At 39.1% G+C, this 107,749-nt stretch overlaps 2 protein-coding genes across 5 annotated transcripts; both read left to right on the top strand.

The window, feature by feature from the left end:
* Positions 1 to 11,329: 11,329 nt before the first annotated feature.
* Positions 11,330 to 25,281, top strand: DSCC1 (DNA replication and sister chromatid cohesion 1). 2 transcript variants are annotated; one of them, XM_066990700.1, is made up of 9 exons: positions 11,330 to 11,617; positions 13,103 to 13,271; positions 14,814 to 14,948; positions 17,769 to 17,859; positions 19,646 to 19,784; positions 21,013 to 21,065; positions 22,294 to 22,448; positions 23,006 to 23,154; positions 23,949 to 25,281. In XM_066990700.1, the coding sequence occupies exons 1-9, from the start codon at positions 11,445 to 11,447 to the stop codon at positions 24,055 to 24,057; spliced, it is 1,173 nt and encodes a 390-aa protein (XP_066846801.1). In that variant the 5' UTR covers positions 11,330 to 11,444; the 3' UTR covers positions 24,058 to 25,281. The 2 variants fall into 2 exon arrangements, with proteins under 2 accessions (XP_066846801.1, XP_047927293.2); XM_048071336.2 differs by having other exon boundaries at positions 11,365 to 11,617; positions 22,291 to 22,448.
* A 1,309-nt stretch (positions 25,282 to 26,590) lies between these two features.
* TAF2 (TATA-box binding protein associated factor 2) lies at positions 26,591 to 85,150 on the top strand. 3 transcript variants are annotated; one of them, XM_013185031.3, is made up of 26 exons: positions 26,591 to 27,250; positions 28,741 to 28,795; positions 29,589 to 29,749; positions 37,788 to 37,906; positions 39,199 to 39,340; positions 39,706 to 39,937; positions 40,707 to 40,891; positions 41,471 to 41,584; positions 42,911 to 43,010; positions 44,621 to 44,706; positions 49,252 to 49,387; positions 50,908 to 51,062; positions 52,649 to 52,763; positions 52,863 to 52,972; positions 53,601 to 53,666; positions 54,990 to 55,242; positions 58,668 to 58,808; positions 60,142 to 60,252; positions 61,852 to 62,045; positions 62,537 to 62,676; positions 66,778 to 66,847; positions 68,305 to 68,414; positions 70,703 to 70,932; positions 73,594 to 73,746; positions 74,156 to 74,261; positions 83,492 to 85,150. In XM_013185031.3, exons 1-26 carry the CDS (start codon positions 27,198 to 27,200, stop codon positions 83,755 to 83,757), a joined length of 3,603 nt encoding a protein of 1,200 aa, XP_013040485.1. In that variant the 5' UTR covers positions 26,591 to 27,197; the 3' UTR covers positions 83,758 to 85,150. The 3 variants fall into 3 exon arrangements, with proteins under 3 accessions (XP_013040485.1, XP_013040486.1, XP_047927288.2); XM_013185032.3 differs by lacking the exon at positions 73,594 to 73,746 and having other exon boundaries at positions 26,593 to 27,250; XM_048071331.2 differs by lacking the exons at positions 26,591 to 27,250; positions 28,741 to 28,795; positions 37,788 to 37,906 and having other exon boundaries at positions 29,611 to 29,749.
* Positions 85,151 to 107,749: the final 22,599 nt, after the last annotated feature.

The following is a 107,749-nucleotide window of genomic DNA, read 5'->3' as shown; positions in this document are numbered from 1 at the left end:
TAAACCCAAAGGGTCACGGTTCAGTCAAGGGTCAGTAATAAGCTACATAAAATAACCCATTTGGATGTTTGTAGCTTGTATGTTTTTAGTGTACAGACTGCTATAGAAACATAAGATTAGCAAAAGATTAAACTGTCTTGAGCCTCCCTCCCAGAGCAGAATGGCCACTAAACCACAGCACACACTGAGTCTAACATCCTGGCAGCAAGGGTGCTGAGCAGGGGAAAGACTCTGAGGTAACCTCTGGGAAGCAGGTTGATTTTTATGTTTTATTTTCTTAATAAACATGGGAACAATTTCAGGAGTCGCTGTTTATTTTAAATATGAATGCATACTTGAATTTTACCTCAGCACAGCTGGAGTTAAGTGATGTTAAGGTAGCAAGCTAACACTGGGGCATCCTTCAGCTGGGAGCATGGCAAAGCTTTGAGCTGGAGCCCTGGGACATTCTCAAACTCACCCTCCACAATAACAAGGGTAACAAGAGCTGCATGGGTCTGGTGGAGAGCTGGCACCACAGGCATAAAGGGAAACTCAAGTGTCTTCCAGTGACTTGAGGCTCTCTGGCAGGCAGCACAGCCCTGGGCTGCACAAGGAGATGATGGCTCTCTGTGGGACACGATGCAGAACAGGGACATTGTATCCGAGTCCTGATTTTAGAAAGCATCCTAGTCATTTGTATAAACTTTCTTATCTCATTGAGTAAATGTACAAATGGTGAAACATAAATGTTTACAGAGTGAAATAAGAATATTGCATACAGAACACTGTTTAAAGAATATTGCATCTGTGACCTAACTTTTGACTTGATAAATTAATCTGAGATTCGATAAACTAATTCTTTAGTCCCACTAATTAATTTTTCTGCAAGCTTAATTTCAAGTGAGACCTTCACATTAAAAATTTACCAATATTCATATGCATACTTCTCATTCCTGCTGTGGCATTGTTCACGTAAGGTTGTTTGTCTTTTCCTTGCTGGAATGACTAGAGCTTTTGAAACAGGAAAATAACAGACAAATCATTAAGGCATTGATTATCTCATGCAAAAGTTGGTGAAGCACTTCAAGGAGAAAAGGCATTAGCAGGTGAGCTGTTCGATTGGTTTACAGTTTGTTTTTTTCCTGACATCTTTTGTGTAAGAGCCAGCATTATGTAAACCTCAAATTTAAAAATACTTGGTTCCTCTCTTACTGAGGAAGACATGCAAAATTGGGTTTTGGCCTTTAAGTAGACCTTTTATTTAAGTAGCTCTTGCAACACTCCTGGAAAATGAGTGTGTGGGGTTTTTTTCTATATTCCCATGCTTATTTGCAAAGAGAAGTCACTTGTCTTTGTGTTTCAATTGGTTAACTTCCTTAGTACCAGGGGCCTGGCAAGGGAAACCAGAGGAACTACCAGGTATTGTCCAGTCTGCCCTCCTCTTTTCATGGTACGTACAATAGTATTTCCCATTCTTGGCAGTGCATAGATTACATTCATTGCTGTTCATTTGCTGCTCTGAGTTTGAACAATTTAACTTGTCTGCTAGAAACTGGTCAGAAGAATCAGTGCTCGTGTGATTCAAAGGACTGAATGCATCTGGCCAAGCTAATTTTAGTCATGTGATAAACCACAGGAAAAGTTAGTAAGTTTTCAGGAAAAAAAAAAAGAAAGAAAAAAAAAAAGCATGTTGTAAACTTCTCTTTTTCTAATATAACATCCAAGTTCCTGCAAAAGCCACCACGGTGAGATAACAGGAGGGTTTTATCACAATCCGTCTAACATTTCCGCACTTGAGTGAGGCTTGTATCTGTTCAGATTCTTACATTTCATGTGTCACTGACCGTGCAATTGTTATAATAACAAGCTGAAATGCACAGAAAAAGGCATTTTGATCCTGAGATATGCAGAGATGATCTGTAAGGGCCTTTCTGAGCCCCTCAGTTTTTTCATTTTGTGTTAAATATTCAAGTACTGACTGGGCCAAAGACAGTGAGACCCCTGTGCAGGCTGATGGTTAAAGCACGACCATGAGATGGGCGCATGCTTTAGTGCTTGCTCGTGTGAACAGAGAAATATTTTATGCAAATGAACAGCTTCAAGAAAAAAAAATAGAGAGAGATCTATATCAGACCTGTAGACTCAATAACTCTGTTAACAATACACTCTGCTAAACTAGCATTTGTTGTTACCCCATGTGTAATTGTTTTCTGCACTCTCAATGATGACATTTGTTCTGCTACACTAGAGTATCTATAAGACTATGTACCTATTAGACAAGGAATCATTTCTAATTGCTCTTATTTTGCATTTTCAGTAATCTTGTAACAGTTCCTAATTTTGAGCATCACAAGAATATTTCCCTGTCAAAAGGCACCCGTAAAACTGATGGAAATCTTAATCTTTGAAGATTTCGTATGCATTTCCTTTAGTTCTTTTATTGTTGTTTTTGCTTTGCTTTCTCTTATTTAATTCTGCATTTAACTGACAGTAGTTATGAACTCATTCAGCCTGCAGTATGCCTACGTCACATGTTTAGCCCAGGCTGTAGTGCAAGACTTTTTCAGTATCCAGATCATTGCACGGGCTGGGGGTGTGACTCAGCTGGCAAGTGCTCCTGACAGCTGAAAAGAAGCTTGTTTCTAAACCACATCCCAAGTGTGAAGACAACACCTACTAGCTAATGGTAAGAGACACCTTTTTAAGCTGTCTCCCAGCTATATCTGTGCTAATATGCTCTGATATCTGGCTGCAAGATCAATAAGGTTTGCTTAAACCACCCTGGCCTGAACTTTGACAGTTTGACTCTGCACTGTAACCACCCTTGAACACAGGCACTTTGTTTTTTTCTCCCTTGAGAGGCAACACCTAAGAGCTGAGATCCAGTCTACGACACTGTTCCTTACTAGTCCTTTGCTACCTATTTCTACCTCCCAGCCCGAGTTGCTGTTGACTAAACGTCGCTCTCCCCAGGGTGCCCATGATGGAGCACACGCTGCTGTAGGCAGTCTGCCTCTTCCCTGCCCGAGGGAGGGCACCGCAGGGATTAGGAGAGGTGGTGGGTGCAAGCAGGCGGTGTGCACCTATCTGCAGAGGTATTTTTCTGGTGGCTGGAACAGATGCAGACAGGCTGATGGGCTGCCAAACAGCTGCTGCTACGAGATAGACTCCTACCCCCCTCGGAGTGATGAGGCATTTAATGAAGACAAACACTCTTTGTCAAGCAGTACTCCACAAAGCAGAGGTTTCAGCGCTGTCTCCATCATTAACCACATCACATCCTGCCGTTAGGTAAGGCCGTGCAGCACACAGACAGCCCGGTGCTAGGGAACGTCCGTGAGTGAAGCTCTTCCTCAGGCTGGTGGACCTCAGGCACAGGCACAGCACACTGCAGTCGTGCCACCGCCACCACGAGACGTCCAAAATGCTACAAACCCATGGTGCCACTCGCCTCTTCTGGGATGGTCACCACCAGCAGCTATTCTGGCAGGCCTAACTCTGGTCTCTCGAGGTCTGTGAAATAAACTGTTTCCAGTAGGCATGTGTATAATCACTCTGCCACCCAGTGGTCCTTTCAGGAAATTAAGTGCGAAAAGGCCGGTCAAGTAATTGTGAATTGATGCTCGACAAAGGAAAAAGACTGTTACATGAAGCTAACAGCAATTGTATAAGGGAATAATCTTTAGATAATACAATATTTGCATAGGATTGCAAACACAAAAGTCCTTGACTCCGTCATTTATTTCTCTCCGGAGTGAACTGGAGAGAAATAACTCCCCAATGTAGTCAAAATGAAAAACTAAAGCCAGTAAAATACTAGATAAGTTAATATTCTTTTACAAATGTGCCTTGCAAGTAAGTGTTTTTCTTGTGTTCTCAAAGTATTTACAGATCTCTTGGAGTGCTGAAGCAATGAGATAAACTCCCTAGAGCATGCTTCTCAAATAAAGATGGTACATTGTACTGAGATATTTCAAAATGATCAGGTATGACCAGTCCTTTATTGCATTAAAAAGAAGGTACTTAAGGTGCTACAGAGCACCAGAGCTATTTCTTTACAAAAGCTATTTCTTTACAAAGAAATAGCTTTGCTGCAGCTCTGCACAGGGAAACTGGATACCAAAGGATCTGGTGGAAGGAGCACCAACAGACACAGCTGCAATGAAGCAGAACCATAGCAAGGTTTTCTCATAGGAACGAATTTGGGACTATTGAAATACAGAACCTGTTTACAATGTTGCCAATGCTGAGCTGTGGTAGGAGCATTGTCCTGCTCTCAACATCTCAGCAGGAGAAAAAAGAAAAAAAGAAAAAAAAAAGAAAAGGCAAAAGGCATCAGAAAGTCAGTCTCTTCATTATGTCTGGAAAGAAAACTTCACAAGCTATATTCACCAAAGAAAGTGGTGTGAAACAAGATAAAAATATAGGAATGAGATGTAGAAAGGAATGGGGAGGACGGATAGTAAGAAAAGAAGTGGGACGCGAAGAAAAGAGGGAGAGAGAATCAGGCATTGAAGAGAAGTTGAAAGAAAGACAGTAGCAACAGATCCAGGCTGAGATGGGAGGTGAGAAATAAATTTATTTCCTTTGATATTTCTCTCATTCAAATCATTAAATCTTGGGGGAAGATTCATCTAGCTCTCCAAGGAGGGCTTGAAGGTCAGTATCTCACCTCAAGCCTCACACAGCATCTCATCTCAAGCAGTTCAAGATGAGAGCAGCCTCATTATCCACTTACCAATTTCCTGAGGAAATGCAGTTCTGTTAGGCAAGGTCCATGCCAAAACTGGTCACACAGCTTCCAACACCTCGATGTGGGAAGATGAGATGACAAGGATCCCTCCTCACTGTACAGGCAATGAAATTATTTTCTGAGTCGAAAGTAAATGCAGATCTGAGAAGCCAACACATCTGACGAACAAAAACAGAGTTACTTCTGTTGGCCCAGTTACAGCTTACCCCATGATGTCAAATTATTCAGTATCTCAAGACACTGATATCTCTTGTGATACATTCAGTACTAATCATTACTCACAGAATTGTAAGAAAATTCCAGTTACTCATTGTCACCGTGATTAAAATGGAAAAAAAAAAAAAAAAAAAAAGTTTAGCCCCATGACAATCTCTAGCATTTAGCATCAGGAGAAAAAAAAATGCAGATAGTTAGGATTTTCAGAAAAAAATGTTTACTGCAGAGATGTCTTCAGGGTTTTTTGCAGTTTCTTGTCAAGCAGATGGTTTGGGACTAAAAAGGACTAGAGACTAGATGGTCTCCTAAGTATATTGGGGAGCAGGATTGGAAGAGAATAGCCTGCTCCAGGAAGAAAGCTGAGAACGATAGAATGGAGCTAACTGCTACTTTTTGGAAGGCTACACCCTGAGGTTTAATTATTCGACCTATGAGGGTGATGCTAGAATGGCATTATGGTCCCTGAGGCCACTGAGGATGAGGAGTGCTCCGGCAGGTGCTGCAGCTCACCGCCAACATATTCAATGGACCATCAAAAGCAGATATGCCACACGCATGGTGATGTTAGAGAGTTGAGATTATTGTATGAAACAGCCATATGTTGCATACAACATTATAAGGTGGATGTGAACCTAGGTTACATTGGATTAAATTCCAAGAAGTCTTCAAAGTAATGAAACAACATGTTAACAAACTTCTCAGCCTTTGATTTTTGAATTTTCATCCTGCTATTTTTCAGTTATTTTCCCGTGTCAATGTACTTCTCTGTACATACTCTTCCATGAATGGAATATTGGATGCATCTTCCTGATTTATTTATTTTTAATTATTTTGCATAATACGCTGTATTTTACCTGACTATGATTTTCACATTATCTGATTTTTATTTTTAATTTTAGACTCATACAGATGTAATAGACCTGTTGTCTGCAGGAACTTTTGCTGGGATCTACTTGTAATGCTTAGCCCTACCAGTGTCTCAAAAACTAATAATACATTAACTGCAAAAAGCCACTTTCTGAGATTACTACTATGCAGATTGCAGTTAATCAAGAAGCAAGGCCATATGATAACTTGCCAGATGACAGAGAATTATGTTTATTATGTCGCTATTAGTAAGGTCTCCAGACTGAAATTTAGCCAAAAAACACTCTACACAGTATTAAAACAAAACAAAACAAAAACAACAACAAAAAAAAACTAACAAACAAAAAACATTTAATTCCATTTATCTATTATACTTTCTTAAGTGTTATTGCTTGCAGCAACTTTTCTATTTATGATAACACTGTTCCAAATAATTCTAGAGGTGAGTGCATTATGTGATTAAATTCAGAAGGCATGCAATAAAAGTATTGCTCTTAATTTTGCCAACAAGCAGTTGACCCTGAACGACTATTTTTGCAGTGGCAGATGTTCTCTGAAGATCTGGCCAGAAAATATAGATGAAGCAAAAGGCTTTTGTGGTGTACTTACATAGTAAATGACATGTATTCTTGATTTAAACTCTGTCCCTATAATTAATATGTTCATGAAAAAATCCATCCTGTTCTTTCATGCCGATGTTAACAGAAATCACAGCACCTTGCCACCCCTTGCACTGGTGTTTACAATGTGAGGACATGCTCTGTAACTACAAATGTCCTTGCCGGCTGGCTGAGATTCAGGAGAAGCTGTGAGTGCAGGTTGGGTACCAAGCTGTCCAGGTTTACCTTTCCTTACCATGAACAACATCAGTATGGCATGACTGACCCTCTTTGTTTGCAATTACATAGAGCTATGCTGGCCTGGTGAAGAAATAGCATAGCAAGGAAAGAGGAAGGAAAAGCAAGGAAAGAGCAAAGGAAGCTTTAGCTGTCTTGTAAGCACGGGGCATCTGGGTTTTGTGCTTGTTGCAGCTACGCACTGTGAAACTCTGAAACTGATTTTCTAAATGTATTGATGGTGTTTGCTCCCCAGGTATTTCCGCATGTGCTCTCTGGCTTTATGCTTGGCTGTTTGTTCTCCAGTGTTTCCAGCACAGAATCTCTTTTATGTCAGTGAGATACTCCAGGCCACTGTGTAGTTTACACAAATATTTAGATTTGATTACGTCTGTTTATTCTCTCCTAATTTGAATGTAACTGTTTTGCATCTCCCTGTTGGCCTGTTAAAATGGATGAGAAAGTGCTTATCTGAGTTAGCAATGAGCTACCTGGTTTCTTTACTAATTGGCTGAAGTTTTCCCTGTTTGAGTCTTGGACTCATCTCTTGCTTCATGATGCTTTGCTGGCTGACATCATCAGGTATGACTGTTTTAGTGGGAGATGATAATAGGCATTAATCAATGCCTACAACATAGAACATGCAAGTCACTGCTATTTTAGCTATTTATGAATTAAAAATTAAAAAAAAAAAAGAAAAAAAAAGGAGTAAAAGTAACTCAATAACCAACTCCAACGGAGAGAGAAGAGTGGTTCAAGGGGTCTGAGTTTATTTAGGGTTCCAAGTTATAGCTAAAACCAGAATCTCGTGGTTAGTAGGGACAAGCATCACAAAAATCAGCCTGTGTGAATTTGTCCAACTCTTTTGTGGATCACACTCATTTTGACCTTCACAACATCCCACAAGTTCCACAACATGTTGTATAGGTCTTTTCTCCTGTTATCCATAACTTGTTCATTTCAGTGGTATTCCCCAGTTCTTACATTTGAGACAGAATAGATAATATTTTTTTCCTTACATTCTTAATTGCTTATACATCTCTTGTATCTCCTTTCTCTATATTTGTCAAGCTGAAATGATCTAATCAATTTAATTTCTTTTTCTGCAAAAACCTGTCTGTACCTCTGATGTACCAGGAGGCCCTTTTCTTTATCTCCTGTAGTGGCTTACAGATGACATGCTTTATTCAAGATAGGTGTGCACCACGGATTTATACAATGGCACAATTATATTTTGTGTGGGTTTTTTTTGTTTGTTTGTTTTTCTTATTTTCCTAAGAAGGAAATGTAGTGCACTCACTGTAGATTGTTATTCTGCCAGTGTCTCACAGAAGTTTATGACAGATGCTGAAATGGCATTCAGGGGTCTCCAGTCACACCTACAGATCCAGCTCCCATGACCACCTTCTGTGTTGAAACATGATGGACGCATCCTCCGACAGATATTTCTAAACAATGAGAAACTGGTGTTTAATGGGTGAAAATGTAACATGAACACTAATTTTAAATATTGCAGATGGCATTTCAACTGAAAAAATAAATCTTGATTTAAGGTTTGTGAGGTTTTAATAAAGCAGCGCCTCTCACAGAATAATTTCCAGCAACTGTAACTCTTAATTGTGTAATTATCACCAGGCTGATAACTTGTTACGGTATTCAACTTCAGCACTGTGCCAGTTTTTCCAGTGCTGGCTGTTATCTTATTATCACAGCTACCTAAGTTGTACTTTGAAGGTCACTCAGAAGTTTCTACTGTGTGCATCTTTCTTTGACATTTAAACACCCCATTACATGTCGCCCAATTTTCTCACACATTTTATTTTAGTTCCTAAGCACTTGAATTGAAATCACACCTGGGAAGTCATCCTCCCAGTGTGGTGCCTGATGACTAGAATTGACACCGGTGATGTGTAGTGTTATAGCAGATGTTATGTTATCTCACAGTTCATTGTTTTATATCTTAGTTGTGGAGCTTTGGAGTTATTTGAACTTACTTTCTTCGGTTTGTCACAGCTGTCCTTGATTTATTTTGCTGTTCACATCCTTGATGTTTGAGCCCTGGGAAACATTATACAGTGCCAAGAACTTCAAAGGCAAGACTATAATAATCTTCAACAATCCATTTAATGTTTTGCTAACTTCAGTCAAGGCTAGTCAACCAGATTCCGTTAACACTAATTTTCATTAACATTAGTCAATTGAAAAAGTACACCAAAGCTAATGTTGCTTGGTACTTGACTTACAAGCAGGACACATTCCTGCCTCCCCTCCCCAGCCCTGCTGAGGACGCAGGCTGGTCAGCACTTCAGTTCTACTTCTCACTCTGAGACCTGCCACAAGAGGCGTACCTCTGGGCTGTACACTCGCAGCAGTTACTTAAAGCCTCAGCTGTGCACTCGCAGCAGTTACTTAAAGCCTCAGCTGTGCACTGTTGGGGGACTGATGTGAACTGGTGATCAGTAAAGGTAGTGATGATAGGTGAATTAATAGCTTCCTCAACTCTTCCATTCTGCTACAGGTGAGTCTCACCTCTGCTTGTAATATCATAATCATAAAATCATTAAGGTTGGGAAAGACCTTCAAGATCATCTGGCCATATGTTCCATGCTCCTGGATCTTGACAGTTTCAGCTCACCATAACACCTCAAACTGAAAATAGCACTCATTTAAGCTGCAGCAACTCCAGAGCAAGTCAATAATCCCACAGGACTGTTATAAAATAATTTCAGGATCCTACCAAGCTCCCTTAGCATAATGTGCATTTTCTTATCAATTGACAGCAACATTGACTGTTCAGTGTCTCCTCATTCTCTCTGCAATCCACATTCATTAGCTGATTCATCTTTGTTTCAAGAAATGAACTTTAGGAGTTCAAACTTAAAAAAAAAAATGTTTGTAATTCAAATATGCAAACTCCATAAATTTGTATGTTAGATTCAGTTCCTTGATTTCTCTTGAATCTTTATTATTATTATTATTATTATTATTATTATTATTATTCCACAGAGTGGAAAGTAAAAAGAAGAAGAAATGGGCATGCAAGTTAATTGAAAAAATTACACAGATTAAGGTATAAATTAAAACCAACTTAACTGAACAGCTATTTAAACAGTTAGTGACTGTGTGAGCATTTACGTGGTAGAACAGTGATTTTCTGGTTTAGCTTAGAGGTGTGTAAGAACAGACTTATACTGAAGCAAGATGTAATGGGGGAGATTTAGATTAGAGGTTTGGAGGAAATTCTTCAATCAGAGGGTGGTGAGGCACTAGACCAGGTTGCCCAGAGAGGTTGTGGATGCCCCATCCCTGGAGGTGTTCAAGACCAGGTTGGATGAGGCCCTGAGCAACCTGATCCAGTGGGTGGCATCCCTGCCCCTGGCAGGGGGTTGGAACTGGGTGGTCTTTGAGGTCCCTTCCAACCCAAACCATTCTGTGATTCTATGAAACTGAAGTAAGACTGTACACATACCAGCTTGCACCTACGCATTACTAGAAACCAACGTAAGCTAAAGTGCCTCAGGTTTTATATGTACACAATGACTTGACTACCATGGTCCCCTGAAATATAGCATGAAAATATGATAGATGGCTGAGTTTGTGAATGAGCAACAATGCTGGTGATAGAGGTAGCTCCCTCGCTATTTCAGTGCAAGTTTTCTCCAAGCCCAATTCCCTGGCACTACTCAAGCAAGGGACCTTCTGAAGGCAGACAATGTCCAACTCTGTCACGTGTAGCAGTCATTAATACCTGCCAGCTGTGTACCCAACCTATTTGCTCTCTCCCATTGTCTGGGTCATTTGGTTCAGAATTTTTCTGAGCAAAGCGAGTCTCTGCAGGCAGAAACATGCAAAGTAGGAGTACACAGGATTACAAAGGAGTACAATTTCCAGCTGAATGTGAGGGGGCAGTTCTTCACTGGGAGGGTGACAGAGCACTGGAACGACTGCCCAGTGAGGTTGTGGAGTCTCCTTCTCTGGAGATATCCCAAACCTGCCTGGATGCCATCCTGTACAACGTGCTCTAGGCGATCCTGCTCGGCAGGGGGGTTCGACCAGATGATCTTCAGAGGTCCCTGCCAACCTCGGCCATTCTGTGATTCTGTGAAGCAGTCAGTTAGCTAATGGACACAATGCCAGTGAGGAGAGGCACACTGCCAGGCCCAGCGTTAACATGCCCTGCAGCAACACCTCACTGAGCCCAGAAGGACCAGGCGGAGACGTGTCAGCCTCTGCTGCTCCACAGAGAGGACCGGTTCCCAGTGTTGGTGAACAGCTGTCTCCTGACCCTTTTTTTTTTTTTTTCTTACACTTTAAGGTTTTTCTTCGTGCTACATGAAACACAGCTGGACCTTAAATCACAAGGGTTACACGAGCTGAACTTGGCGTGTCATGGTCTTCCCTGAGGGACAACTTGGCCACAGGAGAACTGGGTGCTTGCCCTCAGCAAGCTACCAGACCCCACAGCATGAGGGAAGGAGCACGAGTGGGTGACAACGAGCCACGGGGCAGCTGCTCCCCCACAGAATCGAGCCTTCCCTCGGACACTGTGGTAAAATAGGACATTTTATGCATTTTTATGACATTTTATAGGCATAGAGAGAGATTTTATTGCAACCAGTCAGGATACTGGGTGGGTTGAGGTGACTTCCCTTCAGACCCGCCCGCCCCGCCGATCGCTCCGGACGCAGTTCAGCCACAACCACAGCATCAAACCACCGGGCGCACGGCGCCGGCTGCTTCCCGCCTCTCGCCGCTGCGAGCGCGGGCGGGCGGGCGGGCGGGCGGCCGCCATGCGGAGCCGGGAGGAGGTGGAGGCAACGCTGCGCACCGCCAAGCTGAGCCCCGCCGAGCTGCTGCCGGCCGCGCAGTGCCTCAGCTTCGGGCCGGGGGCGGCCGGCGCCGGGGAGTGCTGCCTGCTGCAGCTGGAGCCCGGCCTCTGCGCCCAGCTGGAGGCCGGGGCCAGGTACCGCTTCCCCCTGGAACGAGTGGGGTTGGGGGGGGGGGGAGGCAAGGGGGGGAAAGTAAGCTGCGTTCTGCCCCTGGGCTGCCTCCGGTCCGGTCAGGGTAGCTGCTTTAGTAATAGAAATAACAAATGTTTCCTAAATCTTCTGAGTCTTTCGTTGGGGAGTGTTTGCACCTTTTGTTTTTTTTCTTTCCATGTGGAAAAAGTAGGCTTAGGGAAGAAATGTTGCTGAGATTTTAGCTGGAACATTGAAGGGATTCCTGCCAGGCGTCCTAAGGCAGACACCTAGAAATTTGGAAATCCTAAAAAGAGTCCTGCAGACTTTGAGATCTTCTTGCTGGAGCTTGAGGTTGGGCTGAGGTGGCAGAGCGCCTCAGAACCCCACAAACAAGCCAGTGAGGGAAGCTTTGGCAAACGTTGGGGTGGTTTTGTGACATCCTCTACCTCGGCACTAACACCAGAGAATTAAGTTTTTGAGATGGTTTTAAAATGTCTTCATTTATCAACTGCAACGCTAGCCATATAGTAAAAATGTTTTAGATGATACAACGTTAGAGCTCCCCCTAAAGAAAAAGGTCCTCAGAGATGCCCGTCAGTGAGGCTGTCGGTGCTGGGTGGACAATGGCTGGGGTGCCAGTGGTTGGGGGACCACTCGGGGCATAGCTGGGCTTTGTTCACACATGCAAGCTTTGGGAATCAAAATTAGCAGATTGATTAAATTGAAACTGAGCACTTAATTAACTGAGCACTTAAAATCAGTGTAGCCTAGGTGAGCTGTGGCCCTGCTTTGGTATTATCATGCCCTTGCTAAGAATCTCCATGTAGTCAAGTATGTGAGCTGAAGAAGGGGATTTTTAGATTCTTTATCTGGAAATTTTATAGAAGTCTATTTGTTGTTGTTGTTGTTCTGTTGTTGGTTTTTTCTTTGTGTGTATGTGTTCTGTTTTTCTTTGTGTGTGTTTGCTGCCTGGAATGAGTTGCAAGAAAATATGTAAGTTTGTCTGAGGGAATTATCTGAAGGACGCTGCCCAACAGACAACTTCTACTTGCTTTTTGTTTCACAATGGGCTAATCTTTGTCCTCAGTAAGGAGCAGATCTAGCTATAATCTGTTTTCTGAGGTTAGTGAGCTGGCTCAGTTGTTAAGCATTACTAACTCAATGATTCGGGGATTTTGTGTGAATAGGCAGGTGAGGAGGTTAGGCTGTGGTCTGCGTAAAAGCCTTGAATACCTGTCTTTCAGAGTGGGAAAACTCAAAAAAGGAGAGGTAAAGACATAGTGTTAAGATATTTTAGATAAAATGACAATTACAACTTTACGTTTTGGTATATTGTGACTGCTGCTACCAAATAGAAATGTAGTTTATAATGGCTTTACCAATGTTTAAATATAAAGAAAAAAAATCACGTGTTTAATAGGTGTTCATCCAGAAACAGAGGTAAAAATACATCTTTATTTTTTTTGTGCTTTTTTTTTTTTTTTTAGCCTGGTAATCCGTGGTGAAAAGGATGAACAAGCAGTGTTGTGCAGCAAAGATAAAACTTACGACATGAAAATAGCAGATACCTCAAATATGCTGCTGTTTATTCCTGGTTGCAAAACTCCAGAAGAGCTGAATGCAGATGAAGCATCGGGCACTGTTATTCATTCACAGGTATGCCTTTCTGGGTTTTTGTTTGTTTGCTTTAATTCTCTAATCCCGTATTCTCCATATTTTTTTGTATTTTATACAGGAGGCTTATGTGAAACCCTGGGTAGGATTCAGTTGCCTAAACATAGACTTCCAATGCCACTTTAGATGCTTTGTGGTCTTGGTCTAGCTACAAGCTGCCATTCCAGAAGGACACAGATCTCCTGTAGGTTCTTCGTATGTCCACCAGTCTCAGGAGGATATCTTCATAAACACGCTTTATACACAGGGGGCATACTGTACCTTAGGGTGTCCAAAATGGCTCTGGGGCCCTCGTTTAGGCAACCAAACTTTATCCATAATGTATGATAATTATTGTTTCTAAGAAGCTCAAACTTCGGTTTATTTTGAGGGAATAGTAATTACTTATGGTAGGTATTAAAAGTTTTCAAAGAATATCTGATTTCTTAGTGTTAGCAGCTGAAATTTTCAGTATTAGCTGAAAATAAGCTGTTTGTAAACTGATTCTTATGAACGCTTTCCCCAAAAGGCAGATTATACCATGTCACACTTGAGTATTATTTTTTAAATACAGAAATATATTCAAAGGTTACTCTTTTTCAACTAGCATCTGGAAAGATTTGTTGGAGCGGATGATTTTAGAGTTCTGAGTTCAAAGAATTCATTGTTCTCTGCTCCTCTGAAGTGTAGTTAATAAAATTCTACCAAAAAAATAGTTAGGAAAACATTGTTACTAGTTCATTATTTGCTGTAATGGACATAATGACATCATTGAAGAGTAATCCTGTATGTCCTTGGATGAACGTAATAATCAAAACATCACCGTTTCTTTTGTGAAGTCAGCATTATTTCAAAGTTCAGGGGTCTTTTTGTTGTTGTATTTTTAATGGTGAGCTCTTTACCAAATAAATAAATAATCTGATAAAGCGTTCAGATTACTCTGAAGGTAAAGATTATTAGATGGTATTCTTGAATCAGTTACACCTGAGCTTGTTGTTGGAGACTTTACATCTGTGTGTTGAATCAGAGTAAGAAACAGAGATGTTCTGTTAGTTGTATGAAAGTGTAGCCTACTATCTCATTAATGTCTGTTTTACTTGAGCTTAATGATAGGATGAGTCATTGGGATGATTAAAAAAAACAGAGTAGATCCCAAAATGGGAAGAATCAGAGAAGATGGAAACAGGGTAATACAGGAGGGGTTTTATGGCAGTAATATAGCTTAGCATTAAGGGGAAATATTGACAAGGATTGTGCAGTAATATATCCCATCATGACAGCCTATAATTTATATGCAGAGATGAGCTGGTCCATTTGTCATATGCACTACAAATATTTTTTTATCATACAACCGTGGACTTCTATTCTTTGCTTCTGGTGGTAATTTTCTGATGAAAATATTATGGTGATGTTTCATTCACCTGTTGTTAGATTTTTTTTTTTTTTTTTTCTCAGTGACTAGATTAAAACTTTTTGCTGAAAATGTTTAGGTAAGCTCCTGTGAATCCAAGTGGTACATTAAAATGTCCCTGTGTTTTCCTGTAGATTGCTGGCTTCTCCAATAACTATTGGGAGTTGCGGAGATGTCGGCCTAAACTGAAGAAACTGAGGAAGCTTCTAACGGAAGATCCGTATGAAGGACCAGATAGTGGGAAAGATCAGACTTCAACAGTGTCACATGTAAGTCACTTTCTTGAAGTTGGTAATGGGCAAATAAAAGTAAAGAAACATTCTTAACTAGAAAAACAGCCTTGATGTTCCACAGTGCTGCTTTGAGTTAATTTTTTAAGCCTACTACAAGTTGGTAATTATTAGCACTTCCGTTGACTCACAGGTAAGCTATCAGCTTTTCAGTAAGAAGAGGAAAAGGAAGGACACTGGAAGAGGCTGGCGATTTCCCTTTTTATGTGGAGAGTTTCTTGAATACATGCTTCTGAACTTTCTCAAAACCTGGGGAGAGGTATAGGACTGTGAAGGTATAATACAGTTTTTCTTTCTTTGGGGCTGTCACGTATGACATGCTGTGTCTGACCTAAGTATGAGGTCCAGGATGCCCACATACAAGTCATTGGCCGATCAGTAGTTTATGATGACAAGGAGGAACAGGGAGTAGCAGAGAATGACAAAGATGATACAAGGCAGAGAATGAGACTGACACTACAGGAAGGGAAGACACAACTAAAATTTTTTCCTGCTCCCCTTTTATGTTTCCAGGAAATCCAATTTAAGATCAAAATAATGGAGATAACTGCACCACCGCGTGTGCACACAAACAGGTGGTAGCTTAGATGCATTTTATACCGAGGGTTGGTTGAAGCTGATGTTAATAAACCATCTGTGTGTGCTTGAATGTACAAACATAACTGTTACTTTTTTCCTTTAGAAGTTCTGCTTCTTTTGATTTACAGACTAATTTCTGAACTGTTACAGAATTGTTCACCCAGCATTGCCTTCTTGATCTTTCATTTTCCCACAAAGTGTTCTAGGAAGGGATGTCAGAAGGAAAAAGGCTTAAATTATCAATGCTTATAATTTCTAGACAAAGGCTAGCAACACAAAAAGACGTTATACGCAACAATATGTATTGATAATATTAGGTGAATACCATAAAACCATGTCACTGTCTTTCCGAACACTAGTGCTTAGTTTGAAGACCGATCTGCATTTGTTTTGAAGGAGAATTTTTCATATATCGGCTTACTGAAGAGTAACTGGATGTATCGGATAAATGTACACAAATTTCATCTATGCTATTGATGGAACTGTAAATTAATCAGAGTTCTCTATGGGACTGCTTCTGACTGGAATCCCAAATAATAGTGTAAAGATTTCCACTTTGGTGTTTGCTTACATTTAGTGTTTTCCGGGTGTTGGCAACAAATAAGCCACCTTTAACTTGTTTGAAAACAAATTGCTCAATTTTAGTGGTTTAATGTGAACTTCTTACAGCTTTCAGTTGTTTGTACTGTGTCATACATGGAGAACCATGGAGCCACTGGCTGTGGAGCCAAGGAACCAGTACCATTGTAAGGAGGTACTGTAAGGAAGCCTGGCACATGGTGATGTGATTTAGCAAACTACATGAAAACTTAGAAACAAGCTAATACACAGCTTGCTCAGGATGCACCAAGTCAAAATCCTGAATTTTACAATGAAGTGGCAAGGCATACTCAAATGATTACGTGTGTCTGAGTTAATGTATTTAATGTGTTCCCTATCCTTAGCTGGAAATGGCTGTAATGGCCGCGATACTAACCTGTTCCCTTTTATGTTTGCAAGGGTGATGCAGCTGATAAAAGCATCCTAGCTGAGAGCAGTGATTTCTTAAAAAGGCTGAAATGATAGCTGGTAGAGTGCTGACATGGCCTAAGTGGACCAAAAGTGTGCAGGGTGTTAACTGAATGGCAGTTTTGAACTCTCAAACACCCGTACTGATCTGGGGATAGATTTGCTCTGAAGTGCTGTCAGTATTTATTTAAGTACTATTTAACAGGGCAATCCCTTGCTGCAATACTGCTGCAAGTTCAGCGCTGCGTAGCTTAATGATGCTTCAGCATGCTGTCTGATGGGAATGGCATAGCAGGAAGAGGAGGCCCTTCTGTATTAAATGCTTTCCTAACATATAGGGTATGTTCCAGACTTAGTGTTGGCTTGTTCTATTTGTGTTCCTGTAGCAAGTACTTCAATCCAAATACTGTTTTTCTGATAGGAAATGTTCTTAGGCTATAATCAACAAAATTCTAATATTAGAGTTAATTAAAAAAAGACTGTCAGGTGAATAAAGGAATTGATTAAGCCCTGTTTCCTATGGGCTTAGGTCTAGCGTTCTTTCCCTTTACTTTACTCCTCATGATACCTTCTGTTCCTCCCACATCTCGTAAATCTTCACTAGTATCCAGAGTGCCCTCCCTTTTCACCAGCTGTTTTCCAAGAAGCGGCGTGTGCTGTGGCTGCTTCTGTGCTACATGTCTGCTAACTGGCTGGCAGACATCAAAACACAACAGACAACTCCTGAGGTCACGCCGGGGGCTTTTCCTCAGTGGAGGTACTGAGTTCTGACCTCCAAAGGTGATGAGAGATTTTGAGTCTCTGTAAACTTGTTCGAATATCACAGATTAAAATGTGATTTAATGAAGACAGAACACATTCCATTTTCATTCTTGCTGTGTTGCTTTACTTCTGATGCCTAGTTTGACATCCTAGTTTGACAATCCAGATGCCTTCTGAAGCTAGTTTGACATCCTGGGAATATGTACACATGGCACAAAGGCTTCCCTGTAGTTAGGCTGTTTTTTATACTGAATAACCGTTTGAGAAACTGTTGGAAGTGACAGGAGAAGTGTCAGAGAGTGGTAAGCCTTAGAAAATTCAGTTTGGGTAAAAAAAAAAAAAAATCGATCTTCCAAGTCTTTTATTATTTCGTATAATGCATTTAGCATAGTTGATGAAGCAAAGATGGAGTAAGAATAACCTGTTCTGTCCTTTTTTTCCTTGTTGCAGTATACAACAGAAGATTTGTTAAGTATGGTTCAAGCAAGTGAAGAAGAAGTAATGCACCAGTTGCAGGTTTTAGATGCCTGTAAAATTAAAGGTATTTGTCTCTAAAGAATATTCTTTACTCATGAGGAAATAACCCTGCTTTTTCTCCCCAAATATCTTTTTTCTCTAATAAGATCTTTTCATTCCATACCCTTGTCTCTCTGCAAGTTAGTTCAAGGTCCTAAAATCTGCTTCCATATTTCTTATATCTTCTGCTGCTATGAAGGTGATTAAAAAGGTAAAACGAGGCAGGCATCAAGCAGGACAGCTGAACAGAAACAAAAGGGGTGCAAAGTACACAAAGCAAGTTGCACAGTGCGACTGCTCAGCACCCACTGACCAATGCCCAGCCAGTCTGAAAGCAGTGGCAGCCCCCCTGACCCACTGCCCCCAGCTTTACTGCTGAGCGTGTCATCAGATGGTGTGGGATGTCCCTTTGGTCATTTGGGGCCAGCTGTCCTGGCTGTGTCCCCTCCAGCTCCTGGGGCATCCCCAGCCCCTCACTGGCAGGGCAGCACGAGGAGCTGGGGAGTCCTTGGCTCTGGATGAGTGCTGCTCTGCAAAAACTAACACAGTGGTGTGTTATCAGCATTATTCTCATCCTATATCCAAAACACAGCTCCATACCAGCTACCAAAAGAAAATAAACTATCCCAGCTGAAACCAGGATACCAGTGTAGTTCCTTCTTTGATTCTAGAGGCACTGTCATCAGAGCTTCCCACCCATAGCATGAATATCTTTTGGGTGGTTGTCCCCTTCATGGATGAATGTGTACAGCTTTCTGCACAGCTAGAGGCAAAAATAGTTGATCTGTAGGCATAGCCAGCCCTTTGATAGTCCTTTCTTCCTCCCAAACAGGGCTTATTTCAGAAGTCTCTGTGCTATGCAAGGTAAGGTTGGAGCAGGTGACTTACTTTGGGACAACTCTTACTTGTCCTGTACTTGGCAAAGTCCAAACCCTCACCTGGATGCCAGGTGACAGCAATCCTAGAGTCATGGGGTCATTGTATGGGGTGGAGTTTTCAGGTCCAAACCTCCCTTTTAGAACAGTGACAACCTGGAGCAGGTTGCTCGGGACTTCACCTGTTGGGTTTTGAGCATTTCCAAGGTGGCACAGTCTCTCTGTCCAGGCTGTTCTGGGCTTTGACTTTCCGCAAGGTGAAAGAAATTGTTCTAGTACCTGGCTCCATTGTCAAGACTTGTGCTTGTTGCTTTTTGTCCCACCCCTGAGCACTGCTCGGAAGCTTTCTGCTCTATCTTCTCTATAGTGTCCCGTTAGTTGGTTGAGGACAATCTCACAGGTAACTGTCACTTTACAACTGCATGGCGCTGTTGTACCAGGTCTGTGCTTTGTTTCATCTGGTTTTCTGTGCTCTTGGCTGGACCTGAGCTGACACTTCGCAGAACCAGTGCAATCAGTTCTGTTCATGCAGTTCTGTGCTTGAATAATTATTTTTTCCAGGTCTGATTCATCTCAGGATGGAATTAGCGTCTTTTTATCTGTGGCAGTTAATCTACATAAACAGCTATGAAAAATTGAATTCATTTTATTGCTCCTTTACATTTGATCTTACTGTTCTGTGCTTACTCTTACATTTCACAGAATCACAGAATTGTAGGGGTTGAAAGGGACCTCAGGAGATCATTGGGTCCAACCCCCCTGCCAAAGCAGGTTCCCTAGAGCAGGTTGCATTTGATCCTGAAAAGGTCAGAATGCTCTGCAGTTTGTAAAGGTGTGACCGAAATGTCCTGACTGCTGTAACATATCATCTGGGAAATAAGAGTTAAGCTGTTAACCTTTTCTTCTAACGCTGTTTTGTTTTTTTCTATTTGGCAGGATATTGGAGGATTTTAGAATTTGACTATGAGATGAAACTCTTGAATCATGTGACTCAGCTGATAGACTCGGAGTCCTGGTCTTTAAGTAAGGTTCCTTTACGTACATGTCTTGAGGAGCTTGGACCTCTAGAGCCCACGTAAGCAATTACTTTTAGTCCTTAAAATTGTCTATAATCATTATTAGTTAAATCACTATTAATTATTTATTAGAATTACATTTTTATAACTCAAATTTTCAGTTATCAGGGTGTTAATGATAAACTTTCTTTGGCTCTAAAATACATAAGGGTATTAATAGTTCTCTGCTGTATCTACCCAGGAAAACACTACTGTTAGCGTTTTTGGAGGCATGGATTAGTTCCAAATGTACTGTCTCGCTAGGTTGCTGATTGCTTATAAGTCACCACCATGATTTGTCTCAGTATTTCTTTTACGTATGTTTTTGTGGCCAGACCCATAGACTGCTATTTATTATTGGTATTGCTTCAGATGGGTTAGGGATAGGAAAAAGAAAACTTTTGCACCATTCAATTGGCTACACTTATCTTTTTTTTTTAATTACAGCTGTTACTAATTCTACATAATAAAGAAGTAATAGGAATTTTATTTCTTTGTGCATACAGTGTGATTTGGGGATTACAAGAGATTGTGTTCTGTTGTTTAGACAGAAAGTTCTGTAAACTGCTTTTAGTGAGTATTGGTAGTATACACATACCATTGTAATTGGTTCAAAAGTAGAAACAGAATCACAGAATGATGAGGGTTAGAGGGGACTTAAGGAGTTCATCTGGTCCAACCCTCAGACGTTACTACTGAGTTGTAACTGATGGAAGTAATGTGTACTTCAGCCTAAAGCTGCTGACCACGCTGAAATACTAGTTTTGAAGCTATAGCTAGCCAACAAATGTTCAGTTTCTCTCTTCTGTGATGTCTCAGATGGTGCTGTATTTCTGATGTAATACTGAATTCAGTTCGTAAGAGCTGACTTTTAGGCTGACATCAAAAGTCATGAAATAATTTAAGGTTACCATTTAAACAAAATCTCAAGTTTGCAGTAGGGAGTGTTTTTATGTTTATTTGGCTTGCAAAAAAAAAAATTAAATTTGCTTTTGGTGTTACATCTGCAGTTAGGCTATAATGTCCCATCCTCCATTCTCCCTTTTTTTTTTTTTTTTTTGTACTTGTTTACAACTTCTTGGTAACTGTTTTATGTCCTAATGAAACTGGTTAGGCAAACTCAGAAGAACAGTTTCAAGTGTGTTCACAGATATTTTTGAAACTGTATTGGTTTTGATCTAAATAGGAAATGGTAACATACAAAGGCAAAAGCAAGTTATAAAGCTTCTTTTTTCTTTTCCTCTCCAGAGAGATGATAGAACATATTCTTTTAAGCTATGGAAGGAAATACACTGATGATGGTAAGGTTGGAAAATCACGTATGTTTAAATTTTAAAAATAAAATAGTTACTCTTTAGTAACTGAAAATTTTGCAAGGATATTAAAATATTAATTTGCTACAATTCCAGTAAAAGGAGGAAGCAAACAGTGAACCAAAAAAAAAAAAACACAGTAAAATTGTTAAGAGAAAGGTCATAGGAAAATGGACTGTTGAACTATATGAGACACTAGAGAAAACTCAGGAACCAAAAGAGGTACCTAAAGTGATCTATTAGGTGCCTACCAGCAATACCTTTTGTGACTGAAAACAGAGTGCTTCTAAAATTTAGATGGAATTTCTCTTATATTCCATCTAAATATTCCATTGAGAATTTATATGCCACTTTATAAACCAATTTATATTCCACTAGGAGGTCTTGGATGTCATGCGTTTTAAGCAAGTAGTTGTGCTGTTGCAGACAGTCCATGGAATGTGAATTTGGCTTGCCTGAAGTAGAAACTTAGACTTAGTCCCCTGAACTGCACAGCAAGATCCATTGATTGTATTGCCTACCTCTCCACTGCTTTTCTCACGTGCATACATAATAGTTCAGTGCCTTCACCTAAATTATTCTCCATAGCTGTTTTCATCTCACCTTTGACTGAAGTACACAGGTGAGAAGTTGTAGTGATACAGGTTGTCTTTTTAGTGTATTAAGGCATGTTGACAAAGAATAGTTTTGAATTACAGGGAGTGCAGATGACTGAAAAGGTGGAAGGTAGCGTTCGTGCCTGACATGCAGAGAATTTTAGCCAAGAAAATGAAAATAGATTCTCTTTATTTCCTTTGTCATACCATAATATAAAGATGAATAAGGAAATAAGTTTTGTTTAATTGTTCAAGCGCTGGCAGCAAACACTAATACAAGCCAGTAGGAATGAAAACTGTAGGAGAAAGTGTCCCTGTGGAGAAGGGAAAAGATGATGATGGCGGGGGGAGGTTGCAAATACAGTGAGTGATATGAATGAATGCAGCAGCCAGACAGTGCTGCACACACACATAATAATCTGCATAATTTGTTCTTCAGAAAGGGAAGACAACAATCATTTTTCTGAAGTAATACGAAGTCAGGTTACTCCCCCAGAAAAATAAAAACAGAATAGCTGGTTTGTAGAAGACTGTAGAACAGAATGGATGTTTGAGGCTGTTCTCTGTTCTGTTATCAAAAAGCAAGAACCCACCGTACTGTGTCTTTTGTTTCTCAGCAGGGGAGGTTTATTTTGAAATGCGTGAAGATAAAATATGCAGAGCTACAGCACAAATGCTTTTGCAAAATGCAGTTAAATTCAATCTGGCCGAGTTTCAAGAAGTCTGGCAACAAAGTGTCCCTGAGGGGATGACAACAAGGCTTGATCAACTTAAGGTAAACACATAACAGAAGGGAGGAGTCTTCCATGAGTAGGCACAGCTGAGTGTCACATCTAGATGTTATCAGTTGCTGGGGATTGGTTGTATTATTTCTGCCAGCTTTTCAGTACTGCTTCTGACATCCTCTGTGAGTGTCAGTAGCGCAGAATCATGATGATTCAGGCTTCTGTAAGTCTAACATGTTTCTCTATTTGAAGAGAAGTTGCAGCTGTACAGTTAATACTGGTAAAGTAACTAAAGCAGAAGCTATTGTAGACTAGACTGTAGCGACAGCCTCTACAGTGGCAAGCACTAGGAAAATCCTTTTGCTGAAAGGAGATGGGGAGGTGTCAGAACTTGATGGGTTTCCCTTCCCTTCTTGTCATAAAGGAAATGATAAGTATTCCCAATAAAAACAGCACCATTATGGTATTTTTTTAGTTTGCTGCTATCAGTGCAGTTCTAGAAGACTTTGGAGATGCAGAGGGCAACTCGTTGTGGATTGTTGCTAGAACAAATTAAATTAAATTGTTTTGGTTTATTTAACACTTTCTCTCTGATGCTGATACACAGGGCTTGGCTCTTCTGGATAAAAACTCAAGACCAGAGACCATCTTCCTGCTAAAAGTAGAAGACTTACCTGAAGATAATCAGGAAAGATTCAACAGCTTATTCAGCGTACGGGAAAAGTGGACAGAAGAGGATATAACCCCTTATATACAGTAAGGATACATTGCATTAAAAAAAAAAAAGTGAGGCAGAATCATCATGATAGAAATAGTGTTGATATTCTTCCCTTTTTGCATGGCTGACTTCTTATCAGCTATGACTGCCTTAGTACTTCTGTTTTGTTTTAAATTACTACAAGTTTTGTATGAATAATATCCCCTCTCCTGGGAGCTGTAGCTATATTTGTTTTTAACTTGTTGATCCCACTGAATTTAAACAGGAGATAATTCTGACTGACTTGATTGAGGCAGACTTAACTTAGAGGATAAATATCCTGAAATTTCTAGTTAGTCTCCATATTTACAACTGAAGAACTACAGAGCCAGTAGAGCTTCGTATACTGGATCCTTTGCTTTTTTGTCTTAAACTATAATACTATCTGGAAAGCCCAGTCAGGATACACGTGAGCAGATGTAGATGATAAACCAGATTTAACTGCATTAATTCTTTAGGAGGATCTCTAAATTTACTCTAACTTTAATAACTAGTTCAAAAACTGTTGTGCTAGATTGCAAGCTCTCTAGAGAACAGTAGTAATAATAATAAACAAAAAAAGAACTACCAAACCCAATTCCTTGTTTCTCAAGTAAATCGTTTTTTTTTCCTGTTGATTAAACTTCACAGTTCTAAACTTTAGGTAAGCGTTGTGACAGTTACTCTTGTGCTTTTTTTTTTCCCCCAATACCTTTGTCCAGTTTGTTCCTCCTGTATTTACAAGCATTTCACTGAATCATTATGTGTGAGAACACCTCTAATATCAGTATCATCTGCTTTATTTCCTTTGTAGAGACTTATGTTCAGAGAAGCAGACAGTTGGTGCACTTCTGACAAAATACGCTCGCTCCTCAATGCAGAATGGTGTTAAAGTTTATAATTCCAGAAGACCCATCTCATAACAAACACTGTTTTAAAAACTGAAGACTTCTGAATGGACTAACAGTGAATGCTGTTTCATCCTGCCTTCTGGGGGAAGGAGTTGTCAACAAATGTTACGTGGCGTTCTTGAGTTGAAGCAATTGAGTTTCTTGAACAAGTTCTGTTTTCCGCACAGCTATGCAGAATGTAAGGGAACTTGCCTCTTCTAAAGCATAGTGTCCACAGACTGTTCCCACTTTACTTTGATCACCTTCTTTTTCCTTTGCATTATAGTTATGCCAGGAACTACTTTTTGAGTGTACTTTAGCTGTCTATCCGTAAACCAAAGACTACCGTTAAAAATTAAAACCTTATTGATAATAATTGAATTAATTGTATCACATAGATTTCAACAGCAAAACAGAATGCTTAATTTTTTGTCCATTATTGAGCATTCTTAAACATGCAGATTTTGTTACTGTGTTGACATTTTGAGTACTACGTGCCTTGACAAGCTCGTGAATGAGTTATTCCTGACTGAGGCTACGCTGGTCATTCTTTTGGAAACTGGTTCTTTTGTAGTCGTACCTTTGTGAATAAGATTGGTGCAAACCCTTGACATTTTAACACTTGGCAAAATTGCCTTTTAAATATTACAAAGAAAATATCGCATAACAATCAGGTTTGTAAAATCTAGTTTGAAGATGTAAGAGACTTGTTTTGTGAAGTTCCTATAAACTGCTGTTAGAATGTAGCTGATCTAAAATTCATCTTTTACAGAATACTACCTTTGCTTTAAAAAGAACTTGTAAAACTTTGTAATGGGACTTTTTAAAATTTTGGTAGGGAAAGTAACTGCACGTAACAATAGTGCCTTGAAAACATTGTTTTGAATATTACTTTGTTTGGAACGATGAAACAGAAATTTGCTATGATATTTGCCATAAAATAGAGTGCCTGAAATTGAAGTTTCTTGATTATTTAAAAAAAGGTTTACATTAGTCAGTGAACCAGTTTAGTATTAAATATTTTTCAAATATTTTTAACTGAACTATTGTGGTGTTTGTTTTTTTTTACACAAAAATTTTGCTGCATCATACTCAGATGTAAGGTATAAAAAATCTTGGAATATATAGCTTACTAAATGTATGGTGAGCAGTGGAGAGAGAAAGAAGCTTAAAAAGCGTAATTACTGAAATGGATTTTGCATCCTTGGGATTTTGTTACAGATTAAAAAAGCTGAATAAAAAACCTACTTGATTGATTCCCTGTGTTTCGCATTTCTGTAGTGTACACGTGTGCCTTTGGCCTGGCTCCACTGAGACTCAGCTGGGCTTGCTTCCTGGAAGAATTGCCTTGTTCACTGTTTGGTTTCAAAAGCTGTGGTACCTTCTGTTAATAGCACCAGAAGATTCCCTCTCAGAGTTGAACAGCAATATGAACTTGAAAGCCTTTGAAATAACTTCAGTTGCATCATTTCACTTCTTTACTTGAAACGCATAAGAGAATTAGGAGGTTTGTAATCTGTGCTACAAGAGTATATATTTAAATTGGGTCTTGTTTGTGAAATGAATAAGAATTTAAGTATTACATGAGTAGTGCTGTATCATAATACTTAGGGTAATTATTCAGTTTTATATAAATTGGTTTTCCATGTGAGATTCAAAATGAGATGATGCTTTCTGAATTTCAAGAACTGCTACTAAAGAAAGGTGAAAAGAATAATCTAAATAGCTTCTTTGATGTAAGAGCTTGCTTCAACATAAAATAGATGAAGCAAAACTTGCTTATAATAGAACAAATATGGAGAAGGTTCATAGTGTGTCCTAATAATTCTAACTAAAAGCCCTCCACAGTACCAACTAGAGCATGAGGGAAGAAGACAAGTGCCAGGAAATCATTTGTTTTGCTCTGTGGCAAGGTTTCAGCAGCATTGTTATCTTAAACTGTTTTTTGATTCAAAAGTGAGGACTGCAGTGTTTTATTATCTTCCTGTTAGGGTTTGTTGGGTATGCCATTGAGTCTGGCCCTTGAGTAAATTAAGTTCAGGTACACTTTGTGCATTTCAAGTAGATTTAAATGTCTGTCAGGCACCGGCGCTTCTCTAGTGAAAAAGCGAGACGTTTGCACGCAAGCAGCCAGCACGTTTTGTGGGTGATGCTGCTGGTTTTGTGCAGCTGGAGGTGTGACTGGAGGCCGGGCAGGTTTGGCAGTGACAGCTGGCACCTCACTGCCCCGCAGCAGTCCGTGCGCCTCACAAAGCGTCCAGCCAGCATCACCTGGCTGCGGATTTACAAGAGAGGAGCCAGACAACAGCTAAAGGCGCTGTTTCTGTTGAAACACACTCCGCACTGCGGGTCGGAACCAAAAAAAGCCCGACCCTTCATGACTGAAGCGTGACGAGCCCTGCGGTGAGCACCAAAGCGGGAAAGCCGCGAGCGGGCGCCGCCATCTTGCGGGGCAGGGCGAGCCGCTGCGCATGCGCACGCCGCAGCCTCGGGGCTTCTGAGGGTGGGAGGGGCAGCGCGCATGCGCGCTAGGCCGTGCCCCGACCCCCCCCCCCCCCTTACGCCTCTGGGGTTATTTCTCGAGTTTTATTTTCTTCATTTTTATTATTTTTTCCCTCACTTATGGCCGTTTCCGACGGGCATTGCGGCGCCGTTTCGGAAAACGAGCTGCCTTTGCGTTCGCGGAGGGAGCCGGCCGTGACCTTTCAACCGGCGGGGGTTAAAGGCTGCCGACAAAATGGCGGCCGCTGCTGAGGCGGGGAGCGGCGGGGCGCGGCGGCGGCGCTGCTGAGGGGGCACCGCCTGCAGCCCCCCCGGCTCCGTCCCGGCACTGCGGGGCTTCCTCAGCCCTGTCCTCACCGCAGAAAGGTCCCTGGGTCTCGGCTGAGCTCCGTCCCTCCTGTGGGAAGCAAGCGAGCGGCGCCCCCGGAGCGGTATCGTTGTGTGAGGGGTGCGTGCGTCGCCTCCGGGAGGCTCTGCGGGAAGGCTGGATGCTGGTCGTGGGCTAACCGTGCTGCCGGCGCCGGCCGAAGATGCTCGACTCCGGAGGCGCGGATCCGCTGCGGAGATGAGCGCTCAGGAGCGGCGGGACACGACGAGAAGAAGGGCCCATCGAGCGGGGATGGTGGTGATGGCGGTCTGACAGCAGTGTGTGCCTAGTGCTGCTCTTCAGGATGAATAGGAAGAAAGGAGACAAAGGATTCGAGAGCCCGAGACCGTATAAATTATAAGTATCCAGTTTTAAAAAAATTGTTATGCTTGAGGGCAGCGTGCATTTTGAAGCAGTCCTCAGGCTGATCAGTAATTGTCCACCTGAGAAGGTTGGAGCTATGGCTTACAGTGTAGCTTGCTCTCAGAAAATTCATGTTGTAGGGTTGTGTCTGACTGTGATCTTGTAGCCAGAGTCTGTAAGCCCCCAGTCTCACCATACAAACGTACTTACCTTGTGCTCTTCAGAGCTTAGAGATCTTTGCATGCAGCATCAGCACTACAGATCATGCCGTCAAGTTTCATTCTTCCTGCTGTGTCAAGCCCTTTTAGTCTTGCAGGCCTTTTCTGTATACGAACCCAAGTACATTTATAAATAAAAGCAAACATTTGTGTCAAGCAAATTATTATTTTTACGCAGTTGTTATTTTGTTTGTAACCTAGCTGTAAAGAAATTGGTTGCAGATTTCAGAGGATCTTCACCTTTGTTTTATAAAGAAGTCATGGAATTATTAAATCTGCAACAGAAATGTATTTTTAAATAGAATTACAGATAGTATCATACACATTTTAATGTGTATGTAGGCAATTTGAATTCATCATTGGATACTGGCTTGCATCATTCTCTTGTAGGATTTTTTTTATTAAGCTGTGTTGCTGGAAGCCAAGCCATTTTTTAATACACATGGTACTTGAGTATGTTCATACAATGTGTGACATGGCGTAAAAGTTGCATTATTACAAGGTTATGTCTTGAGTCAGTACTCTGAAGTGCTGTGAAGATCCCATCTAGTACAGAGAAAAATTAGTGATAACTTCTCAAGTTTTAAAAAAGTTGGAATTATTATTTTATCTCTCATTTGTAAAATCAGTTTTATTTACCAGTGGGTCTAATACACAATTCAAAATTTAAGTAAATGCATTTGACTTGTTTAAAATACTATCTTGATTAATTTATTACCATTATTTTAAAAAATATTTTTATACTAATAGTAAAAATGCATACTTTTTTTTTTAATGTATAGTACCCACTTATATGAATTATGTATGAGAAGCAACTTCCCAGATAGATGTTCCACACGTCTCTGATCGCAAATGTTATGGCTGCATGCCATTTCCACTGCTGTGCATCACTAAAGTGTTAGAACTTGATTTCAAACTATTAGTAAAACCATATTTTTACGTACTATTATGTGATGTTCAAAAACTGTGCTGTTATCTTTTTCTGTTATTAGTAATATTTGTTCTTACACTACCCTTTGAGTTTATTGCAACTTTTTTGACCTTGCGTGCTACGTATACTCATTATTTGTTTTGGACCACTTTCGTAAGAGACTTAGACCATCATTAATTCTACTTTTACAAGTATATGCTCTGTGTAGAATGTATCTATACATACATACATACCATATGATCTCTTTGTTTTTATAAATGGGTTGAAATATTATTTAAAATACTTGTAATTATGCAAAACCTTACTTATTTTAAATTATTTTTTTCTTCCAGCACGACTCACCAGGTAGTTTGTATCAACAACATAAATTTTCAGAGAAAATCTGTTGTTGTAAGTATTTTTTTTAATAAAATACGAAAGTAGAAATGGGAAGTCTGTATTTTCTTCATGATTTTAGAGGGAGCAACTGCATGCATAAGCTGATTGTGTTCTTCAGCTTCTTTGTATTTTATGCTTTTTTAACTGGTGCTTTTCATAAGTCTGTCATTCCTAGAGATGCCTAAGATTAGATGCCTTATAATAGTGAATACTTGAACCTCTGTGAGGAAAAGCTTTCTAAGAGAAAATAGCATTGCAAAACAACTTGCAATTAAGAATTAACTTTTAACAGCATTAGTTGGTGTTAAGTTTGGAGTTATAGCTTTTAGTAGCTTATATGTGAGTTCACTGGAGGCTTGAAGAGAGACGTTCATGATTTTGGGCCTCAAGTTGCCGAGGCTTTTTGTGAATTTAGATGTGTGAGTACATAGATTCTGCTTAGGTTTTAAGAGTCATTGTCTCAAGCTTAGATGGCAAAACCTAAAACATGGTGATGGAAGAAAGGGTGGTAGTAACTTGAAATCTAGTCAGTAGAGGCAAATAATTTCCAGTAAAATAAGTATTTTGAAGTTCTGTTTTCTATCGTTATTTATTTATTTATTTCACAACTGGGGAAATTCACCTGTTAAATGATATGAAAAAAACGTATTTAAACATCTACAAGGGGAAAACAATTTCATTTTTATATATAACATTAGTTTTTACCTGTGATTTTCCTCTGAAAATGCATTAGATTTTTTTTAAATATCTTTACATTGTGAACTGATAAAGACTTTATAGAAGGCTTTGATTTGTGTTTTCATAGGGTTATGTGGAACTGACAATATTTCCCACGGTTGCAAACCTGAATAGAATCAAACTGAACAGTAAACAGTGCCGCATTTACAGAGTAAGAGTCAATGACTTAGAAGCAGCATTCATCTATAATGATCCAACGCTGGAGGTGTGTCACCATGAGTCAAAGCAGTAAGTGATGTATTTAAAACCTTGCAGATGCAGTGTTTTCTCTTGTTTTGAAGCATGACCTATTTTATACTGGCTAGTTTTACCTGGTGATTTCCTAATAACAACATAAGTTTATATCAAAACAATTAACTTTTGTTGTGGTGACGTATTTCTGGGAAAGTTTTTTGACTATAATTTTGACTCTTAGGTTATTCTTTAGAATTTATTTCTCTAACATTTCTTTGTATGGTTTTGTCAAAGTATCACTTTTTTTTTTTTTTTTTAAGTACTTTATGGGAAAGAAGTGGTAGGATGCCACTAGTGGTCTCAGTGCTTTAGGAAATTGTCCTTCCGTGTTTGGATTTTTTCCACAGCCAGAGAATATCTTTGGCTGAAATGTTTTTATCTTTGATAGACTTCAGATATAAGCTTCATCTATGGACATCTTATATGCTCGTTTATTTAAAGAGAAAATGGTGACGTTATTGTGCCAATAACATTTGTTCATACTCTTGTAGAGAATATTTTACAGTGGTGTAACAAAATTCATACGAGAGTTGCATGTGATAGGATTGTCCTTTTTTTTTAAACTTCAGCACAGTTGCTTAAATCACTTAGGTTGCAGCAGTGTAATATTATGTAGACAAAAACTATTATGTTAAAAATGATGATAAAAATCAGAACAATTTTGCAGGACAAATGATCATGTGTAATGTCAGATTCAGATGGTCCTTCCCAGTGAATATGGGATCAAAGTTCTTAAATGTTTCCCAATATTTCCCAATTTCCTAACAAGTTTTTGTAAGCATTGTTTCTTATGTTACTAATATCTCCAAGTAGTTTTTTGTAGCATTAGTTTATTACTTTCAAACAAACTATAGCAATAAGGCAAATCATGCAACTGTATAAGGTTAACTACTGGATTCTAAATTAAGATGCTTATTACTATGCATCAGTTTTTGTGTACCCTGGTGTCCCCAGAGTGATTGCTCTGAGAGATCTCCTAGCCAAGAAGATGGAGAGAGCTCAGTAAGCAGCTTCAGAGGTGATACCACCTTCGTTAACTCACATGCCTGATGAAGACAGATCTGAACTAGCTAACCTGCAGTTCTGCTGCTTAGATTTGTGTGAACAGTGACATTCTCAAACCGTGTAGCTAGATCTATAAGAGGGTTGCTTGTTGCCTTAATGACTAGAGTCTTTGAGATGTTTCTCATCCCATCTTATTTTTCAGGTTAAACCTGATTTTTAAATTCTCTGAAAGCTAGAGTATTAGGATATCTTTTGTTCTTAAGTTACTGGGGTTCAAGTGCTATTTTTTTGAAGAACTGTAAAATACCCTGAGTTGGAAGGGACCCACGAGGATCATCAAGTCCAACTTCTGGCTCTACACAGGACCACCCAGAAATCAAACCAAGTTTTATACCAAGTCACCCATCTTTGAACTTGAGCTTCTTATTTATGATGCTCTCTATTCCTATATTCATCATGTATGTAAGAGTTTCAGGAATTCAGTTTGCTAATGTAACGTTCATTTATGTAAGACATTGATCTAGATATGGGAGTTCTGAAATGTTGTCCTGACGCTGAACCACTTGAGTCTATTAAGCAGTTCCTGTCAGTTTTGTGACTTGATTTTGTTGGTGGTGGTGGTGGTATTAAGTCAGAAATTTAAAATCCTCATCGGGTGAAGCAGGGTAGATTCTAATTGTTCTGAAGAGCTAGAAGGTAAAGCTCAAAAATTTAAAATAACCTCAATCAAACGCTCATTATTTATTAACATCATAGATTAGGGTCTAAGTCCTAAAATGTTATCAAAACTATAACTTGAAAATTTGAAAGAAGTTTCAAATTTTCTCTCTATCTGTTATTGAAGAGCAAGTTTAAAAACATACAGTTTTCCACGTGTTTTGAGGAAATGATATGGGAAGAAACTGATAAAAATCTGATCCTTCTGTTCTTCAGTAAAAGAACATAATGGGTAAATGTGTTCACAAAGTTTATTCTTTTGTCTTTACTGAAACTTATGTTCATGTTTTCACATATTTTTTTTCTGGTTGGTTTGGTTGAATGCAGTTTGCAGAATCTTTTTTAATTTAAAGCACTCCATATTTTTTTTAAGTAAGGGATCGGGAGAGATACCAGTGAAAAAATTCTGAATGACATGTAAGGACAAGGCATGCGAAGTGAAACACTCACATAGGGTGAGAGCAGCCTGTGGTTTTCACTGGTGCAGGTTTTTACATTGCCATAAGAACTTGCAGAAAGTCTCTGTGTTAAATAACTCCTGTGTTATTCATACATTTGAAAGACAGAGGTCACCAAATGTTCTTCACAAACTGCTAGGATGCCTGATTTCTTTATCTCAGAAGTCAAAGACTGCATATATTATGAAGTACTGTGTTGAGATGTGTATTTTTTTTTACTGAAATAAATGGTCACGATCTGGTATTGAGCACGATGTTTTGATTAAATACAGCATTGTGCTCTTAAGATCATGAACAAATTCAAGAAATCTAAAAATTCTAAAATTTGTACAGCCAAAAAGAATTTGCCGGTAGCTTTCTTCTACCCTTCATTACAAGGAACTGCTTCTAGAAACAGTTGTGGTTTGGCCTTTGGATCCAATCAGTTTTTTGCTCTGCTGAGCATCTAGAGAGAATGTCGTTTGTACCTGTGTAGACGAACTAGGTATATCAATTTCAAGCACAACACAGATTAGTCATCAGATTTTGTTTCTAATGTTTCAGGGATAGTTACTTTTTGCAGGGCTTTCTTTAGTAGTCTGTTAAACTAGTAAATGTGAAATTAAGATGTATCTTGGCAACCTGTTTATTTAAAATCAATAGATTTAAAACTTTACTCTTTCCTGTGATGTATAGCAAATAAAAAATTAGTTTAACTGTTAAGGTTTTATGTCCAAATATTTTTCTCGTTTTTGATGATGCTTTTGGTTTGTTACATGTTGATTTCTAAAAGAAAAATATAAACTATGTAGAAAAAGTTTTTACTTTAATGGGCACGTTCTTACCTTCTTTGTCAAAGGTAAAATATTTTAAAGACCTCTTGCTCCACCAGTTAGCAACAGAATTCAATTAAAAATGAAAAATTCTATATCTAAAGCCACTGTAATTATTTCTGTGGGAAGACTTGCTCCAGCATTTATGACTTGAGATGTTATGTTCACTGATATGAGATGAAGGTCAAGTGAAGTGGTTAAATGTTTGTTGTTTATGTTGTACAAATTTAGGCATGCAGGAACTTTAAGAGGGTTGAGAAAGTCAAGATTAAAGAGAGCTTTATCTGTGAAATACAATCAAAGCCAGCTGAAATTGTTTCTGTCTCTTGATGAAGAAATTCTCTGCTGGTTTTTTTGTGTGACATTTTTTGTCAGATTAGTTTTGTCTCTAAGTCTGGAATTCAACTTTTTTTCAGTTCAAGTAATACTTCTGTTTTTTATCTCCTACTGCAAAAGTTATTGACATGCTTTCTGTCACTTTACAGTTCTGGTGTAGTAGAAGGTGGAACAATTTTTTTAATGTTTTATATTGTCACTTCTGCTGAGTAACAAAAAACTCACTAGAAAGATAATTAGAAGTGAGTAAGTTCTGTAGAAAACGTTAGAAAACTTTAATGAGTACATTAAGTATGTTTTCAGCTTGGATGCCATTGCTAGTTTGTCCATGGGTCCCAAAACACCATTGAGATAACACTCCCATTTAAGTGTTGTATGTCAGTCTTCAATCTTGTAATTTCTTCTTGAGTCTTCAGGACATCACAGCTTTTTGATACTGGTATAGATGGATTAGCTTAAGAAGGTCAGTTTCTGCCTGACTGAACAGAAGTTAGGTATAAAATAGGTATAAAAAAATGGTATAGTTTTTCCCTGTGTACACAAGGTGGCAGAGAATCCCGTTTAGCCCATACATTTAAGGAGGAGTTGGAAATCTTGCAGAGACTGCTTCCAACCTGCAGACAGTGTTGGATGCATGTCTGTTTGGGTCTTTTAGGACTGTTGCTGTAACGTTAGACACCTCTGTTGCCCCCTTCTTCCCTCCTTTCCTTGTAAACTGTCACTCTCTTGACTCTGTCAATATGAGAAAACCCCAGTAAACTGTACATTTGCGCAGCATAAAGTTATGTAGCATTGCTGCCACTAGTAGGAGAGATGCTATAAAAAGTTGACGTGGAGGGTACTGAGAGAACTGGCGGAGGAGCTGGCCGAGCCGCTTTCCATCATTTATCGGCAGTCCTGGCTATCGGGGGAGGTCCCGGTTGACTGGCGGCTAGCCAATGTGACGCCCATCTATAAGAAGGGCCGGAGGGCAGACCCGGGGAACTATAGGCCTGTCAGTTTGACCTCAGTGCCGGGGAAGCTCATGGAGCAGATTATCTTGAGGGTCATCACGCGGCACTTGCAGGGCAAGCAGGCGATCAGGCCCAGTCAGCATGGGTTTATGAAAGGCAGGTCCTGCTTGACGAACCTGATCTCCTTCTATGACCAAGTGACGCGCTTGGTGGATGAGGGAAAGGCTGTGGACGTGGTCTACCTTGACCTCAGTAAGGCTTTTGACACCGTTCCCCACAACATTCTCCTCGAGAAACTGGCTGCTCGGGGCTTGGACTGGCGTACGCTTCGCTGGGTTAGAAACTGGCTGGATGGCCGGGCCCAGAGAGTTGTGGTGAATGGAGTCAAATCTGGTTGGAGGCCGGTCACTAGTGGAGTCCCCCAGGGCTCGGTACTGGGGCCGGTCCTCTTTAATATCTTTATTGATGATCTGGATGAGGGCGTCCAGTGCACCCTCAGTAAGTTTGCAGATGACACCAAGCTAAGTGCGTGTGTCGATCTGCTCGAGGGCAGGAAGGCTCTGCAGGAGGATCTGGATAGGCTGGAGCGATGGGCTGAGGTCAACTGCATGAAGTTCAACAAGGCCAAGTGCCGGGTCCTGCACCTGGGCTGCAACAACCCCAAGCAGAGCTACAGGCTGGGAGATGAGTGGCTGGAAAGCTGCCTGGCCGAGAAGGACCTGGGAGTATTGGTGGATAGTCGGCTGAATATGAGCCAGCAGTGTGCTCAGGTGGCCAAGAAGGCCAACGGCATCCTGGCCTGTATAAGAAGCAGTGTGGCCAGCAGGTCGAGGGAAGTGATTGTGCCCCTGTACTCGGCTCTGGTGAGGCCGCACCTCGAGTACTGTGTTCAGTTTTGGGCCCCTCGCTACAGGAAGGACATGGACGTGCTCGAGCGAGTCCAGAGAAGGGCGACCAAGCTGGTGAGGGGTCTGGAGAACAAGTCTTACGAGGAGCGGCTGAGGGAGCTGGGCTTGTTCAGCCTGGAGAAGAGGAGGCTCAGGGGCGACCTCATCGCTCTCTACAGTTACCTGAAAGGAGGCTGTAGAGAGGTGGGGGTTGGTCTATTCTCCCACGTGCCTAGTGACAGGACGAGGGGGAATGGGCTAAAGTTGCGACAGGGGAGTTTTAGGTTGGATGTTAGGAAGTACTTCTTTACCGAAAGGGTTATTAAGCATTGGAACGGGCTGCCCAGGGAGGTGGTGGAGTCACCATCCCTGGAGGTCTTTAAAAGACGTTTAGATGTAGAGCTTAGGGATATGGTTTAGTGGAGTACTTAGTGTTAGGTCGGAGGTTGGACTCGATGATCTTGAGGTCTCTTCCAACCTAGAGAAATCTGTGAATCTGTGAATCTGTGATATTTGGAATTGATGAGTAGCTTTAAAAAAAGTCTCTACGAGATCACTCCTTTCTAGTCAGTCAACAAGCATGCACTTGGGCTGTAACTAGCAGGCTTTTGGGTCAATTCTGATAATAAAACGTGTCTCTACCCGGAAAAAACATGAATGCATATTACTTTTTCATTGTCAATCTGTGCTTACCACTAGGAAAACTTACGTTTATTTCTTGGCCTGTAACTTTTGGCTCGTGCTCTGTTTTTGTTAAAATGGCCACATCCAGTTTGAGAATAGTTTAACCTATGAAAAGATTAATTCGTGGTACCAAGTCTTTAATGGATTCCTTTTACAATGAATCACCCCTTTGAACTGGAACACTTCACAAAAATAGAAATATCGGAATAGACTGTTTCCCATTAAATGCTAAGCCCTGTGGAGTCTACCTTTTGTGTCATAAAATCATAACCTTTTCCTGTCTACGAACCCATTGATGTTTAAAATGTAACCACAAGTTCATCACGAGACTCAAACTTGGAAAAAATTCTTACAGATGTGTTAGAAAGGAGTCCCCCAGAACCAGTTTACATTGAAATGAAAAACTTTGAGACTGGAGAATCTAACAGAAATGTTACTGTTGTTTTCTGTAACTAATTTCTTGTAATTGCTAAGATAGTTTTCAGCCATACAATATTTTTTAAAGACTTTTTTTCCACTGATAATTATTTGCCTTCTTAGGATACTGTTTCAAGTCAGCTTAAAGCTGCATCCCTTGGGTGGGTCCTGATGTCCCTGCCAGTCTCCCGTGCCTCAGCATGGGCACTTCTCTGAGCGCTCAGCATATCAGATCAGGGAGCTAGACCAACCCAAAGCAGACTGCCAAAAAAGACTGTTTTTTCCCCATTTAGCACTTCCAATCACATCACCGCAGGGTCACATGAGCTATAGTATCCTTAATGAGGGAGGAAGCAGGAATGAGTGGCAAAGATGGGGACAAAGAGCATCAGCTTGAGTTTCAGCTGGTTTGAATTGTTCTGGAACCGTAATGAAAGTTACAGCAAGTTCAACCTTGTGTTTTTAAAACTTGTTGGTGTTACACTGTATAATACCCTATCTTTAGGTGCACTTCAGCTATGAAAAAAGAAATCATGGCTATATATTAAAACTTGTGATTTGGGTGTTTCTGTATTAACATGCTCCCATTTACTATTAATGTCCTATTTTCAGCAGCTTCCAAGCAAAGTAGACAAGTTTAGTGCTCCTGACATTCCCAGTCTTGGTCGTGGTGCCAGGGAATGTGTGCGCTATTATTGCCAAAGATCAAGAATTGCATGAAAATATGTTCTCAATATATTTCAGTACTTAGCTACATTTTTCAGATGGGGAAGGCTGGGAATATAAGCGTGGCATTTGACTTACCTAGACTTCTAGGATGATCCTGGCATAGTTAATTACCCTTCATTCTTCCAAGTAAGGTACTGTAATTTGGGTTGAACGCTGTTTTCTCTGTGGGTGGTGAACAGAGAGTGGTTAGATGAAAGAAAGTAAAATCCTGAAATGAGATCATGTCTGCTCTGCGTGGACTTCAGATTCCAAGGAAGGATGGAGCCCACAGCCACAAGTTAATTCACTCTATTGTGGTGCAGCAATGCCGCAGATAGCATTATGCTCGATTGCAGCTCTGCCCCCACAGTTGCCGGTTTCTCCCGTGGTACACAGCTAAATGCTCAGGATTCTTCTGAAAGGAAAGGTGATGAGTAACTGAAACACTTTCACCTCGGGTAGAAATCTTCAAACTTTTGAAGGACTGTGTTTACGAGGGGATTAGAGTTAAGATAGATGTCATACCTGTGTTTTACAGAGTTTAAAAATCCATTTTGAAAGAGTATGAAAGTTGTAGCATAAAGATGCAAAAGCAAGGTCATTACTGAACTTGATGGTGGATCTTCCAGTATCTGAGTATAATTATAATAATAATAAGATAGCATTCTGCTTGTATCAGCTACGACAGTGGACACATCCATTTTCCTGCTCATTTCAATAGAAAACAGTTCGAAGTCACAACTGAGGTAATGGTATTACTTTGGAATGAGACGTGCAGTCACTTAACAGCTAATCGTCACTTAAACAGCTGCAGCCTGACTACAGCAATTTATGTCTGCATCCTAAATACATGAATGAGTGTAACTTTTTAAAAATTGTTTCTGGGGGCTAAAAGATGCTTTTCCTTCTACCCCCTGCTCCTTTAAAAACAGAACAAAATACTTGATTAAACATGCACCATGAAATTCCATATAGAAATCATATCACTTTAAAAGTTGTGGGGTTTTTTTGTAGCTCAGCGTATACTTTAAGAATTAAATGGCTATTTCTGACAGGAGGAACCTCAACTATTTTTCCAATGCCTACGCTGCCGCAGTCAGTGCTGTGGACCCAGATGCTGGAAACGGCGAACTCTGCATTAAGGTTCCCTCGGAGTTGTGGAAACATGTTGATGGTAAAGTAAAGAGACCATATAGCAAAAGCTTAACTTTAAGATGCCACAGAACTGTTAGCTGTGAGTTTCCATAGGAAGATACTAGATTTAAATAAATAGAAATAGCATTACATTATTTTATGAGATGGTGATTACTGTTTTCTTTTTCCTCACACATCTTTCCAGCTGAAGACTGAAAAATACCTTCATGCTTCTTGGTAGTATGGAGAAATATTTGCAACACCCTTTACAAACAAACTGGGGTGGTCGTGAGCTCAAAAGTATACATGAGGATGTGGGCATAATGGAGTAAATTGGGTGCTAAATTATAACCATTTAAAGCTGCTTACAATATATGTGAGTCAACAAAGAAAATAATTTACAAGGATCTGTCTGCTTACATGTTGTTTATAAAGCTATGTTACTTTCAAGAATGGTTGTTTTAAGATTGATTCCATAGTGACAAGGAGATGACTTTATAAACTGAAATACTAGATCCCAGAACAACTGTTCTAACAAGTCACTCTCCAGTTAATTTCTTGTGTTCATTTTCTTACGTGGCTTTATCTGTTTCTCCTGTTGATTTCTGGGAAATGGAGGAAAAATCAACTGTCACGAAGCTGCATCGCGCAGTGTTGTCAGTTGCATCTTACTGGGAAAGACGCTTGTCAGTTTAGTTTTTGTTTGTTTCTGTTGTGTTACTTGCAAGCCTAGAAGGGTATATTCAACAGGTATAGTTTTTCTTTCCCAAGTTTGAATGTTAAAATATGGTGAGACTTGTTGGCTAAATTTCACCATATACTTGAATTTCTTTTCTTGCCAGTCTATTCATAGGTGAGATTTCTGTGAAACTAAACCAAAGCAAAGACACTTCAGTTACAGGAAAAGCTTTAACAATAATAAGAGGTTTTAAGAGACTGCAAATGACAATAACACATCTTTTAAGAATGTGCCTGTTATGTGCAGTTTTTGTAAAGAATTCTTTCAGCAAGGTACAAATGAGATCATGGTAAGGGTGTAATAACTGTATAAAGATTCTTTACTATCCAGGAATAGGGAGATTAAGTGTAAATCCAATTGCTGTTTTTATCAATTAATAAAAATTCTCATAAATTCAAATTCTGTAAGTTAAGCCTAAGAGGTCTCAGTTTTGTAAGGTCTTCTTTTCTGCTTTGTAAAGTGAACCTGTACGCCCATGAGAATGAAGTAAACACATCATCTTGAAATACCAATAGGCTAAAACTGAATGATTATTCTGAAATAACTTTCATGTAAGTTATGTATTTACTCTAATTTCTGTCTTGGTGCTGCAGAGTTAAAAGTCCTAAAGGTGCATATAAACTTTTCTCTGGACCAGCCAAAAGGAGGTCTTCATTTTGTGGTACCTAATATGGAGGGCAGCATGGCAGAAAGAGGTGCTCATGTCTTCTCATGTGGTTATCAAAATTCTACAAGGTAAGAACACTGTCTTTGAATGCCAGACTACATTTCCTATTTAATCTCAAAGCGTAGAAAATACAATTTCCCTGAGTTCTTGTAATGTTGAACATTCAAAAACTTGTGCTTGAAAGGAGTTCACCAGTGTGAAATAGCATCTAATGATTAGTAGTAATTAGGATTTCTAGTCATTATAGCTCAGCAGGAGGTAGTGGCAAGGAAATTTGCAGTGCTCTGTAAAGTCAGTAATACATACTGCCATGTAGTGGGAGTATGTCAGCATTCACAGTGTTTAAGGATGTAGTTTGGAAACTGAGAGAAAAATCATCTGTGCAATAGAAGCATAATTGTTAACCATTTTTCCCCCATCCTGATTTCCCTAGGTTTTGGTTTCCTTGTGTTGATTCATATTCTGAGTTGTGTACCTGGAAACTTGAGTATACTGTGGATGCTGCAATGGTGGCCGTTTCAAACGGAGATTTGGTGGAAACTGTATATACCCACGATATGAGAAAGAAGACTTTTCATTACATGCTGGCTATTCCAACTGCAGCTTCTAACATCTCCCTGGCCATAGGACCTTTTGAAATACTTGTTGATCCGTACATGCATGAGGTAATTATCTTCAGACAGGTCTGCTTTTTTTGTAAAGAGCTAGTTACTATTTTGATGTTGATACCTGTGTATATTGATCAAATATGGGTATGTCTAGATATTGTCTCTGTCTGTACAAATATATAGTAAAACTTGTCTCATAATGCCTGTATTTAAATTTTTCCAAAGTAAAGCCTTTGAATGGGTACTAATTCCACTTATGCCTGAATTCATCGGGCTGATTTAGTTGGAGTTGTTAACAACATATATCTCAAAATAGGTTTAAATCCATCCTGTTGACAGTAGATGAAAATAAATTCTACAAGGTTAACTAATCTTCTCAACGAAGTTGGACACAGGGTTTGCGTTTGTACCCGATCGTTGCCATAATGTTGAAGTCCAGTGACTTAAATTTACAGCTGTAGTTTCAGATTGGGTAGGGATGGACCTGGGAGGTTACCAGGCTGGCATAAAGACTCCCCTTTTGAAAGCATGATAGGAAAATACTCGGAAATAGTTACGCTTTATTTGATCCAAAGGCAAACATTAGATTTTTGTCGTCAGTCGTGGTATTCTGTTAAATTTTACTGGTGGGAAATGCTCGTTTGTGAAAGATAATAGCTGTTTTTAAAAAAAAAAAATCAGTCATCACATCAGTTATCACAGCTTGAAAATACTGTTGTCTGCTAGATTTGTGGCAGCTGTGTTTTTGCTTATTTTTCTATTGCATAACAAACTTGATATTTATGAATATATTCATTGATCCCATACCAAATTTTTTCCTTTGTAGGTGACTCACTTTTGCTTACCACAACTACTCCCATTGCTCAAACACACCACATCATACCTTCATGAGGTATTTGAATTTTACGAGGAGATTCTTACCTGCCGCTATCCGTACTCCTGCTTCAAGACTGTTTTTATTGATGAAGCATATGTTGAAGTAGCTGCTTATGCATCCATGAGTATTTTCAGGTTAGTATTTGAGAAAATCACACTTTCTAAATCCATGGGCTTAGAAACTCTAGGTCCAAGACTGTTGAGAAATAGCTGATGCTCCTTTTACTTTTATAGCCTGAGTTTTGGGCTCCCTAGTTTGAAAAAGCTGGGTTTTGTTGACATTACAAGCTTTTAACACCATTTCCAATTACACATATTATAGGGAAGTTGGATTTGAATCTTAAATTGGCGGAGGTTTTCTTTCTGAACACCGTGCATGAAATATTTGAGATTGACCTAAGTGCAGATGTTCAATAATGTTTTTGTTTTCCTTCAGCTGAGGGAAGGTACCATGAACCCAAAAGAGTTTCACCAGCTCAGTTACTTTGACTCTACAGAAAAAGTTGTGTATATATATGCAAATAGCACGAGATCTGTCTAGATAAAGGTTATTAAATAAAGATGTTAATATCTCCTTGGAAAGCTAGTGAAAGAATTATTTTATTTGTTTTGGCTCTTAAAATAAGGTCTTTGTTTTGCTGTTGGTTTGGTTTTTTTTTTTTTTATTTTGAGCTTGTGCTCATATTGTGTTACTCTCTTTTTATGGCGGTCCAGCACAAATCTCTTGCACAGCGCAATGATTATAGATGAAACTCCACTGACGAGGAGGTGCTTAGCACAGGCCCTGGCCCAGCAGTTTTTTGGATGTTTTATATCCAGAATGTCCTGGTAAGTACTTTACTTTTGTACTCTCTAGAAAATGGGGGAGAATTAGGAAACTGAAACTTTAATTTGCATTTTGTATTTTAGCAGAAGAATAAGTGGAAAAACTAGCTGTAGAAGAAAAGGAAGAGTAATAAAACCAGCTCAATAAATGAAAATCCAAGAGGATGAGGGGTTTTTGTTTTTATTTTTATTTGAAAGAGGAATATGAGATATAGGTTCAAAAGACTGTAGTGGTTGAACATGTCTTCTCTCAGAGGTTATTGTTACTGACTGTGGTAGTGTGCTATGCCACCTGTAAATTTATAGAGGAGACTCTTGTATCATCAGTGAATTTCTGTCAGATACTTTGGATGAAGAAATGTAACCTGCACAGGAAGTACTTGTTGAGCAGAGAAGTAATAAATAATGGAGAAGTACAGGAGAGGGGAATACAGGAAGTAGTGCCAAAGGGACAAATTCACTGGGTTGGTAAACTCCCTGTAACTCCATCCCTCAGAAGATCACCCACAGTTGTCTCATGTAATTCTGATCAGTATTTATTTTGAAGTCTTTTGCATACACTTTATATTTCAGGCACAAGGGACTTACGACTTTTTTGTGGCAAAAGTGTATGTTCCAGAATATTCTTGGCTTTTTAAAAATAAAAACTAAAGTTAATTGATACTTACACTAGTAGAATTTTTCTTGCTCTGATGCTTATTACCAGTCTGTAACCATGGTCAAGACAGTTTTGTCTCTTGACTCCCTTTTGTGTCCTTCTGTTTACCTTCCTCATCATTATGGATGTTCATATACCTCATCAGATGACCTACCTGTCATTTTTATGCTTCAGATTCTAGGTCATGTTCATGGTCTGGTTTTTCCCGTGTTTTTCTCTCTTTTAAAGAAGTATTTAAAGAGGTAATTAAATGAGTGTCCACCAGATTGTGAGATATGTACTTTGTCCACTTGCTCTCCAAACGTTCTCCATTGCATTGATATGGTTATAAAGAAATTAAGATAATCGTGCTAATCATGTAGATTAACAGTTGTTTTAACTTTCGTATCTATCCACTTCTACCATGTTTCTATTTCAGTTGAAATAGTTTGCTTTTATGTTTTAATCTGGGCTTCTGTGGTACAAGTTCAGTTTTCACTGGCTCTTCAGTTTTATCGGTCCCACCTAGGTGCCAAGTTACATAAATGGGTTCACAGCTCATCAGACCTCTATTGACTTAGAGAAGTTATATAACTTGCTGAAACTTGTGGCTTTTTTGAGCTGGTCAGAAATACCATCCCTTACAAAATACCTTCTGAAGTGCCACAATTCATGCTGCTTTCTTATTATAGGTCAGATGAATGGGTGCTGAAGGGAATCTCTGGTTATATTTATGGCCTTTGGATGAAAAAAACCTTTGGCGTTAATGAATATCGCCACTGGATTAAACAGGTAATAACAGTAACATTTTCTGTACATTTCAGACATTTCAAATCAAAGATGGAATATGAAAACAGAACATAACATAGTTTTGCGTTACAATCTAAAGATACTGTAACAAAACTTAGAGCTAAAATATTTTTACTACTTGCTGCAAGGAGAAACACCGAACATATTAGCCAAAATATGTTTCCATGACTGGCTTACCAATAATAATTTTCATTGTCTCTGCAGTTAGGTTTCCTATTTTTCGTTTGATTTTTGCTCAAAGACAGAAAAGGTCAAAAGAAAAAGAATACTTTTTTTAGCACTCACAGTAGAATATGGGATTCATGAAGAGGTCTGTTTGGTGAATTAATGTTGCTATACTGTGATGGCCTTTCTTATACCTCAGAACAGCTCTGATGTTAGCGTGGATCAGGTATCTTTTTAGCCTCATTTAAGTCCTAGCTTTATAATAGGCTTTTGATGTCTGTGGTGACAGTTCCTTATTTCCATTAAGATTTTTGTTTTCCATTGAGAGTCAGCTGTCTTGAAAAAGAAAGTTCTGCCTATAGCTTACATTTCTAAATGTAAAGCAGTGAGATAGGGACTTATTAGCCATAATGGCAGCGAGTCCTCATTCTTTGTCAGTGACATTCATTCGTAGAAAGATCTTCCTCTTCTTTCTCTTGTCACGTTTTCTTGCTGTCCTTCTTTTCCAAATTAGAGTCCTAACCCCATGGGCTTCATTTACCTACCTTACTCACACAGGGACCAAGTATGCTATCCTTATCTAAGACGTTTATCTCAGTCCTGTGTTGCGTGTGCTATAGAGAACAACAAAACTGGATGTCTTAGAGTCTAGTGCTGCATTCAGGGATGTTTCTGAGTATTAATTGCTCATGTTCTTTCCCTGTGGGTTAAGTGCTTCCACGTAGAACTGAGAGGTGCTGCTGTCACAGCCTCCCATCCCGCTTTGAACATAATATTTCATATGAAAGGGTGCCAGTTGATACAAATCAATACATACAAAAATGTCAACACTTGGGAACTCTTTGTCCAACATCAGGTTGCAGTCAGACAACAATTCACTCTCCCTGTGCTAAAACCGACCCGATTCGATCCAAAAGCCATGCTGACTGTTGGACGATAGTGAGCCCATGCAAACATCCTGCCGTGAAGTGTGCTTGTTAACATGGGCACAGCAGCACACAAATTCAGACACAGAGCCTGCTTCTGTCTGCCGTGGACATAGTTCAGGGTGAGGTGAGCTTTTATACGTTGCAGTCTCCTGCGTTGGTATAGCCAGTACTACTTTGCACTGCAAGTAAATGGTGAACACTTAACTTCCATTGGTCAGAGGAAACTTCCTTAGTGAGCAGTAATATTCTTTAGGTATGTTATAGTTAAATACTGTTGTGTGTTGACCCCCTTTCCAGACCCAGAACAAGTATTAATTGCTAATTTCTACTATTTTATTATTGCTTGCCATGCTGAGGAAGATCTCTGATTTTAAAATACTAGTTTGCGTTTGTAAAAACGTTTCTTTTTGAGGTATGGCTTGAACAATGATGTTAAGTTTTCAACTAATTTCTGTACTTTCCAAAATTATTCTCACTTACGTATGTTGTACTTTTTAGGAGTTAGATCAAATAGTGGCGTACGAACTGAAGACTGGTGGAGTTCTGCTGCATCCAATATTCGGAGGAGGAAAAGAGAAAGACAAGTATGTTTATTTAAGCAGCAAGTCATTACAGGGTATGTTTTTATGGGGCCGTTAATATATGCCTTGGGTGTGTTGTGCGGCATAAGGCCAAAGGCTGAAGAACTGCAGCTGCCCAAGGCATCTATTACCAGTCTCATAAAGTACATCTTGAGTATATTGGGTCACTGTTGTTTTATTTTTCTTTTGCTTTAAATCCTGAAGGGAATAAAGTACAATGAATGTTTTTAATACTGTTACGAAACTACTTTTTAGTAAGAGGATGAGAGTGAAGATGGAGCCAGAATTTTGGCCTGAGCTATTTATAGCGTGGTTAGTAATTTTTAGGCTTTTTAAGGTATTATCAGTTTTCTTTTTCTTTGCTGTTTTTGTGTCCACTGTCAGTTACTACCTTGCAATCTTGCACGAAATTTGTCTTATCAATTGGGGGGAAAAAAGTATTAGATCAGTTGTCTATGAAGCACCACTGATAACTGTGAAGTGGCTGAGTTGGTATTTTCATTAGGAACTGTAGCTTCAGTAGTGCTAGCTTAGGAATATTCTCCTTACCTGTTTTGTGGTACTCCTGTACTACCCACTCAATAGCGTTGGTCAAAATTGGAAATTTTGGAGATTGGAAAGCACTACCAGAAGCCAGATCAGTAAGTTGGTCCAGGTGTCAGTGACACATTTTTGTCATGTTTTCCTTATCTTGGATAAATTAATCTAGTTGTGACACAGCCTTACAAACAGGTGCTCTTTGGAAACCCATGAGCAGCATGTGCAAAACAGGTTGAGAAAGTGCAGATGGAGTGGGAGAATCTATCAGCTCAAGTTCTTACTGCAGCAGAAGCCCCCCTGTTATGAAAATCTGACCTAAATTGTCTGCAGCAGTGGTTCTCTTACTTTTGAGTACAAATCCTGTTGTGGTTTTTTTTCAATTCAAAATGAAAACTCTGCATTTAAGATTGAACCAAGTATACAGATAACCCACTTAAATACGAGTAATGATCTGGTTTAGGAGGGAGTAAAAAGAAGAAAATGTTTTTTCAAATCAGGAATAGGAGACGTTGGCCAGTTTCCCAGCCAGGTGAATCCTCAACAACTGCTCGTGATGGATTTTGATTTAGTTCACTGTCCTTTTTCAAAGCCGTGAAGCAGACAAGTACCTAGGTGGTCTTGTTGCATATACCTCTGAAAAGCAAGTCACAGCTAATAGCATCAATTTTAGGTATCACATTGGTCATGATGTCCCTTTTTTCTTTCTTTTTCTTAAGGAAAATGTGGGGTAATGAGTTAGGTCTTGGCAGTCTTTTTAATTGGCAGCGTTACAATTTGGCAGCATATTCCCTCACAGAGAAACTAAATCTAGACTAATAGGATCAGAATAAACTAGGGAAAACGGCTACATTAATATAAATGCACTATAAGAAAAGTTACTTTGTAAGTGTTAATTTTAATATTTAATTGTATTTAAACTAGAACTGGAGCCAAATAATGGACCAATTCCTGTTTAATCCCCTTAAATGTATGTTTCCTCTGTGTGATGTATCATTAGACATTGTCTTCCCATGTGTATTTTGCTGCTTCTCTCTATTATGGCTTGATAATCGTAACATCACTTAAATATAAATTACAACTTGCTGTTTCTTATAGATTGCAAAGTTTCCTTGTACATAAATTAAATATGTGTTCCTGACTCTGGGGAATGGTTCGTATTCTGGGAGGATATTTTCATAATGGTGATGTTTAGAGCATTTTTCTTTAACATATATTTTGCATTTCTTCGTTCTGGTTGTTATGATAAGGTTTCCTGCCAAGCATATTTGCATTAAAGTAGTCCCAATTCGTAATAATATGAAGAAAAATTAGGTTGGATAATAATCTAATTTTCACCTGAATTAAAATACGGAAAGAAATCATTGGAAAAAAAGTAACTTTTCAGATGAATTAATTTGTGTACAGAACAGCTATCACAAATTCTTTGTTTATATATGTACTGCAATACAAACGCTGCTCTCTAGAGTTTGATTTTTTGAGGAAAAAATCCCGGAGCCTGGGAAAATGAAGGAACGGAAATTGCAGGTTAACTGCTGAATGGGTTGAAGCTTCAAAGTGAAGTGTTGTGCTTGTTACCTCTTCATTTTGTGTTCTTGCATTTTTGGTTTTCTTCAGTCTTTGATTGTGGTGGTACCACCCTGCTGTAAAAAAATTAGAAGCCTCAAGAAGTGTATGTAGATGTATTTCAAGTGGAAGAAGCAGATTGACAGGTTTGCACTGAATGGCTGGATTGTGCTCAAGAGCATGAGGGTTATAAATTTCCATGGAAGAGCTACTAGCTCACTTTTCACTTTGACAAAGGTCCTAGGCCCATATTGCTAATTTGAATTCTTATTTCTTGCCAATCCAGTAACAGCTTTAAAAGTCTAACAGTTAAAGAAAAATACAATGGGAAGAAATGTATTAAAACTGAATGAACTACAAAACGCAGCTCTCAAATGCAATCAACCTGGTCTCGTTTGATTTGCAGTTAAATAATGTAACCAGTGCCGAAATCAATCAACGCTTAGTGAATTTAAGAAGGCCAAGAATGTGGCTCCTGGCTTGGTTATAATTTTTAAGAAAAGAATTTTACCAAAGTCAATCAAGTGTATAATTTGAAGCTGGATAAATAGTTTTATACTGAGACCAAATTATTATATAATGTCTGAGCCACAACCTCAGTTCCATTCTTGCATTTCAGTTTCATGGCTGCTAACCCTTCCTTACCCTAGAATACAGAAGTGTCCAAAATAACAGGACAGTTTTGATAAGGGAGACTTCAGTAATTGCTAACCAACAAGAAACAGCAAGTAGTAAAGTTAAGTATGTTCTCATCCATATAGTCAGTATACCTGAAAAGGATATTGCTTAAATTTAGAAAATCTTTTCTTTTTGTATCATAAGATGTTTATAGAGATGTTCATGAGTAAAGTTAAGGGAATCTCCCAGTAAATAAAAGAATAAGAAAAGAATGCTGAGGTGTTATGGCTATCTTGGTCCTTGCTGTCTTCTGAAATCTTAAGAATTGCAGACAAGAAACCAGGTACTGGTCTTTTTTGTTGTTTAGAAAGCTTCCTAATGCCATACGCCTTCCAAGTGCATGGAAAGGCTAGTCAAAAATATTTTTTAATAGGTCTGTGAACTTTCTGGAAGATACATCTCTTTCTGAGACAGCTGGCATAAAAGATCAGGATTATACCTCTTGTCTTTGATAGTCACAATTCAGGAATTATTTCATTCTGTCTTGCAGTGTCTTCTAAAGTCTTTGGACAAATCTCTTGCCTCATCCATCTTGAAATGGTTCAGTTAGGTTATCTATAACTGAGAATCCCAGGAAAATCCTATTTTGAACCCTGGAGTTTTATGTGGTTGGTGTTTGCTATGGCACAGTGGCTAATTTGTCATTCTACACCAACCCTAATAAAATGAGTCTGGATTTCTGTTTCTTAAGAAGTTGGCCTGACATGGTGTGGGCCCTTTTTTTTTTTTTAAGGTATTTGTTATTAGTTCATGGGAAAAAAAATAATCAAGTGTGAAGAAGAAAAGAAGAACTAAAAGAAAAAAACAAAGCACAACACAATACAGTTTCCACAGCCCTGGTTCATCACTAAAATAAACTCAGAATTATCTTCTCAAATAATTGAAAAAGGGCAAAAAGGTCTTATTTTTCTAGGGAGACGCAGTATTAAAGTTACTTTTCTATTTTGAAACTGGGCTGAAGTTTGGAAAGTTCATGTTCTGAAGTGTGAAACTTTAATTTTATAGTGCATCAAAATTAGGTCATATGGTGCTTTACTGCTGTACAGCCACTAAAGGTATCCAGAAATTAGTCCTGTTTGAAAAAAATTTCAGGTTGTCTGTGTCTGTCTTCTGATGTGGAATGAAATTAGACTGTTTTAAATGTTTTGCTTATAGACACAAAGGGTATGTGTGAAGGAGTGCCACAGGAAGTTATGGAAATAGTGTGGCATTGGTAGCATGATGCTCTGCATAGTCTGCCTTGATGTGATAGCTAATTTAGAAGGCATCTATTTGCCAAACTATTGAAAGCATAAATTTGCTAACTAAAATTAAATGTGATGACTCAGGGGAATTGATCGTGAAGGTCTTTTTTTAATCTTAAAACTCCTACTTTCTTTAATTGCAAAAGTTATTTGCTTAAATGTAAAATATTAACTATGTACAAGCACTTAAAAGTGGAAGTGGAGCAGGGAGCATGCAATTTGAGTAATTTCCAAACTCAAGTCATAGATTCCCTTCTCTTTTTTTCACTGCTACCAGTCTTTTCGAGAAGTTACTGTGCAGACGTATTACTGTCATTATTCTCTATACAGTACTTGCCGTATTCCAGCTATGTGCACCCCAGTAACCTTTGTGCGTGGTCATTTGAAATGTCATAATTTACATCTTTAAAGCAGTAGAAGAGGTCCTAATGCTGGTGTGCCTATAATCTTAGTTGTTAAGTTATATTTTGGTTTTCATTCCATAAAATGCAAAACAATTTTTTTTTTTATTTTTATTTTTCAGCCCTGCATCACACTTACACTTTTCTATCAAACACCCTCATACACTGTCCTGGGAGTATTATACAATGTTCCAGTGTAAAGCACATCTTGTTATGAGACTGATTGAGAACAGGATCAGCATGGAGTTCATGTTACAGGTAGGTAATTAAATGTTTATGTGGCATATAGACAGCTTTATATTATTTGCAAATAGAAATTTGCAATTTCTATTCATAAAATGGAGTTAAGAAAGAGCAAATGAGCTTTTCATAGGATTCCATTTATGTTTTAAGTAGTAGTTTAAACATCGTGGAACAAACATAAAATGTTGATCATTGCGTTAGGATAAGGTTAGCTGTTATTGTTAAACATAACTAGTAATGTTTTTATATACGCCTTATTCTTTGTAATATTAGGCTGTTTCATTGCTTTGAGTAAATGACTGGTTATCAACACTGAGAACCTGTTTTACTAGTAGTTTTGCTGCCATAACTAGTGTCACCATGAGCTAATGTAGTCAGATATTAATAATGAAAGTAAAGAGAATCTGGCTTCTGTTCTTTCCACTGCATGACATTTTCAGTGCTAGAGGGAGCATAGATCTTTATATTAGAAGAAACAGTTGAATTGGAGATTGCAGAAGTTTAATATTTCAAAATAAAATGACAGAATTGTAGTTTTTTTAAATGTTTTGTGACATGCCTTAAAAAGATAGGGTGCTATAAAGAAACACCAAACTAGAAACTAGGTGATACTTCTTCCTTTCAGCATCAGATTCCTGGTTTTTAAAGATAACATGTATGTGGATGTGCTAAAACTTACAAGCAGCTGCTGTCAGGTTGAAAATACAGCAGATTTAAAGCTTCCATTAAATAAATTTTAATTATTCTTTGCATTTTTTTAAAGGGATAGCTAGAAAGGTAAACAGAGAACCTCATGACTTCTGTTTCTAAAAAGCGGATTTATTTAGTGATCTGTTTTACTATAGTTAATTTTAAAGCTTATGGACTTATAAGGGATTTTGTGTAAGACTATGGTAAGGAAGTATGCGAAGTGTTGGCTTAAGTTAGAAAAGAAAAGAAAGGGTATACTTGTAACTCCTAAAAAGCTGGTTATTTGAAAAAGCTCAGGTAAAAAGAAGTGATTTTAAAGTACTTTGCTAACCTCTGCGTTTTATAATTTGGTAAATAAAGGCCACATGCACTTTCAGTGACTAACTTCATAAATTGCTTGGTTTTTGAAGCGTAGTTCATTAGAGATGCATAGAACTGGAAAATGGCTACAAAAAATGTTTTGGTACGCTTTATGTTCATCTCTATTTGTGAAAAAGCTGCCTAAGTTCTACCTGCAGCCATTATGAGCAAAGATGACATTTTTAGTTTATTTTTGTTAAAACACACTTCATGTTATGAAGCTGGGGGTTCACTTCTTTTCTCAGCATCATTCGTAGTTTACCTCAAGTAAAGACGCATTCATGTCTGCAAATCACAATTTCTGATATGGACAAGCAAATAATTTTCTGAAATATTTTTATTTTGAAAGACTTTTTTTGAAGTCAGTCATCAAGGAATGAGTTTATTGGCCTTTAGTTAGAGTTCAATTGCAACTAATCAGGAAAGAAAGGCTTCTTTTGTATGTTGAAGTGCTTAATGAAAGTAATAACTTTTTATCATTTTAGGTTTTCAACAAGTTGTTGAGTCTGGCCAGCACTGCTTCATCTCAGAAGTTCCAGTCACACATGTGGAGTCAGATGTTGGTTTCCACATCTGGGTTTTTGAAATCTATCTCAAATGTCTCTGGCAAAGACATCCAACCTTTAATAAAGCAGTGGGTGTATCCTTTTTATTCTTGGTTTGGATTGTTAATATGGAGAATGAATTTGTTTTTTAATTGGCACTACTAAAGGAATGTGAAGAAAGATACTTCATGTCTTTGCTTTAAACATTTAAGTACATTATTCTTTGAATTAGAAATAGATGTGAGTCACAGGTTCATAGTCCTTTTATAGTCATTTAGAGTATGCTAGCTCTTTTGGGTGTTCTTTACCAGAAGGAATTGCTGCGATTTTAAGTTTTATTTTGCAGGAAGCACAAAAACTCTGGTGGAATTCAAGGCCAAATTACACTAAAGGAATTCCAGAGGACACTGCCCATAGAAATATGCTGAAGTCTGACATGGAAAATGCTATAGTCTGGTGCATTTTTAGATGTGATTTCCAGTAAATCACCATGGAATGTGTAACCTAAAGCACGGATTGATGGTTTAAAATAAACTAGTATTTAACAGCTTGGTAGCTTGTGTTAGTGTTAGACCTTCAGGTCTAGCTCAAATAAAAATTTGAGTGTTGATGCTTCAAATTTCAGTGATATTAATCAAGAAATAGGGTTTCTTGTTTTGGATTGATGTGAGGGTAAATTTAAATTTGCTTCATTTAACAGGTTTAATTGGTAGTTTTAATTAGTGACTGCAGGTTAAAACAGTACAGGACTAAGTTTTACCCGATGGCAATGTCACAGACCTTTATGAAGGCAACCACCATGAACAGAGCCAGTCTGTCTGAGGTATCTATTTAGCCAAATGCATGTATTTGGGGACAGGAGTTTTGTGTGACAGGAAGCCTGCTTGAAACTGGCAGCTCTCTCCTTAAATGTCAGGACATTAAAGAACAGGTTTTCTTTTCTTGCTTTTGCCATATGTCATCAGACACTTATTGGGAGCATGCCCTAGCCTAAAATACGTTTTCCTAGTGTTGTAGTTTTATTATAAATAAACTGTAGTAATGGATGTCAAAATAATAATGAATGCTGAAGCTATTCACAGAACAGTTTACCTGAAGTTATTGCCTGTGATAAAATTTGGAGTGAGATAATTATTTTTTATTGGTCACATAGTGTCGTTTCATATATATGTGAACTATTCTGTATACATCTGAACAACACGTGCAATGACTCATTTTTGAAAATCCGCAATAAAATAATTAAGTGCAGCACAGGTAGAAAACAGAAGGTCGCTATGTTTTCCTCTTAATTTGGTTTACCTGAAGTGTGTATTAAAACAAGTCATATGGAATTTACTAAAGATTTACTCAGTAACTTTCTCTGAGAGCATGTCAGGGACATTAGAATGTGGTAGGGTCCAGTGTAGTTTTTCATGATGAATTCTTTCCACCTAGATAATTTTCACTGTACTTCCTTTTTTTTTTTTCCTTTGTACATGAATGTACATTAAAGTACTGTTTAAAGAAAAAAAATGGAAATTCTTACGAAGGAACATGTTTTCATTTCCTGATTTTCTTGGGATAGGAGATTTTAGAGTTAAAAAAAGCATAAAGCAAGTGTAAAAAGTGAGTGAAAACCTTGAGAGTTATGTTTGTTTATAGTTGCTGCATTGTGCCGCAGAATTCCTATACTGCTTTGTAGAGATCAGAGTGGAGTGGTCAAATTTTACGGCAGCTTTGCATTTAATAGAAAACGGAATGTCTTGGAATTGGAAATAAAACAAGACTACACATCTCCTGGGACTCAGAAATATGTGGTAAGGCCAATTTTCCATATTTTACCTACGCATATAAGTGTGATGTGAGCATTAACGAGCATTATTTTTAATGCTAATAACAATCTTTTGAACTTTAAGGGTCCTCTTAAAGTGACAGTGCAAGAACTTGATGGATCATTTAACCATACATTGCAGATTGAAGAAAATAGTCTTAAGCATGATATACCTTGCCATTCTAAAAGCAGAAGGTAAGACTTAAAAATATATAAACTGCAAGCATTTTTTACTGTGGATACCTGAAAATGCATAGGGCATTGATAATAAATACATGCTTTTAAAATTTTATAACTACATCTTGTTGATCTTATTGAATAAGATTTACCTGTGATGTAAGGGGAGAAAATAGAATTTACTACCGTTTGTGAACGGCAAGAAACCTTACATTTTATATGCAGCTCTGAATAAAGATCTTAAATTTTGTATAAAGTTTTATAGAGAAGTTTGTTTGTATAGGAGAACAAGTTGAATGAAGGCTCCAGCTTCATCAGATTTTTCATAAAGGCTTTGAATGAGTTTTCTCACCAAGGGGGAAGACTAAAGAAAGGCAAGAAAAGAATCTCAAGTGAGGGTATATGAATTGAAGCATGTACATAGTTTTTGTTTTCTGTTAGAGTCCCCAGTGGTTTCTTTTCTGAATAAAACTAAGCACAGCTCAACTTTGATTTTTTAAATTTTTTTTTCCTGAGTGAGCATTGGTTTTTGGTTTGGTAAATTACTTTAGCAAACTTTATCTTCATTTTTAAGCATACCTTAGCTAGTAGGATGATTTTTGAAATACTTACCTTTATTTTCTTTTTTTCTCTTTTTTTTTAACAGAAATAAGAAAAAAAAGATTCCACTGATGAATGGAGAAGAGGTGGACATGGACCTTTCTGCTATGGAGTAAGTTGGCTGTAGTTTCTCGGTGTGACACTGAGCCATATTACCTTTATTTGAAGCATGTTTCTTGTTTTAAGAATTTGACAGTAGATTTGGACTTCATTATATGACTGGCAGATTTCAAGACAAAAGTCAGCATTTTTTGTTGGACCTCGATGAAGACCATTTAACTTAGCACTAAGATAAAGAAGTTCTTGAAACCTATGGTTAATTTAAAAATAATTCTTTTAGATTACAAATGAACGTTGAAATACTTCATACTGAAAAGAATATATTAGGGTGTTAAGCTCTATGGAAGCAACCTCTTGCTCAGAGTAAATACTCATTTTACCCTCCTTGAGCTGGAGCTGGTGTTGCTCTCAGAAAGGTGTTCATAGGTGTTGGTACTTTGCTTGCTGATGAAAGTAAGTGATATTTTCTTGAAAACTAAATGGTGTCTCATTGTAGAAGGATAGTTTGCTTTAAAGCGTTGGAGATAACTAGTAAATTAAACCTTATCTAAAAATGCCCAGAAATAATTTTATAGAGGGGATATAGTCATTGAGCAAATCACTGTTATAATTTCTGTATTAACAGACATGAATAAATGATTTTTAGATTGTTTTTAGGAGCATTGAGCATCTAGCTCCTATTTGTGCTTGCTGTTCCCACAAATGACTCGTGCCATAATGGTGCTGTCTGAATACTAAGTATAAAACACTTCCTTGTGTAGAATACAATTGAGTATTTTCATCTTCGGGACTAAAACTTTAATCCTGCATGATGATACTTTTGCTTTTATGATTGTTTGTCCTGACAGTTCTGTGCAATTGCATGGTTACCCATGTCAGCTTTCAACACAATAGCATGTTTGTGTTTGTAAAGTATTTTCATGTCTATTGATGAAAGCCAGTACATAAAGCTTTAGTGGTTACCATGGGATTCTCTTTGATTTTTTTTTTTCTGGTAGACTGCAAGTGTAGAAGGTCATAAAGTATGCTTCTCAGCCATGACAGTTATGGTACCTGAGGAAGAAGATTTTGAGTGTACTGAGATTATACAGTAGTTTACCATGAACTCACATCTGTTGTGTAAAAACAGTGAAACTACTGCTTTCACTGACATTTAAGTGTCTTGGGCAGATTGCCCTGAAAGGTTGTAGAGTTGCCATCCTAGGAGCAGGAGCCTGGATCAGATGACTTTCAAAAGTCCCTTCTAACTTAAATTCATGTATGGTTCTTGGACTCTAAATACTTCAAACATAACTCATAACAAGTCAGAACATCTTTTTGATTTCTAGAGTCTTGAAATGCTGTAAACTATTAATGTTTCTCATGTCTGTCTTAGTGCTGATTCCCCTTTGCTCTGGATAAGAATAGACCCTGATATGTCAGTACTGAGGAAGGTAGAATTTGAACAGTCTGATTTCATGTGGCAGTATCAGCTTCGATATGAGCGAGATGTGGTTGCACAAGAAGAAGCCATTCTGGCATTGGAAAAGTTCCCCACGCCAGCATCACGGCTTGCACTCACTGATATACTAGAACAGGAACAGTGCTTCTACCGAGTGAGAATGCTGGCCTGCTTCTGCCTTGCAAAGGTGAGGTTGTGTGGATGGGAATAAGGAAAGAAATGTGCTAGACATTGTGAACATTTGAAAATGTGTCAAAACTCACCACAGTTCTTAAATTGGCTTGATATTTAGCCTCTTAAAAGGGTTTGCCAAGTATTTTTAACTTGACTGATTTGAAAGGAAAGCTGTATTATTTTAGTCTGTAAATGGAGACTGCAGAAGGCTTTCATAATTGTCAAAATTGAGATGTCAGACATGAAAACCACAAGGGATTTTTCCAGATTTCATTAAGTGGCAGAAATAAAAGACTTTTGTTCATTTTTTTCAGAGCCAAAATTCATTTTTTTTATTTTACTGGGAAGTTCCTTGGCTTCTCTGAGAAATTTGAAGTTTCAAAATTCATCTATCTGTCTAATGTGAATTCAGATTACTGCTGTATATTGTTTCAAGTTGAATAGGGGCACAAAGTAAATAGTGTTGGTCTCTAATTAAATATTCAAAAGCCAGGTCATTGCCATTAAAAGAGAAGGTATTTTTTGTTTAGACACAAAGTTAACATTAAGAATTAAACATAGAGATCCTGATAAAACAACTGGATGGAAACACAAAAGAGTAAGAAATTTTGAGAAGGCATGTTACTGACATACTTTACATAAAGGCATGTTACTGGCAGTTTGTAGAAGTTGAATTATTGGTATATAGCTTCATCTCTGCTGGCTACCTGTTAAGAGTAATTCAGTGCCTGTACAGAAATATACCCTTTGGGCATATTTTGAAAATCAAAATACAAGAAATGCTTGTGATGGTGTATTGTAATATTACGAAACACTGATACAATGCTGCCAGAGTATGTGCTAGGAGCAATACTGCCGCTACCTGACTTAAAATATGTGTATTTCATAATGAATTTATTTGGAATAGTTAAAAGTAAAGGTGGCTTCCACAGGTGAATGTTAAAAGAGCAGTTGTTAACAATGTTGAAATGTATTTTTTTTGTTCTTTGAATTCACAGGTAGTTGGGTTGTAGATAACCATAACTAGTTTTTTTTTGGTTGTATTTGTATGAAATTGTATTTAAAAAAATCTGAGATCTAGAGATAAGATGGTTGACTCAGAAAATAATTACAAATCTATGTGAAAAGTGTGTTTGTGTTATTAAATCAAGGTGAAGGGGTATGGAAGGACGTGGTTGTAGATATGTTTACCCATGCTACCTAGGAGAAAAGTGTAATATATTCTATTAATGGTTCCAACATCAGGCTGTTAGTAAGAATCACTTCCTATTAACTTTGTTTAATTTTCACAGCTTGTAAATATTCAAGATTTGTAGACTTTATTGGAAAAAGTCAAGTCCTCCATGTTTTGTTAGTGGGAGGGTTATTTTGTGTTAATTTGCACCTTCTGGCTGGATAGTGGTTATTTAGGTGAAACGTTCTTGGTGTACTTACATGGATACAGAAAAAGTGATAGTGTAATAAATTCAGTTTTAAAATTGCATTTTCTAATGTATGACTTGTAAAACAGCACTTCAGTCAAGTATTCATGTAAAATATTAAATCCTCATTAATGAATAGATGCCCGTGTGCATGTGCAAATACACACACAGACCACTGAGAAGTTCATGGCAAATGACCCTACAGAGAAATGAGAAAATAATAATGTTATGATACTAAGTCCTGGGAGCAGCCAGGCTGATTTTCAGTCTATAGGTTTGGGTCTACTGCCGTGCCGGTGATGTTCTGTAAGGTTTAAAAAACAAACAAACAAAAAAAAAAACCTTCGCCATCAGAAAAAAAATCAAAACAATGAGGAGTTTTACAGCTGTGCGTTTTAGTTATATCTTAGGTCAAATAAGTTGCCAGTTTTTATGAGATACGAATTGATAGATGCAGAAATAGAGTATACCTTTTCAAGTAAAATTAATGCAAGAGAGGTTTCCTGCCTTATGGTAAGGAGAATTTGCAAATATATTTGAGACTGTGTAAATTGTCAATAGAATAAATAGAAAACTTGGATTCTGTCAGTATTTAAAGAGGAATTTACACGAGTCGGACCACATTGTAACACCAAAAAATACTGAAAAGATGATGATTTTACTACTTTTGATTTAACTTGAAAATAACATTCTTCATCTATAGAAGTTGCAAAATGAAATATTTAAAATGATTAAAAAAAAAAAACTTGTACCCCAATTGTAATGAATTGTGGATACCTTGTAAATGCAGTAGTCTCTTGTAATGTTTTGGAGTGCATTTTGTTACACTGCTACATAAATTTCACATTTTCAGTTCTAAGTTCTTCATGGTTTTTGAGTAGCCTTTAGGATTAAACTTCGTTTGTAGGAAAACTTGTTAAGTATGTTACACAAAAACCTATACCTGCATGTATAGTTAGAAGACTTCTTTTACTGCAAAAGTCTAGTCTGACTGCGCTATTTTCTCCCTTTAACTTTGCTTTGAAGGCTGACTTAAAAGGAAAATGTCTTTCAATAATAAAGCCCACATCTTACATAAAAGAGGTGGTGAAATGAATTGCTACCCATCTTTAAGTAGCTTTTATCTTTTCTTTCTCTTACTGCATATGTAATAGTCTTTGGAATAAGGTAAACTAATTTAGAAGGAGATAATCACAGTCAATTTCATTTGTGTGAAAATGGTATTTTCCTTAGTTTGTGGAAGGTCTGTAACACTGGAACATCCAAAATTTTAGGGTGTGTTGGCCCCAGTTGTTAATAAACACTCAGACTCAGATATTCTTCTCTGCACGCTTACATTGTTCCATGCAACAAATATATAGAATCCCTAGGGTGCTGGAAAGGCAGAAAGACAGTTTTGTCCTTGCAGAACCTTGCTTCCTTACACCAAAACAGATCATAGCAATAAATTTGTCACTCTGCAGTCTTGTTGTGAATTAAGGTTATTTGAGGAATATTCTATCCTTCGTTCTGTGAAGATTAAAGCTCAGAGATAGCTGACTTGCCTTTCGCTTTAGGGGTGGTCTTTTAGTCTTAGGGTGGTTGAGACCTAGTTAAAGTCTAGGCTGAGGTTACTGGCAGGGTAAATTGGGGAAGTTGGTATTGTAAAAGCCTCTTCCATCGCTGGCTTCTGTAGAGTCAGAAAACTTGGCTTAATAAACACAGAATATTTGCCTAAAATATAAAAGAGAAAATAATTAAGAACAGAAGCTTATCACGGAAAGGTAATGAGTTGCTGACATCTTCCAAGTGAAACGATTTTATGAAAACTTACCTTTAATGTAGACAGGATGTATTGGGGATGGCAGAGAAAACTTAGCTAACGTAATACGTTGTTGAAAATAGGTACGTATTTGAAGGGCAGTATATTTTTGGCAATTACTCTTTTTTTATTATGGGAAATTTGCATTTCTTTACAGCCAACCCGAACTTACAGTGGTGATGTTAATGTGACTTGCCTTTCCTCCTAATTATATAGATTGCAAATTCCATGGTAAGTACATGGACAGGACCACCAGCCATGAAGTCACTCTTTACCCGAATGTTTTGCTGTAAGACTTGTCCAAACATTGTGAAGACCAACAACTTCATGAACTTTCAAAGCTACTTCCTGCAGAAGGTAAAATTTATTTTTCCACTGAACTTTTTAAATTAAATGTCAAAATACATAAATGTTCCTACAGATGACAACTGTAAGAATGTGAATAGCACAGTCCCATTTTACCCAGTCATTAAAAACCCCAAATAACTAGTTCTTTCTTATTTGGTATCTGTTTGTTTCATCTTTGTCAAAAAACACTTAACAAAACTCTAGCAATTTTTTTTCTGGGTAGCTGAAGTTAAATTAGCAATTCCTTCAGGAGAATGGAGTACATATAATGATTAGTTGTAAATATTCGTGAGCTCGTTCTTACATACAATTTATTGCACAATAACAAGGCTAATCATTTTTAGGTGAATTCATCAACCGTCTTCATTACTGGCATTGATTTTGTACTACAAATAAAATCTCTTAAACCTTATCTTAAATTGGTTGGCCTTTTAGTTGAAGGCACTACATAATCCTTCTTGCCCTCTCCTTTCCATTAGTTGTCAACATCATGTGTTGCTGCAGCTTGCTTTGACTTTTTTTTTTTACTGGGACCTATAGTTGTTAGTTGTACAGTGAATAACAGTTAAAATAAATGCAAGTGGTTTTCTCTCAAGGTTTACTTTATAATTATTGGACGATTGAGTTACAGATCTCGTATTTCTGATTATGGAGAAAACCTAAATTTTATTTCTCTGTCCAAAATTGCATCATCCTTTTTACCGCCATGTTCGTTCTTGGACTGACTTTTCTGTTCTTCTGCTCTTTTTATCATTGTTCATCTTTTCCCACTAAATCTTTTGCATTTCTCCCTAAGACATTTAATCCCATGTCCCAGATTTATAGTGCAAGGGTAGGATTCCTGAATCTGTGTGAGTTGAGCCTAGAGAACTGCTTAGCTCATTCTAAAAGAAACATCTAGTGAGGTTAATAGCTATCTGGCTAATAATTCTTTAGGCTCCACTGACTCTTCTGGGTGTATACCTCTTGATGGTAATGGAAGCTTAGACATCAGGTTCACATGTAAGCGCCCAAATTAGGTGGCAGTTTCAGAATGAATTCCACCATCATTTTCTTTGCTTCACTATTTTCCAATTCTTACCTTTTAGATAGTGCCTTCAATTGAGTCGTTTCTTGCATATACAGCTTTTTCTGTCTGCTATAACTAATTATCGAGTAAAAATTGCATTGGTTTTGATCTGAAGATTGTGCAGCATATTGTATCTTTTTCAAAATGCATTTAAATAAAACTTCTTAGAGATTTGGTATTGCAAAAGTAATTGTTTATTTTAAGGGTGTAGCTCTTTTCAGGGCATAACTGTCCTTTCATTAACATAAGAATGATGTTAATTTTATTACACAGACTATGCCTGTTGCCATGGCCCTTCTGAGAGATGTTCACAACCTCTGTCCTAAGGAGGTTTTAATGTTTATTTTGGATTTGATCAAGTATAATGATAACAGAAAGAATAAGGTAAAGAATGTGTTTATTTTAATCTTTTTTTGTTTAAAAAAGTCTTAAAGTTAATAAACTATGTGATGTATTATGCCACTAATGTAAATACCTAGCAAGTAGAGTTGATAAAAGCTGATATACTAAACTAAACAGTAAATGTTACAGAAGATTCTCTAGCTGACATTTGTGGTGACATTTCTTGGATGTTTCTCTTGGAGGAAGCACTGTGCTTGTTGACTTACTAAGGACCTGCCTGTCTTCATTTGCGCACATGCTTTTCTTGATATTTTTTTTTCATTCAAAAGACCTGTTTTTTGAGAGAATGTGCGTGAAGGTTAACATTTTCTGAATAAATGTAGCATGCAAAGTTAAGCACTTGTTTCTACTTTGAGAAGATTGTCTGAAAGAGCAAGGAAATAATCTTGGTTTTTATGATGTATGGGATTCTGGGTTCTGAATAACAGCTCTGGCTTACAGAACTGAATGGTCTTCATGTAGTCAAATAACAGCTGAAACTGAATGTAATGTTTCATCACTAAACTGAAGTGCCTGAGTTGGAAGTGTCATCTGAAGTTACCTTCCCAAACAGAGCACCTCTGAAGCATGGTTAAAGGACCTTTAGGATCCTGAGATGATACAAGATTCCACTTCCCTAGCTTTAGAAGAAGACCACAGCAGCTAGGATCCTAACATAATCTTACAAATTAAATACTCAAAGCTTAGTGGAACAAATCTGAGGTCTCTTAAACCTCATTTTCTAGTGTGTAGAAACACTAACAAGACACTTGTTGAAGAGTACTGAAATAAGAGCATGATAGAAGGTGAAGTGGTAAAGAGATAATGTACACGCACGCCAGTAGTCACAGGACATACTGATTTGTATTAACATCTCTCTACCACTGAAGGAGAGATCCCACTTTGTTTTTCCACATGCCATTTGCAAACATGTATTTGATACCTTCTGCAGGATTTAACACTCTTTGGGTTTGTTTAGATGAAATTAACTAATATGCAACCCAGAACTTTTTTTCTGCTTTTATAGTTGTATTTCTACACTTTATGCTGTGCAGTAATCTGGTAAGACCAATAAGTGCCACAGTTAACACAAGGGAAGGGGTGAAACTGTGTGCCCAGGAAAAAGGAGCAAACGCAGAAGCAAGATTTTCCTTACTAAACAGCAGTGAGACATTAATTCACCTGAGAAGCTCTTGAAGTGGCTATCTAGATAAAACCTCTGATTTTTTTCAGAGGTGCCAAGCACCCATTAACCTTGGTAACCTTGCAACTGAATATAGAGACAGGTAGTTTAAAGCTTACACTTGGAAATAATGGCTTTTATTTTCCAAATCTCGAACATTTTCAGTACCCGATTTTTCTTTTTAGAAACCAATGTATTAATATGCTCTTATTTTAAAGTGAAGATTAATGCTTGATAGAATATCTGCTTGCTCAAACACTCTCAAATCTGTATTCAGAACAAACATGTTCAACTGTTATGCTTTTTTACAGTTTGTCATACAGTTTCTAAGATCTTTTCCTGTAACAGTGCTTCAAATTACTCATCATTAAGAACATGTATTGTTATATGGCTTGTGTTTGAATGCTGTTTTTATCTAGTTTTCAGACAACTACTACCGTGCTGAACTGATTGATGCCCTGGCCAACTCTGTAACTCCTGCAGTCAGTGTGAACAATGAAGTCCGAACACTGGATAACTTAAATCCCGATGTTCGACTTATTCTTGAGGAAATTACACGTTTCCTAAATATGGAGAAGCTTCTTCCCAGCTACAGACATACCATTACAGTCAGGTGTGATTTAATAATTGTTGTATGTACAAAAAGAGTGGACACATTAACACTACTTTTTTGTTTATAGTTCTGTAGTTACTGAGATTTTAGCTTACCTCCTTTAGTCTTACATGGCAAATTCCTTTTAATTTCCAAAAGTTGGTAGTGTGAGTTTGTCTCAAATGTTCTGTTCATGAAAGGTTCACAAAAGGTAGAGTAACAATTTCTGTAGAGTACACAACACTAATCTGAACTGTGTTTTCTGTGTAAATTAGTGAAGTTCTGCTTCAATCAAACTGAATTTGGCATAGCAGAGAATCGTTTCAGTGTTCTGCCTAATTCAGAGTTAATGAGTGCTACGTGTTAATACGATGAAAATAATTGTAACATGTTAATTAGGTTAATTTAATTCTAGAAAAATGACAAGACTACTTGATTCTGAAGGAGATAACTGTGTACTTTGTGGCTGGCATTTTGGAAGCCTAATATAAATTTCTTTTTACCGCATCTAGCTGCTTAAAAGCTATTCGGGTGCTTCAGAAGAATGGTCATGTCCCAAGCGATCCTGCTCTTTTCAAGTCATATGCAGAATATGGGCATTTTGTGGATGTCCGAATAGCGGCGTTGGAGGCTGTTGTTGACTACACAAAAGGTACTTTTGCATGTGTTTTGTCCCTTTGTAACACTTTTGATATAGTAGAAAAGTGAAATAATTACCTCGCTAATATTATATTGAAGTAGTGTCCACCAGAAGAGCTTGTGCGGTGGCAGACGTGTCGATAAGCGAAGCTGTGATTGCTATTAAGGTTTTGTCCTAGAGAATGCAAGTTTTATGAAGATGTGGTGAGCATTGTTTCTCAGTGTTCTGTAAACTGAATCAGACATCTGGAGTTTTGACATGATGAGTAGTGATAAGGGGTGCTGATGATTTCTTTAAACACCTCATGTTCAGTGATTTCGATTCAGTGAGTTCAGCCATAATTGCCACTCAAAGCTCTTGGTTTTGATTTGCCTTCTTACTAATCACTTTGTTTTGCTTTTTTTCATGCATCTTATAGCTATAAATTTTGGAAACTTAAATTATTTTAATGATTATTGGTTGATTCTGCTTTGCCATTCCTTATACACAGCCTGTGTTTGTGAGATTTCTATTTTCTTAATATTTTCCTTATCTTACTTGACTGTTGCAGGTCCTTGAAAACAAATACTGGGTAGCTTTTTTAATGACCAAGTAAGTTGAAATTCAATCCTGACAGATGTTCTGTAGAGAATTGGAAACTAATGATTTGCATTTATGAAATGAATTTATTCCTAGATTAGCCTGTTCATTTACTTGAATTAGGCTATGTTCAGCAGATTTGTGACTGTTCTTGTGTTTGAAGGGTTATTACTGACCGAGTAGCTTAATTCTTTCATTCTTTCTCTGTGAGAAGCTTGGTGATTCTAGATTTCTAATTATTCCTCCTCAGATTTCATGTTTTCATTTTGAGGGTAGTAGTGTTTCTCTTGCTTTGTGCATGAGTTGTTTTAGTTTTTTATAAGGAGCTTTGCTTGTATCTTTCTGCTGTCCTTGTGTCCAAAGACATTTCAAACTAGGTAGGGAATGGGAGGTTTCAAGGCAATTTGAGTGAATGTATCTGAGAGAATTCAGACCTATCCTTACGCACTGAAGTGGTAACTTCAAGGCATCGCCCTTGGGCTCAGCCCTCTTCCTTGTCATTCGCTAGGCATTCTGGATCCATAACCCACTGCAAATGTACCGTTTGGTAACCCTGGGAGCGATACCCAGCTAGAATTCATAACTCTGCTGATACTGGGCATATCTCTTTCTGTTCTGGTGCTTACTTTGTTTTCCTCCCTTCATAGAGTGTTAGTGGAAAGATTTGGAGAATGAAAAGCTTACTCATCAGCCTGCTTCCTTTAGGATAATCTCAATAATTCATCCCACCCTTTGGAAAGACAAACTGATGGAAATAATGTTTTCTTATTAAATTCTTGACCTTTTATGGTTGTTGTTTATATTTAATGATTGACTTGGGTAAGAAAGTGCTAGTATTGCAAAGTAGTATATCACATCTTTTAAAAAGAGCTGATCAGATGAGTTGCTGTGTAAGCAAGGTAGGGTATGTTGCTCAAAATACTCAATAGATACAGGAAGGGAAAACTTGAATGGTAAAAAGTAGAAGAAAGATTACCTGAAGAAATCAGTGATTGAGCTACATATATATTATGATTGAGCTCACTGTCAGGTCTGGAAATGATAGGTTAGACTATTACTGTACCCAACTGCCTTGGCAACAACTTTTTCTCTGCCAAGGGGGTATCAGAGACAAATAGATACAGAGTCTGCTGTAAAATCAATACAGTTCACAACGCAGCCTCCCGTGTTATTTAACCATCCGTGTCACTTCTCAAATACAACCTTCCAGCACTTAACATGCTAGCTTCAGTTCCAGCTGTAAGACTGGTGGCTTATGGTGTAGGGGTAAATCTGAAAGCTCAGTGTGTTAACTACCTTCAACTAACCATATAGAAGTTAGAAGTGCTTGTCTTGCAGGGCCCTAAGTCTCTGGCTTTGGGAGAAGAAACGATTGGTCATCTGTTGCCAAGAGGTCTGATTCTCGTTGTTCCCGGTTACCTGGTTTCCAGTTCATGTTGGATGTAAAACAGCAGCTATCAAATGCCAGTTGCTTGTGCCAAAGCTGGCTTTTTAACAGTTCTTGTAAAGGAAGCTGACTGATTTTGTTATTTCCATAAAAAGGAAAGTCTGTGTTTTCTGGGGCAGTGTGGAACTCCCATGTTTTTCTATCAACTCTGAGGGCAGGAATAGTGCTGCCTTTTTTTAAGTTACTTTAAAAGAAATCATTTCACCATGGAACAGAATAAGTTGTTTTCTTTGCTGTTAATAGTAGGCTTTTTTTGAGACACGGTAACCCTGTAAAATGCTTGAGGCAGCGTATAAGGACTTGAACAGTTGATCTAAACTGGCTTGAAGTGAACAGGAATTACTAACTTTTTAAAGGAAGCATTTGGCAGTTATATGACTGCTAGATGTCGTGTATACAACAAAGCAGTTGCATATTTGAGGAGATAAAAACAAACTTGTAAATAAGTATCCCGGATTACCTAATTGCATGAATGAAAACTTAAAGTCTTAGAGATGCGCTGTTGTAACTGAGAGCTGACATACAATCTCTTGTAATTTGAAAAAATGTCAAGAGGATTTTTACTTTAGAAAACAATCACTTGCTTTTATGGCTAGCAGAAGTATGAAGATCTGCACATCATTCTTCAGGCTAGTAAGGTCTATTCTGCTAAAGGTCAGGGTTAATTTGTCATTGTTCTCCAAAATGTCATGTTGCTCTACAAATCTGAAGAGACGGTTAAAAGCATTAGTAGCAAAGCTTTGGAAGTCCAGCAGGCCTGCTTTACTCTAGCAGGTAAATGGCAGGGAAGAATTACTTTATTTCAAGCACAAATAAGATTAAGAAACAAAAAAAAAAAATTCTTTAACCACAAAAATACGGTGTTTCTTGGTTCTGTTATCCAGTACTATCAGCATAAAGGATTCATCTCCTAATTTGCTCATTCTCTAATCACAAACCATTTTAAAATCCATTTTTTTAGCAGTTAAAATTTTCAGCTTGCTTACTAGTGTTATTTAATTTGTTCACACGTGTATAACTATGCAGCAAAAACCCAGAACAATCTTATTTTTCTTCCATGCACAACAACTTCTTTATTCACTGTTTTCTCTGCCTTCTATCTCAAGCAAGGTAGCTGCCAAGAAAGGCGCTGTGCACGGAGCACACGCAGTCACTGATCCCTTGAAAGCATGTCGTAGGCAGAGCTTTTTAAAGTTTTCTCAGATTTTTAAGGCAAATCTGCAATTGTACTGGTCTGTGCAGGTACAAATTTGCTTTGGCATCATTCCGAATTGACCCACACTGTGTAGCCGTGGTCTGAATGGGGCAGGACGTGAGCTAGTGAACCCCTTTCAGAGGCAGAGGATGTCAGCCTGGTGCAGTGCCTCACCACTGTAACCAGTTCTGATGTGGCTGGATTGCAGGAAGTGCAGAGCTAATTTGCAAGCTGCCTGCAAAAACCTATGTTCAACAAAATAGACTATTTCAATTTTCAACTAATTAGATGATTTTGTCTTTGTGTCAGGTGGCATTTTCTAGAAGCATGTGCTGATAAGATTCAGAATATATTTTAATTACAAAGTATACTGACTTTAAAAAAAAAACTAAGGAAGGCTACTGAGATGAGTACACTTACAGTTTTGTGTAAGCCCCCTGGTCTTCCTCTTTCTGTTTTATAGTTAATAGTCTGTCACTCATTCTTGTGTATAAGAACTGTCTATTCTCAATTCCCTTTGGAAAATGTAATGTAGATTCTTGAAGGGATATTTGGATGTGTTGATACCGTGTGCTTCCTAAAGTAAAGAAGGTAATTTTCTCAGTGACTTTTGTAATCCGTGCTCATGAGCAAGTTATGTGCTAATAGTCATATTGGTAGTTACTGAACAACTCAGGCATGAAGGTATTATATGCATGTTTCTGTTTTGGTGTAAAGTAAAATAATGTGAACTTCCTTATGTTTTGAATTTGCACCATAATTAATGAAATTCCTCTTCAGTTGCAGTGACTCAAGCTCTTCATGTGCTAATTGAGGAAGCTGTGTTCGTCTTGATCAACCTTTCCAGTTTGTGTATAATTATACCAGTTTTGTGTTATTTTATTCTTTGCAGTTGATAGGAGCTATGAAGAACTACAATGGCTGCTCACAATGGTTCAGAATGATCCCGTACCCTACATAAGGTTAGTGAGTAAATAAAGAGCCAGTTAGTTTTTACTAACAACTATGTAAATTCTTGGCCTGGACTTGCTAGAATCAACCAAATGCTTAGTTGATTAATACTTCTACACAACCGTTTTTCTCCTTGTTGCTCCTAAGTTGAAATGCGTTGTGATTTTTTCAGCAGTTCACATCTCAAAAGTTCAAATACAGGGTTCTTATTCTGTTATTTTTTTATGTTTTTATTTTTATGTTGTGCTCCCCTGAATGTCTGAAGTTAGAGATCATTTCCTAATCACAAATGATGTATACGTGATGCTTTGCCAGCAAGGAATGTAAAGCAATTGTTAGACTGTAGATGGGGTGAAAGGATAACATATGAAAGTACAGTGTAATTTCTAGTATTGCCTGCTTCAACTTTGTTTTCACCAGTGAGTGATCGGGTATTTTGGCACATTCATTACCCACTTTTGAACGCCCAGATTTGTAAGCATTCTTTTTCTGCGGCACTTTGTTTTTATGACCACAATTACAACAGTGAGTTTCAAAGATTAATAGTATTACTTTTACTCTCTTTTTAGCTGATTTCTTAAAAAGCTCATAGTTGCAAGATTGTCTTCTTTTTTTCTTTTTCTGCTATTCTTTTTAATGAAAGTAGGTACAGTTAGAAGTCACTAAGGGAGATGTAGCTTCAGACTAGGAGGAAGATACTTCATTTGAGTCTTTTTAAAGAGGAGTTTGTTTACATTTTGGATAAAGTGTTACATGTAAGCCTCTTCTGAAAAGAAGAAGAAAAAAGAAAAGAGTCAGTTTCTTGTCCCAGATGTGTAAGACTGCAAGGGGAAAGCTTTCTATACAGAGAAAATAGTTGTAATAAGCAATGGAACACACAATTATTCTCATTCATAAAATGTTTTCAAGTCCAGGTTTAAATAAAGAAAGTGGAAAAATGTATCTGCTTTCAGCTCAATGCATAAATACTGTAAGCAAACATGGTAAGTGTGGAATTTTTATGCACCAGTGTAACTTAAGAGGTGACAGTGTTCCTTTCCAGAAGGATGTGCGCGTCACTAGTTTTGTTCCTGTCATTTTGTATCAGTCATAAACATTTTAAATAATTTTAAAATTCTTTGATGTCAGTTTGTAAGCTTATATGCCAGGCTAGCTCCTTCTTTGTAATTACAAAGTCAGCATGCAAAAAAGATTGCTGTTAAACCAAAGAGCATAGTACAGCCTACAATTTTGTATCTAACTGTTCAGAAATGATGATAATCGTTTCTAGTAATACACACTACAAATACTCGTTGTTGTTGCGCTTTACTTTTTAATCTTCAAATTATATTACTGGTGGTGAATCTGCGTCTGTACATATTGTGTATTTGAAAAGTATAGTTCTGTAAAAACATTGCAGATTGAATAGACTTTTTATTCTTAGTCTATTCATTTGTATTTAATAACAAAATTTTAATTTATTTTTTAGGCATAAGATTCTGGATATGCTGACTAAGAATCCCCCTTTTACCAAGAACATGGAGTCCCCTTTATGTAATGAAGCTTTGGTAGATCAGCTTTGGAAACTGATGAATTCAGGTTGGTTTTTATTTTTTCTATATTGTAAGGTTTCTAGGACTTGAAAATTCAGTCTCTGAAGTTCCCTTTCACATATCTGCTGAACTTGCTTAGTGATGTACTAGTGGACTCCTTGTTTTTTGTTACTTCCTTTACTCTTGTAGTGTGCTTTGATACACTTTGGCATAAAATCATTCTTTGACCCAGATGTTCACATCAAACGTTTTCCCAAATGATACTGTATGTTACCTTTTTCTTTACAGTTTGCTCTAAATTAGGCAGTCTGTCTTTGTCCTCTTTTATGCAACTCTGAGAATATGAGAGGATAACATTTGTATAGATAAACTTCTAAAAATCTCCAGTAAATTATTTTAAACCTAAGGCTTAATTTGCCTTGTATGATTAGGAAAGATCCTAATGAGAAGAGGGTTTGCATCTTTTACCATTGACCTGTTTTTCATTACTGAAGCAGTTTTATCCAGTCCTAACAAACTGCCCTTTAACATCTGGCACATTTCTGCAGATTACATGTAAACGTTTATATAGGTTTTTTAGGTCATTGAAAGCTGTCTGTTTTCTGTGTATCATTATTTTTACTGTTTGAAAGTTTGCAGCAGCACTCCAGGGGCTGAAGCTGGGAGACTACTAGTAGTTCAGTTTTGCAGGATTTGCCAAGTGTCAGGCACAGAAAATAAACAATTTTGATGTTCCCATCAGAGAGTTTGTTTTTGCTTTTTCTTGAGAGAAGAGTGTGTGCAGTGTTACTTACAACCATTACTTCTTCTTGCAAGTAACAAATAGGGTATACATTCTTATTATGATTCATGGGGCTTTAAGGACTTAAATTTCTATGTATCAAGATGACATAATGTTTCAATTTATTTTCTGTAAGGCATAACCTTAGCATTCCAGGGTGCCCAGAAAGACATTTGTTAATGTGAGACAAGTTAGTAGCCAGGTTTAAAGCTGCATGATTCTAGAATCACGAGTTGCTTTCATTTAAAATAAGCAAGTAATAGAAAATGGACTCTGATGTATGTTTGTTTTTCTTTTGTGTTAATCTGCATTAAATTGGTAATGCTTACAATTTGCAAGGATTGCAGAGAAATTCAGCAACCAGATGTATCTGAGCTTAGCTTTTTTGCTGGAAAAGGGGAGAGGTATTGAGTGAGAATTCATCATATTTTAAAAAGCTTTAGTTTAAAACATTGAGTAAATTATTTATTAATACACTAGAATAGATTTGAAATTAATATTTGTGAATGTGTCATTCTCTGGAGAGTATTTTAGTGTTAGAGATGTCCAGATTAATACTCATACCACTTTCTCCCAGCTGTTCATGAAATTTATCAGTTACTCGTAACTGGGTAAGTGTAAGTACAGCTGAACTTACACAAAATGCAGTTTAGTCCCATGAAATCTAGTATTTACAGGGACAGATCTTAAAATTTTATTTTATTGCTGTCTTGCACAGCCCCATTAACATGGCAGTTGGCACATCTGTGTCTTGTTTACCAGATACAGCCCTATTCCTGCTGTGGAACAATATGTTCAATAAACTTGCAATCAGTCAAGAGCTGGGCTGAGTTAACATCAGAATCGCTATATTTGCAGCATTGCACCAGATGTTAGATGTCTCTCTGTTGTGAATGGTGCCAAACACGCTTTGACTATTTGTGTATGAAGATGTAAAAGCAATACAGAGTTTGCAGTGAAAAATAAAATCAGCGAAGTGGTGCTTTTTGTGCTACGTATCTCCAACTTGAATGGAAATTAAAGCATTGAGTATCCAGTGAAGTACATGACACAGTAGTCAGTAGACATCAAAAAGCCCATTTATGCGTTGCTGTTTTGTGCTGTCCATCAGGGTGGTTTCCAGAGGTTATAGATCTTAGTCATACTTAAGGCTCCTACTGAATTTCATAAAGTAAATAAGCAATTGTGACCAAATCCACTGATGTGGGAGGCCAGTTTGGTAAGAAAATGTTCTATTTTACTTGACCAATACTAAAACCTAAAGAGAAACTTAAAAAAAACAAATAAAAGTATTTCATTTTTCCTTATGTTATTATAACTCGTAGTTTTCCAGTTAGGTATTGTACAGTTTATAATTTAAAACTTTAATTTAAAGCAGGATCTAACGGCTGAGTTTGAGTAAATGAAAAGGAGGCTGGAGTAATGAGGGAAGTTGTCTTAGGCACAGCAGATATGTGCATACTTTGATGGATGTAGATTGGCTAAAACTGTATTATTTGTGGAGTAGGGAAGATTGTGCCTCTGTACTAATAGTAATCTCTTTGGGATTTTAGGAACTTCACATGACTGGAGATTACGATGTGGAGCGGTAGACCTCTATTTCACACTTTTTGGCCTCAGCAGACCTTCGTGCTTACCGTTACCAGAGCTCGGACTCGTTCTTAATCTGAAGGAAAAGAAGGCTGTGCTTAATCCAACGATTATCCCTGAATCAGTGGCGAATAATCAGGAACCTGTGAATAGTACTAACAATCACGGACAGTCAGTAGGATTTCAGAACACCGTAAGCACACATCCCATTCAGCTGGCTCGGAGGCCTTGCATTGGTTACCTATTTCATCTTGTGTCGTGTTCAAGCTTCTCATGATTTACTTAAGCTGTGTTTACACCTTGTTACTGTTTATTCCTTCCACTTGAAAAGCTGACACATACATTGCACATACCTCTTATGACTTTTTAAAACTGTTTTGCATAGAATATGGAAGCTTTTGACTTTTTTTTTCTAGTCTCATCATTTGTATTCCTTATAAAACTTTATTTTTCCTGTATTTTTTATGAGACATGAAGTGGTTCACAGAAATGTTTGATGCTGTTATGAAATTTTCTTTAATTAGACTAAGAACATTGCTTATAGGCAAGATATGTGATTTTCCCAAACAAAACCTTTTATCAGTAATTTCATTACATCTTAAAATGCATAGATGCACTTCTTTAATCAACTTTAAGAGATACGAAAGTTGGAACTTCAATGTCTTTATTGAACACTTCGATCTGACTTCTTAGTACTGTGCTCTGAAGGATTTGTAACAACTTCTGAGAAGTTGCATATTCAGTTTGATATCTTCCAGGCTTCTGAGGCTTCAGCCCTAACACGCAATCCATTGTGTAGTTAGAAAATGGATCTGACAAGCTATTCAAGTTGTACATTTCTTCAGAATAGCTGCCACTGCTGCAAGACTAAGTCTTTTTGTTAGGCAAAGTTAATTAGGAGGCAAAAAGCTCAATGTATATGGAAATAATAAGTTATTTTCTTAACAGATTGAAAAACTATTTCACTGAAACTGCTTAGGAGTATATCCTGAAAGAGAATGCGAACATGCAATTAGCATGTTTGAAACTACTCTTTCCGCCCTTCTGAACAGGATTTTTTAGTGTTACTGTTTCAATCCCATAGATAATTTCTGAATCACTTTTATTTCAGAGATATACTGAGAGTGCAAATTATCGCAGTACCTTGCAGGCTGTTTCCAGTAGGGGGAGAAAATGATGGTGGAGTCATATCCGTAGAGCTACCCTACATATTCGCAGAGCATGTAGTAAATCCTGATCTGTTACACACAGACATCAGAATTAAATAACAGGAGACATTTTGTTGCCAGATTTTTAGGCTGCAGTTCAGTGGACATCCAAAATTACTTTAGCAGTTGGTCTATCTTAATCAAAAATATCCTCTCAACTCTTCTTTTTCCTATACTGTCCTCTCCCTTGTGCTGGTACAGTTGTTGCTACATAATGAGTTGGATCAAGGGAGGATCTGGTTGAAAAATAGTTTTTTATGAACAGATATTTCCTGCTGAATCAGTTTCCTAGTTAGTTCATCGTGCAGTTATACAAATGCTTGTGGTGGCCCAGGACAGAAACTTGAGAAAGGGAAAGAGGCTGCTTCTGTTAGCAGCAGTGTTGTCTGCAGCATTAGTATAAGCCTCGATTCACACTTCATCCTTTGTGTCTTCTCCTCAGCCTCATCTCCATTCTCCTGCCACTTACTTTGCTTAGGTGATCTTTTTCACTGTAACACACCCAAAACTCAGGGAATCGAGTTTCGTCATAGAAAAACAAACCAGAAATACAAAACAAAGGAGCTCTCTTCCATCAGCCAAAGCTTAACCCAAAGCGTTTCACAACAGCAGTGTGTTGGGTTAAATAATAAAGATTAAAAGAGGGAAATGAATATTTGAGGATAAAAAAATAATCATAACAGGTGATAGAATGCATCAGACTAACTAGATTCTGTAAAGCAGTATATTCTGAGAGCACAAACGAGCTAAAATCAGTCTAATAGACTGCTTTGATGCTGAGCGTGCTAGGGATGGTGAGAGTCACCCATTTTATAAAATTCAATTTCAGTTGCTCAGGGCAAGAGTTTGTGGGGTTGGAACACCCTGTGTGTAATAGGGGAAGAGCAGTTGCAGTTGGGCAGCATATGCTCTTTTGAGTCTATCATAAGGTTTTTATCTAGGTTTTAGTGCTTTATAATGCTTGCTGCAACGGGCACTTAATTTTCCATCCATATTTTGCATACTAGACTTGTTGGAACACCTGCCTCCTGTTATAATGACTATTTGTGTAACTTATTAGACTCTCCTGCTATTTTTATATTCCTCTGATCCTGTTTCTGTTGTTAATCTAAGCAGTAATGTACAAAACAGTTTAACTCTTTTATAAATATTGTTGTGATATCAAAAATAATACCAGGTTATAATCGCTCATTCTGACTTGTATTCAACAAAGAAAGCATTGGCTTTTAAAGCTAATTAAAAGAAGATTGAGCTAAATCCCATGCGTAGATCAGAGGCTATCACAGTTTTTCAACAGAGATTTGGAATGAGGAGAGTCTTGAGAGGCACAGATTTATAGAAAGGCTATTCAGAGGCAGCAAATGTTGTTGCACACCAACAGTACCATGATTGTGAGAAGGGACAGAAAAGATGCCAATGCTAGATATGCAGAGGGAGCAGGAATAGAAGTAAAGAGAAACCATGTTTGTAGGAGAGGTTGGCACAAATCCATGCAGGGTTTTAGAAAATACTTCTTGCCAGAACTACAGGGAAAACTTTGTTCAAATCACCCACTTACTCAGAAGTGTTTTCAGCTATCAGGTCTCTTTTAGGCTGAAACATGGCTCTTGCTATCTTCTAATTTTGATCTTTTAATGCTGCTTCAGGAGGATGATCATCTTATTAAGGAAACAGCATCCAGCATTTCTGGTCATCAGCAGGGGGTGAAGAGGAAGGCTGATATGCCACTCGGGTCTCCATTGGAGCCAGGGCAAATACTAGAGAAGAATGAAGACAGTAAAGTCAAACTCAAAATCAGAGTAAGAAATGGAAATTCAACTTGCACAATATGCAGAGTATTCGGAATGACAGCAATGGCTTCTGCTGACTTTCCTTAAAGCTGTGTTCAAACAAAAGACATGTTGTGTATGTGTGTACAGTAGTTGTTACGCTTACTTTGGCAAAATCATTTCCCATCAGATTCTTTATTGGCTGGCAAGAACTGAAGTTGACAGTTAATGTTCTTGTTCACACAGCTTCACGGTAAATTAGAAGGATAGACATTGACGCCTTTTAATTTTATTGAATTTTTATTCCTTTGCAGTGGTAGATATCACTTCCTTTCCCTCTCACCCCCAGTTTACTTCAAAAAAAAAGAAAATTTTATGAAGTGATGTTCCTAAGAATTAATTATTAGCATCTGCTTATTTTTTTTTCCTGGTATCTTAGTTCTCAAACTCTCAAGAAGAGGAGGAGATCGATATGGACACGGTTCATGACAGTCAAGCCTTTATTTACCATCATTTGAATATGTTGGAGAGACCGTCAACACCAGGTATGAATAAATTTATTGGCAAATGATAATAGGAATTTTTCAACTGTTTCAGTTGTTGGTAAGAGTTAAATGTTAGCTGAATTCAAGGAAATGTGTAAAGGGTGCACAAGAACATTTCTTTAGCTTTCAGTGTATTTATAGATAATTGTGTACATGTGTGTTTTCATGCATATCTAAGTCAGGTAAGTATGTATCAGGCTTATAACAATGAAAGGCTAAGGAATTAATAAAATAAAAAGTGAAATAGAATCTCATAAATGCTTGAGTGGAATTTATTTTGCAGTAGTTATGATTTAAAAAATAATAATTTTGAGGATTGTCTTAAAGCAAGACTTCAAGTAAAAAAAAAATCTTATGACTTGTAGCTTAACAACAGTAGTTCAAAAGAAACTTGCAAGCCTCAGAGATACTTAGAAAGGCTCTTTAAAGCTGAAAATATGGTTTCGTTTCTGTACCTTTTTGCTATTGCTACTTCTCTTTGTCATAAAATATTGGACAAAATTACTTGCCAAAAAATGGTGTTCCTTAGAAACCTTAAGGCAGGCCTTAATAAATTAAATTAATTTAATATTTATATATTGTGTGTATAAACAATTTCACTAAACCTTCATTAATGAACTTCCACCTTCTTTTCTTACCTGTCCCAGGAAAGAAATACAGTAGTCAGTCTTGGTTTCTGAAAATCTTCTGACTGTGTTTTTAACTTTAGTTCCCAAATGTAACGGTGGAGCTAAGCTGAGGTAGTGTGACTGTGGAACAAACCTTTTGCAACATCTTGGGTACACACCAAAAATGAGGTGTTAAGATTTTCAGATTGCAGTCCCTGCAGGGTGTAAAAGCCAAGTGTTTGGCCCCAGAAGTTGGATTCAGGGTACTCTACCCTCTCGCTTGTTTTTCTGTTTTTATCCAGTGGTTGCCTAATGTCCAACACAAAAAACCTTAACAGCAGGATCTGGAACATTGGTTTCCTGGGGTCTGAGCACTAGGTCCTTAGCTATGCTGACAAGTGACCTCATCTGCTTTCCCTGTGACCTGAGTGTTCCTGGCAGTTCGTGGCCCCGTTGAAGAGGAGGGCTGGTGGTTGTTCTGCTCCGAGCATCCTGCTGAGCCTGGTGCTTAGGGTGCTGGCCAGGGATGTGGAAGCTGTAGGTTCATACTCCCATAGGGCCTGGAACTTAGATTTTACTTCCTTGGCAGATGCTCTAGCCACTAAGGTTTGTTTTTTATGAATAAAAGGTAACTGCTGTCATTGCTCAGCTAACAAATTAAGTTCATATGGGGACACAAAACACAGGGAGGTCTGGTTTCTGGATTCCAGATGGCCTTTAGTTGATAAGTGCCTGTACAGCCAGCTCCACCAGGAGGGATTTTCTGTTAGGTATGGAGAATAGCAGAACACACAACTTTTTCCCTAAATCATAGCCGTCCCAGCAGAATGAAGGAGAAGGGGGTAAATGGGTTGCTCTCAAGAACTTAGGAGCCTAATTTTACAGAACCTTTACTTTTAACCTCTCAGAGCTGCTTTGAATTTTGTCCTTGGTGTTACGGACAGCCATCACATTTTCTGTTACGGCAAAGAATGACGCATCCAGGGCATGCAAGTGGGAAGCTGATCCACTGAGGATTAGTATTTATAACTCTTACATGATATTTTGCAACAAATTTCTTTACTAGACTTACACACTCTACGGGATATAAAGTCATAAGCAAAACTTGGCCAAATACGTCACAAATAGGACTTACGGGACCCTCTGTCAGCCAGCTCTATGCTCGGGAATGCTCTGTGCTGTAATTCAGAATGGGTAAAGTCCGATCAGGAGGGGAGTAATGGCCAGTTGACTGCTGCATGTATAGATCTACGGCAGGCAGAAAAGCCACAAGTGTCACTGAAGTGCCGAACCACCTTGTCACCTCTGCCGGTTAGGCCTTCAGGACACCAGAATATACATGCTCTTTCCTAGGTATCGAATGAGACAAATGCTGTTTTTTCCACAGAATTCATTTTAAGTAATAAGCCTTTGAAAAGCATTACTTTGAAACATTTCAGATTAATTTCATTTTCTTTGGTTTGCACACTTAGAAGCAGTTCCACTTCAGATACTCCTTGCTTCTAAAATTTCACCTGTTTCTTATTCATGGCATTTTTCGTAGACGCAGAGATATATGAATTTCAGACTGAGTAAATAAAGGCAGTTCAGTGTTTAGGAAATAGCATACTTCTGAGGAAAAAATGTCAAACAGATGGAGGAAAATAAAAGCATACATAAATAAGATACAACACTTGTCTGCGAACAGTTTTACAGGGGGATCGCAGATAGTGTTTCCTGAGGACCCTTGAATTGTTTGCAGATGTGACAGAGGATGGACGCACTTCAGTGAGCGATTGTTGTGAAACAGATCGATACAGGTTCTGAAATGCTCTCAGGCTCTCATTACTAAATCTGTGAGATCCTGTATCTGCCTCGATTCTGTGACTTTTTACTTGGAAGGCAGCGAGCCCTTAGTCCATACTTAGTTTTCCTCTCACAGCTGTGGGTTATGTCCCCACATGTCACATGAAGTGTTAGGTCATCAGCCAAGCACAGCCTGTGAACAGCAGCTGCAAGGAGGAAGTTCGTGTTGGCTCTAAACGCTGCTCTATCTGCGTATTCTGTTTTTTTTACACGCCCCGTACCCCTCTCCTCCCCAAATGATAATTTGGATTGTTCAAGTTGATATAAACCCTGTAAAGCCAGAAAAATACTATTTTCCTTTAAAAGCATTTTCTCTGTGGGCTTCTGCTCATGGATATGAAAGGTTAGGGGTTAGACATGCTGCAAGGGTGGTTAAAAAGCCTTGCACTTAAAGTCTTTCAGGATTACAGGTTTCAGTACAGTTTACAGCACCTTTGTTCATATAGAAAATGGTTTTAATCCTACTAAAGCATCCTGCCTACGATAATAGAATTGTGGACTCTGATAGTTAGAAGGGATTCAAAGTATTTTGTAAGAAGTTACTAAAACAAAACAGCATTCTTCAGGCAATTCACGATTTAAGTTGTTTTGATTATTCTCTATGTACCAGAACCATGCTAGCCACTTTTGAACCTCTAAAGCTTTGCAAGGTCATGTTTCTAAAATGAAAACAGATTCTTATTTGCTACTAAATCATCAAAAAATAGTAGCAATGCTCCCTACTCTGTCTTAAGATCAAAAGAATTTCAAGATCAGGTTTCATGTATGCAGTAGGTTTAACGTCTCGTTGCAGGCTGTAAGGTGACTCATGCATTGTTGACTTCTGTGAAATTAGATTAAGATGATACAGTTCTTTATCTACTGGGTATTTCACTCATCTCACAGCATTTCACTCATCTCAAAGTGCAGTGCTACTTCCAAATGCTGTGAGTACAGTAGTAAATAGGCGATGTTGTCTTCATGCACTGGCAGCCCTTTTTCTGATTGCATTCAGCAGCAGTGTGGTTTGACAACACATCCTCAGCATTCAGAGCTCAGATCAGAAAAACCCTTTGACCATTTTATTAATTCATTCGGTGTTTTCCAGAATAATCACACTTGAAGTTCCCACTCTGTCTACCATGTAGATATGCCTGAAACTTTGAAGATGTAGGCCACAGTCATACACATTGTTTGGATTGTGGTCTTGCTGTCCGAAGCTTCAGGAAATAATGGTTTAGCTGGATTTAATTTTTCCTGGAATAATTTGAATAGAGCAAATTCTGCTGTAAAGTGTAGAGGGAAACTACTTCAGTGACTACCTACTGTTGGAAGTGTATTGTTTAAATGTACGAGCCAGGGGTGCACATCACCATGTGTCAAATAGAGTAGTTAATAGGAATTCAGTCTGAACAGTAGAAATAGTCCAATCCTCTGCAGCTCAGCTAAGTTATCCAAGTTAGCTACATGAATACCTTTACCTTAAAATTCAACCACTAGTCAGTGGCTTCCTATCAAAAAGGGGTTACATAAACGTCAGAATTACAGACAAATAAGTAAATAAACTTCACTTCTTGGATAAAAGGACAACATTGACAAACAATGACTGATTTTTTGCTTTACTTTTTAGAGAGAAAAAAAGCAGTTATAACTGTCTTGTTAGAATACCCTTTAATAACATGAACATTATCAAACACGTATATTGACTTTATTACCTAAAATATAACTGCTTCCAATCTGGTAACTTACCAGTTTTTAGGTTCTCTAGCTAACTTTGCCTCACTGAAATATCTGTGATTAATTTTGTGCTTCATAAGGAAGGGTGTTTTCAAGGGCTTTATCCTAAAACCCATGAAAGCAGCTTTAATACAAACAAGCCCTGTAAGATAAAGTGACAACATAAATGAGAATTGCATCAGTGTGTGGCTGCAGTGCGTCAGCTACATTATTTCATAAAAACAAGGTAATGTTGGAGCTGTGACTGGTCAGTTGTTTTCTTAGAAACACTCTCAAAGCCAGAAGATGGGTAAGGCTGTCAGCTAAATATTCGAGTGAACTACCTAAGAGCTGTTAGAGGCACAAAGTATTCTGAATTTACTTACTGATAGAAATGCAGTTTTTCTCTTGAAAGTTTTCTGGAATATTAGACTAAGTATGGTAAAAATATCACCAGAGTCAAGCTATTTTTTAATGTAAGGACAAATATAGTTTTATTTTTTTTAAAGTCAAATGAGGAAATTAATAAAACAATTACCAGTTACAAAAATATTTTAGTTAAATCACGACCTTGTCTTTATAATACTTAAGTGGAGTCTATCCTTTTTGTTATAGGCATAAGGAATTATCTGTCTGGTTATAAATCCAACTAAAAATTTTATGAAGTCAAATGAATCTGTAAACTGGAACTAGTTAAAAATTTTTATATTGGAGCCTATTTAATGGATCGTGTTTAGCACAAACTCAGAAAACTTTTTTTAACTAAGCCTAACCTTCTCAATCTCAAACTGTAAGTTTTACAGTATGGTCATTAAAAGAACACTCTACTAGACAGAAAGTTGGTAACTTTTTTTCAGAGATGCACAATTTGAAAATTTTGCTTCTTAAGACAAAGTGACAAAACACTTGCAGCCTAGAAGCCTGGGATATTTACACTTGGTGATTTCTGTGTGCACTTCATTGATGATTCAAGGGATGCATAAACACAACATTAAATTAAAACGCTGTGTGTCAGATGTTTCCAGGGCAATACTAAACAAGGAAAGTAGAAATGAGGAAAAAACAAAATACTTGTCAAAACAGTTTTCAAGATCTTTTCAGCATTTTTAGTCTTAGCTCTTTAGAAAAAATGCTTGCCAGATCTGCAGTCCAACTGCTAGTCTTAGAGAGTACATGATTTTTCTCATTAGCAAGCTTTCTTTGGGTTCTGGGAGAGACTTATTAAGTGCTAGCATGCTCATGTTGATGTCACCTTCTTCCCAAAGGTGGTCGGTGTCAGGTTGTGGAACACCAGCCTGTCCTCAGCCAAAACACTGGACCCAGGGGCCTTACCCTTTGCTGTGATTTGTGAAGTTCGTTTTTTCCTCTGTGACATTTGAATAAATCAGGGTGTCAAGGGGGGGTCATTTTTAACAAGTGTTGATTTGGAAAAGTCGTATTTAAGCCAGCGGTTTTAAATAGATTGTAAATGCAAAGAAACAGAGACTGTAAGTCTGTGGTGTCCCACCCTCTTCACACAAATTCAGAAGTACAGGAGAGACCGTTTGGAAGATCTAATGAAAACTTGTTAGCATGTTAAAGTCTCAAGTTACATTTTACCAAATTGTAAAGGTTCAATGCAGAATAATACAGCTAAAAAAACTTTACACAACAATATTGTTCACTGTTTGTGCACCGATGATCCTTAAAAATAAAAATTAAAAAAAAAAAAACCTTGCCCTAACATAATTGATGAACAGGATGTTGTAATTATCTGACCGCAATTTATATTCATGTCAAAAAACATCGCTTAAAGCCTGTCAAGATCTAAAACCCTTTCATTCTAAAACTAAACCATGAGATCTGTGTTTTTATCTTCTATTCTCCCTCATGGTATCTCCAGCATTTGTGTAGTTCCATGTGACAAGGTGTATACAAAGTTTATGGTCGTTCCCCCCGGGGATAGTAATCCTGTCTGGTTTGAAGCTACTACCCAGCCCAGCTAGCTGGAACACTGAGAAGCCAATAATTACATTGGAATATGCACAGCCAAAACAGGAGGAGATCCAAATGGACAGACACATGGATGTGTGTTTTCTTCCAAGAAATGCTACTAACCACTTCAGAAGTGAGCTCGTGGGCTTGCCCTCTCCTTATTGTGCCTTTCTATTATTTGAGAAACCCGGGTTCCCATCCTGCTGCCTGTGCCAGGAGGAAGTGGGCTCCCTGCAGGAAGAGGGAACGCTTTGTGCCTCCTTGCAGCGGTCTCCCCCCCGTTGATACGAGAATGGTATTAATGCCCTTTAAAGCAGCTCCTCTTCAGCTTTGCTTTCCTACGTTGGCAGGTTCCTAGCATGGGCTTTGAATAGATATTTAATTTAAAAGAAATCAAAAAAAATGAAGAAAGTGTTCTGCAAGTTTAAAGGTAGTTTCATTACAGAGTGAATTTGACAGGTACATATCTGTAAAATCTTTGTATCGAGCTTTTTACAGGTCTGTCCGTTTTACAGACAGAGTTCAGTAGTCTGCATACATCCACTCTGAGCCATCATCTGGGGCTGATGTATTTCATTCCTGATTTCAAAGCAGTCTTTAAAAGTAGGAGGATGTTTTCTGGGTAGCTGATGTTTTTCAATTAAAAAAAAAAATCAAGCACAACAGATTTTGGTCCTCATTGATCTCTGAAGAAAATGTATGTATACTTACTACTGGCTCAGGGAAAGCAGATTTCTGTAACAGTACTTTTTGTTAGTGACATTTGTACCATATTACCAATGCTGATTGCTTCCTTAAGTGTCAGTAGCCCCCAAGCCACAGTTGGATCAGATTTCCCTCCTTTCCCAAGGATCTCCCTGCCTTTTTCGATTTCCAGGTGTTCATCACCACCCCTTCAGTCCCGTTGGCTTAAAGGGCTGTTGTATATGTTCCCACACTTGCTCAAGTTAATATTTTACCTAAGGGCTTTAAATACATTTTTTTTTTATAACCTAGCCGAAATAAGTTATGGAACGATAATGCAGGCTGTTTCTTAGCAGAGCTGGTAGCGCAGTAAACAGCAGAAAGTTTGCACAAATACCAGCACAACATGTCAGGAGGGTCTCTTTGCATCCTTGGTGTCCACTGGCACTTGGCACTAGAACTACTGCTACATCAGAGAGATGGGTTTAGGTTCAGGTAGGAGCTCCTTAACAGAAATATAATTAGAAGTAGTTAATTTGTGAAGCAGACTTTTTGTATCAGTACAGTATGTTTGCATTTTGCATGCTGTCTGCATTGTTGAGAACTGCTCCAGGTAGCAGTGTAAAAAAGGCTTTAGTAGCTGCATTAAAGTCAGCAAGCAGAAGTTTGAATTTGTGTGCATACCTCATATCTGCCATAATACCCTTCAAAAAGTAAAGTCAGTGCAAGTTCTAACAATAAATCTTTGCGTCAATAATATGCAATTACTGCATCATTCTTATGAATGCAAAATTAAAGCTGTCTAAAAAATGTTTCCACATTAATTCTAGGTCTATAGGAAACTTGTGCCCTAGTCTGACCTCCATAACATGAGCAGAATTCTATATTGTGCCATATTCAGGTGTTGTGGAAAGCCTAAACAGATTTCTAGAAAGACACAACCTGTTTTTTGTTTTGTTTTGTTTTTTTAAGACTTCAAACAGTAGAGTAGAGATTCTGCCTTGTCACATAAAAAGTCACTGATTATCCTTATGGCATAAAATGTTTCATATTTCTATTTTGAATTTTCAATGCTGCTCACAGATGTAGATTTTTTTCCACCTCTATTCAAAAAACAAACACACAGCTGTACTGTGTAAAAACTTTCCTGTGTGTGTACTTGATTGAATCCATTCTTAATCTTTGGATAAAGCTAGAAAGACTGCATGGAAATCTTTCTCAGTGCTTGCCATAATACAGTGAGTTGGCTCTTCAGACTTCCAGGATTAAAGTATTACCACAGAAGAATCATTCTTGCTCTTAAAGTAAGATTAAAAAAAAAAAAAGAGAGAGAAGCACTGGAAAAAAAAATGTGTTTGCAAATATACAGGAAAAAGGCAATTATAAAGTATATAATAATTACCTATTATTGACCTGGGATATTTTCTCTGAAAACTGGGGGGGACAAAGAAAGAAAAAAAAAAATACTCAAGGGAAGAAAATCTACTTATGTAAAAGTTTTAAAGGAGTAGTATCCTTCAAAAGTCTGATGGTGCTTTTACACATACCTAGTAGTTAAAGCACGTACATGCAATGTGAATGATTTGATTCAAATTCTGCCTAAAGGAATTCAAGCCTTCCCACCTTCCAAGTGTTTCCCCTAATTGACTATATTATTCTTATATTATTTCCCCTTAGTTCCTACTATTGAAGCTATTGCAGTTTGTGTGAAATAATGAAATACCAAATATTCTGAAAAGAGAATGAGGAGGGGGCTCAGGAAATGAGAAGCTATGAATCAAATTTTTTCTACTCCAATTCAGTTATTGAGTTTACTTCACATATAAGTAGTTCTAGTGTATTTGTGAAATACACACTAATAGAGTTGGTGTAATTGTCATTATTGGAATAATTGTTTAAGAACAAAACTTAACAAGATGCAATTCTGAAATATCAATTTAATTCTGCTGTTCAGCATCAAAACGGTTGATATGTTCTTGCAGGGAACTTTCTGTAGTTCCTGACTAAAAGGAGTTCACACCCCAGAACTGCTCTTTAATGTATGTCAGTGTGTACTTCATGTCGTGGTTTTCGTGAGCAGTTAAATTTTAATTACTCATGGTATTGTGACCTTCTTACAGTGTTTAAAATGTAATTTCTGGAAGCCAGTATAACTTGCAGTTGCTTAGCTCTTTGCAATTCCTAATGATCTGGGATACATTTGTAGTTCTGAGGGAGGAAGGAGTTACCCCTACAGAGCTGTCAGTACTATAGGAGCATTAATGGCATGTTCAGAACCTTCTCTGAAAAAGCAGGAAACTAACAGCATCAGTATAGTAATGGATTCTGTTTGCATATCGAAATGATAAAGTAGGTCTGATCTAACAATTCAGAAAGTGCTGTAAGTTAATTATTTGTTAATCCCATTTTATCAATTTCTTTTAGGTAAAGAACAATCTTCAGGAGAGGTGAACATGCACCCTGTCTCAGCAGCTCCACTCTCTGTGTTTAGTAAGGAATCAAACTCCTCGAAACATAGTGATCACCATCACCATCACCACCACGAGCACAAGAAAAAGAAGAAGAAACACAAGCATAAGCATAAGCATAAACATAAACACGATAATAAAGAAAAAGAAAAGGATCCCTTTGCTTTCTCCAACAGTCCAGCCAGTGCACGATCAATCCGCTCCCCGTCACTTTCAGACTGATACCGATGGCTTCTCTGGAGTTCCACTTGCAATATTCTCTGAATACTTAGAAGGATGTATATAACTATAGCTTCTATCTTTTTTTATGGAAATAGGAATATGTGCATTGCCTCAGCAATTCAGAAGCTCTGCCACCACCCTCGTTTGAAGCCTTCTATTTGCATATGCAGTTGTTGAAATAATCTGATTCAAAAAATATGTTTTATGATTCTGAGTCATTTTGTGTTTCGCTGTCCTCCACACCTCCCACTCTTTTTTCCATTTTAAACAAAGAAAACAGCCCTTTATGTAAGGGCCCCATGTCCACTGGCAACCCCCTGCACATCATGCTGACCATGTGTACTGCCAGAATCAATTATGTTTTAATCCTTTGAAGAATGTTATGAGGCAGAGTATGTTTTAAACAGAAGCCAATTGCCAGACCTTTGGTGAAGTGCTGTTTCCAGACTAGTATTGTATAACCAAGCATAGACCTCCTGAGAAGACAAGGTTTTTCTGTAGTCTTCAAGTGAGTTGTTTCTTGCTTTAACCGTTGCAATATAACGCCAGAATTTTAAGAACATTACATAGAACATTTGCCTTTTTCAGATACTAAAACACTTGAAAAAAAGTCTGAGCTGCTTTTAAGCTGCAGGTATTTATTATGGACATGACCATTTGAATATAATGACATTCTGCAATTATGTTTTTGTAATTTTAGCAAAATGCTTAATGCATGTTTTGTCCTGTAATCAGGCTTTTAAAATTCCAATAAAGTTTGCAAATTATTTTGACAAAGGCAGATTTTTTTTCTTCAAGCTTGACATTGGAATATGCTTTTGAAAGATGTCTTTGTTAAAATGAAATATTTTTGAAAGCTTAAGAATTAAAAGATTAAAGTATATGTATTTCGTCCTGCTGAAGGATGTTTTCTTGGAAGCATTCTATACTTCATGGATTCACAAGATTCATGGATTCACAAGAACAACACATTATTAGGTTAACCTAGGTCTGGGACTTTAAATGATGGATACATTCAAATCTCTTCAGCTGTGTTTTATGCAGTGTGCTATTCCCACTCAGCAAATGTTTTATTTAAAAACTACAAGTTTTTAGAAGTTTTGCTAATAGAGATAAATCATCTCTGCCCCTTTTTATGTGTTTTCTTTCTTTGTTTATAGAGGCAGGGGTTTTTACTAGTTGACTGCTGTTGCCCAGCATTTGGTTCATACCGCATTTGGTTTCTACAAGGTGGTCGGTTTGGGGTTAAGTATTTTCTCTAGAATTTTTCCCAAATTCCTGTGAGAGACTGGTTCTCCTTCTAGGGCAAAGGGAGAACTCGACAGGGACCCATGAAGATTTTTTTAAAGCCATATTCTGTTTCATGAAAGTTAATAAATGCTTTTATATTGTATACCTGCTGTTGAATCGTGTAGTTCTTGTAATAACAAGTTTTCTGTAGAACTGGAAGTGGACAGATGCATTTTGTTTTGCACACGCACTAATTTGTTATCCAAACACCAGATCCCGTTAGTACTGTGAGAATCATTTTGCTAATTACTTTATTCAGAGCATGTGTTAAAATATGTTGGGGCTGGATTCGGGCATGGTGAAGCTGGGCAGCATCGCAGCCTTTCTCCTTGCATGATGCGGTGGCCGTTTGCTACCCTGCGAGTAGCCCTTCACGTCTGGGGCAGCCCACCTTGGCGTCACTTGTGGCCTCTGTAGCCTGCCGAGGCTGCACGCCCCTGCGATCTGGATGAAGTAAATGCAACAGGAAGAACGCCAAGCACGGGCAGAACGAGGGACTGAGCCTGTTTCGGGCAGGCTAACAATGGGCACAGTTCAGCTTACCGCCTCCCTCCGGCCAGAGAGCTGTTATGTTAGCATCGTGAATTGTGAATCGCAGGGAGAGGTTCAGGAGGCCATAGCAATAGCTCGATGGAAATATTTTTAGATGTTTTTCCCTTGGCTAAGGAGTGAGGTAACAGTGCCAAAGGTGTTTGTGGGAGACTTGGGCTAATAAGCAATGAAAGCTGGCATTGTTTGGCAGAGCGAAGGCAGATGCATTTATGTTTTAAAAATGAGGTCATGGATAATTTAGGCTGGTGTTTCTACTTTCGGAGGCATGGATTTACACTCCTATGCTGTGGGGAAATGTATTGTTTAGGGATACAGGCACAGAACTGAGACAGAGCCGCAGCAGTAATTCTCGCGTCATTTATTTGGCTGTGTGACTCGAAGTGAATTATTTCATACGGTATGGAAATGTGGTGAAGACGCAGTTACCAGAAAATCAGAGGGGAAAAAACTAAAGGGACTTTTTTCCAGTGCAGTTTATGAGGTTATGTCATGGTCCTGATTCAGCTTATCCATTGATGTGTTTGATGGGATACAAAATAGGTTTGAATTCAGGGTGTTGTGCTCGACGGACAGGAGTGCTCGCACGCTGGTAGGTACGACCAGAGGTCAGGATAGTTCGGCAGGTTGCACAGGTCACCTTGCAACAGCAAGTTAAAATGAATTCATCAGGAGAGGATATGAAATACTGAGCGATTGGATGCTATTGCAAAAAAACAAATCTCACCTGAGGATTAACAGGATTTTATATAAAACATGGCAATAATTATTCCATCAAGTGCCAAAGATTTTGAGCAGCACTTTTGAATAAATAGGTGGGCAAATTCCCCATGGAACGGAACCGACAGGTAACACTGGGTATAAGAAGAAAATAAAGGGAACCGGGTAATGGTCTAGAGAATAAAATAAGTCTGAGGAAGGAACTCTCCTGTCTAATACCTAAAAGACTGCTTTAAAAAAGAAGAAAAAAAAAGTACCTGCTGTTCTTGGTATTTCCTCTGGGAAGGAAAGGATTAGCTTTATTTGTAAGGAAAAGAATTTTTGCAGAATGATGAAGTTAAGATGGAAAATAAACACACACCTCACAGTGAAGTGAAACTCTTCTTGTAGGCTTTTAAGCCGTAAATTGGCAAGTATTTGTTGGGGATGTTTAGGGGGTGCTTTGCCTTGCCACAGTGCAGGCCTTTGCATTAAGATACCTTGTCGTTACAGTCTGGATGGTTTCTTAGATCTTCCATTTTTCAGACAACAAAATGTATTGACTCCTTGGATGTGATGGGGACTTACGGATGGCTTAGGAAGCAGTGGTCTTTGCCTGTCTTTACCTGCAATCTTACTGATTGCAGCTCAGCTTGGGTTTTTCTTCTATTTAAAAACTGACTGTTTCAAAGTTATAACATTATGCCAATTCCATTTAAAACTTTCATTTGGATGATGATGAACTTTTCATCCTCCACCTTCAAACCTGATAGGTTGGCTGTAACCTCTATGGTTTATCTGGGTCTGAGGTCCGATTTTCAGTTCAAGCTCCTGGTTTGTAGCTTGCTTTTCTTGAAACAAAAGCAGAAGTGCTTGACGTAGGTGGGTGGCATCTGAACACTGGAAGAATACATGACACATATAAAATAAAAATGTGCAGAAGAATTTCTTTTGATATTTCAATTTTTAACATGAACTACTTTTTGTTCATTATAAGCATAATACACAAGTGTAGGTCAAAGATGTAATACGAAAATATCTCTATGCAGTTTTTATTTAGGATATAGCTTCTTTCTTTTAATTAGGATATAGCTTCTTTGCTTGGTGTCCAAGTGTCCAAGTAAGCATTCATTTCAGCTCTGATGATTGGTCTTGTCACTCTGTCCTGATGCTGTGGAGGAAGGACAGCAGTGTACAACTTCTCTGAGCTCTTGGGTGACCTGGCACTGCCATTCCATCATTAATTGTGCCATCCCATAATGTACTCAACCTGACATCAGGGTTTGTGTCAATGGTAGCAGCATATCCTTACACTGCCTAGCTTTTTAGGATATAAAAGCTATTTCGTTTTAGTTGATTTTGTATTCATAGAGATCTGATCATTTGTGTTAATTTTACTATAAGGAAATTTAAGGCATGTCTATTTTCCGTTCCTTAAGGCAGTTTATTCACAGAAAATTAAGAACCTGATTTTTAACACAGTGTCAGTATTGCATAAGGGCCCTTAAAATATACAAGGTAAATATAAATGTTTTGAATGAGATTTAATCGCTTTATTTATAATTTATATCTATATTGACATATGTTCATAAAATAGATTTCCTCTTTTTATGATGTAAAATGTCAATAATAATATACAAGTGTTTTCGTACACATTAAGCCATAGCAGCTAATCCATAAAGTCTGTGTTATTCCATAATCATCTGATATCCTGAGTACCAGTTTTGTTAAATGCATTTCTAAGGTTTTCTTTTATTACTGTTTTTTGTGTGTGTGGATAAATGTGCGATGTTAGTGACCTTTGCTGATGCAGATGACTTGGGATTTCATTAGGACTTTGCATTTTACTGAAATGTACTTAATCTCATAGGGTGCTTAGGAAGAAAAACAGTATTTTTGTGGTAAACATCATAAAATGGCAGCATGAAATTTAAGTGCACTTAGCTAGATTTTTTTTTTTCCCCACTTCTAAGTAGAAGTGCAGCTGTGTGGTGTAGTTGGGGCTCGCCGCTGCGGGGAGCAGGGCTTCCTCCCCCAGCTCCTGACCCCGTAATCTCACCGTGGGCTCATTGGGCTCTTCTGTGGCCTGACTCAACTCACCTACGGACAAAATAAGGCTGATTTCGGCTGGATCCGTAGCTCCTGGGGCTGAGGATGGAGAGGGGAGCGGGAGGAGCGAGCCGAACAAACCCCTCTTGGCACCGACGCTCCCGGTTTGGCTCGGCTCCTTCCTGCAGCTCCACTCGGGGGAAACAAAACGAGGCTGGATTCGAGCGCTGACATCTGCTCCTCGCTGGGACTCCGAATTCTGCTGTGAATAGGTTCGGGGGGTGTTTTGAACCAGATTCATTTCGAAAGTTTTGGAACGCTGAAGAGAAATGAGCTTGTGTGACTGGCGGTTATTTATTTTCTAGGCTGGGTTAAAAATAAAAAAGGAATGGTCTCAAGAGTCAGGGTCAAGAACAACTCCCTTCAAAAATGACTCCAAAGGGTGATTTCAGGTCAAGGCAATTTTTTTAATTATTATTTTTGTTCTGTTTTATTTTTATCCCCTGAATTGAATGGCAGAAGAGTTTTAATATATGAAGTATTTCATTCTGAAAATGTCCTTTTCATTTCCTAAACGTTCCTATTTCTTATAAATTTATAAAACGTATTGTGGAAAAAAAAAATTGATAAATGAAAATATATCCCCCATTTGTCCCCCAAAGAAAATATGTCTCCAAGCTTGAGGGCACCACAGAAGAGAAAGCGCGTTTCAAGACCCGATCAACTCTTCCCCTTTTCAAAAAAAAAACTTACTTCAGGAAAAACCCTCTTTTGGAAGTTATCTGTTCCTCACCTTTCCAGGAAAAGGAGGGACGGTGACTCACGGCTTTGAGGCAGCGTGGAGCCGTATGAGTGAGCCTCTGTTTGGGGCTGTGCCGGGGCGGCCGTGCCAAGGCTGCCGGCCCGGCGGGACGCAGCAAGGTGCTCACCAGCTGCACTGCATCCAGAAGCACCGGGGACCTTTTTTTACCGACTACCATAAGGTGCTGCTCAGCTTCTGGTTGCTTATTTTGCTAAATCTTCAAGCTTTTAACCGCATTAAGCTTTGGCACTGTCAACAGGTCTTTTGGTGGCTCCTCTCCCGTCCAGGAGGCTAATGGAAGCCTGCGTGGGAAGGAGGTGTTTTTAGCAGTTTGGGAAATATTTGAGTACAGCTTTTCAAATTAGTATGGCAGCCATGAAAGTTCATAACAGTGTGTTATTGTCTTGCTAGTTTTAGTCATTTAATTCCTGATTTTTCTGTACAATAAAAAAATGGACATAGGGAAGAAGGAAGGGGAGGGGTGGCAGTTATTTGTTACCACAGTGAAGTGAGGCTTGGGCAGATCAAAGCTCTCGTGTCAGTTCTGTCACTCTCCTTCCTAATGCTGTTCCTACTGTTCTGAGGTATTTTTGATTTGCCCATGGAGCTGCTGAAGGCTTCACTTGTTTCCCTCAGTTTATTTCTTTATCTTCAGTTCTTCCAATTTGTTGAGGTAGTGGTCACCTGAGAGTTGTCCAGGCTTCAGGAGGGGCAGATCACACAGACACCCACCAAAGCAGGGTTTAAGCTGCTTTGGAATAGGATGAGGTACTGAGGTTGGAGTGCCCTGTTTCAGTTTTCCATCCTCTTTTTCCAACTACGTGGCCAGCTGGCTACTAACAGCTTATTTATCCTTCTGGAGGATCAGGCAGATATGATCCCCATCCCCTGTGGTCAATGCAAACATCCTTCTTGTCTTCTTGCATTTGGAGCAGTGTGTGTAGAAAAAGTTCCTGTCTCAAAAGCTATTATCAAAGGACACAATAATTTTAAAATGTTGGGATTCATGTATTTGCTACTGAGTACTTGACTGATTTCAAAATACTGAGCACTTTCCATTGTTTTAATAGTCAGATTTTTAAAAACATAAGTTTGTTTTTACAGCATGGAAAAACTTCCATGTGCTTAATAAAGCACTCAGTACTTACAACACAGGATAAGACGGAGGAAGAGAGAGAACAAAGCTGTTTTGTAGGTCTCTTAATTGAAGAGAGAGAAGTAATTATGTTGGAGGACTGGTAAAGGACTTCAAGAAATTGGTTGTTGACTACTGCTGTGATGTAGATGATGTGAAAACCTAAATGAAACTATGGAGAGAATAGTTGAAAACACTACTCTTATTTTTCCGTAAAAGCTCAACAATTTAGTTTGGGGGAAAAAATAAAATGAGGAAAAGACACTGATAACGTGTATAACATAACAACTTAATTTTGACCATTTTTCCTTGAGTGCTGTATTCCTTAGTGCTGAGAGTCTAGCAAGGGCTTTGTGTCCTTTGCAGAGTCGAGCAGCTTATTGTGACTGAATGCCTCTCATCTAACTGAAGCTAACAGCTTGGACTTTCTCTTTTATTTTTCCTTTGATGGTTTATGCTATTAAAAAATAGAGAAAGCTTGTAAATAAGTCTTTTACAATTGTTTTACCAAAATTAATTATGTACTTTGAATCTGACTTACCTGTTCTATAACTGTGTATGTAACATGTACTTGTGCTGAACAGAAGTACGACCAGAAATTGACCTTAGTGCACAGAGAAGCTACATTTTTTATCAATATTTACCTCTGGTAGTGGTTTCTGAGCCAAGGCAGTGACTCCTGTCTGTCACCAGTGGGAGCAGATGCTACCAGGCCATGTCGAGTCCCTTGCACCTTCCCCACTTCCAGTGCTGGTTTTTGTCATTCATCTGCCTTCCCTCTGCTGCCATATGCCAGAGGCTCCACCCGAGGATGGCAGGAAGATTTGGTCTTTCCTGCTTGGATGATGCTGCTCCCCTCACAAGCTTCGTGAAGCCACCTCTGACACGTCCCTGTCTGCTGGGGACAAAGAGGGAAGCTGTACATCTTCAGGATTTTTTTTTTTTAATCTATTCAAAGTCAGGTTTAGTTGGTATGAGACATCCATAATGCTCTTACTGTTCAAAGAAGCTCCAGGTGCTTACCTATTGCATGCTCAGTACCTAACTGGGGGTTTGACATTCATCGGAGGGAGACAGCCATCCCAGTTTTTGGGATCCCGTTATCATTCAGGCTGGGGATATTTCTTCATCTGCAGAGTCCCTCTCTGTCAAGGCAACATCCCTCTCTTCCTTCAAATTATTGCTCAAGTCCTCCACGCTTCCCTGCCCTTTCAGGAGGCATGCTAAAGTACCAGAGACACTTGAGCTCGCCCAAGCTGTAGTTGTAACTCCTGGGGCTTTTTCTCCTGCCCCTCCTTGTGCATCACGTCTCCCAGCAGATGCTGATGCATCAGGCACATCTACCGTACAGGTGAGCTGCTCAGGACATTTTTTGTGCCTGCTCATGCTGTAAAAGCACCTTGCCAGGCTGGGGAAGGGGCAAGGAGCAGAAGATGAATGATCTTGTTGCTCTTGCAAGCTGAATTCACTGCACAGACAAGGACCATCACCCACCCCGACAATTCTCCTTCTCCCCAGACCCCTCCCCTCTTCCTTCCCCACCATTTTCTTTCTCTATTTTTTTTTTCTGCAGCTTCAAACACAGCCTGCTGAGGATGTAAAGGCTTTAAAGCCCATTGAGATCAGGAGCAGAACTGGGAGATGTATGTATTTTTCTGCAGAAGGTATCAGGACACACCATTAGATGGTCTTTCACGCTCTGTAGATAATTACAGAGACAGTTAAAATCAGGCACCTGTGTCACGGCAGTCTGCTAAGTAGCTGCTGGCTACTCCCACAGTTTATTGTTTTACTTTTTCAGAGGCTTTGACTTTCTCCTGTGTGTTTTTTATTGCCTGGATCAATGGTGTTCTGCCCTTGGCTGCCAGGAACGCCTCTGAAATTTTGAACTGACCAGAAAGGGTTGTTACCTGAGCAGCGACACCCTTTCAGTTTGACCGAAGCTGAAGCAGCGATTCACCTCTGCGCAGAGCCTGCTTCCAGCACCATGTTTCCAGGCAGGCCTGGCTGGGCAGCATTTTGAACCTAGAGGAAAGCGGGCAGGCTTGTTCAGGACTGAATATATAAGTAGTTTTTAAAAGGCCGGCCTTCTGTTAAACATATTAAGCATGTGGAGTTGAACCTGGTAATGCATTGTGTCCTTTGCATACAGAGACTAGATTTTTTAATTAAAATTTGTTTTGAATAATTGCAGGACTTTACATATATATGTGCGTGTATATGTAAAGTATATAGAGATTGTACATATTATATATAAATATGTAAAGCATATATATATATTTATGTATTGCATATACATAAATTGACTTTATATGACAACGATCATGTTCTTCTGAGCTAACAATGCTCATATTAAGGCTGGATTCTGAAATATAGCAAAACCTCAGTAAGGCATATGGAAATGAGAGGCCCCGTTGTGAGCTAATGACCTCTGAGAATGAACGAACATGTCAGCACCGTAAAATGAGATACACTTATTAGCTTTTTACAATGGATGCTTGTATACGATACACATCAGCGTACTGTGAAGTGGCTTGTTATGATAAGACCATAATATAGAACTTTTCTGTTGAAATGGTTCTCTCTCCCTACTTCTTGGGAAATATTTGTTCAAATAAATATGTGGGTTAGTGAGGCAACAGATAGTTATTTGTCTCTCAAGTGTGAGTAATGTAATATGAACAAGCATTAATGACCTAACTCCTTAATTCAACAGGAGATCCTTATTTTTCTTACACGCTAGCTTATTTCTTAATATTTTGGAATCATTTGCTCAGTGTGTGTTGTGTGTTCCCAAGGGAGCTGAACACAAGCTACAAGCTTTGGATAACTTTCAGTTCTGTTCGGCTTTATCATCTCTTGGACTCTATCTTGGACTTCTTCATCTCAGTGGCTGGCAACTATATCTATCTACTCCCAGAATCATCCTCTAACATCTGCCTGAAATAATGTCAAGACTTGAAATTTTTAGTGGATGTTAGAGGTAGAATTGCCCAAACTGTCCATGTGGTTTAGAAGATTTTGCCCAATTTCCAGAAGTCTTAAACATGGCGAAATCGATGCCCTGTGAACTACCAGGAGACTTACCACTTTGATCAATGGCAGAAGAAGGTCACAAAATCACTGCCTGTAGGGCAGAGGCAGCTGAAGGGAATGGGTGCTTTGGCCTCAGCCGTCCTGGAGTGAAATCTGGTGGTTTAGATTGACGCCTGATGAAGGTGAGTCAAATGTGAAATGGAAAGTTAAGCAAGCCTGGGGAGCGAGGGAACTAAATCCATGGATAAAGAACTGGAACAAGTAACTGCTGACAGAAAGTAGAAATCAAAGGATGGTCTGAGAGGGAACAGCAGCAAGGTAGAGAAGCTCAGCACTGAGGGACAAGGGGTAAAAATGACTGGACAAAATCCCTTTGAGTCACAGTCCCCTACAGAATTTGGGTTATTACTGGAGATTCAGGAGACCCAATGCTCCTTGGCACCAGGTTACATAGCCATTTGCTAAAATGCTTGATGTTCCTCTCTAAGTATCAGTTACCAAGAAGATGGCAATCTGCAACCCCTGTTAGCTGCCAGTCCCTTACCTGGTGTGAGCAAGGTATGTTCCAACGCTGGTGTTGAACTGTGAAAGAAGCAACATGTGTCACGTCATTGACACAGAGTAGAAATTGCTCTTCTAATAATTCAATATATATATATTTTTAAGTATTCTCTTCAGAGAATATGATTAATGTTGCAAATTCAAGTAGACAAAAGACCATCTGGGCAACTTTACCCAGCCCCTTGGCGCCTAAGTATGATGAGATGATCTGAAAGCAGTGTCCTGAGTGGGGCAGGAGGCTGCAGGGGGAATGCAGTCATGCTCAGCTGAATTTTGTTCTGGAGAGCTGTATCCTTTTTCCGTGTCTTCATAGACAGAATTATTATGGGATTCTGCCAGGTCATTTCAGCTATAATTTTCAGAAAAGGTTGCTTTCAACTTCTCTGTTCAGCACTCAGCTTGAGACGCACAGTTCTGATTCACAGAACTGGGGAGTCTTGATGGCTCTGGCTGGAGATAACAGCAGTCTGTGCTTCATAAAGCCAGCACAGCTCGTCTCTGGTAGTGCCTGTTACAGAATGCAGTAGTATCAAATACTGCTATGTCTTCTAAAAACTGGGATTCTTGAAGTCTTAATGAAGGATCTTGAAATTAGTGGAAATAGTTTGTTAATATTTCTGTCTCATCTGAAAATGGGGATAGTGCTGCCTTTACCTCAGAGTAGAGTGACAGTATTTTGGAAACTGCTTGGACACTACTGCAAAAGTGTCTCTTGAGAAAGTCCAGAGAACAGATTTGAAGGGTGTTCCATAAATAAAGTCAGGAATTCATATGCAGTGACCATGCTGGGTCACTTCTCTGGGTTGTTGGTGTCACTGGTGGCATCATCTAAAAGGTTAATCTGGTCTTGCAGCCCCAGGGTGCAGCTGCACAGCACACAAGCAGCAAGGCTGTGGCACCATCTCCCTTTCTCCTCAATAGCATTTAGCTTTCAAAAACCAAGCTGGCTGAAGAGGACGCTGGCTCAAAGTGTCTGATCTGGAACATCTGTGTGGCTTGTGCTGCAGCGTGGTGTTGATGTGGGAAGGCCGATGGACCAAGGGGGCGGTAAGATCTAGTAGATCTGCTTTGATGTGGACAATGTACTTCGAAACAAGGGTCTAGAGCAGCAGAACCTGTGCAGAAAGCACCTGAAGAATAAACAGGAGATGCTGGAGTCAGAGCAATGGAGCCATCCATGTGTCTTTCCAGGGTGCAAACTCCAGCTGGAGTGAAGATCCACCCTGGCTTGAGTGACAAGGAGTGCATTTTGGGTGATGTGTTTCTATTGGGTTTCCATTGCAAAGTTTGGTAGTGGGGGGCTGCAGGGGCAGCTTCTGTGAGAAGAACCCAGCAGCTGCCCCATGTTAGATAAGGGCCGGTTTCAGCTGGCTCCAAAGGGACCTGCTGCTGGCCAGAGCTGAGCCAACAAGTGATTTCTGTTTCTCACTGCTCTAGCTTGTGAGTAATAGATAATAATTTTTATTAATCTCCCTACACTGAGTCTTGTTTGTCCATGATGATAACAGTTGAGTGATCTCCCTGTCCTTATCTCAACCCTGAGCCCTTTTCATCGTATTTTCTCCCCCTTTCCCTCTGAGGAGGGGGAGCGAGAGAGCGGTTGTGGTGGAGTTCAGCTGCCCAGCTGGGTAAAACCACCACAACATTTTGCATCCAAGTGACTGTGTCGATACCTCTAAGAGCATGCTGAAGCTGGTTGTTGCAGAGATACAAACATACCAAAGCATTCAGGAGAATTTTGGTGTCCTCTGCAGCACAGAACTGGTTGCTGCTTTGATCAGGCTCTGCAGCAAACACCCAACCAGCCAGGAGCTTCTTCCGCAGGGAAGAGAGGGCAGGGTGCTGTCCCTCAGCTGGGCTGCAAGCTCCCTTCGGCCTCGTGCTGCTTGTTGAACACCATGTGTCTCCTCCACATTTGATTGCTGTTTGTGTTTGACGAGTGACCTTGGAGCTGGGATGAAATATAATTCACATCAGTGGCTACTTGCCATCCCTTGTTGTATCTGCCTGCCTTAAGGTCGTTGCAAAACATTAGATGGACTTCTGGTGAAAATAATTGGTTTTCTCTTTGGACATCTTTCCAAATTTAGCACATCCTCTCTGAAGCTTAGCAAAGCCCTTTCTGGAGCTGCATCAAACTCCAGTGCTCGGAGTTTAGTGTTAATGCCTGTTGGAGATGATGTTGTAACAGTTTGAAGCCCCTGTCACATTTTGAGTGATGGTCTTGTTCTCTGGAAAGCTCCAAGCACCTTGGAGATGTCAAATTTTGGAATCACATGCTGACTTTAATGCAGGAATGTTCCCCATGGGCCCTGCTGTTTTATCCAGAAATCCAAACCTTTGTATACAACTGTTGCTGTTATTTCCAGCCTAGAGGACTGCCTCAAATTCCCCCTGTCCTGAGTTTGGTGTCACCAAAAACAGCTCGCATCTCTTTGCAGTTAATCAGATAGAAGGGTTGGGCATTAGGAGATCATCTGAGTCCAAAGACATTAAAGGAACCCTGGATTTATTGGCTCTGGAGCTGAAGATTTTATAAAGTGGCTTTATATATTTTATTTGTTTTACTGGAGAGACTGAATCCCTCTCTGACACAATGAGCCATCCCGTTTCTGCTTCTCTCCATTCTGTGCAGTTCATGTTCCCCAGGGATGGGAGGAGTTCCTACTATGAAATATAAACACGCAAAAAAAATCAATTTTTGGTTGTGACATGGAAAATAGCAATTAGCACTTAAACGGTGAACTTTTAAAAACCTTTTCATCTATTAACCCTCTTATTCTTGTCTCACAGGTGAGGAAATTGATTTGGCTTGAAAGGCCTGGGCAATCCTTCAACTGAAACACGGAATTTCTATGTGTAGTGGATAGGGCATGAGACTGGGAGCCAGAAAGCACCAGTTCACAGACTGACTCCTCAGACATTTGAGGTGAGTATGGGTTAGTTGAGGAAACCTCTTGGTTTTGTTGTGACGTGTGAACTCGGCCATCACATTGCTGTACCTCCAGTTCAAAAATACGTTAATAGAAGCAAACCCCACGTACCACTCACATCCAAGCTGCTTTGTGGTACAACACGGAGGGTAGGATTCAGTGTCAGGTGAAGAAAGGAATTCCTTTTCTGAATGAAGAGCCCAGCTGTGCCTGACTGCTGTGCCTGTTGTTAATGTTATTTCTGATGAGGCCTGTTTACTTATTTTCACCATGACTGTCCGGAAATCCCATGGCTAGAGCGTCAGAACGTTTGCCAAATCACTACTTCACCCATCAAGCTGATTGTTTCATGTTCTTTGGTCTGGTTCACATTAAGGGCTTTCTCCATTGCTGTCATTGCTCTTTTGGGGTATATTGATTACTTGTGGCGTGTTTTATAACAAACAGGCTTTTTTGAGGGATTACTCTCCCCGCTCCTATCGCTGAGCCTGTGGTGTGTTAGTAAACATAGTACTAATCTCTTTTGCTTCAAACACAGGCTTTCTGAGGCAATTGATCAGAAGTAACCAAAAGCAAACGCCTCCTATGCTTAATTGCTATCGTGATGCCTTTTGCAGAGCGCATGCAAAGGGTACAGCCCACCAATAAAACGAAGGAGAGGTATGGAAGCAGAGGGAGGCCCGTGCTGCTCAAGAGCCCGCCGGCTGCGTGAGGAGAAAGCCTGGCAGGCCGGCACCGTTGAGCCCTGAGCTCCCATAGCCAGGGCCCGAGGCCTCTCCAGGGGCTCCCCCAGAGCTGGGAAGAGGAGGAGGTCGGGCCGATAGCGACAGGCTTGAAAGGCTGCCTCAGGTCTGCTGTCTGCTGCCCCCATAAAACACTGCCATGGTCAGAGGGGGCCTTTCACAGCCGGGATGTGGAAGCCTGGCGTGCTCCCTGGCCTGACTGAGCATTTCGGTCTTGTTTTCAGCGCGAGGTGAATGGTGAAGGCATAAGGGATTGGAGAGCGAAGGCTGTTGCTTTGCAAGAGAGAGACAACACCTTCCTGCAGCCCTGTGCAAGTCATATTCTTACTTTTGTTATTTATTTGCACCATTCCAAACTGATCCTGTTGCTTTTACCTATTGGTAAAGAATGAGCTGAATTAATAGAGGGGTGAAACTTCTGGAGAGTTTGTGCTTCAATAAGCTTTAAAAATGTTTTATTCTTGGTAAGCATGAGTTGAGTTTATGCATAAGGTGTTTTTTTGTTTTGTTTTGGTATGGTTTTATTTTTTTCTGAGTGTCTTACAGGTGACTTGAGAAGAAGACGAGATGGGATTATGCTGTCCAAACCCATTAGGATGCAGGAAGACAAGTTATCTTTTAAAATGTATTTTGTGCTTAATTTTACTTTTGAAATTCTTATCGGTACACTGAAAGATGTATGAGGACCAACAGTCCAAAGGCGAAATTCTACTTCTGTAGTAATTAAATGTATTCTGAAGGTGCTGTGAGCACTTTGTAAAAGGTAAAATGTGATTTTTTGCACTAAGGTATATGCTAAAGAGTATAAAACTGATGGAAATGACCATCAGTGGGGCAGAAAGAGAAAGTGGAAGATGGACTGGTGTTGTCAGCAGTTAATTTGGGTTAGGCTCTCCTAGTCTTTCTCTCAAGCAATGAATTTATGGCTGTTGTGTTAACAAAAGGCACAGGAGGCTGGGGCTGGAGGCGTTTTCACCTTTTCAGACAAAACTGTTGGTAGGAGTATCAACACTGTACTAGCTGTAACAGACCTGGAGAAATGGAGTTACTGAACCTTAGAGATGAACCAAGAAATCTAATCTGAAATTAGGCTGTGACGGAGAGCTTTTTGCAGTTTTTCTGAGTCAGCTCAACAGCTTTTTGTTAATGAAGTCTGACATATGCTTGTTTCATATCATGATCCATAACAGCAAATTCCAAATGGAAATGAGATGCTAAACTAAATGCAACTTGGCAAGTTGTGGTGGTGTCTGAGTTTTATGTGTTCTTCTGGCTACGTGGGTATGTTGCAGAAGGTGTTATAGCAATTTAAACTGGAAATGCTCAAAGCCCTGATGAAAGTTTTGATATTTGAAGCATGGAGGGAGGTTCTGCTCTGGGCACATGCCAAAAATGAGAGGGAGGAGCTGACACCACCTTACCTGGATTGGAGCTTTTGTAGTTTGAGAAGAAATCAGCTGGGAGATTTGAGAGAAAAAATGCATCTCAGGAAAGTGCCTGCATTGCTTAGATCTTCTGCAGGGAGTCCTTGCCGTGCTGTCCTGTTCCCTGGTGTGCCTGTCATGAAAGAAGCTGAGAGCTGTCGAGAAAAACAGTGCCAAGAGATGAGAAACATCATGTTATCCAGAGAGGTTGTGGAGTCTCCTTCTCTGGAGATACCCAAACCCCACCTGGATGTCATCCTGCGCAATGTGCTCTAGGTGACCCCGCTCAGCAGGGCGGTTGGACTCACTGATCTCCAGAGGTCCCTGCCAACCTCAGCCATTCTGTGATTCTGTGATAGGGAAAAACAAGGGTGTTGAGCACTCACCTGCCCAAAGCCTCTTCCTTGACAACTCGCAAGACCATCTTGCCCATTTCGACTTCACCAGGCCCCATCCTGTGCACAAGGACTGTAAAACTGAAGCTTTGACCCCTTTTCTTCAAGGAAAAGGCCCCTTTTCTTCATATCCTGCTCCAGACTCCCAGGGGAGTGTGGATATCTCTGCTGGGCTGGTAGGTGTGCCCCCGTGGTGGCACTGCTCTGTGCTTCTGTGTGACCAGATCATTAAAACAGCCTGGAGAAATGGTTTTCAAACCCTTTGTTAATTAGAAGGTGGCTAAACAAATCAATGTGATCATTACTGTAAATTCCTTGTATAGGTCCTTGTCTCCTCTGGGATGTTTGGGAGCCCGGTTGAAAATAGATTTACAGAAGTGGCATTGTTGGTAATAAATCCAGTGAGAAGTAAAGTAAAACCTCAGGACATGCAAATAAACATCCATTTCTTGGTATTCCCATACAGTTGCTTGCTGCTGTTCATGAGCAGCATGGTGCAGCTAAGAAATCTGATCTCATTCCTTGGTTCCTGCTTGCTCTTCACCATCCTAAGTAGGGATATAGTGCCTCTGATTTGCTTCCATCGTTTAGGCCACCGTTCTGTAGTATTTCATCTCATCATACAGCTAATTAAGTATGCAAACACTTATTATAAGTTATGGCCCATCAGTGGGGAAATTCTGTCACAGATAAGTCTCCAAATTTGCTGCTGTAAATTTTGAATGGCTCATTGACGTGTGGTTAAAACACAGCAGTAAATCTCTTTGTGAGACTTGCGGTGAGGAAGGAAACACACGAGGTTTTTCATGACAGCAGCTAGAAGGGGAAGGCTCAGAGCTCCTCGCTGCTGCCAACCTGACCCCGTAGGTGTCTGAAGCAATTAACAGATTCCTGTTTTTGTAGCATGGCTGGAAAGTGACAAAAAGCAACAATCGGGTCGCTTTTACCTTTATTCCCGTCCCTGAGAAGTGCAAACACCAATAAAAGCTGTCAGATGTTTTCACTTGAGTTCAAGTCAAACATTGCAAAGTTTACAGTTCCCACCCCCTCCTTTTGATCTGGAGCATTACGTTATCACGCTGCTTGCATCTTTAAAAGTAGGTGCATAGCTAATGCGTACTAGCTTTGAAATATGCTTATATGCTGCTAAAAATCTTCCCAGGTGCAAAGTATGACATTTTAGTGAAGATTTCCTGAAAGCAATGTTTTCTCATCCTTCTGTATTGTAAAATGCACGTTCTCCTTTATGTCTGCCCGGAGATACAAGGCTGGGAGATATATGGAGATGTCACTATGAGTCTCTTTCCTCATTAGGGTATGATTTCGCAGCTGATTGATCCGGTACTGCTGAAGGTGGTGGTCCTGTCATCCTTCTGCTCCACTTCTGGGATTCCCATGCATCAGCCCAGAGGCTCACCTTAGCGAGGTGAGTCAGTTGGGAAGTTGCCAGAAACCCAATCTAACTAAAATCAGGGGGAAAAAAAATGAACGTTTTGTGCCGGTTGGGAAGCCAAAGTCAGACTCCTGGGGTGAGGGAGGTCCGGTGGTGGTGCAAGGAGGAGCAGAGATACCAGCCTGTGTGCCAGCCCAGGAGCTGTTGGACTGTGCGTGAGACCCCGTTGCTGGGAACCAGAGGGGACTGAAGTCCGGGGCAGTTGAAGCACGTGGTGGTGTTGGACACCCACTGGTGCTTTGCAAAAGGAGCCTCCCTTGCACCACTGACGTCTGTGGAGGTGTGAGCTGGAGGATTTTGCGAGCTGATTTCGAAGAGAAAGCGAGCATGTTTGGGAACTACAAGTGGGAGGCTGTTCCCCGAGTGCAGTGCGGGGATGCAGCTATATGAAAGGAGGCATTAATCTGGAGCGCGGCTGCAGCACCGGCTCAGAAAAGCTGCTCGGTGCTTGCTTACATCCCTTCCATTTCATCAAAGCCTGAGCACTTCGCTGAATAAAGGCATATGGGAGCAATAAAGCAGATTTAAGGAGATGGAGTCCAGGTGGCAAAAGGGTATAATGGGAAGTGACTTATGGGAAAATGTTGCATTCAAAACTCTTCTGTTGGTTTAGGTGACCCTGTAAATCCAGGCCCTGCTTTTAGTCAATGGGACTACTCATGAGAGCTAAATTGCTTATGCTGCAGGATTGAGCCTACTGAAAGGAAGACTTTTCAAGGAGGTCCAAATAAATGTTGTAACTCCTTCTTATAGTGCTCTTGTTTTTTAGCACCAGCCCAGTTGTGAACACAGCCAACCAATTTGTCATAATTTGTGTATTTGGTTGGCATGTGTTTACAGAGGGGAGATCTGGATTTATTTTAAAGAACTACTTTGCCCCCGGTTTCCGTATTCTTACCTTAATCCCTCTCCACAAAAGAACCTCAAACAAAACCCCCCAAAGCTCCCTCCCCCCACTCGGCTGAAAACTTAAAAGCAAACCCTGCACAGTGTACCTTTCATATGCACATAGGTACCTTGCAGTGAAATGAGAAACAGCAGAAGAGCTTTGCAATAACCATGACAGAGTGGTTGAGGGAAAAACAAAAAGCCTTCAGTAAAATACTGCTTTGTTAGATCTTAGTAACAGAAAAAGTCCCCCTAGAAATAAATCCTCAACATGATTCTCATATGAAAGAGAATCCTTCCACGTTGAAACCAAATGTTCAAAAGCTCTGTGCTTTGTTTTATTAATGCCCATAATTTATTCTTCTTAGAAAACACCCCTCACAGGCTGCCAGAGCACTCAGTGTGGTGTACATCATAATAAAAACAACTTAGAAGGCAAAAACGTTAGAACAAAAACAAAACTCTAAAAGCTTTAGTGAATAAAACCATGCAGGGGGGTCTGGAAAAAGGACACAGATGTTGTGAGGAATCAAAAGCAGAAGATAAATTATAAGCAGGAATATAAACCAAGCTCTGCAAACAAACTGGAGTTGTATTAGAAGTCTCAAAGAGCTATATGCACAATTCAAGTCAGAGACCTCTTGTGTAGCCCCAGAGCCTTCACTTCTCAGCAGCTCCTCTCGGCAGTGGCCAAAATTGACGCGGCCCATGAGCTCTCAGTTTTTTCCCCAGAGCTGGGTGCATTTTGGTGCAGGAGCGGCTCTCACCGTGGTTGATACCTGTTCAGTCCAGCACTCAGAAGGTCCAAATCCACACTGCAGTGGAAAATGCACGTGTGAGTTGTCCATTCACTTGAATTAACTCTTATACTCTAGCAGAAGGTGATGAGAACCAAAAAGTTGCTGGGTTTCTTTTTGAAAAAAAATCAACCAATGCCCCCCAATCCCCAAAATACTGTATTTTTAACACTCTCTCCAGATTATTACTTTCTTTACAGGAAGATAGAAATCCAGGGCTTTCAAACCCTTACAACCTGCTTCTGACACTGGATTTCCTGGAGCAGATAAGAGCAGCCTTGAAATTTGTGCTGTTCCCTTTGGGGACACAGGCATGTCGGATTTCTTGAACTATTTTATTAACTTGGTCCCGAGTTGCAATTTGTGAGTTACTGTTTCATTTAAGAAATTTGTACATCTTGCTCAGGACGTGGAATTTGACATGGCTTGTACATATTGTACTAGAGCAGGACCTTCAGAAGGAGGTGGAGCAGTGTCTTCTGCGTTAGCTATAGAAATGTTCAGGACATGGCCTAGGGCAAGAAAACCGGTGTGAGAAGAGAAAGGAGGCATAGAAAGCAATGTTTTAGTGATATGGAAAGCAGATAAAGGAGTCGTGGTGTCAGCCCTGAGTCAAGGAGCAGGATCTTGTCAGATGCCAGCAATACTCTGTTCTCCCCTACGGCTCTTTGCTGGCCTTATCTGGGATCTGGAGCACGCTGCATGACGGTGGGGTGATAAAGCTTTCTCAGAATAAACCTTCAGCCTCGGCAGACCCTTTTCATGCAGATCAGGGAGAACTGAACTCTCGCTTACAATCCTCACAGTTTTTCACATCTCCACACCTTTTCTCCCTGCGTGCATTTACCTACAGCTCCAGTTTAAGGCCATTTTTCATCCATCCCAAGTCTTGTGGCTCAATATACCCTCAAGAAGCTGGATCCTAAGGTGGTGCAAGTTTGTAAAGCTGTTTTATTTTACAGCTGCTCATACTCTGGTATACTGCAGCTAGCAAAGCTCACGAGGGGAGGATTAATTTCTGACAGAGGCTCTTTAGAAGTTCTGGATCTGATGGCTTTTCAAAGTGAAGATTTGTTTTTGCACAAGCTGAGGATGCCATAATATACCTGCTAGTGGGCAAACCGAATTAGAGATAAAACATTTCATGGCAGGAAAAAATGTTGAACAGGAGAGGTGGTAAGCCTTTGGAGTTTGAGCAAAACTGCCTATGTTCTGCAGCTGTAATACCGTAAACTAAGGGTTAAAAAAATGAAAACATGCCAAAGCAAAGCCAGAGATACAAGACCACATCATCCATTCAGATTTCAGAAGGGGTAACTCCAGTCATGCCTAGAAGGTAGTCAGACAAAGTATGTTTTTTCCATTAGCTCAACTCGTGCAATTATGCTTGTACAGAATTACATATTTCTGCACAGTTTTGGCCACAGAAGCCATTTCTTCATGCTCAGACCTGTTTGCAGGAGGTGAAATTGAGCTGGGACACTGGAGCTGCAGAGAAAACTCCTAATGAAGCAAAACCGCATGAGGTTGTACTTTGCAGGGGGTGGATGGTTGGATTAGGCAGTATATTAAGTAATCCCCCGGGATATTTTTCAACTGTAATTCATGCTCAATCAACAAATATGGAACAGATTAACAGTAGGAGGGGTCATATATTTCTTGTAAATCACAATCTTCTTTTATTCGTGACTATCTCCAGTACAATATTTTTGAAGCGCTGTTTTTTTCGTGGTTGATTTTAATGCTGTGCTACCCATGGCATATTTATCTGCTGGTGTGATTTTCTGAAGAATTTATGTGAAACAATACTGCTCGAATGCAGAAAATGAGGGGATTAAAAGGAGTAATGTTCATAAGATCTTCATTTCTAGCAGACTGGGACATATGTAAACACAGCTTTTAAAAATAGGATCTTAACGTTAGCTCTGGAAATCCATATATAGGTGCTCGATGTGTGGCCTGGTTTAAGCATATAGCTGCTCCCTCTGATTGCACAGGATCACGAGATGTTCAGATTTCCAGACTTCTCATTCTCATGAGGAGAACAGCTGCTTTAAAGCTGAGCCCGTATAATCTTTTCTTCAGGTTCAGTCCCACCCACAATCATCTCTGTAAATTCTGAGTCCTGCAAAGGAAAGAATAATTTCATTCTTTCAGTTAACCTTCCAGCACAGCCTGGATTGGGATACATACGAAAACATGAGACTCTGCCCCTCACAAAGTCTTCTTCTCAGTGCATTTCTTGTAGAATCAAATTCCTGAATACTCATTTCTGAATCTTAATGTGTCTGGAAAACTGTAGTTTTGGTTTTCATTAGACTGGATGTTTCAAAGGTTTGGCATGATCAAGATAGGGCTTGGGTGGATTATTAATTCCTCATCCAAGACTTGCAATCCAGTGTCTCTCCAGCTGAGCTGCTGCTTCACATGGGAAGTACCTGCCTGTCACACCTGGAGACTTCCTACGTGCAGCAATAATATTCCTGTGTACGTCCAGCATTGCCCTGAGCTGAGCCGCTTTGTGCCTTGCTGCTGCCTAAAGCCAAGCCCAGAAAGCAGATCGAGCACCTCTAGTTGTAGCTCAATGGAGATGATGCTGAGAGGAGATTGTGTTTGATAACATGCAGTGATGGCCACAGGCTTTAAAAGGGTGGTGGTGGCACCGGACAGACCCCACCTTATGGTATCAAAGTCCAGTGAGCTCGGGCAAGGAGCAGAATGAACCTGCAAAGCCTCTTCCCGAGGAAAATGGCCCCTCATGCCTTGCCTTACTAATGTCTGGAATAGACTTACTAACCAAACTGCCTGAACACGTTTTATTGCAAAACTAGCCCTTCAAATGCACACATATAAAAAGGATGTGCTTATGAAACCCATTAGGAACCCATTACTAAAGCCCTCCCTGTGCATTTTGGACCCCTAAGGACAGGGACCGGCCCCGGGAAGTGCTGTGTGATCTTCTGGCTGCTGCCCTGCCCAGGGCCACGCGTCCCCTGCATGAACCATTCCAGCTCCCGTTAGTTAATTCTGACCAAGCATCGTCCAAACTGAGCCCTGCTGCTCCCGGTGACAGCTAGAGATAGCAGCGTCTGTTTTGTTACACAGCCCGAGTTTGTTTATGCAGAATGAAGGAGGGTTGGCAAAGATTTATTTTAATTGAGTATGACTCAGAGAAGTAGATAGCTGTATGACCACGAATGCTGTGCTGTTAAACAGGGGTAAATATCTACTAAAATGTTGTCAGATTGCAGTTAATATATTGGGGAATGTTAAGTCACGCTAGTACCTGCTAACAGTGCTGGAAGGAGACTAAGTGGGGAAGTTTGGGATTGTCTCCAAATGTTGGCAAGACATAAATTCTGTAAATGTGCAGAAACCATTTGTTTTCTTATGTAAACTTGTCTTTATTCAGCAGAGCACTTATGAAAATGTATTGTCCCTCTGCTGTAGAACTGACGCATTCTCCTGGGGCAACAAATAACTAGAAGTGATAAGCTGAAATTAAAAAAAAAAAAAAGATTAAAGTCAGATGGGGATGAAAGGATAAAAAAAAACGTCGGTGGCACAACAGGCTGCACGATAGCTTCTAAGGGAAACAAGGAACATCCTCATTTAAATGGAAATCAAACAAATGTTAGGGAGTACAATGCTGGGAACAGCCTGCTATGAGGTGGGGAGACCTTGTGTCAGTTTGCTAGTTTGTTTCTTCTTCTTCTTCAATACTTTGTTTGCTGCTCCCTTATGTTGTAGGATGTTCAGATATCTCGCTGCTAGACCTTGCAAAATATTCAGTGAAATAATAATAATAAAAATTTTAAAGTGCAAATGTTTGCAGTTAGAAATTATAATTCTAATTGGATTTGTAGCTAAAATTACTGGAGCTGACATACAAAGGTACTGGCATGATATTTTAATATTTCAGTATCAAGTACTTGAAATCTCTCTGCTTTGTTGGTCTCTGCATTATAGGGGACCCTTACGTTGTGTCTGTTCAACAGCTGCCCTGTTTCTTTTCCAGTGCAGGACCCGCCACCCATCTAGCAGCTGCTCGAAGCACTGATGTTATCCTCCTCTCAGTGTGGGCATTTTGGAGGACCAGGGGTGAGGGCAGGGGCTTTAAGAAGCAGGGAGGATGGAGTGGGGGTCAACGGGGAGATTTCATGGAGGGTTAGGTTTAGTTTGGGGGATGCTGCGGTATTTATTTCAGGACCAGGAATCTCCTTTACCAGCATGTACAATCACACACATTCACAAGAAAGATAAATGTGGGCAACTAGAACTGTAGCTGTGCTGGCGGTGGGGGGGGGAGTCCCACTCTTGCATCCATTTGTGACTGTGAGCACCTTTTAAGCATTTTTCTGCCTTGAAATAAACCTGCAGTGCACCCTTTGGTCTGTAAGGGGCTCAAAGACACCCAGAGAAGATAACCTTCAGAGAGTGCAGTGGTTAAATGTGAGCAAGTCGCACACGGTGCTGAGCACACACAAAGATTTCTTACAGATTTATGACTTGGCCAAATCCAGTTGGAATTTGGTAGGGATGGATGAACATATTCACTTTAAAAAGGCCATTCTTCCCTGGTCCCCCAAATCCAATCTGTTGCTTCTAGGGTATATAATACCTAGATTTGTTTATGGAAAGGACAGGGAAATGTGTTTAACGTCAGTAGAGCAGAGCATTCACCCTTTGTTTTATTCTGATAAATAGCTGGCATATTTTGTCTTAAATTAAAAATAGATTAAAAAATACCACACACTTTCCAGCACAAAAATAGTTGATGAAAATGTTAGTTTGTCGGAGTAATAAACAGCAAAAATCAAGATCTTACAATGGAAAATGTTATCTAAACTTAAACAAGCATACTGCTATTAATCTTCCCTATAATGTAACAAAGAAGCACTCCAAGGGACCTTCCTTTGACCTGCCTCAGCTGCAGTTTTTGCTGCAGTATCCCTGTGTCAGGGTGATAAACTCCCTCGTCTCTCCTCCACCAGCCCAGCTATAGCAATATCTAGATTTCCTGTATGCTAAGTACTGCTAGCTTCTATTTTATATCCAGTAAAGTAGGAAGCATCAAAAATACTTTAAAGATCACATTTACAATATAGGAATTTTTATATGCATATATTAAAATATTCTACAAATCCATTAAAAATCCAAAGGCTCTGTTGTTTGTGTCTGGGTGCGTACATTTAAAACTTTATGTGCTCTAGCCAAGCTGGCTGAGCTTGGGAGTGG

This window comes from Anser cygnoides, chromosome 2 (assembly GCF_040182565.1).
Source record: "Anser cygnoides isolate HZ-2024a breed goose chromosome 2, Taihu_goose_T2T_genome, whole genome shotgun sequence".
Taxonomy (NCBI): Eukaryota; Metazoa; Chordata; class Aves; order Anseriformes; family Anatidae; genus Anser; species Anser cygnoides.
The sequence above is the reverse complement of the archived record's forward strand: the minus strand, read 5'-3'. Positions and strand labels throughout refer to the sequence as shown.

Excerpts from the sequence above, each read along its gene's own strand:
- TAF2 (XM_013185031.3), top strand. The coding sequence starts at position 27,198 with ATGAATAGGAAGAAAGGAGACAAAGGATTCGAGAGCCCGAGACCGTAT. Across the intron at positions 40,892-41,470 it reads GCATCCATGAGTATTTTCAG|CACAAATCTCTTGCACAGCG; the intron begins GTTAGTATTTGA and ends ATGGCGGTCCAG. Across the intron at positions 51,063-52,648 it reads CCTTTAATAAAGCAGTGGGT|AGATCAGAGTGGAGTGGTCA; the intron begins GTATCCTTTTTA and ends ACTGCTTTGTAG.
- DSCC1 (XM_048071336.2), top strand. The coding sequence starts at position 11,445 with ATGCGGAGCCGGGAGGAGGTGGAGGCAACGCTGCGCACCGCCAAGCTG. Across the intron at positions 21,066-22,290 it reads AAGGAAATACACTGATGATG|CAGGGGAGGTTTATTTTGAA; the intron begins GTAAGGTTGGAA and ends TTTGTTTCTCAG. Across the intron at positions 23,155-23,948 it reads GATATAACCCCTTATATACA|AGACTTATGTTCAGAGAAGC; the intron begins GTAAGGATACAT and ends TTTCCTTTGTAG.